The 143,611-nt window shown below is 41.6% G+C and overlaps 7 protein-coding genes across 14 annotated transcripts in view; 3 read left to right on the forward strand and 4 right to left on the reverse strand.

Moving 5' to 3' along the window:
- The first annotated feature begins 10,987 nt into the window (after nt 1-10,987).
- On the forward strand, nt 10,988-69,091 carry runx1t1 (RUNX1 partner transcriptional co-repressor 1). Of its 4 annotated transcripts, none has more exons than XM_085147603.1 (11): nt 10,988-11,567; nt 44,990-45,127; nt 46,670-46,911; nt 49,736-49,825; nt 53,565-53,746; nt 56,970-57,232; nt 57,816-57,913; nt 58,191-58,386; nt 59,139-59,207; nt 61,938-62,170; nt 62,984-69,091. In XM_085147603.1, exons 1-11 carry the CDS (start codon nt 11,540-11,542, stop codon nt 63,305-63,307), a joined length of 1,863 nt encoding a protein of 620 aa, XP_085003729.1. In that variant the 5' UTR covers nt 10,988-11,539; the 3' UTR covers nt 63,308-69,091. The 4 variants fall into 4 exon arrangements, with proteins under 4 accessions (XP_085003729.1, XP_085003730.1, XP_085003731.1 ...); XM_085147604.1 differs by having other exon boundaries at nt 57,816-57,904; XM_085147605.1 differs by having other exon boundaries at nt 61,980-62,170; nt 62,984-69,090.
- A 16,744-nt stretch (nt 69,092-85,835) lies between these two features.
- On the reverse strand, nt 85,836-97,207 carry lrrc69 (leucine rich repeat containing 69). Its single transcript, XM_085147622.1, is given in 9 exon segments — nt 85,836-95,213; nt 95,380-95,469; nt 95,471-95,560; nt 95,649-95,746; nt 96,006-96,084; nt 96,087-96,246; nt 96,419-96,491; nt 96,580-96,706; nt 96,840-97,207. Coding segments are annotated over 9 exon segments (1,020 nt in total). The 5' UTR covers nt 97,035-97,207; the 3' UTR covers nt 85,836-95,105.
- Nucleotides 97,208-97,308: 101 nt separating this feature from the next.
- On the reverse strand, nt 97,309-102,376 carry otud6b (OTU deubiquitinase 6B). The gene is made up of 8 exons (XM_085147615.1): nt 102,107-102,376; nt 100,818-100,966; nt 99,682-99,783; nt 99,242-99,442; nt 98,632-98,752; nt 98,479-98,540; nt 98,263-98,369; nt 97,309-97,949 (listed from the first exon to the last, which is right to left on the reverse strand). Exons 1-8 carry the CDS (start codon nt 102,174-102,176, stop codon nt 97,865-97,867), a joined length of 897 nt encoding a protein of 298 aa, XP_085003741.1. The 5' UTR covers nt 102,177-102,376; the 3' UTR covers nt 97,309-97,864.
- A 941-nt stretch (nt 102,377-103,317) lies between these two features.
- LOC146493317 (ras-related protein Rab-5A) lies at nt 103,318-111,169 on the forward strand. 2 transcript variants are annotated; one of them, XM_085147616.1, is made up of 6 exons: nt 103,318-103,499; nt 106,719-106,939; nt 107,180-107,331; nt 107,450-107,572; nt 108,062-108,155; nt 108,569-111,169. In XM_085147616.1, the coding sequence occupies exons 2-6, from the start codon at nt 106,774-106,776 to the stop codon at nt 108,682-108,684; spliced, it is 651 nt and encodes a 216-aa protein (XP_085003742.1). In that variant the 5' UTR covers nt 103,318-103,499; nt 106,719-106,773; the 3' UTR covers nt 108,685-111,169. The 2 variants fall into 2 exon arrangements, with proteins under 2 accessions (XP_085003742.1, XP_085003743.1); XM_085147617.1 differs by having other exon boundaries at nt 106,722-106,939.
- A 114-nt stretch (nt 111,170-111,283) lies between these two features.
- kat2b (K(lysine) acetyltransferase 2B) lies at nt 111,284-120,566 on the forward strand. Its single transcript, XM_085147607.1, has 18 exons — nt 111,284-111,994; nt 112,871-112,997; nt 113,092-113,237; nt 113,329-113,415; nt 113,516-113,697; nt 113,788-113,979; nt 114,147-114,250; nt 114,389-114,514; nt 115,264-115,397; nt 116,335-116,543; nt 116,637-116,763; nt 116,863-116,973; nt 117,076-117,219; nt 117,321-117,435; nt 118,360-118,390; nt 118,602-118,665; nt 118,757-118,841; nt 119,101-120,566. Exons 1-18 carry the CDS (start codon nt 111,794-111,796, stop codon nt 119,292-119,294), a joined length of 2,379 nt encoding a protein of 792 aa, XP_085003733.1. The 5' UTR covers nt 111,284-111,793; the 3' UTR covers nt 119,295-120,566.
- On the reverse strand, nt 120,003-126,689 carry sgo1 (shugoshin 1). 2 transcript variants are annotated; one of them, XM_085147610.1, is made up of 10 exons: nt 126,164-126,689; nt 125,830-125,984; nt 125,088-125,296; nt 124,899-124,942; nt 124,744-124,805; nt 122,324-123,190; nt 122,065-122,196; nt 121,767-121,937; nt 121,362-121,476; nt 120,003-121,270 (listed from the first exon to the last, which is right to left on the reverse strand). In XM_085147610.1, exons 2-10 carry the CDS (start codon nt 125,972-125,974, stop codon nt 121,111-121,113), a joined length of 1,905 nt encoding a protein of 634 aa, XP_085003736.1. In that variant the 5' UTR covers nt 125,975-125,984; nt 126,164-126,689; the 3' UTR covers nt 120,003-121,110. The 2 variants fall into 2 exon arrangements, with proteins under 2 accessions (XP_085003736.1, XP_085003735.1); XM_085147609.1 differs by having other exon boundaries at nt 121,362-121,545; nt 126,164-126,683.
- Nucleotides 126,690-130,848: 4,159 nt separating this feature from the next.
- LOC146493320 (zinc finger protein 385D-like) overlaps nt 130,849-143,611 on the reverse strand; it is a 15,205-nt gene continuing 2,442 nt past the window's right edge. Inside the window, exons 2-8 of one of the 3 annotated variants that reach the window (XM_085147612.1) lie at nt 143,492-143,607; nt 136,870-136,977; nt 136,182-136,344; nt 134,479-134,727; nt 134,211-134,392; nt 132,523-132,624; nt 130,849-132,155 (exon numbers count right to left, since the gene is read on the reverse strand). In XM_085147612.1, coding sequence (XP_085003738.1) covers nt 131,910-132,155; nt 132,523-132,624; nt 134,211-134,392; nt 134,479-134,727; nt 136,182-136,344; nt 136,870-136,977; nt 143,492-143,607 — 1,166 coding nt within the window. In that variant the 3' untranslated portion in view covers nt 130,849-131,909. Of the gene's footprint in view, nt 132,156-132,522; nt 132,625-134,210; nt 134,393-134,478; nt 134,728-136,181; nt 136,345-136,869; nt 139,053-143,491; nt 143,608-143,611 lie in introns of those variants that run through there. The other 2 variants (XM_085147614.1, XM_085147613.1) reach the window with 2 other exon arrangements.

Genomic DNA, 143,611 nt, shown 5'->3' on the forward strand with positions numbered 1-143,611 from the left:
AGAAAGTTGAGATCTTTCACACAGGCACCAAAATGATGGAGTTTTCTGTTGCTCAGCTATGGAGAGCCTAGTGTGCATTACTGTGGTCTGCTGGAGGAAGCAGCATTTGAGCTGGTGATACTCAGCGGTCCCCAACCTTTTTTGCGCCACGGACCGGTTTATGCCCGACAATATTTTCATGGACCGGCTTTTAAGGTGTCGCGGATAAATTCAACAAAATAAAACTAGTACCGGTACCGAAAAAAAGAAGATTTATTCATAACACACGTGAAAAGACCCAGGAAAACCGAGAAAACGATAAAAACGATAACAAAATAACGCTGAAAACCGATAAAAACCCTGAAAACTATACATTTCACACCTGAGCCTCAACTCTCGCGGCCCGGTACCAAACGACTCACGGACCGGTCCGAGGCCCGGGGGTTGGGGACCACTGACTTACAGGACAGACACCGGAGGACCTTCTCTAACAGACTGGTACAGATACAGGAAACCTTTCATACTGTTAAATCTTTATAACATAATACATCTGTTTGACAGATCTGGCAGAGATTTTATTGTCATTTATAATTCAGTCTGGCTTTGCTTATTTAGAAATTTTTCATGTGTTTAGTCTTGACTTATTGGTTAACTTAATAGCTTAACCTGTCTTCATTTAGCATGTCTTTCATTGCATGGCCAACATTCATTTCAACAACTAAATAAAAAAAATGCAGAATCTGGAAATATCTCCACTATCTCTTCTGTGAAAGCCACAACATTTGTGACTATTCCCATTTTGTGGTTTGGTGGGTGTCAAATAAATATATATTTAAAATATAACACGACTAACATAAAACTGGATGTATTCTGCAACTGACTGTTTCATTTCTACACTGTACAGAAGAGTGTAGAAATTACCTGTAACATTTGCCTGTAACATAAGTGCATGCCATGTTGAATTAAAAAGAGGCAATCATCTCTCTGTTATTGTTAATGTGCTTCAGGTTAAGTAATTGACCCAAATATGGAGAGAGTCCCCTGAACGCCGGCCAATCATAGTTGACCTAAAGATAAACAGATTAAAGCTCATTATTTTTGCACAAGGCTATTTCTTAACAACCATTAAGCAGCCTAATTAATGAGAAATAGAGTTCCTAACATGCTCCAATATTCCAAAATTCCAAGATTCTCTACTCTTACTTTACATCAAAAAAGTGTTATACAACAGATTACTTTAATTCCTTGGTCAGAGTGTTGTGTATTGTGTATCATCACTGGCAGTCTCGTCTATACTGTATATCTGTATATACTGCATATATTGTTTATATACTGTTTGTCTCTTTTTTATTTCTATGTGGTTGCATTTTTTAACATGTTCAAAATAAAGATTCAGTTCAAATTCAAATATAGTAACCAGTTATCCATCAATTGTAACAATTTATTCCAACATCTTAGCATTCTGCACGATTGCACATACATGTTGTTATTGTGTGTGTCATGATACTATTGTCCGTACTGTCTGTTTGTCTATTCTGTTTACATTGAGAGGAAAAACATAACTCAATGCCCAATTCCTTGTATGTGAACACATCCTTGGCCAATAACGCTGATTCTCACTTTGATTCTGAATATGTATTTACTAAGTATAACCTCATGTCATGGGTACTGGTTGTATGCACGATCCCTTCTCCATATGATACAACCCTCCACTCACCACTTTTCAGTGTGCATTTTGGCAGAAATGAATCAAGATGTCTGTGTTTGTGACTGCGTGTGTTTCTGCATCTGTGTCAATGAATTTGAGTTGGTTGTGTGTCGCTTTCAGCCTCTGATGACCTTTGCGTGTTGCTGCTGTGAGCAGAGTGACCCGGCTGTACTCATTAAAACCAATGGAACGGATCATTCCCCGCTAATTGTTTTCCACTGACAAATGGCTCCTCTGACTCCCGAAGACTGCTGCAGGGACCCTGCCTGCCTAAAGCATACTCACTTCACTAATGAGAAATGCCTGTCTGCAAGTATGTGTGTGTGTGTTTGTGTGTGCGTGTGCGCGAGAGAGAGAGTGAGAGTGAGAGGCAATGTAAACGTATGTCTGTAAATGCACAAAAGTGTGCATTTGTGTATACGATATTCGTCGTGCCTGTCTCCCTCGCTGTGCACTGCCATGTGTAAAGCCGGAAACACTGCTACATTAGGCTCAGCATAAGCCATTAAGGCATTTTTCTCTTGTCAGTCACCCTAACACTGAGATATTATTAACAAGTAAAGTCTTGTATCTAACTGCTTAAAAAGTCAAGATTTACAGTCAGATATGTTTCATGCAAGGTGTGGATGGCAATCATTTTAGTACAGCAAAGGTAATTTTTCCCTTATTTACACCGTAGGTACAACATTTTCACCATGGCAGCTTTAACAAAACCAGCCAGTCTTTCTGCTATCACATGGTATTTTTAATTTGTTTCAGTAAATATACAAACCATCAACTGTGTGCAACACATTCACGTAAACTAAAGGTAAACTCAAGGACAAAAGATAACTGGCACTTAGAATACAGGAATTTGTTTTTATTTATAATCTTAATGGCAGGACCAAAATTGGTACAAAATACTATTTTGAAAGAAAAAAATCTTTCCTGACAAGGTTTGTTTAGCTACAGCGCTGTGCCACAAAATGACAGTGTTAAGGTTTAAAAGAAGGGCGCAGGAGGGGTTCTATAAGGCCACACCTGGTGCTGCTATTACAGCACACACACACACCTTTATTTCTCTCTGTTGTCCCTTTCTCTGGTTCCACCTGTTCCATGGTCCACTGGATGACTGTGAATCCTATTAGGGGACACCCTTCAGCACCCCAGCCCCTCCCCAGCTTCACTACCTGGCACTAATCCATCAGAGGGGCAGTCAGGCTGTGCGCCACCCCTCCACCACCCATCCCTGATTCCTGCCAGTGCCCAGTGCTGCAGCAGAAGCCCCAGCTGGGGGACCGCCAAAGCTTGGTCGTTATCAGATGACGGATAGCTTCATATCAGGTGGGTAAAGTGCGCTAGCATTGGAGAGGGCCATCTGGCTGATGATTTGGGGGAAGTTGGGAAGTCGAGTCTGCAAGTGAGGTATAGCAAGGCAGGTGATGATGATAGATGGGGCTGAGAGCATAACCGCCAATCACGGTGTTCTTTGGTAGCTATACATGTGTAGATGAAACAGTTTTACTACTAAGACCATGCAGGCATGAACAGTAGCACTGTAGTACTATTTATATTGTGTACAAATTTCTGCTTTCTTCTCTCCTTTCATTGCACTGACTGCTGCTGTCATGCAGTGTCAACATTTCAGAAGTTTGATGAATGTAAGCACAGCAGAAGTGTTATTTAGTAAGACAGTACAAGAATAGGAAGTGTGATGAGGACACTGACACATCAGCTGCGGATGAAGGCGTTATCGCTCCAGCTTTAGCATCAGTCTTGGATAGTCATCTTCTATGACGATTAAAAATACATTAAAAAGATATTTATTCACAAATATCATAGCTAGGCTCTGTTCTGACTGTATTCAAAATCTTTGCGGTTGTCCACACTGATATCTGCAAAATGGATTTGCGTGTCCAGATGCAACCAGTTTGTGTCTGTGTGGGTTGCTGTATTAATGATATAGAGATCAGTGAAAACAGCTATAGTGGTAAAACGGTTTTCCAGAGGTCCTTCCATCATTTCCATCATTGATTTTTCTAAGCACTTTATGGTTTTGTTGTGTATTACATTTCAGGTGGTTTTCAGTCTTTTTTTTTTCCAGAAAAAAAAATTTATTGGCTGCAGATTTGTGATGTTGTAACCGCTGGTGTGTCCAACAGCCAATGAGGTAACCATAAAAGCAGCTTAAGAATTACAGGGGTCAGCGTTCAGAGATGTAAAAATGCATGTATAGCATTTTTAGAAATTACTTTTATGTAACTGAAAACTATGAGTACGTTGTTATCTTTTGTATAATTTAGCTCTGCATGTCCATTAACTATTAATGCATAGTTTTTTGAGTTATGGTGCCCATAAAATTTTAAGGATAGGTATCTAGGTTTTTTTGGCTATACAAGAGAACTTTTCATATGAGATGTGTTGTAAAGTTGTCATTGAGCGCATTTGCAGTTGTTAAAACATGGTCCTGTCCTGGCAAATTAATCCACTCCATCATCCCAAGAGTAAAATCCAGTCTAAACTTTCAGAGGTTTTGCTCGCTTAAAAAATAAAGCAGACATTCTGTCAGACCCACTGATGAGGAAAGCAACAGAACATTTCTCACATCTTGTCTCTAGTCTTAGCTGTCGAGTCTTCTTTTTTCTTTCCACAACCAGAGGGAACACAGAAGTGACAAGAAAAGGAGGAGATAGATGCAAAGACAGAGAACGTGTGGTGGCAAACAAGCAGGGAGATGTAATCTTTTCACATGCTCAGATCAAGTGCACTTGGAAAACAATAGAAACTCAAAGGATTGTTAGCCCAGGCAGAAGTATGTATCTGCCATTTTGGGCACTGATGCACACAAAGACAATACAATGATGCTAGCAGGATAACTAAAGGCAATTTAAAGTCTAATAGGCACTCACCAATTAAGACTTAAAAACTGAGCCTACATATACACAAAATTTCAACCAATTATCACTTCGGAACAAAGCAGACTTCAGCCTACTCAGTGTGATCCGTGTCAACCATCAAACAAATTCCAGAAGGGGGAAAAAATATCAACTGACACAGGAGCAGGAGAGGCACTCTTCATGCTTCCTTCTCGTCTATTGTGTCTGTGTGCACTGTCTTGGTTGACTCCAAGGGAGTTGAGGGCTAGGAGGCTAATAGGCTGGTGACAAGCAACTTATAGGCATCTGGGGTTCTGGTTAGCGGGTAGTTGGCTCAGAACATGGATGGGGCTTGTAGACTTGATGACAGTCTGCTAATGTGATGACTCAGGAGTTAGACCAGGCAGAAAACTAGTCAACCGCAGTAAAGTAGTTTTTAAGAATCTCTCATTTCCAGCCTTTACCACAGCTGACTAGTGTCCTGCCTGCCCTAACTCCTGAGTCATCACATCAGATTGTGACCAAGTCTGCAAGGCTCACATAGATTCTTAGATAAGGCTTGAAGGATGTTTCCTGCAAAGTACTGTGGGAGCAGTTTCTTTGTACTCCATCCTAGAGGCCCCTTTACAATCACCATAAATAAACCCAAGGGCACATGACAACTCAAAAAAGTCTTTAAATAATGATTCTGCTCAGTCCACAACTGGCCACACTATACCGATACACTGTCACACACTGTGTGAGACATCCCTGCTTTTTTATCTTTTCGCTACTATCCATTTCTTCCTTAGAGATAAAGATTGTCCTTTAATATACCATGACACAATGATGTGTCAGTATCTGCTGTGTGATTTGAAAGTTACTGCCTTGGATGTCTGCATGCTGTCAGGATATTTAAACAGTCTCCCATAGAAGTTAGAGGCACTCATTTACAGTCTCATGAAAGAAAGTGGGGTTGTCAGTTTTCGCCTACTTAATTCTTCTCCTTGCTATGAGCCAGAAGGCAGGTAGAATTCCATAATACCCAAGTGAGTGTGTAAGATGCCTCTCTAGACAGCGTACCTGCATAAGATGCTGCACTGCAGCTGATATCCCATTATGCAGCTCTCTCTTTATTCCTCCCTCTCACAATGCACTTCCATCTCTATCAAAGGAGAGATCGGATTTTGTTTGTTGGTTAAATTTAATTTAGCGTTTTCCAGTTACATTTTCAATTGCAAAATAATGTGCATGCCATGTCATATCTAAGTATTTGAATGTTTTGCTAAAGAAAAAATAACTCTGTGTGTGTTGATAAAAATGTGAGCAGCATCTAAATGATGGAACAAAGGAGTCATGCAATATGTCAGTAATATTTCAGGTTAAGCAAAATATCCCCAAATGTTTTAGATATTAAATTTGAGGCAGTTAACAAAACACCTGACTCTTTTAATGTGCACATTCCAACCAATTAAACTTGCGAGGGCATTCAACAAAAGCCATGTTCTTTTTTTCCTTGACAAGTTTGCACTCCCTGCCTCCGTCAATGCCACAAATTCATCAAATATTCACACAATGCTGAATCACTTGAGGACGACTCTAAAAGTTACTGTTACCTTGGACGTGACTCTACAACAGAATTTACTTGCTCGCGAACCCATTATTTCTCCTGTAAAAGAATTGTTCACGACAATCCAATCTGCAGAGGAATTTTGCTATTCATAAAAGAACACAAATTAAATCTCTCTTAGTCTCCCAGTCTGATCGATGTTGTGTGAGTGATTACAGTACAAGTATTGTGCAAAGCTGGACTGGAGTCTGTTTGCATGTGTTGTTACCAAAACAAAAAACTAAACTGATCATTTCACTTACTTTGGATTACATTTGATGAACACATTGACATAGATTTGTAGGTTTAAAGTTAAGGACTGTAGTTTACATTATATAAACCATGGCTACAGCTTTTAAATGCACACAACTCGTAATGCTTCCTGCATTATCATCAAGTCTTGTCACTGTTACTCTATACTAATTATTGCTATTGTCAAACCAATGATCAATGTTAGGTAAAAAATTTGGAAGGCTGTATGAATTTTATACTTAACTTAAACTACATGAGAAGAAAACTGACCAACATTATACTGAGCTGATTATCTCAAGATTCACTGTCAGTCCAAGACTGACTTGACAGCAAACCTCCAATATCTGTCCATTTTATGCTCCTTATCAGGTCTCCAGATCATGAGGGTAGCAATGTAATCAGAGATACCCAGAAGTCACTCTCCCCGGACACCTCCTCCAGCTTTTCTAGTGGGACACTGAGGTATTTCCAACCTAATATTATCTCTCCTGAGCTTCCTGGGTAACCCCAGGACATCCTTCTAGTTGAACATGCCCAAAACATCTCACCTATAGGGGAAAGCCACCTCTGCTGACTGCTTTTAGTGTGAAGAAGTAGCAGCTCTACTCCAAGCGCTTCCCAGATGACGGAGGTCCTCACGCTATCTCTAAGGGACAGCCCAGATATTCTTCAGAGAAAGCTCATTCCTCATTTGTCCATCTAGTACAGGTGCTACACCAATCTATTTGTCATTCTACTGCTCTGTAGTTCTCCCTCCATCAAGAAATAGCCCCGAAATACTTGAACTCCCTCAGTTGGAGCAGCAACTCATTCCCAACCTGCAGCGGGCACAACACCCTCTTCCAATTGAATTCTCATCCTAAATTGTTAGAGGTTTCATATATATATATATATATATATATAGAGAGAGAGAGAGAGAGAGAGAGACAGAGAGAGAGAGAGATAGATATAGATAGATATATATATATATAGATATATAGATATATAGATAGATATAGATATATAGATATAGATATGGGGTAGAGCAGGTCATCTAGTGATCAGAAGGTTGGTGATTTGATCCCTGTCAAGTATCCTTGGGCAAGATGCTAACCCCAAATTGCTCTCTGATGCATCAGAGTGTGAATGTACTTAGAAAGCACGATGTATAGAGAATGGGTGTGATTGTGGCATGTTGTATAGAGCACTTTAAGTAATCCGGGAGTATAGAGCACGCTACATAAGAATCTGTCCTTTCACCCCACCTGTCAGACTGAGTTCGTGCTGTTATTTAAATGGAAAATGAAGCTGAACTGTTTCTGACTCAGTAGAGAATTGTGCAGGGTGCATCATAGAGGCGAAACATGATGCAACAGAATCAAATAAAACAGAGAATGCTGTGGAATTGCAGCTCCACTGGAAACTACCCAGACATGCATGTGAAGATGCCCTTGATGGGGAGATTGTTGAATTTTAAAGGGCCCCTTTACCAGAGCCTTTGCTTACCTGAACCTGATTGGATGTTTTGTGTTTTATGCGTATTATTGATATTTACATATCAATAATATATCAATAAACATTTATATATGTGTGTGTGTGTGTGTGTGTGTGTGTGTGTGTGTGTGTGTGTGTGTGTGTGTGCTTGCGGTTTGTGTGTTTATTAAGCAAAGCCATGTTCTCAGGAGAATTCTTGCTTTTCACATCATTTAAGCACATCCTTAACAAGCAATCCCATTATATAACCTTATGGTATAAAAGGCCCTCACCCTCAACCTGTTTATCTCAATGATCCAAATAAGTCTAAATAAGTCAGCTGCTTTCTTTTAATTGGTTGTCTTCCTTTTATCCTCTTGCCTTTGTCGGCAGCTATGTTAATGATGTTGACGGTGGCCTGCTCGGCTTCAGGCGTTGTTGATCAAATGCCAGTTAATAAATGGGATTTGAATAGCACTTGTTTACTGTCAACTCTCAGCTTATATCTGCTTCATTCTGTCTTTGTCCCCACCTATATGTGTGTGAGTGTGTTTGTTTGTAAGAGTTTGTGGGTGTGTGTGTGACTGTGTTACAGGTGGCCGCCCAGTAGGTGGGAAAATGCAGGAAGTCTGCTTGTCTGTGTCCACATGTATCAGACGCAGCATGTTTTTCCCTTTCAAAGGCGAGGTATCCTGTGTGTGTATGTGTGTGCGTGCATTTGTGTTTATGCATGTCGCCGATCACGTTGGGCGGCTGACTTCCAGGAACCCCTGCAGCAAAAACAGGCACTGTGTGTTTCCTGCTCTCGCACACCATTATCACAGGACACACACACACACGCATACACGGATCATTGCCCTATTCTCTTTTCCCTTGCAGGTTTCCTCAACGCCTATCCTTGTGCCTCCGGCTGTCAAGATGTTTCACTGTGATTGTCATGAGAGAACTTGCTCTCTGGGAGCAAACTAGAGAACACAAATAGGCGAGGAGTGACAGCATCCTCACAACTCTGCCACTTTTTATGACCACATTAGGTTGCTCACCTCGAGTGGGCACCTTTCTTCTGCACCTATTCTGACCTTTGGCGTATCTTATTCAGCTATGCGCTCACAACAGAACCTCCTTCCGTCATTTAATCGTGACTCACGTCTCATTTTCTTTTCCTGTCTCATTATCATTCAATATCACTTCCTTACCTTTCCATTCCTCACCTTCAGCATATCTATTCGCACATCCTATCACTCGTCTTGGCCCATTGCCTTTGTCAGAAGCTTGCAAAAGGACCTAGATGCAAAAATGTAAGTACAGCACGAGCGCTAGTGACACTGTCTGTCGATATTGCCTTTGAGAACACAACCCACTCCTGTGACGGTGCAGATGACAAGTGAGAGATGAGAGTAAGAAGAGAGAAAAAAGTGAGAAAGAGAAAAACTCAAAGAAAAAACTATTGCAAACAATTGCCATTAATGGCATCATTTTTCCCGCACGGTGATTGCATTGAGGAATTCACGAGCTTCACATTAACAATTCGCTAAATGCTTTAGATTCAGCACACAACTGACAAATGTGGTAAGTTATGATGCTCCAAAATCCAGATGTTTGCCATTAAAAACACACAGTATGAGATTTTGTTATTCAAGTGTGACTTCTGGCCCATGATTTCAACCTAAATCAGAATGTGACACAACACAACATTACACTGTCATGTCATAGCACACTGTCCTCCAATTAAGTGATGCATAGAAGAGGACTACAAGTGTACAAAAACTGCAGAATAAAATAAAACACAATGGAAATGATTACAACAGAATGCTTTATGAGATGTTGTGAACAGGCAATGGTGCATGACTTGTTCAACCGTGCAGTTCAAGTCGCCCGGTTGTTATCACCGAGTTGTAAACGTAGCTTCTGCTCTGTACTTTCGCTGGCTCTGCGGGTGAGATGATTTCCAGATGGTCCCGGGAAAGTGTTTGCCTTAGGTTACTGCAGGCCAGCCAGCTTGTGCCTTTTTCAGCTGAGAGAAAGATGGAGGTGCAGTGTGTGTGTGTGTGTGTGTGTGTGTGTGTGAAAGAGAGACAGAGAGAGCAAGAGGGAGAGAGTGTACATAAAGTGGAGACATGGCTCACACAGCTCTACTTTTTTTTTTTTTTTTGGCTTCAGACATCCACACGTAAACCAGGTCCTCGAGCACCCAGCTGGCTGGATTCGGTCCATGACACTCAACTGTGTGTGTAAGTGGTTCAGTGGTCAAAGGGCTCCCCAGACTAAAAAACAAAAAAACTAGATCATTTATTTAGAAGATAAGAAGAATGAATGCATGTTTCTATCCCCTACTGTTAATTGAATTTTGATACCTCACTGTGTGCCCTTTCAGCAGAAGAGGGCTCAGTGATTACTCAGTTAAAGGAGCACCTGCCAAACCTCCAACAAGCAGAAACAATGCAGAAAAATATGGTATTTACTTTGTGCATAAATTCATGAGAGCTCTCCTCATTGGTCGAAACATACCTAGAGTTTTAATGTGGAAGTTTCTGTCACTGTTTAAGTAAAAAATCCTTTCCCCTGTCAGACCTGTGGAACTATATTTAGTAGCATTACAGAACATTTTCCACGTCAATATAACAAGATTTTTGTTTTTTGTTTTTTTGCGTTTGAGATTCTGACATTTTCACTTGGGTTACATTTTACATGCAAATTGAAAATACAAATTCAAAGTATTTTCAGCATGGTATCCTAACAAAAACTCGGAATTTTAAGCACTTGGATGACGCCTCAGGGATATATTTTTAAAAGAGTAGCCTACACTGGACCGACTTACCCTTTAACTGAACTATGAAAGCTAATCGTGACTGCAATGGCTAATGATGCTGTTGAATATACATGTACTGGCATGTAAATTACGGCAGACTTGGAAAATCACCTACCTATCCAGTAATGACTAAAGGACTTTTAGGGTTTTAGGGGCTACCTCGCTTCAAGTGAAAATTCTTTAATGCCACAGACACTAAAGAAAACACTTCTGACCGGAAACTGCGTTTTCCAACCTGTTTAGGGCACACAGATGCTAGCTGCTGCCCAGTCGCCCCCACCTCCTCCTCCTCCTGCTCCCCTCCTCAGCAGCCCTTCAGTCCCGCCCATCGCCACCTGGCTCTGCTGCGCACCGCCGACTGGAGGCAGAGTGTCGCTACTCCTCTTCCCCACGCCAACGGAGAAGCAGAACACAAGGAGCCCGAGTCCGAGGGTGTGTGGATGATTTTTTTCTCACATATAAAAACTGATTTTTTTTTTCCGGAATCGAAACTGATGCTTAAGGGATTTCGGAGGAAAGTAAGAAGACGGGTTTAAAAAAAGAAGAAGAAGAAGAAGAACTCAGACAGGGTGCCCCTGCGCAGTACAGCATCCTCCCTCTGCATCTGTTTCTCATCTCTCCTCCTTTGCCTCTGCGCTTTTTACAAGATTCCCGATTCTCCCACACTGCATATCCCCAGTGACTGATCACTTATTGCAAGCCGAGAGGTGCCCTTTTTCTTTCTTTTGTCGGAGTTTGAACCACGTTTCTGAGCTGCTGGGAGTATACCACCAGAGCCCCTGAAAGCTGGCTGGACTGTAGTTTTCGTCTTCCCGATACAGGCGGATCATCGAGGGGACCTTGCGCGGAGTCAAAAGGACTGGAAATTATTTAGCCCTCTCACATCGACGTGCCGCATGGTGGGAATTTCTGCCTCTTTTCAGTGTAAGTGTTCTCTCTATTAATAATAATGTTAATATTTCCCATTATTGGAGTGTTTTGTGACTTCGTATGCACACGTGTGCGCCCGAATTACGAAATATATCACAAAATACCCAACACACCTAACTGAGATTTTGTTTTATTTCTACTTTGATATATATTTATATATTAATGTAAATTAAGCAGACTGCGCTGCAGTCCAAACCCCCCTAAAAAATATAATAAAATAAATACATAATCGCCAAGGAGTGCATTTCTTTTTTGTTAGAGAAATATGTTTTTATTGTCCGAGATTATGTGCAGATCTGTTTCACATAGAAACGGTGCGTTTGTTTTGTACATAATCGTGTTTCATTTATCGCTCAAAAAATTAGAGAAAGTGAAAATACTCCGGCTATTGCCTGTTAATTATCTAGTAATGTAATTAATGAAGACAGTTGGCTTTCTAGTTTGTTTAACCAGCATGCTGCTGTCTTAATAAAAAAACCAGCTCCCAGTTCACGAGCTTGTGCCCAAGATGCGCAGCTGTTCTGGGGCAACAGGCAACTTAAGTTTACGGACCAAGTCTCGTCATCACCTTCGTTTCAGGTGGAGCAATCTTCACATTAAGTGATCTTCGAAAGACATAAACAACGTCTTGGGAGTTTAAAAAATAAAAAGTCACAATTTTTATTATTCTCACTGCAGAAACGGAGACAAATATTACAAATATTTCTTGCAAGTAGTCAATAATAATCCTACTACTGACTACTTTATGGGTTTTTTTTTTTTTGGGGGGGGGGGGTTACTTTTGCGTGAGGATTTTGAACTCAACCTGAGCCTCTCAGTTCTTCAGTGTAGAGCTGCTTCTTCTAATCTTTGCATGGGAGTCCTGGAAAGCATTTCTAGAGACGTTGCATTTCAGACTTTGAATTTGGAGTACACAAAAAAAAAGAAAGAAAGAAAAGAAACATCATCCGGAGCGCTGACACAACTCTCAAACGCATCTTCTCAAACCCATGTGAAGTTTCCTTCTCCACCCGCTGCGACTTTGTCATCATCACATAACCGAAAATCTCCAAAAAACGGAAAACGGATTCCTCCCCCCCCCCCCCCTTTCTTTTAATGGAGTGGCATAGGGTTGAAATTAAAGGCTTTGGGCTATATTTACTCCAGTGGGAATCTTTTCCCCCGACTGGGAAAAGAACAGACATGCGGGTTAGGGAGGGAGGCTGCTATGGCACAACATGCTGTCGATGCCCGACTGTTCTCACGGCTCAGATTAGAGAGAGGAAAATATCTTCTGGAAAACCATAGGGCTTTGGACATTTTTTTAGGCATACCAAATGCTCCCGCACAGCATCGTACACATTTGTAGACGTCCAAGAGAGCGCTTGTTAAGTCCTGTCAAAGGCATGAAACAGAGCAGAGGTGGCTTTAGATGAGCTAAATAAGGGCTACCGGGTACAGAATGATCAAGAGGCACTGATATATACTGATCAACAAGAAAACAAAGTATGGCAGCAGTTTAAAAATGCTCCTCTCAAAGAGATATTTTATTGGGATATCATGATGCAGGTGTATCCTGTGTCTGTGATTCTTTTAAGTCATTGAAATGAAGATTCAGGATTATTTTTTATTCTGTCTTTCTTTCTTTTAAATCCCTGTTTAGTCTAATAACTTACTGCAGTGGCCATGCCAGGTGATGTGGTTGTTCTGGCTGTCATTTATTATGCCATCAGTTGTTTGTTTCCCATCCTTTTAACACTGGGACTTCCATTAAAGTAGTGACTTGACTGAAAAGACCATTACCTGGAGTGTGTGTGTTTACAGAGATAAAGGGGGGGGGGGGGGGGGGGGGGAGTAAATGAAAGGTAAACAAAGCTGCTGATGAGGGGAGAGTAAATGATAAGTGCTGTTTGCAGGTTATCTCTGCGTTTGTGTGTGCGCGCACGTGATTGGACATATGTGAGTGCGTGCTGCATGTGTGTGCACTGTATAAACAGGCTTGTATTAACGATAGCTGCTAAGTCTCTGCAGTCCATGCTCTCCAGCATTGCACTTCCAGGGGCCATCTGCCCAGCCACCAGCCTGCCTCACACCTGTTCTCCCTCCTCCTTCCTTCCTCCTCCTCCTCCCAGCTCTTAGGCTATAGGGTCAAATGCATCAGACCGCTGCTCACACACATGGACGGCCTTGCAAAAAATGATGGCAGCCATTTTATTCTCGCCTTCACACGCAGCCAGAGAATCACACGTAGACGTACCTCTAGTTGGCAGATTGAACAAGTGATGCTGAGAAAGGCTGTGTGTGTCACATGCACACTTTCACAATGTGGCATAGATATCGTACACACACACATATATGCACACACACTCTTTGGTTTCACTGTTTTCCCTGTTTTTTCATGTTAAGCACTGCTAATAGCTTCCTAGCAATTTATACTGCATATTTAAATCACAGCAACAAACAATGAATTACTGCTTTTAAAAAGAGAGAGAGAGATTTTTTTTCCTGTCTCGCACAGAGTTACACTGAGACTCCAGTGCTGCGATGTAGTTACAAAGCACTTCTTTTAAGTGTGTCACACAGACGTTTGGATGCAGTCCAGGTTTGCTATACGGTGAATAAGTGATGATGACTCAACACAGTTCATATGCTGACTGTCTCTAGTTTAATACAATCCCCTTCAAAAGCAGCGCAACCCAGATCACCTGTAATTTTTTCGGCATTCTCAATTGGCTCTATCAGAGCCAGATTCTAACTTAACACAAGCTCCCTCATTTGTATACAGCCTACAGTATATGCTCTAAATTATGTATGCTCTCAAAGATTTTTGGTTGTTTGTTTATTGTATAATTCAGTGCTTAGAATAAGTGGGCTTTCCTGGCGCTACTACTACTTGGGATTTTCACATAACTGCTGTGTCAATCTAGAAGGTCTGTTCTATCTAACTCCACGAACAACATGAAAACTTTACAATATTCTTCATTCTTTTCACTGGGTTTCGCTGCACTTTTACCTCAGCTGCTGTTACTGCAGAAATGTGTATAAAGATCGAGATGGTGGAGCCTTGGATACAGATTGGAACTGAAGCAATGCAGTCAGGGGGCAACTATCAGCTGCCGAACCGGATACTAAATCAGTGTTGCATGCACTCCTTTAAGATGTATAGATCTCTTCTGATTATTCAGAGCTGTCTGTTATCAAGTCCCAGAGTGAATTATAGTGTGCGTGCACGTGCATGGGCATGCACATACGCATGAATGCTTTTGGAGATCGATAACCCCATTGATGGTTATCAGTGAGAGGGCAGTTCTCCTCACTGCTTATTGAATTTCATCGCCCATGAAAGACCAGCGGTGGTATAAAAACGACTTGCAGGTAGGTGTGTGTGCGTGTGTGTCCGTTTGCATTGTATACGCGGCGCTTGTGTGTTCACACTCTCTTGTGCTTACAGAAGCAAGAGGTCTTTGTTTTATTGTAGCTGTGAGATGGCCTTTACAGGCTCTGATTTAATGTCAAAGTGAACGGTGAGCGCCACAAACTGATTTTATTGGCCTTGTTCGTGTTTTTACTCTGGATAACATAAGACTTATAGGTCAAGTGAGGAAGAGGCCGACAGGGAAGGGCCTCACAGTTCATAATTTTTCATGGAGGATTTTACCTTTCTAGCATTTTTTTTATTATTATTTTAACTTCATTTTTCACTTAGCCAGAACCGATAATAGATTGGTTCCAGAACAAATCTAAAAGCAGCCATGTCATGGGAGATGTAGTTTTTCATATGTTTAGGGTAAATGGTTAGCTGTATCTATTGCACTCAGGTTTCTGGGGCTTAAAGTACACACTCAAAATAGACACGTCCAGGACAATATAAACCCACACACTGTCACACATGCAGAGCGCTTCCTCAGTCCTCTGTATACAGATGCGGATTGAGTTGCTAATTAACTCTACTTTCTCTAACTGTATCGCTCACAGACAGACCTCCACACAAACAAATGCACACATATAGAACCTCTCTCTTAGGCTTCTTGTCATGATGTCTGTCCCCTTGCTCTCGCTCTCTCTCCCTCGCTCTCTCTCTCTTTCTCTTCCACTGTTTATTTTCCTGCCTCCATCTGGAGTCGGCTGATATTGTAATCGCCCTAATGCACATTGCCTTCCCTTCTCTCTCTCTCTTAGTCACACACACACACACACACTTACTCAACACACATACATACAATGTGCCATCCTGACAAGCCCCCTTTCTTATTTCAAAAGATAAGCAACTGGATGTGATTGTGAGTGTGTGTGTGCGTGTGTGTCTGCAGGTGTTTATACAGTATGTCCAATGAATACAAAAGGACATACCCACGACTGTGTTTCCCCCTACACTCTGCTAAAGGTAATGATATTGAATAGGCCCTTCTTAGTGATGTGGAGCAGCGATAAAGTGGCCAAGTGAAGATGTTACCCTTTATCTCTCACCTTCTCAATATTCACCTGTCGCCCAATTTACATTTAAAGATTAAACAGAGGACCTGGTGGGCTGGGGGTGGTTTATGTCTTCTGTAAAGATTCATCTGAAAAGGAACAGAGTGTACTGTATGTAAGAAAGTCTGAACTGCCATCTCTAAGCTTTTCTTCGTGATTCAGCAGAGGTTTCAGATGCTATACGGTGGGAATGTCTACAAGCACAAACAGACACACACACACACAAACGCTCGCACAAATCCCGAGGACACACAGAGAGGTTTGATTGATGGGAAGTATGAGCTGTGAAGCTGTGCGATTAGGAGCCTTTTTTCTCCCCAGTTCACGAGAGGACAATTGCTGAAGAATGGACCAGTTTGCTTTGCTACCAGTCCATAAAACCTGACCATAAAAGTCGTTTTTTTGTGTATGTGTGTGTGTGTGTGTGTGTGTATTAGAGAAAAGAGAGAGAGAGGCGGTGGAGTGGGCCCAGACAGACAGCGCTTAAAACAAACAAACAGGCAGGCAGAAAATCAGACAAATTGACAAAGAGAGACACAAAGAAAGAGGAAGTAGATAACAAAGAGAGTGAGAAACATCATCTCACCCCTGTCACGCTTTAGCGGTTCTTATCACCTAAACTGAGGTTGCTTCCTCTGTAAAAACTTCACATTGTTAACGCTGACCTAAATGAACCCGTGAGAATAATTCTCTCTTTTTTCCTCTTCGTTTTTGTTTTACGAAAAAGGACTTATGTAATTTACGATCACCACCTCGGCTTATCAGCTTGGATATTTGATTTACAGCTCGGTTCACTCTCATTAATTTTGATGTATGGATTTGAACAGTACATTTTATGAAAAGGGCAGCCGCTAGATTGGAGCCCTGGCTTGGTAAAAAGAAGTGTAATTAAGATCAGCAGACAGGGAGAGAGAGAGAGAAAGAGAGAAGTGTAGATCAATAGATGCAGACAGTGGACCCTCTGTTTTTTTCCCTCCGAGTATTGACGTGCTCAGTCAATTACATCTAGAGAGTAGAAGAGAGAAGAAGAGATGGGGATGTGGGAGGCTGTGTGTTCAAAAATGCATGTTAGCAGACGGGAGCGTGCGCGTTATATGTTGCGGTGGTCTACTCTGGTATTTGTATACAAGCGGAGGTGCAAACAGCTAGCACCAATCTACACTGTGTTTCTTTAATATTCATAATGAAATAGAATCGGCACCGGCAGAGCAATCACGTGCACGGCTGTTTTTTTGGACGTCCAGTCGCTGCCAGCCTTTTATGTCCCATGGGCAGACACAACCAAATCATTGTTTCCTCCCCTTGCTGGTTAAAATCACACCACTACAGCCAAATAATGAGGCCCTTTTCTTTTGTGCTTGAATTTGACTTGCATGATGGGTATTGTAGGAAGAGAGGGCTTCCAGCTGTTGTCAGTTAGTGTCACAGACAAACAGGGAGATGGGACAATGGGACGACGGCCGGTCGCTCCATCTGATTGTCTTGTTGTCAAACCAACAGCAGGTGCCTCAAATGATAAACGCAGAGTGTCAATTATTTCAAGGGAGGGCCATTTTAGAAATTGGTTCAAAGAGAAAGAAGGAGAGTGGCAGAAGGGACAGTGGGGGTAACAAAAAAAAATGGAAGGAGCTGGTCCATTTTCTCCAAATGGGGCCAAGTAAAAAGCCCCATTTTGTTTAACTTCTAGTGCGTCCCGTCCATCCTGTCCATAAAATTTCAGTCCCTATACATGACCGCTCACTGCAGTCTAACCTTAAATGGCCCGAATCATTGCTTCATTGCTAGCTGCCGTGCTAAGTGTTTGTTTGAACAGAAACAGAACAAAACCACAGTCGGTTAAATCTTAAAAAAAAAAAAAAAAAAGTATATTTAACGGCAGTTGTATCCACCCGAAAATTGAGAATTACACTTACAGGCTTCGACCTCACTGCTGTTTCTCTCAAAAGGGATAAAATGTCTCTGAAAATGGAGAAAGCTCTCGCAGTTCAGTCAGACCGGGAGATTAGTTGTGAGGCTGTAGCTGTGTATCGATGAACAGATAGAGATCTGTAGAGCTCCCTCTCCTCACAAGTGTCCGTGTGAATGTGTGTGTGTTTTATATCTGCCTACAGTATAAAAACATATATCTTTTTGTCTGGCTTGCTCACTGTCTGTAGTGTCATCTGATATACATCCATGACCCCAGCTGCTCTTATGGATTTGCGATTGACAGCCCTTTAATCAAGGCATCTGTTCCTCCCCTCTGTCGTACTCTAACCATATGGACGTGCCATCCTCAGCTGCGCATTTCATACTAGCAATAGACGATGGGTCTCCATGGTAACCGAACTCCGCTTTTAGAAATGGGATATGAATTATATGTTTTTGGGCCTCACATGTGCAGGGATGTATACACATGTGTCTATATTGCAATGTACCTTGACATTTATAGTGTTTCATATCGAGTTAGTCTGCATGATTGTGGACCGCATCCCGCGGCACTCTCTGAAGTTTTATGGCTCCAACAGTGTGCAGACGTGTTTGCCTTCTCTACATGATAGAGCCATTTGTGGAAGAATCCAAGCTTTTTTTTTTCCAAGACTTAAACAGATCCAGATTGCGGCGAAACTTTTTAGTCCTGGTAACACTGAGAGCAGCAGAGCACAGGAGGGAAAAAAAAGGCTCTCACGGAGCAATGAAAATCCAAGATAGAGGGCGAGCATAAATCCATCTCCTTTTGTAAGGTACCTTTTTTTTTTTCTTTTTTTTTTTGCAGATGTTTCAAGATGTTTGGCTCAAGTGTTGGTAATTTTTTGCCCATCTGTCTTTTCTCCTCCCCCTATGTCTCTTTATCAACATCTGGTTTTCGGTGAGGCAGGGAAACAAGTATCCTTTATAAGCCAAGGGTTCCCAGTTCCCCCTCTGCTTGTGCTATTAACTTAACCTCAACTACTGCTCTCTCTCTCTCTGTGCACACATATTCACATATGCTAACCATTAGAAAGTCATACCATTCAGAAAATGTAATAACTTTCAGTTAGAGGCGGAGATAAAGTATTTTAGCTTTTTTTTTTTTTTGTTCGCTCTTCACTTTTTCCATAGCTGCAAAGAATTCGAGGCTCTGGGTTTTTTTTATGCCTCCCCTGAGGGAGGACAAATTACTGCCTAGATGTTAGTTTGAGGATGCTTTAGTGAGTGGAAAGCCCCTTCCCCTTAAGCATTTGGGTTGCACCCCTGGGTCTCCATCTGCACCTCTTCTACACATTTATGAGTGACGAGCATAAAGCTGCTACTCGGGGTGATAGCAACAGAGATGCACTGCATCGTTTCACTTTGTAGGAATTTTATTTGAGCATGGATGCACACAAACATTTTGCCAGACACTTTAGCAGTGCAACAAAAGTACGATCTTAATTTCCTGTTTCCTCTTTGGCAGCATTAAATTGTCCACATAATAATTCACAGCTGTGCAGGGATCATGTACTGGAGTGCAGCTGCAACTTTATGTTTGCTAATGTAGCTATCTCACACATAGGACTGAACTACAAATATGTAAAAAAAAAAAAAATAATACACAGGTGTGCGCTTGCTAAATTGGTCTCTCATAAACTCAGACAGTAAGTGGCTGAATATGCAAACAAAGACAAAGCTCAGCACCATATGGCAGGGTTGTCAATCTAAAGTGAAGGCATGCAGAGCTCTCTTTGTGTTTGTTAGGTGGTCTACAAGTTTCTTGGTGTGCGTTTGATGTGATGAGTGATATTTTTAGCGTTATGTGGCATGCCATATTAACAGGCAGCCAGACACGCGCACACACACACACACAAACACATTCTTTCGCTGCCATTCCTCGTCAGAATGAACACAACATACACGCACTATCCTTTCCCACCACATACCCTTGTCCTATTTCTCGTCATTTAGTCACTTAACAAAAGCACGCTGAGCTCATTGTTACTGCCAATTATGTTCTATTAAATCAGTGTTGTTCTTGTAACACAACACCGTCTCATAAAATTTCATGAAGTGAACATTTATACTAAAATACGGCATCAAATGCATTTTAAGACCACAGCATGCAACATTTTTACCACTTCGTCAAAATGAAAGGCGTCTCAAACTGTTAAGAAAGTAGAGCTTTGGTTATTGCCAGCCATATGTAACAAAAGAGTGTAGACAATGAAGACAAGCAACCAAGTAGGGGAGTTAAAAACTACGCGCAGCAGAACCGGAGACAATCTGCATCTGTTTCTATATTTAGATAAAACACGACTCTTTGTATTTGCCACTTTGCCCCAGGCTACATGATGCAGCGACACAAAAGCATGTACACACACATGACAGATGCCCCGAACTGCTAAAGACGCTAATGCATTAGTCGTGCACCGCCCCGGGCTTTTGCCTGGCAGGGCAATGACAAACCCAAGTCACCAGCTGATCAAGGGTAAGGGACACACACAGCACGCATGTACGTTCATCCTGATCCCATCATAAAAAAAAAGGATTACATTTCTACCTAAATGTAGCCAACATGTTTTAATAATTCAGTGCAACTCCTTAACACTTATTTCATTGCTTTCTATCTTTGACGATCTGTTCTGTATTTGATACTTGATATGGTGTTAATTTAAGTGGTTTTGATTCGAATGAACGAAGATGTTCACAGTCTGTCTGATCCAACCAACGTGCAACAAAACATAATAATAGTGTGTTGAAATGATTTTTGATCCTGGTTTTGGTTGCTTTTGTGTCTTGCAGACATCTGTTTGCTTGGCGCACTGAGTGTGTGTGTTTGTGTGTTTGCCCGTATGTGTGTGTTATTTGGGTCGGGTAGTATCTTCATGGGGAATTGATTGCAAAGGATTAGAGTGTGATTACAAAAGGGGTGGGGAGCAGAAGCAGATACTGGGGTGCGAGAAAGGTGAACGGTGACAAGTGCAGCAAGGTGAAATGGGGAGAGGCGGTAGGGGAAAAATTAGATATCCATCATGTGAGGATGTAAGGTGCAGACAGTGGAAGTGTCTTTTCTAGAATAAAAATATCTACTATTTTGCTCTCTTTTGTCTAAAATAGAGACAGATATATTCAAGAAATAATTATTTGAGATGAAATATTCAAAACACAGGGGCTTGGCTAATTATTGTAGACTAAATGCATTTGTTTAGGGCACGTTTTGTCGGATTTGAGGTGTCAGGGATAGAATAGCTGTGCTTTAGATTTTTAAAGAAAACATTATTAGATGGGGAGAGTGAGGTTTTTGTGTTTGCAGATCTGATGTCACCTTGTTTGCCTGTGCCTGCTCGAAGACAAGAGTCTGAAAACAGAAAGTGGGAAACAGAGATGAGCTAGTAGGACATAGCTGTGAGTTACTTTAAACTGCTAAAGGGCCAAAGCCAGAAGCCACAGAGTCAAGCAACCATGAGAGACGGAGGCAGTGACAGACAAAGGACAGAGAGAAATGACTCATATACAATGTTAAATAACATTTATGAGTTTCAAATTGCTTAGCTCGGATACAAGCTTCTGCTTTTAGACCTTGAGTTGCTGTCTCGTTTTTTACTTCCTCCTCTTTTAGACAGCCAGTAATGCTAAACTGCATTTGGGGAAAAATAACACATGAAATCATTCAAGCTATATTTAACCAGCCCCTGTCAAGGAGTTCACACAGCAAGCGTTTACCACAACTGCACGTGAGCACCAGTATATACTATACACATATATATATCTGCCCTACTGTAATTGAGAATTATAGTACAAGGGGGGATTGTGAGGTTAGGCGAAAATACTGCATGGTATGTGGATGTGGATGGAAGCTTGTAAAATGTGACATTCCCTGCAGCTAAGAGTACTTAGCTGAGACTGCTTTATTTCACGATAAAGAATAGTTGGTTGTGTGTGCGTGTGTGTTTTTTTTATATAACAAGAACAAAGACAAAACTGCTCTTGTGTGTGTGTGTGTGTGCGTGTACGCTTCGTGAAGAAAGCAATTTTGAATTTATTGCTTCGTCTCATTTGAAATGTGTGCTTTCATTCCCACGCGGCAAATTAAATCAGAATCTGGAATATGAATATGACAGTGTAAGAAAATTCATGAATCCACCAATACCATAAAATAGCCCCTGCACTAAAGGAAAATTGATATGGTATTAATTTCCCCATGAAAGGATACACTGGTGTATACGTGACACACAGACCTGAAACAGAAGCGATCTATTTCCTTTCACCACATATCACACGGGTAATGCATGCGCGTCACAGACGGATTTAGAAGCAGAAATACGTGTAGGTTATACATTCGTGTAACGGCGTGTGTGACGCCGACATCCCTCTACCCCCTAAAAACCATCAATTCAGATGACGCTGAGAGGTTTAGATTTAGGACAGTCTGTCTTTGTCTCTATCTCTCTCTAGTGTCTGAGAACAGAAGTTATGGCACACTTGTGCTAGAGGAAGCAGCAAGGACACCGTGTTTTATTTTGCCAGCCAAGCCCAGTGACTGTAGTTCACAAAAAAAAAGATTTCATACTTATTTTCAATTTCTTTTTCAATTCAGCTTTAGCAAAATTGCTTTTGGTGTCTGTAATCATTATTGGCAATAAAGCAGCCCCTCCTAAGCACGACTTCCAAAGCCAAAGTCGGCTTTCTGTGCAAAAATATATTCAGCATATTTTTTTTAAGTTCAGCAGCAGCTGTATCTATCCTGCATTCCTGGCCTGTTTCTTTTTTCTCTGTTTCCTTTTTGGTTCCTGCCATTGTCTCTTTATTCTTCAGTCTTCTTTCTTCTGTCACTCCGGCGATGACAGCCACCTATGAAATGCTAAAAAAACACTTTAGTACAATCTTTCTTTTTCTTTTCACCGCACGTGTATATATGTGTGTGCGCGTGTCCTTTGACAGTTGAGAGAGCATATCTGCTCCACTTGTTGTCATGGAAACAGTGGGCGCCATGTGCATGTGTCTGTGTTTTATTGAAGAGCACCCCCACCCCACCACCTCTAGCCCCCCTCCCAAAACAGAACTGGGAGCAGGTTCACATCACGACCTGCTTCTCACTCTTATGTAATTTCCTTCTTCCAGTTTGTCCCCAGGGTTAATTCCCATCATTAGGTTCAGAGACCAATGCTCCTCTGGACTGACTCACTGTTTGGGGCTCCAGGCAGTTTAAGAAAGCCAGATAGGACACTTCACTTGCCAGGGTGGGTGCCAGGTCCAAAGGCCACTGATCCCATCGCCATTCTCCAATCCTGCTTCCCTCTTATATCAACCACTCCCCCATGCACCTTGCATCCCACTGTTGCTGTCCCAGCGTTAATTACCTGTAAACAAGCTTTAACTTCCTTAGAGAGAAGAGTAGCAGTGTGTGTGTGTGCGCGCGTTTGTGTTATTTTTGTATGGGAGCAAGGCATTTATCTGAACAGCTCTACTTTCTTTCACACAGACACAAACATTGTCCCCTTTACACACATCCTGACCCCAACCAACCATCCCCACCCTTTCCCTTGCTGCTTGGGTTTGCATCCTTAAGGCTTACACACACACACACACACAACCACCTCCTCTTCTCCCTCCCAGGTTTCTTCTGGTTCCTGACCAGCAGGGCTATCTCTGGATGGCCGGAGGTTCCTCTCATTCTGCTGGCCCATTGTGTGGCGAGCTGGGCTGGGCCCTGGGCCCCAGAGGCCGGGAGGGGAGCCAGGAATGGCCTGGTTCCTGTTTCTGTACTAGTTAAAGGAACTGTGGCACCATTTCCATTAGTCCCACATAATGGCTATGAAGCTGATTTTAGGGCTATTTTTGTAGAAACAGTCACATCCATGCAAGTTGTTTTCCTCGTTTTGGGGGAACTGTGGCTTTGATAAGGGGGATTGGGTAGCTTAATTGGATGCCTTGGGTGTTAAAATGACTTAATAACACAATTTGTTCCACAGCTGTTGCAGGACAAATCTGTGTTTTACATGTGCAAAATGCAGCCCCCAAAATGGATGGTTTTCCTCTTGAGCAGGATTTAGTGGGAGAGACACAAATAGGCAGCGATGATATATAAATCTCGCGCTGGCGGATATTTTTGTTGTTTTTAAAAAGACACCACCTTTGAAATATTTCTTTATGATTTATTTTGTTTGTTTTGCATAATTAAATCAGCAAACCTCTAAACCGATGCCTTAAAATTTTTAATTCCTTGCAACAATAACAGACACAGAGAGTTGTATTTTAAAGGATAATTTGTTACCTTTGGCCCGACGCTGATTTAATCAGCAATGTCTGACCTCACCGGAGGCAGTGATCCTCGAAGAAGCCTCAAAAAGTCCTTCGCCTTTCCCCACCTGTGTATGTGGCTTAGTTGACTGCACACTGTCACTACACACACTATTAATCACACACACACACACAGAGGCGTGCACGCACAAACATGACCATCATGCCTGGTGGCAGCTCTCACTATGAGCAGTCCTCTCTGTGCTTGGCTCACTGTGGTGTGTTGCATGGAGTGCTACACTAGCTAGTGCACTCGGTTAATTATGACTGCCAAGCCGGGCTGTCACAATGATTCACTATGGAAAGACGTAAAGGGGGAGGCAGAGGGGGAGGAGAGGGTTGGCAGGTGTACAGATGTATCGTTAGCGCCACCTAGTGATGCAGGGCGAATGAAAAGCAGCTCTTGCTGAAGAAAGACTCGAAGGAGGCTCGGTTTTGACAAACTGTTTGTCATTCTGTCTGTATTGCTATGCATTTTTCTTTCCCCTTGTTTTCTCGCTATCATCTATTCTTTTCAAACGTCCCCTTTTTCACTTTCCTCTCCTCTTCTCTTCCCTTCCCGTCTTCTGTATTGCTCCTCAATCTTTCAGCACCCTGGCACTCCCTTTTCTTGCCTGCTTGTTTCTTATTTTTTCTCCCTGTCACCACTCCTCTTGCCGATGTCAGTTGTAGTGTCTTGTGTTCTGTTGCGACAAATCAAGTGCTCCATTCATCTCCTGTCATCTGTGCTACAGAGAACTGTAAATGTGCGCTCTCTCCCCTCCTCTGTCTCCTCTCCACTTTATCATCGCCGAGCAGATCAGATTGGAACTGGGCCAAGTCACTCAGTGGAGGATAAATAGAAGGTGGCTGGGTGTGAGGATATATAGGACTGGTGGAGGTTACCCCAGCTGGAATTAAATGCCATTGTGTTTATATGGTTTGTTTGCTATAGCTCCTTGAGACACAGTGGTAAATGCATTAAGACTGCGGATTCCTGAGCCTATGTTTGCGGTGCTCTAGAAATCAAGCATCGGTGCAAAGCAACATCAGATCAGGTGTCAGTAATCTGGAGCTATTTTGTGCCTTCAGGTGAGAAAACAAAATTGGTTTGTGCACAACCATTAACAACTCTTTCGACAGTTAAGCAAGTGGTTTGGAAACGAGCAGTCGAGATTGGAAGAATTCAGCAACCCATCCACCCACCCACACACACACACACACACACACAGGGCCGCACACATGCATGCACCCACTGAAAAAAAGTCATTTGTTCTACCTCATTAGCATGTATTGTGGTGAGCGGGCGTAACACACTGAAAGGTGAAATGGGTCCGCCATGAATAGCACACCAGTCGGCAGAGGAGAGGGGAGGAAAAGGAGGGTGGAGGAGAATGGTGGGTGTGGAGGGCGGGGTGGGTTGGGGGGGGGGGGGGGAGTGTCCAGATGGCTGGGGACCTGCCGCACACACAGGGAGCCTCTTGCTCGCTTTTTTTTTTTCCGCCCCTCTGCTGATTGCACCTTTTCGACTACACTCACTTTCACTCGCTCTCCTTTTGCAGTTCGCTCGCCTTTTTCTCACTTCCATCAACACACAGGCACACAAAGGCCAAGCCCATATGTAACCTCCCTTCCTCCAGAGTTGCTGCTCAGATGCAGCCGTCGTGCTCGCGCGTGCACGCGGACGCACGCATCAAATATTCTCAGAGGTAATGTGTGTCCAGGAGGCAGAGAGCAGTTGAGTGCAGCCCAGTGGAGCGCCTGTTGTGGCCAACTGCACCTCTATACAAGCTGGTCACCTTCTTTCCTTTTCTCCGCCTTCACGTCTCTTTTAACCACCTCCTCCTGCATCCTCTACATCAGTTTTTCTGGCTTCCACCTTGTCATTCGACCTTTGTTTTTCTTCAGGCGTCTCTTTATTCCTTCTTTTCTCTTCTCCTCTCAAATGGGGTGACGCGTGTATGCCGATATGCGCTTAATTAAAGATATACACTCGAGTATCTTAGATAACACTAAGTGTTCACCTTAAAGTGTGACACATTTTGGAGAGATTTCACATATCCTCTCTCTTCAGTCTGATGACTGTGGTATGACTATGTTTGATGTGCAGCATTGAAACTGTTTCTGGCGAGTTACATCAGATTGCACTAAAGCTGAGGCCATCTTTGGTCGGTTTGCGAGAGGAAGAGAACTGACGTTTGCCCTGATGTTCCCTTTCCCTTTCTTTCTGTATTATGTAGCACTGCCAGAATATCTGTTCATTTATCTTCCCATCTGTGTGTGTCTGCGTATCAGTGTGCCAGTCTGTCACTGTCTCTTTCTCTCATCCTTCTCCTCTTGATTCTCCCCCCGCAGCCACCCCACCCTCTCTCTCCCCTTCTCTCCTCTACACTTTTGACTCTTTGCCTGTGTCTCTCTCAGACTATGTGTTCCCTCTGTGTCTGGTAGAGGATCACTAATAGTCTCCACTGGGGTGTAAACTGTGTGAGGTTCTGTGTATTCTGTAGCCTGTGCAGACACACACACACACACACACACACACACACACGGGCACTCCTCGCATGGAGACAGCACACAAGCAGGGGTTAGTGTGCAGGGAAGACAGAAAAGGGTGTAGCAGAATGGAGGCAGAACTGTCTAGCTTATTGGTGATGGTGTACAAACATAACCATGCATTGCTCTCTGCGACTAGCTAACTCTGTTCTCTCACGCACATATCACCCTGTGCCATTAAACATGCAGACGCTGAGTGGCCAGAAGCTGTCCCGTGGGACTTTGCTTTGTATGTGTCTGTGAGAGAAAGGGATTATTTTCTGTGTGTCTCACTCCATCAACTCCACCATTCAAGTGCACCTCATTGACTTATCATTGAGTTGGCCCTCCAAAGCCCCATTGAGTTTACCAAGTCTTCCACAAAAAAAGTCACTTCAGTTCCTTCCAATAGAACCCCTCCTCACACACACATACACACACCCTTCACCCACAAAATGATATACACAGGATGGCTCCACCCCACACAAAACAGCTTTGACGCTCCATTGAAATCTCCTTAGCAAAACGGTTTCTCCTCATCAGTATTGTGTGACTATTCAGTGCGTTAATGCGCTCGTATTAAGAAAGCCTTTTATTTGCCTGTTTTGAATTTAAGCACATATATTAACCCATATATAGAGAATGAGTCCTTATTAGCCTGCATGGGGGAGGTGTCAGGAGGACACAGAAAGAAGGCTATACAGTACAGTATATGCAAGCTTACTTAAAGCCACAGTATTGACTTGTTTAATTCTTGAATGAAATAAGCCCCTGATGCTCATTCACAGACACACTCACACACTGAGGGAGTAATTTAACTCAGCACGGTTTGTATCCCAGTTTGCGGTGCTGGTGCCACTGATGTATGTGTGTCTTTATTTTATTTGTTTTTTAGTTTTTTTTACAAAAGTGTTCAAATGGCAGGGGATGCCATTATAACAAACTGGTCAGATTATGGGTATTACAAACATAGACCAATGCAAACAACCATCAGTGTCTGTCTGCAGGGTTTTGCAAAGCTTTTGCTGCAGTCAGCTGGATTATGCGTTTTGGCAAGCCTCTCGACAAAGTAGTTGTTTGGTTGCCTACGTCGGCTGCTGTTGTTACCTGCTTTTGTTGCAGATGAGGCCATGAAAGTGGGCCTGATTCCAGGCAGTTTTGGACAGAGGAGAACAGATGATTTGAAAAGAGGCTTTAGCATCCTGCAACACATATGAGGTGATTTCATTGATGCTTTAAGCTGGTAAAACCTCATCGGGTAAAAAACCTGATCATTTAGCTTGACTGGTATGGGCTGGTGATAGTTAGGATGAGATGTCTTCCTGTTACTACTGCCGAAGCTAATCAGTACGAGTTCTCTGATTGCAGTAACTGGAAGTAATATATGAAGTTAAGCTCCCAACGTTTTATTGAATAAACTCAAATGCATTCTATCAATTCCTGTCTCTGAAATGAAACTTGAGCTTAGAGAGAGAGACTGGGTTTGCTAGTGCTTTTAGGGGCCACGTGTCTCCGGAGAGCTGGAGCAGCTATTGCTTTTGTTTATACGCTCCCATACTCACATCTTCTCTCTTTCATCTCGTCTTTGTCTCTGTCTTAATATAATTCTTTTTCTCTCCTCCCTTACTGGCATTTTTAGCAGCTCACTGGGGGAACATTAGTGCTTGTTGTCTTGCACTAACATTAAGACGCTTTGTCTCTGATCCTCCCTGTTGTGGGCACGCACACATTCACGCTCAGGCGGCGTGGGACGTAAATGTAGCTAAAAGGAGGATCGTGAAGATCTGCTGCCATTTTTGTCCTTTACACTCTTGAACCTGACACACGGTTTACGAGGCTGCGTGAATGCGAGCGCCTCTGTTAGTTCGCATGTGTGCAGATGCCTGCAAGCTGACAGGGAGTGAAAGCCCAGACATATGTTAATCAGATGTTGCGATGATGGCAGAGCAGAAGGAGAGAGCGAGAGAGGGAGAAAGAGCACTGGAGGGAGGAATGAGGGGTAAAAAGAAAGGAAAGGCTTTTAAAGACAGAGTGAGAGAGGGGAGAGAAATGAGAGCCAGCTGAAGAAGAAGGATGCGGAGAGAAGATTTCAGGAGTAGTCTGGAGAAAATGACAGGAAGTGCTGCAGTGATTAATTTTCTTACTGCTAAACCACTGCTGAGAATCGATTAGTTTAACTGAAGGGGCCCACACAATAAGTTTCAGGTCACTAAACAAAAGTGATTAATGTTTCCTGTAGGCACATGAGATATACATACTAACACACACAGTGCACAAGGAGGTGTTTTTTGTTTCTTTAGATTTTTAGTATGACATTGCTGCCCAATTTAAACCCAGTAGCACCATTTAATTGTCTGCCTTAAGGATCAGACAAATGAAGCTTAATGAAGGGCTGAACATTCACTATTAAAGCTGCTGAAATCATTTCTTTGTATTAAAAACTATATCTTCAAGTGAGCCTCCAGATATGCAGCTTCCCTTTGCACCATGGAAAGGCTGCTAACTGTTTGTTTCTATTCTCGTGAGCTGAAAACTTTATCAGTTTTAAAAAAAAATTAAATTGTGATAACTTCAGTTGCCAAAAGCAATAATTCAAAGTGATAAAATTAAAAGTAAATAGGGGATAAGATAGAGTTTCAGTTTTCTAGGTGGGATGAGTCTTATTTAACTGACAGCGCTGACACGAGATGGGAAAAAAAAAACGTACGTGATTCTTAATTGCAGTTAATCGCAAATCTCAGCTGTCGTTTCGCTGCAGGTGTGTTCTGTGGATTGTGGTGAGTTGGTTGCTTTATTTTGTTTGAATTCAGAAGAATTCTGCACACTACCCAGCTTGATGTCTCTTCTCAGATTTCATGAATCCAGTGTCCGCTGTTCATCCTAACAACAGGGCTCTAACACCTGGTTATGATTCAGCCATAAGCACGAGCGTCGTCGGGAACTCCGATAGCTGTTTTTGACATAGCTTGTGTATTCTGTGATGACTCTTGGGTCATGAAGGCAACTCATGAGTTGAGTCATTGGACACATTTTAAACTTTGTTTGTCCTTTGTTATGTTCATGGCTATCCATTATCATATCATTTATTTGCTGGAGGTCCGTCGTTCTCTTCAAATACTGTCAACTGTTGCTAATTACCAACTAACCCTGCTGATTTTCTCCTTTGTGTTTATAGCAGTTTTCAACCAATGCTTCGGTTGAAGTAATGCCACCATTTGAAATGTGTGTGCATGATCCAGGTATAAGGAATAATAGATAGATAGATAGATAGATAGATAGATAGATAGATAGATAGATAGATAGATAGATAGATAGATAGATAGATAGATAGATAGATAGATAATATTTGGTTTGGTGTCTAGATTGTGTGAATGGATTGTTACTTTATCATGGCCTGTCCTAGTAACTGAAAATCAATTAAAAAACTGAATAACTTCATCTAATTTTTCATCTATTTTACACTTAAACACATGAATTGGTATTTAAATTCTACTCTGTATTGTAATGTCAACACCTTACCTGTTTGTGTGAGAACACAGGGACCATAGTGGCGAGAGAGTGAGTTGCTTAGGAAACAGAAAAGGCAGAGAAACAGGGATAAATAATTAGGGGGAAAGAGGGGGAATCCACGATGGAGAGGAGGCAAGAGCAGAGATGTGGGCCATTTTTACTCAAGAGAGTTCAGAGGGGGTCGGAGAAGCCTGCTCCAAATGGATTTTCCTTGTTTGTAATGAGGCTACTTCTTCCAGTGCATGTGGCGCTTTTGGAGGAGTTGGACAGAAAGAAGGACAGCAAGGCGAGCAGATAGAGGAGTAAGAGGGTGAAAATGGTTGGAAGTTGTAAAGAGAGGGCAGGGAGTAGGAAGCACAAGGAGGAGGGATTGCAACTGAAGGAGAAAGAGGCTGCGGAGAGAAAGAATAATAGGAGTGCAATAGTGTTCGGTCATAGATCTCTCTGATGATGTTATGCAGTTGCCAAAGGGTGGGGGGAGGGAGAGAATGGGGAGAAAGGGAGGTAGGAAAGGATAGATGGTGGGAGAAACAATCAGTTACTGCAGGTAGTGGTGACCAGTGAGAGGGAAAGAAATAAATGGAACATGGAATAGAAAGAGAGGGGAGATTTGTGACTGAAAATATTACAGCTGTTGTGCTGCAGAGGAGGAAAGGAATAGCTTGGTGGTATTCCAAATGTGAAGCTGTTAAACTGCGATGTAGAAATGTTAAGATGAATGGAACGGCATCTGGAAAATTACAGCTATTTTTCAACAAATGAGCTAATTGTCTAAATCCCTTGTGAATATACTCCGGCAGGAAAAAAAAAAAGGACATGAGCTGCATGTAGAGCACTTGTGTCTTTCTTTGGCCTTCATTTTCAAACAGTGGTTCAGAGGCTTTAAATGAGAAACATATGAGAGAGGTTCACCCAAGGAAAACTCTGGTAAAGACAGTGACCTGCTTTAGCTTCTCTTTGAAGTGAATTCCACAGTCCTGCGCTCATATTACCTTCCTACTTCTGTTCTCCTCCTCCTCTTTATTTCCTCTCCTCTCCCCTTTACTCTTATCAATTTAAACTGCTCTTGTCATTTCATTTCTTTCTCTACATTGGTTTTCACTCTTTTGCTCTCGTATTCATTCACTCTCCTCTGAAGAGGAACACTATGTAACAAGACTGAGATTGATATTTTTTTTTCTCTTGTTCTCACTTTTTTCAGTATCTTTCTTTGATTTTACATGACTTATGTGGTGTACTGAGAGATGGTTTGTGTCCTCAGTGAAAGACTAATCCTGATTTTACTGCATTTACACTTTTTTCAGTATTAGTGAATCACTTAAGGATATCTTATTGTTCCTCATCTATATATCTGATTGGCCCAGACTGCCCAACTCAAGTAAAAAACCAGAGAGACTCGGTAGACTCGCTGTCTTGCTCAGTTCAACCTGAAAACAAATAATGACACTTCCTAATCCTATACGTCGGGAGAAATCCAAGGAAAATACATGTCAAGTGTCAGTGCACAGGTAGCAATGACATAACGTAGGGATCTCTGGCCTGAAGAACTCATCTGATAAGACGGGGAAGGATGAGAGAAAGTGTGGAAAGGAGGAAAGGGACCGCGCGTTTATGAAAGCAAAAACAAGGGCAGAGAAAGAAGCAGAGGGAGAAGTCAGAGGCAGCGCACAGATGGTGAGCTGTCAGTGGCCGGCTGTGCCTGTGTGTGTGTGCGTGTGTGTACCTTCATATGTGTGTGCGCTGCTCATACCATGCATATTTGTGGATGCTACATAAATGTGGAGTGCATGTCTGCCCTTGCTTTCTTGTGTGCATCCATGCATGTGTGTGTGTCTGTGCGTGTCTGTGCCCTCTGAGCTGAGGAGAGGTACTGTATGTGCGCAGAGCTGTTCTTCCCAGATGGCACTGGCAAACAGACACTGCAAGGCTGGCGGAGCTGGCACGCCCACCTAGTGCACAGTTGGCACTGCCCGCCACCATGCTTTCCCCTATGTACCGGGGGCGAGAGTACCTGCTGCCAGCCGCCTAAGCTCATTGACTGGCAGGCTGTCTAACTACTGACTTTTTTCCATTGGTAAAGTTTCTCTGGCTTTGTTGGATCCCAAGAGAGCGTTCCTTTGACCCTAAACGAATGTAAAACCTCCTGTTTTTTTTTTAGAATCCGCCATTCAGGAACATCATTTCATGAGTATGTTACAACAGAAGCTGCAGCCAATGGAGAAACACAAAGTCAAGACATGAGGCAATATCAGACAACCTGTCACAAGAGTTCACGTCACAATTTAGGCATTTTAAATGGTTTCAGTTGCACGCTGCTGCATTCTAGTAAAGTCAGCTGTGGCAGGCAGAGCTTTCATTCATTGCATGTCTTAACTTTATTGTGCCCTGACTAAACAGCGATGTGTCTTAACACACTGCTATGATCATGCTGATCTATAGGCCTCTGCTGGCAGGTTTCCAGTACTGGAGGCTTTCCAGCTGAACGCCTTGATGTTTTCGCTGTGCGCATGAAGAAAACAAGCAGAAACATACAACACTGAATAGCTACCAACATAAAAGACCATGTTAGTGCGAATGCTCGTGTGTGTGTCTGTGTTGCAGATGCGTTTGAATACATTTATCTGTCTACGTGTGTGGGCTTGGGTGATGCGGGAGTGATGGTGGATTTTATATTTCGCATGCCATAAACAGGACGTGTAAAGTAAGTACAGATGTATGCAAGCGTGTGTAACTGTGATCCTCTGCTGTGTGCACTCTGTGTGTGTGTGCGCGCGCGCGTGTGTGAACGAGGAAGCAGCTGTGCGAGCGGCAAGTGTGCGCCAGGTCGACAACACTTAAAGCAGAACCAAGGCACGTGTGTGTGCTTGCGTCTGCATGTGTGTCTCTATTCTGGAGCATATGTGTGTGCGCGTGTCACAGTGCGCATGTGTTTGTATTCTTGTGTGTATGCGGGAGGGGTGGGGAATTTGGCCACCCATCTGTGCTAGGCTATTTCGCTACTGTTTCTGCAGGCATACACACACAGACACTGTCACACACACATACACACACACACACTGTGGAGCACTGTGCCAGGCAAGCTGTTCACTAGCTGGCGCTGGCAACGCTCCAGAGAGAGTGGTGGCATCCATCTGTAGCACTGGAGAGCGGTTAGGCTGTGTCTGAGTCTATGCGTGTGTGTGTGTGTGTGTGTGTGTGTGTGTGTGTGTGTGTGTTTGTGTTGATGCCACAGAAAAGCAAAACAATGGGACTGTCTTGATGATGCTATTAGTAGTATCAGTCGTGGGTGTGGGGACAGAGTTCAGAGATGTGCTGGTTGAAAAACTGAGGCTGTTTGATGGACACGGGGGGTGGATGTGGCGAGGATATCGATCTGAGGCGCCTCCTGCTGAACAAAGACGACAACATGTGATGCTAATACCCAGAAATTCTAGAAAACGAATGGACTGTCACAAATAATATCTCACATTTGTATATGGAAAATTAAAAATAAAGTATCAAACCTAAAATTTATGATTATTTTTTACTGAACTAAAGATTAAGATTAAGATCTCACATTAACACACGATTATTTAAATAAAATGCAGATTGTAGAGACTGGAATTGTACAATCCTGTCAACGATGCTTCAGTGGTATTGTGGGTCATGTTTAGCTCCTTTCTTCTCGCCTGTCAGTGGACTCAGATGGCTGCGTGCTGACAGGGATGTGAGGCAGTGAAAGGTGAAAGAGCCCAGTAGAAAGGATGTAACAGTTAGATGAAAGGAGACAAAGACACATCGCTGACCTAAAATGGGCTGTGGTGACACTGGGCATGTGTGTGTTTGCGCGCAAGCAGAGGCCATCCCTCTGCCACCTTCGCCTCCAGCCATACTTTACTCACAGCCACTCAGAGCCATTAGCAAACCACAGTCACTGTGTCACCCACAAGAACACAGGTACACACACACACCCACACACACACACACATGCGATGTAAGCTTAGAAATGCCCCGATCCAAGGTCTCACCAACCACCGCTCCCTGCTCACCAGATGTGACTAAGACCCTGTTTTTAAACATCTTCCCCCGCAGGGCAGAGGAGGCAGCAGTGGGGGTAGAAGGGGAAGGAGAGTAAGAAGGCAAAGGAGTAGTGGTTTTCAGAGAAGAGGTGGTAAGGGCTAAAGGTTTTTTTTCCCTCTGTTTTGCAAATCTGGTTCTATTTAGCACAGCCCTGGAACACATTTCATAAATTGCAGACATATTTTTTCAGAGTGGTTTTGGGGAAGATAGTTAACCGGCAGTAATTTCCAACACATGGCAGCCGTCATGTGATATTTTGAAAACACCAGGCAGACAAGCTTGTTCCCTCTCCTACTGGCCCCCCAGGAACCCCCACTCTCTTACTGTTAGCCTATGCCCTCTTTTTTCTGTGCTTGTCCTCTGCCTCCTGTATTTGATTTCCCATCTGTCTCTCATATGCCCTAAATGTTATCTCTTGTTTACAGGCTCTCCCTTCAGCATCCTTACCTCTCTTTTCTCAGCTCTTTCTTGATCTGTTTCCCACATCTGTTTTCAACCCTTTCATCCTTGTCTGTTTTCCTACATGTCACGCTAAATAACTGTACTCTCACTTAGCCTCCATTGTATATCACTCCACTCATGCGCCCCCTTTATCCATCCTTCCTCTAACTGGGTGTCTCCGTCTTTCTCCACGTGGTAAGAGATAACTGTCATGTAAAACACGACGGCCTTTACTGTCTGTTGAAAATTGATCTTGCTGCTGAGACCTGGAATATATTATATAATATTCCTTTCAGCATGGACACGCACACAAATTCAAATTGTGTTCCATCTGGCTTACGGCTCCAACACACTGTAAGCTTTCAGCAATCTTATATATTTTATTGAAATCCGCACTGTGGATCTAATAAATCTGGGTAGGACATCAAGTTAGATGTAGACTGTGTGATGATAACACCAACTGAATCGTGGGCTGCAGTGCCCAGCTGTGCTCCAGTATTGCTACTTCCTTCTTGTTGCAGTCACGATAACAGCTGGGACACACATCATACAAACAAACGTAACGCCGCAACTGTTGGTTGGTTTGTTGGTTAGCAGACGTAGGTCATGGCAGCAGTCAAACTGTGAGATGTCAGTACCCTCTGGCCCAGGCCATGCAGTGACCACCTTTGAACCTCTCTCTGTGCAAAAACCTAAAACATCATCATGATTCCTTCACATTGGTAGCAAGGAACTCCACATATATATATATAATGAAGCCAGAGGCCAGAGGGTTTGATACGGAAAGGCCTCATTCACCCTGATACCTTTAAAGGAGGTTGGCAAGCAGAGAAAAAAGGGGCGCAAGAGTGGCTCATGGAAACAAAAGCAAATATGCGTTATTTATAGTGTCTGAGGTGTGGTCCAGCTCCTGAAATTCAGATGTATTATCTCCAATTGAGCGAACATAAAATGGAAATAATAAAAATGCCTGTTGGGCAGCCTGCATCATTGTGAATTAGTGTGCTTGTGTTTAGAGATGGAGTGGCTATATGAGTGATTTTAAGCTGTACTTGAGCTACAGACCTGAACAGTTCTCATAAGGGGTTTGTGTATAAATGTGCAGCCTGTTCATAGCGGTTATTGTAGCGCTGACATATATGCATGTCAAAACGCACAACCTATATCGAGGTTCAAAAAGCAATTTCGCTGCTCTACACTGTAGACTAAAGAGGTTACAGACTGGCTGTGTGGGAAGCTTTAGAAAATAAAGCCATGTGTCATCGGCATTAGGATGTGTGCTGAGAGTTTTGTGTGAGTCCTTTGCTGGCGAAGAGTCTTGCCTGGGAAAACGCCCAGACCCATTTGGGCTCACTTTGCTCTGTGTCAGCATGGCATCAGAAATGAACCAAACTGTATACAGAAAGCAGTTTCCAATAGGCTGGCTTCCATCAAGTGACCAAACATGGCTCACCGAGGCTTACATCTGATTTACATCATTCTATTTTTTCCCCCCAAAACACACCATTTATATCATGAGTTAGACATCATGTTGTTAATGAAAATGACAAGCCAGCTTTATATAAATAAACGATGTCTTTGATGGACTATTCTAAATATGTTGAGCCCCGTTTGGCCCCGCTGTGGAAAAATGTCAGATGCAATTAACATTTCTAGTTCCACCAGCACTTTAATAATGGTAAACTCTGCTCATAATGGCGGTAAATCTCCCGAACTCGCTGTTTGTCACTCTGCAGCTCGTGTTGCCTTTCTTTTACCTCTCGCTGACCCTAGTCTTCTGTCACACACATCCATTGCTCATCTTTACTTTTAAAAGAGCTCATAGTTCAGCTTTGCCTGGCAACAAGATGTGGCAGGAGTACTTTCGATTTGAGAGGATGCATAACGGGCACTGTGAATCATTTTTATTGTTCCTTAACACTTGCTTCCCCTCTCTGTGCAAGTGAGACTTTTTCTTTTCAACAGATGGGTAAAACAGACATTACTATAAATCTGACTTAAAAAAAAAAAAAAAAGAGCTTCTGATGCTATACACCACATATGTTTTATTGACCGCTGTGTGTGTATGTGTGCAAACGTGAGCGTAGGTCTGAAAGATCGACGTGTTTTTGTATGCATATATGCACGTATATGTGTGTGTTAAAGTTTGTGTGGGGGAACAGATGGTGCTCAGACCTCTGTGTGCAGTTGAGAAATCTCCGTATGTTGCACTGAGAGAAAAATAAAGATATGGTGGGAGATGAAAAAGACTGTCAGCATTGATCCAGAGCCAGTCTGTTTGCAAAGTTTTAGTGCTGTATTGTACCACATTTTCACTGTTACACTCATCAACGGGGAAAGATTAGGGATGGGAATCCATATTGTTCAATTTCCTGGGAAGATTATCTTTTCCTTTAAACAGTGTTTTTCTTTTTTAGACAGCTGTACAAATGTTGTCAATGCACTTCCTTCACATAGAAAGTTAACCAGAAATTGATAATACATGACCAAGCAATAATCTAATTGATATGGCATCGGTATCTATAAAATGATATCCAAACCAACCCCTCCAGGCAGCACAAGCACACAAGAAACTGATCATTAATATTATCACAAAGGGTGGGAATGATAAATATGATTCAGTTCAGGTCCCCTATTCTCATCATTCAAATCTATTGCAAGTAAACACAACCTTTAACCCCCAAACTTCCAGAATCACCAGTGAGCCATATTTCAGTGAAGCAAACACCCGGGTGTAACATACATCAATAGTAAGATGATGGACTCTTAAACTACTTCACCAGCTGGCCGGTCAGGACAACATTGGAAGTTATTAGTTCATTTTTTTTCTTCACTGTGTTAAATGACTTAACTATCAGTCCATGTCTTAACCCCATCTCTGATTACCCCGAAATATAAATGATGGATGTTTAACACGAGGGAAACCAACATCACCTTCTTCATTTGTGGTAAATGTTAAACGAACACGTAAAGCAATCGTTTAAAGCAATTAAACACATAATTGCTATTGACAGTTTGCTGACTTTAACAAGCAGAAACTACATTGTGTGCACTGGACATGCATAATTTAACGTTGCTGATATTAAGCGTTAAGCAAAAACCAACAGTGAACTTTCAGGAACAATACGTGATCACCAGTGAGTGTTTGCAAAGGGATTCACTGAAGACAGGAAGAAAAGTGGGGGGAGAAAAGCACGAAGGTAACGAAGGAAAGAGGAGGGGGGAAAAGGAGGCGAGGAGCGAGAACAAGGCGGTGAAAATAAAGTCAAAACTGATGCGCTGATGGTGGTACTGCTTTCCTCTGCATTTGCATCCACTGCATCTGCTGTGGAGGAAATTAAATAAGACAATGGAGATCAGATGTGTGTGTGCGTGTGTGTGTGTGTCTGTGTGAGAAGGACTGAGAATTGTGTTGTTTTGCTATCAGTGTGTACATGCATCCCTGCAGCTGTGTGTCTGTGTATGTATTTGTGGTTTTGTGGGCTTGTGGTAGGGCGTTGCATCCATACATCTTCTTGACAAGCGGGTGGACTTTGATGGGACATGCTCTGCATACTGCTCCATCTGGCTGTGCGTGCATGTATGTGTGTGTGCACGTGTGTGTGTCTGTTTCTGCGTGATATTCCACTTGCATACAGATAAGATTCCTCTTGTTTCTCTGCGTACTCTGTCTGAATCTCAATCATCCTACCTGTCGCCCAGCGCTGTTCTTTAACACATCTGCCCTTTCATTCTCTCTCTCTCTCTTTTACCGCTCTTTGGTCCCCTCTCCCCACATCTGTACCCAGCACACAGAGCAATCCCCGCACACCACTATCACACCATCTCAGTATCGTTTCATCTCTTTCATTACTACACAATTACCTATCTGCCATGCTCCCTCTGTTCACACATCAATGTGCGCTATGTGCTGGAATAACCCACCTTGGGGGCTCTATCGTGCACAGCCACGGGCACGTTGTGGAGACCAGTGCTTAAGCCACAGGCGTCCTGTGGCTTCGGTGCCTCGTGGTTTTCACTTCAGCACCTACACATCGGTGTGCCCAGTGAGGGTATTGCACATCAAGATTACAGGGTTGCCGGTGTGTTCAAGGCACAAGTGGGCCAGTGTGCATGCACTTTTCCATGCAACGATGGTATCTTACAGTATGTCTGACTAATACAATTGTGCGCTCACGCAGGCGCCAGCGCACGGTAAATTGTTTATGCCACAGCCGCCAACTCTCGAAAATTCACCCAGCGTGATTGAAATCCATTGTCGTTTTGAAGAATGGGATTTGCCTGTGTGAAGTAGTCTCGAGTGGCATATTACTGCCACTGTTATCACATCATTTTCTGGGTCTCCACTGGTGCTCTCGGCGCGCACACATACACATTCGCAGAACCACACGTACACACGGAGGCAATTCTAGCTTATGAAGTGTGTAATGGAGATTGTTTGACTCTATCGCCTGATGATAGACTTTGAAGTCATTGTGGCCTCGATGAATAATCTAAAATATCAAGGTTAGGCAATGTTGCTCTCATTTCGCAAGGTGATTTGAATACGAAATGACCTCCCAGTTTTGCGTGCGATGATGAAATGTGCAAGGTTTTGATATCACATTGTTTTTTTTGCCTTGAGTTATGGGTTAGCAAAGTCCTCCCTGTAACATATTGAACTGTTTCTCAGGGACCACGTTCCTCCTAGATATCGTTCATTGCAACAATCTTGTTTTAAGCGAGTGATGTAACTTGCGTGTAACCTTAGAAAAGGCATGTATCACAAGTCAGCGGGGGGATAAAATCTCCTTTCTTTGAGCTCGGCTGTAAGGGGGTACGGGTGAGAGGGAGAGAAAGACGAAGAAAGGGAGAAAAAAAGCGAGAAAGAGGGAGCGATTTTTGCAAACACTGAGGATCACGTAATCACGGACGATGCGAACGGGTGATGTAAGTGTGAAGACATCCCTGTGAGTGGCAGGTAGTTGTCCAGGGCTCTGCCTCATTTCTAGGTTTGATTAAAGTTACAAACCAGAGCAGATCGAGCTGCGAGACATTAATCACTGTCATCTAGCGTGATCGATAAGCTCAGCACCTCGGCATGCATAAAGTGTGCTAGTGAAACAGCACACATTGGAGAGACTCTTGTGTGCCTTCATAGCTAATTGGTGCCTCTTCAACAACTGTTCTCATCCTCTTCAATCCATTAATTCCTAGACAACAGCACTTCCGAGAAGCCGTAAAGTGAGTTAGCCAAAGTCAAAGCACTCATCACCCCCCTTTCCATTAAAGCTCCGCACATCAATACCTGTCCACTCCTGGAGTACCGTCGTCTGGCCACAGATCTGATGCTATCCCTACATGATGTAACCGGCGGTTCACTAACAGGCCTAATAAATGGACAATGCATGTGCCTGTCCATTAACTTCTAACATGGTGTATTACACTTGAGAAGCCCAACTTTTTCAAGGTTGTTTAAGGGTGCTTTTTGGATTGAATTATGCATGAGGGAGGGGGTACTTCCTATCGTTCAGCTATGTAATAAAATGAGCCTGTCTGGTTGTCCTTCAGCGCTGATACATATTTTTTTTTAATTTAAAAGTATACGTGACATATTGGCTCATGAAAATGGATAGCACACAGGTGTAGGGTTTGCTTTGACTTGTTTTCAGGAACGAGCTAGAGTTTTAAGATGTATCTGTATTTTTTTCCCAAAACTGGGTAAATTACCTTGTGTAGGGAGAATTGCAATTGATTCAAGTGGCATAGCAATTGTTGAGTGAATAGCTGGATGCTGCCTTTGTTGGTTAGTATGAAGCCATTGATGTTATTCTGGTTATGTACTGTGCAATCAAACCAGAGACAGACGATGATGTTTGTAAGTCACATACCTGTAACTTTGTGTGGGGGTTTGTGTGTGCAAGAAACTGTTCTTGCCTGGATACACACGTGTGTGTACGCATGTGTGTGTGTGTGTGTGTGTGTGTGTGTGTGTGTGTGTGTGTGTGTGTGTGTGTGCAAAGGTTTCACACTAATTCATTCTTCATCCTTCATCTTCTTTACCTGAGGGACAGCAGATGAGTTTTGAATGCTTTCAGGGTTTGTTTCCCTCATCTCTAGCTGACGACTACCATCCAATCATGACACTGACCCAGGTGTTATTCTCCAATTACAAGCCTGTAACCAAACTCATCTTTTCATACCACCGCAGGGCCCACAGTTCCATGCAGGGGTCCACGTGGATTTGAAGTTATGTATTACATATTGTGAATGAAATGGACATGTTTTAGGCTTGTAATATTGAAAATTGTATCTTTTTTTTTTTTAAGTCACGATGCTGCAGCTGTAAAAATGCTCGAATTCTAGTTGTTCTACTTGGTGGAAAAACTGTGCATCCCGTTGTATCATAATATTATAATATGGATTTTGTTTAATAGGGTTTTACTAAAAGTCTATTTCAGATAGCATTGTGCTGATGCGAGCCATTTTGTGTATCCATTTTCCTAACTAATCACAAAGATTCCTGATTTGCAGCCCTTCTATACAGAACCTATAGATGAAGTGAACTGAGCCAGAAATTATCACACAATTATAGAAAAAAAAAGCACCATACAGACCTTTGGAAAGCACAAGCTCAGAAGAGCCATTGAAACAGAATAAGCACAACCATGTGTGATATAGTGGCTTTATTTAATTTATGCTTGTTAAGTATATACATGCAGGGCCTTTTTGTTTGACTGGAAAATGATGAATTACCTTGGGTCCTGTCACCGAGCCATCTTTTTTAATGACCTTGTATTTTCGTAGATCATATTTTAGGAAAGTATAGAGGATATGATAGCTGGCAGCCAGAGGTAAGACTATATGTTTCCACTAGCTATGTCTTGAGTTTATAAAATAAATAGTCCAGATTTTTTCATATTATGGTGAAATTGGAGCAGTAAAGCTTTCACAATCTGGGCAGGATGGCAGAATGTAGAGAAAGGTTGTTTGTGTGGGTGCGCAAGGAAAGAGGTAGAAAGAGAGTGGAAGCAGGAGAGTCAATGTAAAGGACAGTAAGTAGAAAGGGTTCAATAGTCTCTCTGCTCGCTATACTTTTCTTTTCATATTGACTTTTCTTTAACCTCCCTTCCTCTGTTCTCTGCTTAGCTAATCAAATTTTTCCCACTAATATGCACTTTGTATCCATTCATAGTGCTCTGCTGTGCAATGTGCAACCTTTTCCTCGAAATTCCAATCAAGCTCTCCATCACCAAGTTACAGCTAAGTCAGTAGTAATCTTACATCTCTGTGTTCTGCATTGATGGTGTAACTGAATGTGACCCTAAAAGCATTTTAGGCTCAAGGTCATCTGGCCTTTAGTTGCCTTCCTGCATCCATAAGAGTCACACGGTCTCTAATATGTGCCAGTGTGGTGTGAGACAAATGTATTCAATCCTCCCAGGTACTCTTCAGTTGACAATCATAGGACAGTTAGAAGGCAGGAGTGCTGTCTTTATCCCTCCTTTCCTCTTTTTTGTTCATCTAAGTGTAAGAATCTTAGGGATTATTGGAAAATCCTTTACAGTTTTGAATATCTTGGGCAAAAATGACTTAAAATTATTTCTTTGTGATGACACACAATTACCCTAACAGCTACAGCTTAATTAAATTAAAATAAACCTTTGTTTCTTTGTATGTGAAAGCCTGGAGAAGCTAATCGTTGTTCTTGAGCAGGCTGCTGGTCATGAAGATTTGCGCCGACATGTTGTATGTCTTGTTACAGCATTGATTCTTTTATCGAGCTACCTGAAATTCCTTCGGCTTACTTTCCAAACATGTTGAATAAATAAAGAAGCCCTAAACGTTCAATCGCAGGCAGAGATTTGGAGCACTTTTTAGAATTTTGGTGACATCTCCATCTCTCACTCGCCTGCCTTCTAAAGTCAAGCTGGTGTGACTAAAATACTTCACACATACTTCGTCACAGTGCACTTTGGCTGCAGTGCTTTTGAGATTCGGGCCTGGCTAACAGGCTTAGGCTCCTCTGTCTCTCTCACGTCAGTATTTCTCCTTCTTTTTACCTAAACGTAACATTATGGCACTGTGGATCCAAGCAATCAGAAAGCACCAAGGCCAACATTTACTACTGTGTTCTGTGGTGTATGTAGTATATGCTTTACTTAGTTGAATGCACAAATGCTTTAAAAAATTCCAGAGGAACAGAAGTGAAAATATAAGATGATGTAACAACATACGCATTAAAAACATACTCACAAACACATTTTGGGTTTTTTTGGTCAAATTAATAATGGGAAACACCCGGGGGGGGGGGGGGGGGGGGGGGGGACGACATGCACAATATTTTGCACAATATTGCACTTTTACCACACTGTGATGCATTTTGGAGTCAAATCAGATTTATTCACACTGTGGTTACAGCAAAGTTCCCGATGTCATAGATAGTACTTTACTTTCTCTTGCAGCTCCTCCTTCCTCCTTTTCACACTGTGCCACAGGTACAACAGACTCTTATGTCTGTTGACTTTGTGATAGGCTTGTTACTGCTGTTGCAGAGAGAAGTTGTATATCTTGTCTTGCACATTTTATATGGTCATTTAACTGGTGAGCACAAAGCAAATTTATTAAGTGAAAAACATTCCGAGAAAATGTTTTGCTTAAAAAAAACTGTTGTCTTTAGCGTTTTGTTTGACTGTTTTATTTAATGTCTAATTAGTTTATAGGCTTTCTGGTTGTCTGCTGTGATGCTGTCTCAAACAGATGTGAATATACTATCCAGAGATTCAAGCATTAAGGCAGTGTGAGAGTGAGTATGTGTATTAGTTTGAGTGTAATGAGCACTGCAGTCATTAGCTGGGACGGGAAGGGGTGTGGGCTGCAGGATGGCACAGATGGTGGTGGAATGAGACCCGGACTCACTGCAGATTTATGCTTCTCTCTCAGGTGTCTGTCTGTGTGTCTGTGAGTCTCTGCTTGCTCACTCTCATTTCTCATTTCAAAGTCAGACACTGTGTGCCAAATGCGTAAGATGAGGGGAGCCATCGCTTTCCACATCGAGTCTCTCTGGGGCTCCTCACAAACATTTTGTCATCAAAATAAATTCTGCTGCCCTTTGTGCTGTACGTGCATTTGTGTCGTTTTTGTAGGCACACATTTGCACGATTTCCATTAATCAATGAGAATAATTCAGCTTTTTTTTTCTTATTGTGAATAGCAACAGCTTATCAAGAGCATATGTTCTAACTGTGAAGATTTGGAAAAATAAATGCTCATTTTATATTTGATCTCAGACGCATATTAAAAAAAATGATGGGGTCCTGTTTACCACCATGTTGCATCACCTCTTCTTTTAACAATAAGATAAGCGATTGGGAACTGCCATAGTTTGGAAATCAAAATATTTTTCCCGTTCTCGCTTGGTGCACGATTTCATCTGCTTGCAAGTTTGAGAGCTAATTTGTTGTATTTTTCCATATTGTGCCAAATCTTTTTATCTGGTGACACATCTGAACTGAAGGCAAACCAATGCCTTCAGTTCAGAATCTGGTTTATCATTGTCTTCCTGACATGTCATCACATCAGTGCCATCTGGATGTCAGCATAAATTGCTTCGAAAACCTGTTCAGCATTAATGGCGCCCTCAAAAATGTATCTGTCTTAAATGAGCTTGGCCAAAGAGAAGTCGGTGGCTCTTTTGGCTCTTCTCTTTATATCATTTATATATAAATACCTTTTATGATCCATCTATCTTCTGTCACGGGGGAGAAGCAGCCAAAGCAGAGGCACACAGATCTCCATCCCTCCTGCCATCTTCACCAGCTGTTCATGGATTGAAGAGGTTGGACACTAAGTCGTTCACAAGCCAGCCGAGAGATTTAATCTCTCCAGTGTGTCCTTGATCTGCCCCAGGGACTGCTCGATAGCACACATCAGGAAAAGCAAATTTAGGAGGTGCTCAGGAGGCATCCTAGTTACATGCTCAAGCCATGTCAAGTGACTCTCTTCAATGTGTCAGAGTAGCAGTTCTACTCTGAGCCTCTCCCAAACAACCGAACTCATCATCCTATCTTTGAGAGAGAACCCAGATACCCTACTGAGGAAGCCACTTTTGCCACTTGTATCCGCACTGTATCCCACCTGGCACAGAATGCGAGGCGACAAAAATGCTGCTCTTTTCTACTTCAAGGTATTTTGTTTTAATATTTTCTGTCTTCTTTGTCTTTGCTCAGATCGCACTGGGAAGCGCTCCATCATGCCCGACTCACCTGCGGACGTCAAGACACAGTCCAGGTTGACCCCCCCTACCATGCCACCCCCACCCAGTACACAAGGAGCACCCCGTAACAGCTCCTACACACCAACTACATGTGAGTAAGCAAAGAGGACGCGTTTATTGCTGATGGAGACGTTCAGCGATATAAGAAAACCTACTTTTATTGCAAACCGTGACCATGCTGCAAATATGGTCCAGTGTTACAGTGAGAGAAATAATGTGACTACTTTTGCTATTAATGGCCAACCAGCAACAGCCTGCTGATGAGTGGGAAGGAGGTCAGAAAATTACCTTCCTATAAATGTTCCCAGCATTGCTCAAAGATCACAAAGAAAAAAACAAAACAAATAATCTTAACACAGTTAATATTTTACACTAATGATATTAGCTCAGTCATGTCCCGGCTGGGTGTATGGTTGGGGGTATAACAATCATATAAAAATTGCACTCTAAAAATGGTGATTGACAGTAGATTTGCAGAAGCTCATACAGAACAACACAGTTCCAGCATGCGAGTTATTAAGGTGGACGTGTGGGACTCGTGAGACCCTCTTATCAAGTTGCATTGAGCCTTTTCAATTCTTTCCCAACAAGTTCATTAACACCCATGCTTACAAACTGTTGGAGCAATGCCATGACGCGCAAATAGCTTGTGACGAGCAAATTACACCCTAGTATTCACTCAGAAGAGCATACTTAACCACTTGCATGAAGAGCACTAGAATCAAAGAATCAGAGGCCCTGTGTGCTCAGAGCACTTGAGTCTGCATTGGTACTGCTGGTACTTTGCAACGGCTGAATTATTTTGTTCATTTTTAATCACATACCCCCTTTTTTTCATTGATGTTATTTACTTTCTCTCTCTCCCTTTGCATCTGTCTGTCTGTTTCGCGCTCTCTCTCTGCTGCAAACGCTCACACACCACAATTAACATTGGGGCTTCCGTGCAATGAGGGAGGAAAGGCCCAACTCTCTCATTACACATGCCAAAGGTTTTAACAAAGCAGTATGCTTTGATTTCCATCCGACGTAATTGTTACCAGATGCAGTTTGAGCATCTCGTCTCTCTCCTCTCTTTACAGTGGTGGGTTTGGACGGCGGCCAGAGGGGGAGTGAGTGGATCGCTAGTCACAACCTAATCTCATTAGAGAGAGAGCTTTATGCTGCCTTGTATCTCTTTGTACAGCAACTCCCCCAACACACACACAGACACATATAGCTTCTGCGCTGTGGAGCACAGGGGGGGTCTCACTGTCACCGGCATGTTTAGAGCTTCGGGAAGAACAGAAAAGGGAGACGGAGGTAGAGAGAGGCAACGTGTCTCCAAATACAGAAATATGTTTTTATGGGAGGATGCCGTGAAGGTTCAAAGGAGGCGCACTAATTGGAAACAAATGCGGACGCTTGTGGATGATTTTAGGGGAATGCACATCGTTTGAAATCCCTGGTCTCCACAAAGCTGTTGTTTCCTCCGTGATTTGTACGTAGTGGGAAGAAATCCAGTGTTGCTTTAACAGTAATGTGATTTTATCAGAAATAAAATTTACAAAAATAATAAGAGATGACGTCAAGAAAATGCAATTAGCAATTAGCTGTCTGCTGCTGACATTATTCTCTATGTCCTTATCTCACACAGTAACCAACGGCAGTAGCCACTCCCCAACGGCGCTCAACGGCGCTCCATCTCCTCCAAATGGTTACAGCAATGGTCCTAGCTCATCCTCCTCATCGTCTCTGGCCAACCAACAGCTCCCTCCAGCCTGTGGTGCCCGACAGCTCAGCAAGCTCAAGCGCTTCCTCACTACTCTACAGCAGTTTGGGAACGACATCTCACCTGAAATTGGCGAAAGAGTCCGCACATTGGTGCTGGGATTAGTGGTAAGAACCTTTGGTGTCTGTGAGCTGGAACAGTGTTCTTAGAGAGGAAGTAACTGCTTGGTGCTGTTAAAAAAAATGTGTTAATATGTGTAAATACAGTACTGTGCGACAATCTTGAGTGAATCTTTATTTCCTTATATTTTGATTCCAAGAAGTCAGACTTTCTTGTAATTTTTTAAAGTGGTCTTGGGCAGTAGTAAATCATTCAATCAAAAAAGACACCTATCTCAAGGAATTGTGTCTACACATAAACAACTTAGTGAAGAACACATTTTAAATTATATCTTTAGGCACTTTGTTACTAGCATCCTTTCAAGAAAATCTTGAATCTCTGAAAAAGGCCAATAATAACACAGTTTGACAGGTTTAAATAGCATGTTTTCACCAACAAGATGACTCTCAGAGGCATATTAGTGTATCTTGGAAGATTTTGGACAAGTAAAATAACAAAAGAAGAAGTGGCAGGCCTTAAAAAAAATATCTCCAGCAGACGATCGTTGGCTCAAAATCTTTGTAGAGTTTCTGCCTTCAAAACTGACATTGATCGGTAACATTAAAACTCATTCTTGAGGATCACACAATGCCTGGCAAACAGAGAAAATACAGCAGTAACATGAGGCTGGCAGCATCCATCTTTATACAGCTGATCTACAATGAATTTAACTACACTGCTGTGATTTTAACTGAAATGTAACAACGTGGAAACAACGGCGATATGGATTAGACTTCCCATTCCAGCATCAAACTAATGTTGTCACTAAGGGTGTGCAGGTGTCTGACAACCTAACATAACTCACCCAGTTGCATATTAAAACTGTTATTTATGTAGCTAATGAATAGATGTAATTGCAATCAAGTGATGACTGTGGCTTTAAGAGGATGCTCAAATTAAAGCATTACTGCTAATCACACTTCTAACCCTAATTAAGATCCAGCAAATAGAGGGAATAAAACAGCATTTGATATTCAACATGTAAATCAGAATTTGTCTGAGTTCGTCAATTATGAGAAAAATGTAGGAAAAGATTGAAAAATATGAACGCAGTTGAAGATATGAAGGTTTTAAATACAGCACATTCTTTACTGGAAATTCACATTGGTACCACGAATGTCAATATTGGCATTTCTACAAAATATACATCGAGTACATTTGATAAGACAGATGTGTTTCCCAGTTTCGTTGACACGGTTATGCTAAGGATATATCAGGGAAAGGATTTGGTGTAAAATACAATGTGCAAATCTGAAGATTTACCACACGTCTTTGTGATCTGAGAAATTTTGAGCTTAATGAGCAGGGGAATACAGAAATAATGATTGAATGTTGTGCAGAAAAGAGGAGGAGGCGGAGGAGAAGGAGGGAGGAATTTTTTTAATTAGCCACATAGAGCATAACCTCCTTTTGGCTTCACTATGTTTATTTTTCTCACCGTCTGCATACGCACATGCCTCTCCTGTGTCCTTTTGGTTTGCATACCTCCCCGCCATACAGCCCCCCCCCAGTCTTCCTCTCCCGCTCACTGTCTCACTGTCCCTCCCCCTGCCTCGCTGAAAAGAGTGACACCGTTAATTAGCTGGTTGTGTGCTTGGGAGAGGGAGAGAGGGAGACTCGGGAGATTTCACTAGCTGTCAAGAACAGCCCCTACGCAATCTGGGCGAACAGATGTAAGACTGAATGTAACAAAATTCAGGTCTGGGAAATAACGCTGAGAGTGTTGGGAGGAAAAATAATATCTGCAGCTTTTTTTATGTTCTCTGTGTTGCTTGATTTCTTCCCCCACCACCCCGTTTATTTTTTGTTTTTTTATAGAAGATTCCTCTGCCATGTGCAAGCACACCTTTTTCCATCTCTGCTTTTTTTTTTTACCTCTTCCTTTGTATTCTGGGAATACCTCATGCTGAAAATTAAAAATAGTGACACTGTCTTGTCAGACACTGATGTAGCTTTCAGCAACTAGTCTTTATTTGAGTGCCGAAGTTGACAAATTGCAATGCGTAACCCACTTTTTGACCAACCCCCCCACTGCTTCAGACGCTTAAACCATCTCCACATTTGCACTATTACAGGGGAAAAAAACACATGCTCAATAAAAGTGCACACACATGTTTTTCTTCAGAATCTCCTGCTGCTGAAATGTATTTTGGTTATTCTCCTCTGTGATCAGTACAAACAAGAGAGAGTTGTACATAAAGGAGGAGCATTACAGCACCAGTGTGATAGAGTCGTGCACTGCATTGATCCAGAAAAGAATGCTTGCCATGCACTCATATACAACAGAAAAGTTGTGTGAATATCCCATGATTAGTTTGATTAGCATAAATTATTAAATGCAGTGCATTATTATCCATGTCCCCGATGTCTTCCAGATATAGAAAATCCTCATTGTGTTTCAGCTTCTGATTATAATTCACGAGCAGACATGTGGTAATGTGAAAATAGAGTGGAAAGCCACAAGCAACTATACTTAAATGATTAAATAAATACAGAGATAACTGTTTTTAAATGAGCCTGTATCTCACGTATGATAAACTCCATCAGCGTTCGTACAAAAGCCTTTTTAATCAGACACATTTGTCCTTCGTGCAGGATGTGTTTGGATGATGTGACTCCTGTATGTGCGTTTGTTTCTCTGATGGAAGGAGATGTGTGCCTTTGTTTTCTGTGGCTCTTTTTCGCTGTGGCCTGCCCATATGCTTCCTATTACAAAACCCAAAATGCTCAGTCCAGGCCAGGATATAGCTTAGCTTCCAATAAGTAATATTATCACTTAATGCCTTCCACATGGATTCATGTGTTTGTTTTTTGTGTCTCTCTCTTCTCCAGAATTCCACTCTGACCATCGAAGAATTTCACTCCAAGCTGCAAGAAGCCACCAACTTCCCTCTGCGACCTTTTGTCATACCCTTTCTGAAGGTAGAGGCATTTCAGTACACATTTACAACAAGAAGGTTGCCCGCCTGTTTGTTTGATCAATGAAATCTGGAAAGCATTTAGCCGGCACAGATTCCAGATGTGCATACTTATGTTCACGATATTTATCCCTGTTGTTGCTCTTTTTTCTTTTCTTTCTTTTTTGAGTCTCTCTTCTTTTTTGCACTTTTATCCCGTCTTTCATCCATCCCTCACTTGTTTATGTCTTGCTTCTTACTCGCTTTCTCTGCTGTTGACGAGAAGCTTTCAGGGTTTTCTTCTTTTCTTTTGCTCAGTCTGTCTATATAGTGCAAAACGCTGACACAAGGCAGAATTTTTTCTTATAAGAGTGTTTGGATGGAAAGAATTTGTTGTTTTTTAAAGATAAACACAGTGAATATACTGAAGCAGAATGACTGTGGTTTTATCCCCAAGGACAACGTATCTGTTTATGTCCTCCTTATCTTCATATTGGTCTTTGGCTTGTTTTTGTCATTATTTCCCTTATTCCCAGTAAGCTGCATTTCAACCATTAGCATGGTATGTTACTAGAGGAAAGAACACTTTCTTAAGCATCTGTGCCCTTCCCTCAGTCACAACAGCATATCTCTCATATCTATCACACTGTGGAAGATAAAAGTGAAGGAGATTAAATAATTTCTATTTGTGTCCACAAAGGGAATAATGTTTATTTAATGTGTGGTTTGTGTGAGATAGGTGCATGTAGTGCTTTTTGGTGCATATTCTGAAGGCTAAACTAGGGGCTGAGACTGGGGGCAGTAGCATGATTTGTTATGATAGTCACGGATGACAAATGGGACTGAGGTTTATACTGAGCAGCAGAAGGTTAGACCATGTAATGGGTCCAGGTGAAGTGGAGATCAATATCAGTGAGCTACTGAAAGATGGAGAGCAGCGACGGGCGTAATATTTAACGCATCACTCATTTTTTATTCTTTTGCACACCTCTGTAAAGGTAAAAAGCTCCATTTTTTTCCTGTTTTCTTCTCCAGTCTTCTTCTTGATTTGCATCAGTCTTTCTTCACTTTTTATGGACTCTCTGCTATTTGTAACTGAGCAATCTGGGAACCCATCCACTATTGTCTGATGACTAATCTCTGGGGACAATGGTGAATATTTCAGTGCTTCCAATGTAGCCAGCGGATATCCGGATCAAAACTTCCCGTCTGGGCATTGTTTATGAATGCAAATCAGGTTTTTTTATTTTTTTATTTTTTTTTTAAGCAAATAAAAAACTAAATCATCATCAGACCATAGGTTGCGCTACCAAAAATCTGGTAATTTCTCTACAGATTCTGCCTTATAAAGGTTACAATTATCTAAAAAAAAGAAAAAAAACTTGAATTAATAGAGATTCTGAGTGACAGATGGGTAAATGTTACTTTCGAAAACACAGGTGGCATCTTTTCCCAACACAATATCCTCTCACTTTACATGGTGCACTCACATCTGCATTTGCAGATGTGTGCATGTGTCAACTGACATTCACAAGTTTATGTTATCCACCAAGGGCCAGTGTGGTTATGGGCAGCAGAAATTGGTCCCACTAGAACTGCCATTACTCTTTGTTAACGATACAAACAGGAGCTTTGTATCCACCCCCTCTCTTTCCTACATCACTCCCTTGCCCTTAAGTTTTCTTCATTTTCTTTCGCTTCATGTGAAAGATTTTTTTTCTCCCTCTGCCTCCTTCTGTCCTTATCCCTTTCGTTTCTCTGTTTATCTACTGTTCTCCATCCATCCATCCTCCAGTCCCTCCTTCCCTTTTCCTCTCCTCGCCAGATGGTTATTGTATCACTGGGATGGCTGTGGAATCAAAGATGCAACTCTCTTTTTTTTTTCCTCCATCGCTCCTTCTCAGCCCCTCTCTTTCTCCCCAGTCTAATTTTAGTGTCTTCCCACTGCGGGGCCTTTAATGCCAGCTACCATATGGTAGCAGAGAGCAACTGGAGGTGTGGGGGAGCTTTTATAGGTGCGTCGAAGCACAGCTGCAACAATGCATGTCAGGGCTCAAGGTTTTTCATTACGCTAATGTTATACCGAGTCAATCCCACCAACTACCCACCCCCTCTCAAATTCACTCAACTCTTTTTTCCTTTTCTCTTAATGCTAAACCGCAAATTGGTTGGGATTCTTTACTGGAAGGAGGCAATCATAAACCACACAATGGCTGTGACGTGATGTGCTGGCGAGATGCGGGCCACACGATTCTTAAAAGATATGAATGCGTCTCAGCCTTCCACTTAAAGTTGTGCCATTTTTTAAAGTTCGCTCTTTGTTAGTTTTAGTTTTTCTTGCGTCAGATTCAAGTGCGAGTAGTGCTACGAGACGGGGGAATAAACACATACAGCTGTGTGTGTGTGTGCGTGTGTGTGTATGAGAGAGAAGGAGAAGGAGAGAGTCTTTTGCAGTAGGAAATAATTGAAATAGGGCAAAATAGACATGCAAAAAACGAAGTCACCTTTCTCTTCCAACTGCAAATTATACAGAGAGAACAGAAAGTTGATGAAGTGCAGCACATCCTAAATGTGGCATATTCTGAATTGTTTTTTGGCACAGTTTGACAAAATGACAAAAGCAGTATTTGAACAATAAATCACCCCAAGTAGAATTTAGCTGTGGCTGCTGAACATTACTTGAAATGTGCCTTTTTCCCCCCCTTTTTTGGTACAAGTGCAGATGTTGGTTAACATAAGTATGCGGAAGCAAATCGCCGCACTTTATCATATGAAAAATGATCCAGTCTCTTCAGTGGTCTGCATTTCTTGACTCAGTCTTTTTGTTAATGTATCCCACATCTCCTCTGGCAATTAGGATGACCTCTAATTAATATAAGATGAGTTCACCAGGGTCAAAGCAATTTATTTTATGCTCTCTCTCTTTTTTTTTTTCCTTTTTCCAGAGGGTAATTATGATCATAAACTATTAACGGACCATTAACTCGGGCAGGTAAAGCGAAGGCCAGCGGCTGGCATTTCTCTTACTGCAGCCAATTACTAGAGAGAGATTTTCATGTGATTACAACATTAATACTACTAAACAAAACATGGCCCAGTTCAGGTAGTGTTACATCTGTGTGCAGCTGCAGGAAACAGAAAAACAAAGGAGTGAAGACTGTGAAGAAGATTACAACAAAAAAAAAAAACAAAAAGGAAAGGAGCCACAAAAGAAGCAGGAGACTTGCGAGAGAGATTATGATAGTGAGGACAAAGCAAAGATTAACGGACCTAAAACTTGCAAAGATGGCCTCTCCAAAGGCTCTTGTGATGTGCCTCGCCAAAATAGCCCCCACTCTCATTCTAAGCCTGCTTGACGCAACACTTTCATCTTCTTGCCTCATAATGCACGCCATCAGATGTCTTTGAAGTCGATGTTCGCATACCTGCATGGCCCCGTAACTCCACACAAGAAAGTAGACCCCCTTGTTACAGTATGCCACAGAGTTTGAAAATAGCTGCTGTGTTTTTTAAAATTTTATGCCACAGAGAGACTTTACGGCTGCTAATGCACTCTGGGTCCCAGAAAGCTGCGGTGGTTCAGGAATAATGAGCAAAGAGGGGTGAGATGGTATGGGAGACATGGATCTCTTCTTACAATAAAGTGGTATTTGGAATAAAAATCTTATAAGACATTGGCTTTTATGTGTGATTCAGTTCTTTGTGTGGGATGGTAACATTCTTGTGAATTTCCCGTAATAATCAAGTGTTGTTTCCTCCCGCAGGCCAACCTGCCGCTCCTTCAGAGGGAGCTGCTGCACTGTGCCAGGCTGGCCAAGCAGAACCCGGCTCAGTACCTGGCCCAGCATGAGCAGCTACTCCTGGACACCAGCACCACCTCCCCAGTAGACTCCTCAGAGCTCTTGCTGGATGTGAATGAGAACGGCAAAAGGAGGACACCAGACAGGTGGGTGACTCATAAAACCAGAACATCACTCTCAAATATTACTATTTCATCATTTTAAGTTTTTAATAAATCTTGATTTGGGTTGGAATTCTTAGAGGATAGCTGGAATTTGTGGGTAGAGCTTATACATTTACCAGCTCCTGGGATGAAACTTTTTTTTACCCTCTATTGTTTGAGCTCATGCATAAATCCCTTTGAGGATGCCTGCATCCCCATGAGCCCCTGCATTACTCCACAGACACAAGCTGAGCCAACGCAAGGCAATAGTGTCATGTGCAAATGTATGTACGGGAAGCGTCTGCCAGTGCGCCACCGGGCCTCATGATGTGCTCCGTTGGACAGCTCAGCTCCTGGCTTCTGCTCTTAATGGGCCAGAACTGAGGAGAACACGAGATGGGAAAAGTAGACCTGGCTACACCCAGGCACGCATACGCAGGGAAAAAAGACGGAAGACAGCTGTGCCGTAATGAAAAGCATGAATAGATGTGTCACTGAATGTGTATGAAGCCCTCCGATTTGTGTGTTTTTGATTCCAAACTTATAAAGTTATTTCCACGCTTGCTCGGGTGTGTAAGTACAAAGTGTGTGCCTGTGTTTGTACGAGTCTCCACATCACTTCAACTCCCCCCACCCGAGCCAAATCATTACATCCGTTTGCTGTCACGGACTTTGGTAATGACTCAATGTTCCTTGCTCTAATGGACAAGCACTGAGACGTTCCATCCAGAAACACACAGCGCCGTAAAAAAAAGGGGGGGTAAAGCTATCTTCCTCTCTGTCTGGCACAGAAAAAATCTATCCAGACCAATGGTGTGTGTAAGTGCATGTTCAAGAATGTAGCTCATTTGTTGCCCCAGTAAAACAAATTTGAGGTGATAGAGCTGCGATATGAACAAACCATAAGATCAGACTATAAATCTAGAGTTTGGCTTTACACTCTTCTCTAATCAGAATAATAACAGAGGCTAACAAGCCTGCAGCAAAGTCTATTAGACATGCACAGACCCATACAGAACTGTTTTTTTGCACTGGAGTTTGTGAACATATCTGTTCTGTTGTGGGAGCTGCAGACTACAATGTATGTATTGTTTTGTGAAATAAAGTCCCCGGGGGTCAGAATTTTTAATACAGGCAGGGGAGACGGAAATGTACATTTTATATTTGCTGAGGGACAAAAATGCTGAATGTGATATTAATAATTCTCACCTCTCTTTTCCCCAAACACTCGGATATGCAGACTTTTTCTGTAATACCTGCACATTTGCAGGGCGTCTGGTGCATAGGGGAGTGAGCTTAGTAGAAAAGGTGCGCGTATAAATGTGAGAGGGAATATGCGGAAGGTGGGGGGGGGGGGGGGAGTAGGCATCTGTATTCAGTGTGAAAACGCAGTCTTTGTGTGAATGCGTGTCTGTGTTTGTGCACGATTCTGGATCCTGCGTGAACGTGTGAGCGTGCTTTGTGTGACTGTGCTTTGTGTGTATGGTGTATGTGTGTGTGTGTGTGTCTCTGCGTGAGCGTGTGTGTGCCTAGGGAGATGGGCTGATAACACATACAGATGAGGCTCCAGCACCAATATGGCTGGCTAAGCACCTCTGGTTTCTGCTTACCCCTGCTCTGCATTCCCACTTATTGGAGCCTGTGTCAGAATATTGGAATTTGAATGAGAATTCTTAATTACAGACAACAATGCACTATCAATGCATTCTGATTAATACCATCGCCTGCAGAAAACAGACCAGGAAAATTACAGTATAGCCTTAGATACTGTGTATGCTCAAAAAGCCAATATTTAAATGTCATCTGAGAGTACAGTATTACTGATGACCGTGCTCTAATAGCAATGCCTCTGTGCACATTACATTTTAGTGCATTTCCAGAATATTAATTCCATCCGTGGCATACAGCATAATCATACACAACAGGCTATTTCTTCCTTCCAAAAGAAATCTAGTCAGTAAATAATATTCCTGCCTTGTTTCAAATTTAAAGTTAAATAAACATATTAAAAATATAAATTGGTGTAAATTGGAGAAAATTTTAACTGTATTCAAAAATAAGCGCGCAAATTACCACGTGTGTATCGTTTAACAGGGCGTGCACACCGGGGTTTTGCACAGGTGACTGTAAATGTGTTCACAGGCGTGTACTTTAGTGCCTGTAGATATAAATATTGTTGCAGTAGCAAGGCTGGGCAGAAAAGAGTGGGGGGGGTGGGGGTGGATGGATGAGTCGAGGGAGACGGAGAGATGGACGAATGCAAGGGAAAGAGCATATGGAGAGCTGTGGATGAGCATTAGGAGCCCATAAAAACAGCTCATTAAGAAGTTCAATCTGTTCATCGGAGAGAGAGAGAGAGAGAGGGAGATGGGAACGGAGAGGAGAGGAGAGAGGCAGACAGAGAGAGAGAGAGAGGAAACTGGTGGACTGCAGATAGCGGGGGAGGTTGGCAAGTTGTAACTGTGAAGTGACAAAAGTGAGAACACACACACAAAGGCATACAGAGCACACGTGTGAGAGTGTGCTCACACAATAACACACCTGGCCACATTAATCTTTGGAAGCAGGCTAACAAAAATCCACCTGATCCCCTGAAAACTACTTGTGTGAGTATGTATGCAAGCATGCGAGCACAAACATTCAGGCTTATGTGTGTGTGTGTGTCTGTGAATAGACATGTTTTCAATAAAAAAATTCCAAAAGGAATCCAGGAAAAGTAGCCTTTCATTGCAAGTGCTTTGTCTGGTAGGTTGGACTGAAATATTTCCGACAGCACAAGGGGGCGGACCAGTTGTTGTACTGATATGCTTCAGGTCTGGCTCTTGTATGAAATAACTGTAACAAACACATTTTGTATTACTTATTTTTACAAAATAGGTGTGATGTAAATATCACACTGATTTGTTCCTGTGTCGTCCGCTCTCCTCTCTTTTATTTCCTTTTTTCCCAATCCAATGCACCTCAGGAAGCCTTTTGTTATCTGCAGAGCTGTCAGTAGAAATTGTTCGAGCTTGGTAATAACGGCAAAGATTTATGCCAGCTTTGGCCCCGTATTCTGTCTTCAAATATTAAAACGAGTGAAAAATGTTGCCGGTACTTAAAAAAAAAAGAAACTGAGAAAAAAATTACGACCTTATTAAATAAGGAAATTATCCCACGTCACTGTTTGAAAGAGCCTAAGCAACAACGACAGCCACATTACTCATTTGTCTGCGTCTCCACTCAGAACCAAAGAGAACGGCTTTGAACGAGACAGCGCTCTGCATCCGGACGTTCACCCCAGCAAACGGCCCTGCACTATAAGTCCTGCCCAGCGTTTCAGCCCATCCAATGGACTCTCCTACCAACCCAATGGTCTGCCTCACCCAGGCCCACTCCCTCCACAGCACTACAGGCTAGATGACATGGCCATTGCCCATCACTACCGCGACACCTACAGACACCCAGCGTCTAATCATCGAGAGATCCGGGAGAGAGCAAGGCCCATTGGTGAGGATACTGAGGATTACATTTGTGTACACGACTGTATATCTCAGAGCACAAGATCACTTTACATACATTTCACCGGTTTCTCATATCTTTATAGTCCACTGAGATGAATAATTATTACAATAATCAATCAGATTATCATTATAATCAGTGAGACTCAGAAGCCACAGACATCATAAAAAGTGAGATACATTAACACTCCGCAGACGCAGATTTAGATGTGAGATCATCATATTAGATCCTTTTTTCTTTTTGCATAAAGCTGGCCTTGATGAAGCTGTAATAATGACTTGGGCTCTATTTTAAAAATAGGAGACACATTTAGCATGTCTCACCTTGTGATGGATGTTTACGGGAGGAGAAGCTCAGTCATCTGAGTCCTGCCCTCGGGGTGGGAGAGCGATAAGGAGATAGCAGAGAAAAGGGGGAGTGTGGGAGCAGGGAAAAGAAATGAATAGAGAAAGAGTGCCAAACTGAATTCAAATGAAAGGGGAGCAAGGGCTTGATGGAGTAATTGATTGTGTCATGCTGAGTTGCTGTTTGTTTATCTGTCCATCTATTTGTCTATCTTCCATCCTTGCAGGTATGCATGCAGGCACCAGGCAGGAGGAAGTGATTGACCACAGGCTGACAGACAGAGAATGGGCTGAGGAGTGGAAGCACCTTGACCATGTAAGAAAAGTAATAACAATTTTATTACTATACTCTACAGTTTTGTCTTTGTAAGTTTTCTGAGTATCAGTTCGTGTGAAATTGTTATCTAGCAGATCTTGTGGCGAGTCTTTATTAAAGTTTGGATGCTTTTAAGTTTCTTTATGAGCTCAGTCAAAACGATGTTTGGAATTACATGTATGTGAAGAACCCTACCCTCGACAAAGACCTTCTTTGAATTCAAATCAGCCCATTCATCCTGTCTATGTGTAAACTCAGCGCTGTGTCTGCTCCCTGTCACCTCCAGCTGCTCAACTGCATCATGGACATGGTGGAAAAAACAAGGCGCTCACTGACGGTACTGCGGCGGTGCCAGGAGGCTGACCGTGAGGAGCTCAACTACTGGATCCGACGATACAGCGATGCCGAGGAGCAGAAGAAAGGCGCTGTTAGCGGGCAGTCAAGGCAGCAGAGCCCTGCAGCACAAGAAAACACAACTTCAGGTATGGATCCACTTACATGCTAGAAGTATTATTGTTAAATTATAATTAATATGCATGTCTGCCGGTTTTAAGCTTGTTGTTCATCTTTTAAGACTACTGATTTTCAGTTTTTCAGTGTAATCTGTGCAATTGTTCTTTAAAGGTATCTATATTAAATACAGACTCTAAAGGTGTCAGCTGATGTGCATTACCTTGCAGTCTGTTAGGTCTCTTAAAGCAAGGATTATACTCTGCAACCTTCTGAGAGGGTTTGTGCAGACGTCCATGTGCCTGCCTGTTTTTGTGACCACACATACTTATCTGTGGAGAATTTATATGACAATGTGCCAACTAGGCATGTGCCCAGCCAGGGGACTTCAAAGAAGTAAAACAGAAATGACTGTTGGGTCTCCAGCTGTCCCGGTCTGCAATGGAATATATCCCAGGCTTAAGGCTCGGAAGTTTTTAAACCACTATTAAAGAAGCTCAAATCTGAAATGAGTCCAAAATTAATTATTATTAGCTGTAAGATCTTTGTTGTATTTTATGAATTAATAATATTGAGTGTGGAGTCCCCCAGAGTTCAAATCTAGGCCCCCTATTTTTACATTAAATATGTGTACACTGGCTGATAATAAGTCAGTTTCAGTGCACTGGTCTCAAAAAGTCCTTTGGAACATAAAAAAAGCCAAAATGTTACATATTTTACAGTTTTGTGTACTATGCCATTGATGGATCTCTGGTTACCACGTTGTATGTTTGTGTCTTTCCAGAAATTCACCGGGAGCTCCTGCACCGGCCTGTCTCTGGCTACGTCCCTGAAGAGATCTGGAAAAAAGCTGGTGAGCAGCACTTTCATGCCTCTGATCAGTGCACGTAAACACAGTTCCTCTATGGCTTTATGCTTTATGGAACTCGAGGCCATGTTTAGGTAGATGAACGAGAAAGGCTCCTTTAAACCTGCTCTCTCCCCTTTTCATCCCAGTGTAGTCTATTGTCTGCAACACAAAACCTTGCTAGATTTGCATTAAAGTCAGGTTATCTATATCTGATTCTGTAGGAAGTTTCATCACTACGCACTGCACACTCAGAATATGATGTCAGGCCTTACAAGGATTTTATTGCAGTCAAATAAGGGACATAAGGAGCTTTTACAGCTGGCCCAGTGGTCTCCTGTCAAAAGTGGCAAGATTTGGTTTCAATTTGCTTTTGGCACTTTTTTTTATCCCCTTAATGAGAGACACTGCAGCTATTCTACTTAACAAAATTGTAGAGGAAAATGCGCAGAGTTTAGAAACTCCTTAATGTTTTAATAACCCGATTAAAATCAGCACTTGCATTCATTTTTTATAGCTTTTTTTAAAAAAAAGCATTGTGTCACTGTTATCACTCTGAAAACCTGAGGGTTCACTCTTTGAGGTTTTGTATTCTCTACCAGTGATACAGTATATCTGCCTTTTAAACCCCCTGGAGAAAAGAAATTGTCCCCTTGCTTGACCAAGCATGATGTGTGAGATACTCAGAACAAGTAATATGCATTTAAATTGAATTGAGTATCACCATCGGGACTCTGCCTCCTCTCCGGTACTCTCTTTCCCCTCACCAGCTTTGATCGATCTTCCATCTAAGGCATTTGGTGTGTAATCACAATTCCACGCACAAGGCATATATCACAAGGCACCGGGGCAATTTCCATGACTTCAAGCAGCATAGTAGGTTAAAGACAAAAGCACCCTGGTTTAAAAATTTGCCTCAATCACAGTGGAGAGAAAATGTTTCTGTCTTTATAAAAGCATGCAGTCGGTCTGATATCGAAAACAGATTTTACATTTTTAACGCCAGTGTAATATGTACTAAGAAAGTGAAGCATATTTGTCAGGCATAAAGCTGTATTTTATCTTTTGTCTGTCGGATAAAAGGGGCCTCTTACTTTTCACTCTATTTGCCTTATCCTCAGTATTTTCCGTTATCCATTTCATTCATATTCTGGCTTAGGAGAGACTGATTTAAATGTGACCCGGGGAGGATTGCAAAATAGGATTTTTAACACAATGGAGTGCAGCGGCGAATACATCTGTTTGAAATGGGCAAAATGTTTACAGTTGGTGATAAATATTCAAGCACCTTGCACGGTGTCCTACCGGTTTCCCACTTCCCCTCACCGCATGGGCCTCTGGGATCACAATGGAAATGCATAATTTAAATATAAATTGCCTGATTTGCATACACAATTAGTCAAGTTACAGGCTTGATGGGAGCAAACAAAAAAGCCCTCCTTTTGCTTTGACGTTCTGTAGGAATTCCACCGCTTCACACCCACGCGGAAGGTTATTCATTCCTCAAAACAAGGATAAAATAACATATTGCTCCGGCTGAAAAGCACGTTTTGTGAGTGATTACCTGCGATTAATCAGCTCGTGTTCTCGTGAGAATATCCTCGGGATATTCTTTTCCAAATGAAAATATATAAGATCAAGATCTTCCAGGAACATTGAACTACATTAATATGTCACACACTGATGTAAATATGCCTATTTAGACATTTAAAAAGTTCTTAAAAAGGAAATTAATCAGTGTTTGAACTAAATCGTAACGAGTGTCCCCGTTATCCTGTCAGCCTACAACATTTAGACTTGATGTGCTCTTAAATCTTGTCAGATATTAAATAAATGATAAAATACTAATATTAAATATTCTAAGCTGAAAGTTGGCCTTATAAAATATAAAGTATAAAATAAACTTGAATAGTTAAAGTAGTTTTCTTTGCCGTGTGAAATAATCCATTGCAGATTTTGTTTTCTAGTGTGCATCTTCTAGATGTGTTAAAACAGTGATGCAAGTTTAGATATAGTGTGCATTTAAAACATGCATGTTTGGACTGATGGAGTAATTGAATTCATCTGTAGCAGGAGAAATATGTATTTTTTTTTTGTTGTAATTTGTTGCTTGGTTTGATATTCCCATAAATAAATACAGACAGCAGGAGAGCTGAGTAGCGAAAACATTTGTGTGCAGTTGAGTTTAGCACGCGCTGCGGACTTAAACACACATCAAGACGAGCTCAGCCTGCAGCTCATTGAACGCGCTTTAGCTAAGAGAGAGCGCAAGAGAGGTTTTCTACTGAGATGTTTTGCAGACTCCCATTGGTTGTTAAAGTGGGAGTGAGTTGCAGTCTCTGCTGTTGCCACATTTTGAGATATTGCTGTGGAGTCAGCCCTTATGGGTCTCTTGCAGTTGCCTGTCTTGCTGCCTCAGAAGCTGAGCATCTGACTGAAAGCATAACAGGAAAAAAAAGCTTCTAGCCAGAATATGAAAACTGCTCATCCACACAACTTTAGACTCAGCACTGCGCTCTCCTGAAGTAGACGGGATGAACAACTGGAGAGCAGAACGAAAACCTGACAGAGACACAAACAAGCACAATGAGACTGTGAATATGCTAATGGGTTGTTTAGAATGGCATATAGCAATTTGGAATCAGCAGCAGCGAATATGTTATTCCTGTTTAAAAAACGATGGTGTACTCGTACTGAAAATACAGTCCAGTGAAAAATGCACGCGCTACATTGCAGGTACGGGAGGCTTGACTTCCTCTGTCTCCACACTCTTTCCAGAAGAGGCTGTGAATGAGGTGAAGCGGCAAGCCATGTCAGAGCTGCAGAAAGCCGTGTCAGAGGCCGAGCGCAAGGCTCACGAAATGATCAGCAGCGAGCGGGCCAAGATGGAGCGAACAGTGGCCGAAGCCAAGCGCCAGGCAGCCGAAGAGGCGCTCTCCATAATCAACCAGCAGGAGGATTCCAGCGAGGTAGAAGCGAATGTACACATTCTCAGTCTTTCATCATCAGTGTCATTATCGTCTTTTTGTGTCTGGCTTTTCATGCAAGCTGTGGTGGATTATACAGATGCTGTGGGTTTTTTATTACTATTTTAGAAAAAATATTACATAGTGCACATTTTTGTAAAACCTGATTATCCACCCCTTATGTGTTAGTGCATATGGAAGAGCAAAATGAAGCAAGGATAATGAAGCACCTATTACCCCCGAGTAGCTACTTTACAGTGCTTGGAAGGGTGTTACCATTTGAGCCGAGAGGAAATAAGTAAAAGCATTTGGTAATCTCCATTAGAGACGTAAAAGTTTAATCATTTAACTGAGAGGGAACTCTGCCGTTCATCTGACATTAATTGCAGGAGCGATGTTTGTAACAGAGAAGCGCCCCAGAGGAGAACTTTCAGAGGTTGTTTATAACTTTGTTCTCCGCTTTCCTCTGGCTATGCAGGCGCCCTGACATGCTCTCCTTGCGGTTTCCAAGATATATAAGTGGCCCTAAATGTAACAAGAGTTTTTTTTTTATCTGTCTGTGGTTTGGGTCAGGCTTAAGTGCCAAGCATAGAAGTAGAGGCTTGTTTCATGGTATCCTGTGTGGTGTACCACTTTCTGCTGCTAATCTTCACGTTGTATTTGCTAGTTCCCAGTTTAATGTGGAATTTTCTTTACTTTTGGTCACAATGTGTGATTAGATTTTCATGTGAAAAGAGCATTAAACCATTACAAATTGGTTTTTGTCTGGCTGCTACTTTTTGGGGTTATTTGACTTTGTCTTTTTCTGTCCGTCAGAGCTGCTGGAACTGCGGACGCAAGGCCAGTGAGACATGCAGCGGCTGCAACACGGCACGCTACTGCGGCTCCTTCTGCCAGCATAAAGACTGGGAGAAGCATCACCATGTGTGCGGTCAGACCCTGCAGGCTCAGCAGCAGCAGCAGGCCAGCCAGCAGCAGGGAGGGGTTCCAGGTTCAGAGACCCCCGCTCCCATCAGCTCCTCCGCTTGCACCCCGAGCAGCGGGACCGGGAGTCCGGCTGCTACCCCCCCTGCTGCCACCCCTCGCTCATCCACCCCTAGCACCCCGTCCTCCTCCGCCCTTGATGGCACACCACGCTAAGAAACTCACACAGAGGTAGGAGGCAAAGGCTTCCCAGGTGTAACGGCCAGCCCACAACCCGACAACTACCGTGGCTGTCTACATTGCCCTGCAAAGATGCTTAGATACTAGAATGAGACGGCAATACTTCTGTCTATCTTGCAGCGTAGTCATAGAAGGAGGAAGTCCATAATCAGGTCATATTGACTTGCCATGACTTTAAAGAAACACAAAGATATTCTTTGTTTTGAATGAATGAATTTAAAAGTTGACATTCTTTTACTGTTACACTTGCTATTCTTGTTGACTGTTTGTCCTTGTACCTGTTGTTGTTAAAGTTGTCGTCATTGTAGCTTATCTTTTAAATTCCCCTGTAAATATGAAGAGACTGATCAGAGATAGCCATGAACTCAAGACAAGTATATCTGACCTGCCCTTTTCAAACGTTTTTATTTTTCATCCTGGAGTCAGTGGTTATTTCCTTCCTGTACACGAGACTAGTCAACCTCAGACATTTATCAAACAGCATATCACGGGGAATGTAACTGTCTCGGAGAAAACTTTGGTATAAGAGAGATATTAGATTTAAGAATCCTGAAAGACACACAGAAGGATGAATAAGCATGTTCGCTGCCTGGAGAGGGGAGAGGGGATGGACTGAATCTCCGGCCCACAGACCGCCACGAAACGGGCAGATGTGCAGCAGATTGCCAGCTGTTCAACCGATGTTATTTCCCTCTCACTTGTAATAATATCCAGGTCAGTGGTCTGGGAAATACAAATCCATTTCTCTGATGTAAAAGGAAGAATTCTTGGATAAGATACAAAAACCTTGCCCACTGCACACTTGGAGGACGGACCAAATACAACTCGATCGCTCGGTGGGTCACAGACGCTCTCAAACAGGAAGTGAAGTCATCAACCCACTGGCAAGACTGTCAAATGACCTCGACAGCAGGCTCGGGAAACATAGACTCGCCCCAGACAACCTCCCCTCCTATCTCGACTCTGACAACATTTTTCATCTTTCTTCACATTCTTACTCGTTTTCTGTAGATGTCATGGTGTTTAAGACTTCTGTCCTGTGGTGTCACCGATGGTTATTTATTGTATATGTGTTGGACAATTGTGACAATGCATAGTACTTCAACCAGTCACAACTCTAAGTCCTTCATAACTCTTTCTCTCTAGCTGGTGCAAAAAGAGATAAAAAAAAAAAAAAAGAAGTGTTATCTTTTCTTTTTTTTCTTCCCCAAGCTGCTTCTTTTCTATTCTGTGTATAAGTGGTAGTTTCCTTGTAGTTCTATAAGTTTTCCTTCCCTACGTCCTCAAGAAAAGACACAAGCTATATCTCAGAGCTGCTACTTGAGTCCGACCCAGATCTTTTCTGAGAACTAGCATGTTGCGCGGAATGCTAACCTAAATGTTTTGTACAAGGGACATACATAAATGTATTTGCACTGTCACAGAGGTTATCTCGGCATGCTTCTTTTCAGCATACTTGTGTTGTCGGTATAGAGCCATAACTCATCAAGTCATTTTGTATGTAGTATTAGCATCTTCTATTCTCACTTTCTCTGGATGGGAGGAGATGGAAAAACGTAAACCACCAAACCCATTCCGTTTTTTCTTTTTCTCTTTTGTTCGGTTTTGTTTTTTTTACTCTGCGTGCTAAGAAGAGCAGCCATAACGTCTTTTATTTTTTCGTTGTTGTTGTTTAAATAGTTACAACAGTGCATGCACATTACTGAACGTTTGTTAAATATTTGTTATTTTTTAGAAAAAACTGAAAAAACAACCAAAAAAATTATAATAATAATTTAAAAAAAAACAATACAAAAAAAATATTCTAACAAACTAACTTTCCAAATGCAGAGGTGTAGACTCCGATTGACAGCTTTAACACTGCAAAGCACCAGGTAACACGCAGTATTAACACAAGAGTTAAACATAAAAACACCAAAAACAGCCAAAGACTGACACCAAGGACCAAAATCCTGATTTAAACGATTTTTGAAAAGAGGTTTGTCCACTCAGACATTCGGGCATTCGTTTCTCCAGCTTTTGTTCATATTTCCATGAACAAAAAGAAAAAAGATTCATTTATCTTTACCATATTCTGGAAACCACGAGCACTCGTCTCACATTGTGGAATAAGAAGGTGTGAATTGACCCCAATGAGCGTGCAGAGCGGAGATACGCTTTAACTGCAGCAATAATAGCTAATGTGACACAAACGCAACTTCTGAAACCATTTTTGAAGCGATTCTCGAGATTTCTTTCCTTCCTTTTTTTTTTACTCATTTTGTCATTACACAACCGTCAGATTCAGTGCCCATTTCAGCTTTAAGCAGTTAAGTTTTTGATTCGCAGAGGTAAATGTGAGACTGGGCTTTCACACCAACGCCATTGTACTGTATTTATTTATTTATATCATTTGGGTTAATCCATCGCAATTTTGTCGAAAACCTTTAGCGTAAATCAGACAAACCTCTCAATCGCAGTACGAGAGCACTTACCCCGACACTCACCCCAAACACCTTGGTGCTACACAGAAGCGCGTTACAAATTCTGACCTCAAGGAACAAGTGGAGGCCCACAAAGGTTTCGGGGCAGTTTGCTCCCTCTGTACTTCCTCATCTCTCCCTCCTTGTCTAACTACAACATACACTTGCATTCTTGACTTTAAAGGGTTAAACAATCCAAAAAGGTGTCTGACACCCTACTAGCGACTTCTCAGAAGCTGTGAAGAAACAGCCAAGCTGTTTTAACACTAGTGTATTTAAAGGTATACAACAAATAATGTATGTGTTCATAATTTTCAGGGCAAAATCTGGGTTTAAAAAGAAAAAAAAAGAGAAAAAAAAGCTAGGAAACACGATCATTCAATGATGCTTTGAGAAGCGTTATTGTTTTGGTTTTTTTTCTTTCTTTCTTCCCTCCTCTATGTGTGTTTTGCTACAAATTCCTCGGTGGCAAACAAGTCTCACTCTACCTCTTACAGCACGATAAGAGCATCAGTCACGGCGCTGATACTGGTCTAGTCGAAACCAAATGGGCACAAGAGAACAGGAAAATATAAAACCCAAAGTCGAAGCTCATACAGCTGCAAAACCATATCACTACTTGGTAACAATGCAGACCTCATAAATAAATGAAACCTAAATAGAAATGAGAAAAAAAAACAGAAAAAAAAAACTTTTGTTATGTTCCTTTATGCCTGTGGCATTTCTAGAGTACATCAAGAGTTTGAATTGTTTGAACAGATTTGAGAAAATTGTGCTAATTTTAAAGAAAAGTGTTGTCGATTCCCATCTCGACGGCACAAGCTAAGGTCACAGATAAGAAATGTTTCTCTTGCTCTTTTTTCTTCCCTGTTTCCCCACCGCCTTTTCTCCTCTTTTTATATTGTTTTTTTCTCTGTTGTTAAGACATGCGGAAGTGCTTGTCGATTTGTCAGCTGGGGGAATATACAAAAGGTCAATCTTGGAAAAGAAAAAAAAATTGAGGCTATGAGTTTAGGCATGCCTGTTTTTCACAATGGGGGGAAACGTTATTTAAATTTCCTACTTAACATGAAACAATGGGGAAATGGAGGGGCCGACAGCAAACAGCAAGGCCGTAGCATTAATTTGGGGGGGAAGGAGTTGAACTTCAGGGGTGGGAGGGTTTTTCCGTTCTCTTGAGAAAATTTATTGTGAAAAAAAAACAGAGCTCAAATAATTTGAAGTTGTTGTGCAATACTTAATTAAGACATGAAAACCACAGGTTAGTGGTAGGCTGACGCTAAGCGGTCTTTCCATCGCTTACTGTCAGTGTCCTCTAGAGAGCTTTCCAGTCTACTATGTCAGAACTGTGGTTTCTTGTTGATTTTATTTCTTTTTTTTTGTTTCTTAATTTTAATTCTTTTCTTTTTTTGGGCTGTAAACTATGGTCTGTCAGTCTGTGAAACTTTGCAGTATAATTCTGGTATTGTTGTTCTTTACGGTGTAATAAATATGTTAATTCCTGCCCAGAGAATTCAGAGTTGTGTTATTTCATTACAGCAGCAAGCCTAAAGGGGCGTCCATGCAGGAAGCAATATTTTCAGTGGCGTGGCGGCCACAGACAAAAAGTCAACGACATTAGGCGACTTTAACAGGTGACATCACAGCTGCCGGTGTGAAGTTAAACTTTTCTCTGAAGCAGCTACCAGTGAGCGTGAAGGATGCCACTGCTTGACACATTGCATCAGAGGGTTACCTAGACGATCAGAGCCTGGAGTATCCATTAGTGACTGATTGTCAGCATCACAAAGAGAAAATCGTTTCCTGTGTGGACATCACCTTAAAGCCAACTTTAACAAGCATTTTTTTTTTTTTTGTTGTTGTTAAAACACCTGTTCTCCATAATGATGACCTTATCTTGGAGTAAGAAGTAGACCTTTGACATTTGAAAGAAGCAGACATTTAGATCCATTGTATTCCTGTTGTGTGCCTAACAAACAGCACCATACAACAAATTAAATTCCTGTCCACTGCTGTTTCCACAGGTCGTGCACTTCTTGATTTTGTAACCCAGCTGGGTTTTTAGCCACAGCAGGGTTGAAGACAGAAGTGTAGGATCATGTCGGAGTACAGAAGTTCAAAGACTCACCGATTATACAGAGGGAGATGTTGCACCAGTCTAGTGAAAAAAAAGATTGGACGTGGTTGTGTGATGATACGAGTGGTGCACGAGTATGCTGGGGTCTTTAGGAGGGCGACTGGCTCTACGGGAAGACACTGCTGCACTGCTGCAACAGATGAGAAGGATGAGAAGGATACCGTTAGGTCATATTCAGCATATCTTGAGTCATATTAGAACTATAAGGCAGCCGTTCCTGTCCTATTATAACATTGCGTCTAAAGTTCATACACAGCCAACTTTAGCTCAAGGTGTACTTTACACGCTGCTAAAATGTGGAGTGGAGGTCTAGAAGTAATACACCTGCCAGTGTATATCTTCTGTCAGTACTTCACCCATTCAGTCTGCCCAAGTCACGTCTTGTGTCTTGAGTTTTCTTAGTTTATTGCGTGTTTTGCATCTTTGAGTGCCTGACAAGCTGAAACATGAACAGATTTGAGTGTCAGGGTTTGTATTAAAATATAAGCAATTAATTGCAGTTTAAAACCTATTTTGCTATTTTGTTAACTTTTAATTTGTTCAGCTGTCGTTTTTAAAGTGGAAATCCCAGGAGTGCAAAGTGGAAAAATAGTTATTTCTTAGTTCTCTGTAGCGAAACCCCAAAAGTGACTTTTTCATTTCTCCACACAGATGGTTTTTCGGTAGTTAATAAGGGGCACATTTCTTTTACTGTGTCTTTAAAATGTACATAGAAAACAACAGCTTGTTCCTACTTAATCGTGACATGATATAAGTCTGTAAATATTTTTTGTTATGATCTTTTATTTGGTAGCTTGCAATTATAATAGTTCACACGTTGGTTCATTTTATTTACTAGACGCCACAGTCACAACTTAACAGCGCCCTTTGCTGATTGCACCCACTCAGGACAATGCCACCACATACTCTTAAGTGCATTTCTGAGGCATCCAAAATAAGGTCAGTGGTCACTTAAAATAGCTTCAGTGTTCATTTTTACACACGCAACCTCAATTTGCACAGTGCAAAAGTGGAGAACGGGAAGTCGGGCAAAGTAGAACATATCCAATTTCCAAAATAAAAGACATCACACAGCCCAAACATGCTACACAGAGAAATACAGCAAATCAGACATTTCTTATAAATTGTGGTCCAACAGAATCTCTTTTTTTTTGTAAAGGGAAGTAAGGAAAATGGACTGAAAAAAATGATGGTTCTTCTAGAAAAGATGGAACTTATTTCAGCGACCATTGCAGGTTTTTCTTACTTTAACGGAGAGTAACCATCCTGAAGAGTTTCTACAGTAAATGTTGATACTGAAACAGCATACTGTTTTACTTTTTGATCATAAATACAATATATATTATCAAAAACCTTTCTTATAATGTGTGTGATGGTGATGTCCATGTCATTATTTGTCTGTATAACATCCACGACTCATGGCATTGTGTTTTTGGGGTATTCCTTCTTTGCATTCTTGCGTTAACACCATATTTAAGGAATTTCTTCAAAATGGGAACAAATGTTTACATGGATTTAAGGATGAAACGATCAGAGAGTTCGTTGTGATCTTAAAGAAGATGATTTAGACTTTAGCCCGATTCATGAATGAGATATGGCAGCAACCTAGAGAACATGTCTTAAAATGTGGTAAATATGTCCACTTAAAGGTGGGCTGATTAGATTTTGGTGGTCAAGGTCAAAGGTCAAGGTTAGTGTGATTTCATGTGGCCATAACTGAAAGATTTATAGGCCAATTATGATGGGGAAAAAATCATGCAAATGAAAAACTTTTAATATTCAAAAAGTGAACTTTGTAGGACATCACAGTGATTTATTTTCTAAAGCACCACATAGGACTGTGACCATATTTACAGTTGGTCTGACACTGAAGATTCTGACCTGCAGATTCAGGGCATCCTGGTAAGATCGTTCTCCTGGTTTGCTTGGCCTTAGCCCAAAAGCAAAAGTAGAAACTGCAGTCAATAATTTAGTTTCATAAGTATGTAAAGCCAAAGGTTTTGTTATTAGAAGCTGCAGGCTAAAAAAATAACATCTTTAGCATTTGCAATGTAATAAATCTTTTTTTTTAAAATCAGTCTACATGCACTAGTTTAAATATAACATTCTTGCTTTAAAAAAAGGCAAATGTTATGTGTAAACATAACTGGGTGCTGATTTTGCTTTTTCTCCACTCTTCCTCTCTCATTTATTAACACTGTTGCTCACAGAAACGTATTTTTATTTTTAGAATAAAGTCCAAAAAGACACAAAGCAGAATAAAGTCAAGTATAAAGTCTGTCTTAAATGACAGACTCTGACTGATGTGAGAAATCATATTGTGCTGCGTTTAACAAGTATGAAACACAAAAAGCTTCAACAATTTTGTGTTTTTAAGCAACAAGTTTGATTTATTGGAGCTGGTAACTGATGACTCGTAGGTGTGGATGTGAACATGAGTGGTTGCTGGGCTGTCCGTGTCGGCCCTGTGATGGACTGGCGTCTGCTAGTGTAGGCTCCAGCTCCCTTGCTACTCCCGTTGAATAAGCAGTTAAGAAAATGGATGGGAGGACTGAGGTGCTGATGTGAACTGGTCAGAAACAGGTGCAATAAGTAACTCTGCCATTAGACAGTAAGACATGTGGTAAAAATTTTACTGACTCTAAACTAAACATATTATCTCCGCCTGCATCAGACTCTTGGAAGAACAAAGAGCAGCTGCTGCAAGTGACAAATGAGCACAAGTAGGTAAGAAAACGAAATGATTAATTTTCAGGGCGCCACACAGCCTCGGGTGGCCAAGTGTTGGGGCTCACTGTGACGTTTAAAAGAGGACAAACAGTAATCAAAACCAGCTGGAGCCAATTTGTGGCCTTGTAAGCATTGATTATCATCCCATTAATATGTGACCTGTATATCTATGTGCTTATTAATACAGTGTAAGAAACGAGCTGCAGTGATTATCCAGTGTGGGAGACAGAGCATCTCATCTTCTTGAAAGACTAATCAAACAGCTGGTGTAACAGCCCCCTCTGCTATGCATTAAAATGTCACCAAACATAGTGACAGGGCTCAGTGAAGTGTTAAAACTAAAGTAGAAGGATATACATTACAACAAAGAAGTTACCATATGAGCCTTTGGTGCAGATTTTGTTATGTGCTGCTCTAACACCAGTGCAATTAACCCTGAGCTAAACTCAGGTTTTCGCACGGCACGATACTGCCGGACGTCAAAGAGCTGGAATCAGGTCCCATTCAAAACAAATGACAGTGAAGCCACAAAGCAGCTCGTCAGCTCTGGAAGCTCTTCCTTTTTTACGACCTCGTCCCCTATCCTTATCTCTGTGTTCAACCACTTTGGAGTTGATAAAGCTCAGGGATGAGTTGGACTGCTGTGATATTCCTGCCACATTCTTCTACACAAAGTTCATTGTGACCAGAGCTCTTTTCTTCTTTCCCCCACCACCCACCCACCCTCATCTTCCTCTGGCTCTTTCCCTGTCTTTTCTCACTCTCTCTTATCAAGCCAGGCAGAAGCAGTCAGCAACTTGAATTAAGCGCTAGTTGGGGGGGGGTGAGCTGCTTGGAGCCGATAACAATACAAAATGGATTTTCTCAAACAGAGAAAAACAGCTGTCTCCATTATTTGAATGCTTCACCTTTCCCCGCTCCATTAATTGGCTCTTTGATCACAGGCAGAGGTGCACAGTGACTGATAAGGAGTGGGTTATTAGTAAAGTAGCCTGGAGGACCGGGAGGCGACCGGCCGTGGCGGGCTGCAGGAGATGAGATAAAGGCGTGGTAATGCCGGTGTGAGAGAGTGCCGGTGAGTGATAGGGCTGTGCCGCCTGGCCCTCTCACCCCTGCTTGGCTCACGGGCGGAGGGAGGAAGACTAGCAGCAGGACGAAGTGTGATATAGCCGCTAATGCAGGATTGTGAATCAGCTCGTGGGGGATGGAGCGTGGGATTTGATTCTGGAACGGCTCGTTCCTTTAAGTGGTAGATCTCTCCCCTCCTGTATGTCCCTGAACTCACCCACTCCTCACAAAATCAAACTGTGCGACAGGAAATTTCCTCTGCGCTTTTCACATTGGCCTGATATGTGGTAAATATTACATCTATGATAGACCAGGAGGAAGAAAAATTAAGAGGGGGGGGGTGACATTACCCCCATCTGAGGCCTTTAAAAATATGGGCGGCTCCTTTGATGTTGCATTGCTGCATTAAATCTGATGGAATTTTCACTATAAGCCTGTTTATGTATTTTCTCACACCCATGGACAAGGGGCGATTTGACACACTTCTCAGTGGAGGAAAGGAATCTTCAAGAAGTCACTATCGTGTAATCCCCATCTCCCCCCCCCCTCCCCCGAACACACACACACACACACCTCTCTCCCTCCCTCCCTCTCTGTTCAAGAAATAGGACCGGAGGGGACAAGCAGGGTATTTGTGTGTTGTAAAGTGTGGTAAGAAAAGAGGGGAAGTGTTGATATTAAATTACCGAACACAAGGTTATCTAGTTCCTGCACATGGCTAGGCTGCCCTGGGCCAAGGGTAATCTGCTAATAGCATTCACAACGAATGACATTATTAAGGAACTGGGCCCATGTGTCAGGCCTCTCTCTGTCTGTCTCTCTCTGTGTCTGTCTGCCGCTCGCTCGCTCTCAAACACACACACACAAGCAAAACAGTGGAGAGGGAAAAAAATCGCAAAAGAGACAGGGGCCAGAGATAGATGAGCAGAGCTGGTGGAAGAGATAGGAGTCGAGGAATCAGAGACGCAGAGAGAGGACGAGGAAGCGCAGGGAAGTCTAGGGGTAAAGGATATGACGCTGAAATGCTCTCCTTTTATCAGCAGGGTTTGGTAATAATGCCCAAATCACAAAGTTCAAAATGATTTATGACTCAGTGAAAGCAAATAACTCCAAACCTGTGAGTATTGTGTTGAGCACTGTGAGCTGCAAACCACTTTTGGTTAAGCAAAGCCTGCATTATGTTTAGGTGATCCACCAGAATGGGACGGAGAAAGTCCTTGCAGTAAAAGACAAAATCAAACACCAGTTCCACAGACACTCTGTATCTTGCTGTGCGCAGGGAACGCACAGCCTTACATCTCCTCAACGCTACAGTGTATTCAGCTGTGGAGGACAAAAGCTATTGCAGCTATCAATGTTAAGTAATGGCCTCCATACACTGCCCAGCAGGTGAAGTAGAAAAAATACACAAAGCCTCTTATGTCCCCGGGGAAGAGTGAAAACTCAACACAAGTAGTCAATGAAAACAAAAAAAACTCTTTCCTTTTCATTTCTTTACACTCCATCCCACCTCCTGCAATCTCACCCTTAACCGTGATAGCATCCTGTAATCCACCATGTGGTTGTTCTGGTTCAAATAAACACAGTTGTTTCACACAGATGTAGATGCACATTCAGTTCATGCACACATGCTGATTCAGTGCACAGGTAGGCAGCTTGAACAGATCATACAGTGAACATATAGTATCTGCTTTTAGCCCATTTTCAGTTATACAAATGTTGAAAACAAAGTTCTGGTCAGTTAAAAAAAAAAGAAGTTTTTTCTAAGGAATATAGAGAATCTAAGATATGTAAACAATGAAATTTGGACATACATTCCTGTACAACAGACTACACAGGAGATGGCCTCACATCTCACCTGGCTCTGGTGATAATAAGATACCCAAGATTCCCGTTCTAAATTCTCCTCCCAGTTTTACATGCCCTGAGAATCACCTATTTGGTGTCCACCAAGCATCCCCGTCAGATACCTGAACCAATTTAATGAGCTCTTCTTTGTCTCAAGTTTGAGATCCATCCAAATAACCAAGCTCTTCACCTGATCTCCAAGAATAAACCCAGATGCTCTAGATCTCTTCTTCACTCTTCCTCCACATGTGAACAAGAACAACCTAGCTTTTCTAATTGAAGCATTAACTTATCTCTAATCCAGCGGGCAAGCCACCCTTTGTCAAAGCTTTGAACTTGTTTGCTAATTCTTATTCCCGAAACTTCACACTTGGCTGAAAACCAACCCAAGAGCAATCTTGAGCTCACTGCTCCTCAGACCAAAAAGAAAAACCGTATCATTTAATTATTAGGGTTTTTATTCCAAAGGTTTCCCACAAACTACAATTTTCAAAAGAAGAAAAATTCTAGAAACCAAGCAAATTCACTGTGAACAGGGACATCAAACCCACGCTGGATCCTGGATTGTGGAGGACATGATTAACGGTGAGCAAATGGCAGCCTGCCCATTGTACCTAGCTGGGCTTAGCCCAAACAAGCCACACAAGCTCCACCTCCTGTTCGAAGTAGAAGCCATAGCGGTGCTTTGTGAATAAAGCGGCAGTCAAAGGAGGCCTTGGTACGGTGGCCCCTAGAGACAAAGCACGTGCAAACTCCAAAACACTTGCAAACTCCAAAACACATGCAAACTCCAAAACACATGCAAACTCCAAAACACTTGCAAACTCCAAAACACATGCAAACTCCAAAACACATGCAAACTCCAAAACACATGCAGACTCCAAAACACATGCAGACTCCAAAACACTTGCAAACTCCAAAACACATGCAGACTCCAAAACACATGCAGACTCCAAAACACATGCAAACTCCAAAACACATGCAGACTCCAAAACACATGCAAACTCCAAAACACATGCAAACTCCAAAACACATGCAGACTCCAAAACACATGCAAACTCCAAAACACATGCAAACTCCAAAGCACATGCAAATTCCAAAACACAACGGAAGTGCTCCAGGACGCTAGGGGCAGTGTTGAGCTCGATTTGCAAAATAAACGGCAAGTTTGTCTGTATGGGATGGTCTAGTCTCTGTCGCACTTCCCAGGTTGCATAGAAACCATGATACTAACCGCTGGAAACGTGTCATACAACTTTGTTTGACAGAAATGAAGGAAAACATATTTTGTTCATTTGTTTGTTTGTTTCTACAAGAGCTTTGTGTGATTTGATAAGTATCTGAGGTTGAGACCACAGGACAGTAAAACATGACTTTTGGGCTTCATTTCTGTACTGAACAGTCATTTAAGATTAGTTAGTAAATAACAATTAGCTAATGTTGTTCATGAGACTAAAGTCATATCACTTTGGCAATGTAAATATAATATGGCCAATATTATAGTTATTATATTAATCATTATTAGCTATTACAGCAGTGAACATGAACTCTGTGTCAAATACTGAGCCTCAGTACAGATTCAAGTTGCAGTTATTTATAGGTCTTATCACCTTAAATCTTCACTCAAAGACAAGTATCTTTGACAGTGCATATATAGGTGTATCATATATAAGAGAGAAATGTTGTTCCTTCAGTATGTTGGCATTACTAAATTTGGCTCATTGCTTACATACGTGTGTAAAAAGAAATTATATGAGCTGTGATAACTGTTTCTGATAGAATAAAGAGTAGACTGATATATTACATATTCCTTTATTGGGTGAGAAAATCAGACCATGTCATAACTGCTTTAAGTCATACAGAATAGATATCAGAGCCTTAAACAGGCTGTCTTCTGTTAAATGGGTCAAACTGGGCAGAAAGTATACAAACACATAACATCCTTATAGAATATGATGTAACACCATAGATCAACTTACCTCAGAATATATAAAGCATATAAACAATTACAGCAATATGATGCAACAAACAAGCACTGCTACTAATCCAAAATACTCAAAGCTTCATAGAACTGAAACAAACATTTATTTTTAGGTCCATTCAGCTGCTGATACATACTTTAGGTTTCTGAATATTAAACTTGTTTCTTCCTTTCATAGTGTGTAACTTGAAGGCCCTGAGTACTTTCTCCCACACTGAAAACACTGGAATGATAAAATTATTTAAACATTACCTAATAAGACTGATTCAGGACAGACAGTTAGTTATGTTAAACTTTCCTAGCAGTCCTTCACAAACAGGGAACAGTCTGTCTATTCTCTCCATCTGTCAGCTGCTGCTGGCTCTTCCTCCTCCTCTTCCTCACACACTGCTGAGTCCTGGTGGATCATCAGGGGTGCAAAGCCTCACAGATGATGTGCAGCAGTGGGTCCCTCAGTCTGTCCTCACTCTGGACACTTGCAGTTGTCACACATGGAAATCAAATGCGTGATAAGCTGCAGGATTCAAACACAAGTGTAACTTATAAATACATGTTCATACTTTTATTCCACAATCAGAGAGAAAGAAAAAGAGAGAGTGCAGGACAGACAGACAGGTGACAGTCTCAGGTGTATACACTGCTACAAAACAGCACAAAAGAAGGAGGATTGTGTTATTACGAAACAAGAAGAGTTCCCAGATGGTACAGTGGACACATGTGTGACTGCTGTGATTAAAGCATCTTTCTTTCAGCTTAACCAGTGAACCGTCAGCTCGTTCAAACACACGTTAAAGTCCGTTTGGCTCAACACCACCGAACAGAGGCAGCAATATAACATAGCTAACATTAACAGTGCAGTGAATCCTGCTTGTGCCGTGATATTCAGGACTGCAAACCGAGCAGCATCACTGACTTTCAGCCTGTTGTGTTTGTGGATATATGACTGACTTTAATTATCCATAAAATCATCACATTCTCTGTAAGATTAAAGTCAACTATTGAACGGCGTATATTTTGGAGTAAAGGCTTTAAAACCAAGTTAGTACAAACATCGCTAATGTCACATAACTTTCCCGACATGTGGCCAACAGAAATGTTTTAATGTCCTTCATTATAAAAAACATTTGCGCATAAATAAGTGACATAATATTCAGTACTTACTTCTGAAAGTTTACTCTTCGGCGGCTCCGCTTCCGCCGTTTTTTTCGGCAAAATTATCCACACCACAGCCGCGCTATGATCTGGGATATGTTGGGCCATGAAGGCTACACCGACCCATCCTTAAAATTCAGGGAAATTAAGGACGCATTTGAGGGCCGCATTTCGAGCAGCCTTTGAATTGACCCTGTGCACGAGAAAATGCTAACTTCCTGGTTTGAGACCGGATGTGGGGTTGTACATTTCCGGTAGCTTTACTTTGCGGTCAATCGCTACTGCGAAGATATACTCCAAAATCATGTCCAAAACTGGAAAACGGAAAGATCGCCTTAAGTTACAAAGAGCAGAAGGTGGGAACACTCACCACTGTTGTGTCATAAAAAAATCTAATGATCAATTTTGATGTTTAAAGAGTTTAGATCGATCAGTTGTTTACATCACTCAACACAAGCAGAACTGCATCACTGCAGCAGAAGACACATCGTCCACATTCAGAAGCACATCTCTGTATAGTGACAGTTCTTATGATTTAAACAGGCAAATGTTCAGCATTCAAACTACAGGTGAAGAATAGTCAAACCAGATGTTTCCCCCATTATGTCGATATCAGCTAGTCAAGTACACACCTACACAGCATGTTAACAAACCGTGAAAAAAGCCACACAAAAAATGAATGATTGCTGGTAAGGGTTTCCATACATTAGTATTTACGAAGGGTATGTTGTGACTTACCTTCAAAATTACAGCGGTCCCTCGCTATAACGCGGTTCACCTTTCACCTGGCTGTTTCGCAGCTTTTTTAGTGCAAGTTTGCATCCTTTTTTTACGTCACATTGTGTCCTGCCTCCTGATCGCTGCAGACGATCTCCTCCGTGACGTCTCTCCTGTACAGTACAGAATCGCTGCATCGATCGCTAGCAGTGTGACTCTGAAGTGCAGTACTGTATGTCCACGAAACGTTTTGCACCGTCAAAAAATAAAATTGGCTACTTGATTTCAGCTATCGTTGGTTATTTTTAGAACATAACACCCGCGATAAACGAGGGACAGCTGAGAAATATAACATTTGAATCCCTTTTCTCTTTTGCTCTGAGGCGCGGGGAAAAAATATAGACAAGTCGATGAACATCATTTACAGATATATTGGATAAATGCCCAAGACTTCTATAGAAATGTAAATCGCCGCTTGATTCATTCATTTGCTTAACTTGTTTTAGACCGTAAACAGGGCGCGAATAGGACACCGGAAACAAAGCTCCCCACAGGAGTTTCCGCACCGGAAGTAGCATATGCTAACGTGCGCATAGTCAATTGGGACAGCCTTTGTCGAGTCGCTGTGACGTAATCGGCCTTAAAATGCGGCCTTTAAGGCTGCAGACCCCAAATCCGGTCATTGGTACATCCTGGCTTGTGTAGTTACTAGGTAACAAAAGCTCAACACTGCCCCTAGCGTCCTGGAGCACTTCCGTTGTGTTTTGGAATTTGCATGTGTTTTGGAGTTTGCATGTGTTTTGGAGTTTGCAAGTGTTTTGGAGTTTGTACGTGCTTTGTCTCTAGGGGCCACTGTACCTTGGTAGTCAAACTGGCTTCATGTTCAAAATTAGCTTGAAATAATTCTTAAAAGGAAAAATCTTAACCTTTTGCAGATTTTATAGTATCCATGGACATTTCCAAAAGATAAACAGGACAAACAAGCTATTTAACTTTAGGAACATGCAGACCTTCCACCTGCTCTCAGTAAGCAAACATTTCTCTGAAACTCTTTGACATTGTCTTCTTGAGAATGAGCGAGTATGTGTTTTTACCGTTTGCACGTGTGGCTGTGTGTGTGTGGGCGGGTGTTTTAAGTGCCAAACTGAAGATCTTGCTAGGATGTGAAGTCAGGAGGTCTCTTCCCATGCAGGCAGCCAGTAGAGAGGAGGTGATTGATGGCTAATGAGGGCTGAACGAGGAGTCGAGGCCAAACACACAGTATACTGCCTACTGTGGCTTTACCACATGATGGATAGCATGCTGGGATACAGTACCCACACATACACATGATGCAGTTCCAAGTGTGTGTGGAAAGGCTTCTTTGTGTGGTCTTAGTGGATGTGTCAGCATCAGACATGCATACTGATATCGAAAGTTGTTTTTTTCCTTTGTTTTTTTCAGTTCGGGTATTCTTGGGCGCATGCCCTTTATTTCAGTTTCATGAACCACCAAAAAAATGAAAAAAAAACCATCTGGAAGTTAAAACAAATCTTGTGGTACCTCTGGAGCATTTCTGCTATGTTGTATCTTGTCTTCAGCCCATTTGGTTATAATCTAAGCCCACTGAGCCAAATCACATCCAGAAAGTTCACCGCGACACTCAGTGGGACATCACAGCCCATCAGTCATCTCGAACCCCACTGTTTCCTGCTCAGTGAATCCATCCCATACCATTCAAAAATTCCACAGACTTCACCTATATACACAGTGTGAAGCCTTGTATAAACCCTGCAACATATGGAGAGCTAGGAAACCGTGTTTTATCCTCCAGGTTTGCTCGGTGATTAATTGTTCTGTGTGGAGTCCTGACCTTGACAGAGTTCCCTGCATATATAAGAAAATACACAGACAATGACAAGAGTAGCCCTACTAATTATTAGTTTCATCATTGCTTGTGATGTTTTTTTTAAATTGTCCAACGGCTGAATCTATCAAATGTATTATAAACCATAAGATAGCTTACATTGTTTTTCCCAGTGACATCGACATGGCATTTAAAGAATTTTGTTCCTAAGAGATAAAAAAATATATATATATAGATTTGTTAAATTGCCTCAAATTAATAAATTTTAAGTGGCTAGAAAATAATCAACAAATGTCATAATAACTAATCAATCGTGGCTGTCTGCGACCTCAAGCTGAGGAAACTTGACATTATTCAAGTTACATCAACTCTTGACATTATTCAGCGTATTTAAACTTTCTTTTTCTTAATTGCGAACAGCAGTAGGGAGCCGTATCCATTACTGTGATTTAAAGGTGATGGCAGTATATTTATCTGAAAGGTGCCTGCTGCTAGAACAAGTGCGATCAACCTTTTTCTGAGGCTTGAGACTTGAGAATTTGTGGTTAAACATTGGTTGCATACTTCTGAGCCTTTTACCGCGTTGTGAAAGTGACTGACAGTTGGTCCGATTGAACAGTAAGCCACCGTGCCTTTGAGTGTCTGCGATGTATCTCTCTGAAGCCCAAATGAAGCACTGCTTATGCAACACATTTCTTTTGAGCTTTACCGCTTCTTTTTTGTTGTCTTTCTTTTGTGCGAATCGCCATGCTGCTTTCTCCTTTCAACTCTTGTCCGTCAACGGAGACAGTAGAGAGCACAGAGCAAAGTTTACGCTCGGAGGGAGAAGCAGCTGTGACCAAGAGGGTGTGATGAAATTGAGCTCACCACCACAGCAACAGTGAAGATTAGTAGTTCTGTTGCAATGGACAGGAAGAAGCCATAAGCACCCTTTACATCCCCTGGCCCCACTTCCATCCACCCATCCCTGGTCTACTGAGTCCCCAACTCTCCTTTCCCAGCACACTCTCCATGGCTTCCACAGCTGTTATGCACCTGGATGCTAGCCTAGAAGAGAGGCAGCAATGCATGCCATCCATCTCTGTAAGGGGGCACATGTGGTGTGTGCGCACATGTGTGAGTGTGTGTTCACTTCCAGAAAGCCAAAGGACATGATGGGCGATGGTTTGTGGGTAAAACTGAATGACAAAGATGTAGTTTTGTGTTGTTCGATTGCCCCTGTAATCAGTGTTATTTAATCCTAAATAAAAATCACAACTATGTCTACCAAAGGAAACTTAAGAACACCATGTTATTGCATTAAAAAATGTCTGTATTTATTTCGAGCCTGAAAGCGGGAGGTAAGATGTAAAAATAATAAAACCCAAGAGTGAGATGTGGTTTGGCATCAACCAGCATACATGCAAAGGTTAGGGAAAAGAAGAAATGTAATTTATTGATCTGTATGAACCTCTGAGATACCACAGATGAAAGAAATGTTTTTAAAAAATATGAACTCCTAGAACTTTTAAATTTGAGTGAAGGTCTCGATGTTTATAAGCCCGAGAATTGTGGCAACACGGGTTGCTACAATAATGGATGCAGAAGACATTCAGTCTGAAAACTATGAATGTTTACTGTATTGAAACGCTTTTTAAGGTCACCTGGGAAACTTTTAAGCATCACAAAACAAAGTACCTCCTCTGCAAGTCTGCTGAGTGCATTGATTCAGATCCACAGTGAAACAAAGCAGCAATCTAAATAGACTGTTAAAAAAGTTTAAACATAGGTTTGTTCTTCCCTGGTAGACACGAAGCTGTCTCTGTGTGATTTCAAGAAGGTAATACTATACAGCACAAGACAAACATACAATAATAACCAAACATTCTAGATTAACGGTAAACACCGAAGGAAAATGCATTCATTTTACAAAAAAAACAGTTCTTGTGTTTTTTAGAATTAGCAAGAAAAACATATAGGAAATTAAAAAATACAATACAGTGGTTGGAGACTGTGGCAAGAGATAAATTATTACAAGTGTTCCTTTGAACATGGGGACCAGTTCTGCTACTGCTTGCAGTAAGTTGCCATCTTCAAAGCAACTTCGTCAAGATGGTGACAAAACGGCAATAACACTGAATCAGTCTGCTATCAGTCTCGAGTTGGCATGCAATCAGTTTGTGATAATTCAGCGATTAACTGTGATAAACCTGTGAAAATGACAAATCTGTTGTTGTCTACATGCAATCACATTAACCACTCACACTCAAAGTCCACATTCAAAGTAATTGCTGCAGGCTGGCAATTTATAGCAGAATGACATGGGTGCTAAGCAACCCTGCTTTTATGCAGGAATATAAACAGCTGGCAACCAGTTCAGTAGAGACCCCTATTGCAAATACATCACAGACGACTTGGAGTCATCATCGCACTGACTCTGAGTGTAACATGTTGCCAATTTGTCTGTGTTTATAAATTAGGCAGCAGTTATTTGCAACCCTTGACTACTTTTTCGGAGAGTGACTGTAGTCGGTTTACACGAGACCACAATTTTTGGAGGCAAGTTGCTTCTTGTGAGGTAATAAGGTTGTGCAATTGCCTTGCAATTAAAAGTGTTTGTCCCAGCTATTTATAGCAATTGCACAAAAATCACCTGTTCATTACAGTTTGCTACATATTGCACATCATTCTCCAAGAACAACTGAGAAGGCAAGGCTTCAGGCTATCAAACAATGCATCTGAAATGCAGTCAGGTCGACTTTGCTGTGACTCAGAGAATGTTTCAAACCTGAACCAAAAGAAAACTAAAAAAGGAAGACATTGTTGTTGATTAAATACAATTTAAAGTTGACAGAGGCTCTTTTAAGATTTTAGGATATCATAAAAATGTTCCAAAGTTGACAAAAAGTTGAAAAACCATAACAGAGCCAATAGAATACTAATAGTGAAATACTTAATGAGGCTGTCTCTGTGGACAATACAAAATTAATTATTTCCAATGCCATGTATTAATAAAAATATTAAAATGTGATAGCGGCACTGCAGGAATGTCAAGCCAACATCTTGATTAAAAGCAATTTATTCCTGAACGGCTTGTTTGCAAAATCAATTTTTCATTCTAAATGTCACATTCCTACAAGTTTTGCAATGCAGATTGGCTGAGATATTTTGTTGAAAGGTACATGGGACTTCTTTGCTCTCCCATGGCACACAAATTTGATTGGTTTGAGACGGAAGGAAGATGGATGAAGATTGTCCGTGGTTTGTTGTCAAGGGACCCGGAGAGGTTGAAACGTTGCTCTATATCTGCGGGAAATGTCTACGATCAGAAATGGCAGCTCCCATATGGATTTGAATCCAGGCACAACCGGCATACTAATAAATAAACTGCACACAGGCAGGGACGTACTTAGAGGCTTGCACAGACAACAAATGGAGGAGAAACACAGTCGGCTGAAAGAAACTAAACAATATCTTCTAATGGGGTCTTAAATTTGTGGCATGGTCGGTTTGAATTTATGCTAACGAGATGTTAGGCTTAAAAATGTTGAATATTTAGTTTTATGGAAAAAAACACCAATTTTTTTCTTTCAAATTGTGAATTAAACCATTTATATACCTGTACTGAGGTTATATCTTATTATGCCAGTAAATCGTGCTTTTGATGTGCTATGGATCTACTAGAAAGACTATAGCTAAAAGCTGAGCCCGTGTGCAGCAAAACCCAAATTTTGATTTCCCCTCTTTTAATCTACAGGTCCTCAAAGCTTACATTAATATTACTAAATTGTTTATAAACCTAATTTTCATAGATCTGGCTTTACAGTGCTCCCTAGTCTGTGTGTGCTGTTTGCACCAGATTCCCCATAGGTCTGCGGTTGGTAGTACAGAATAAAGCAAATGATACTAAACTGTATTACCCAGGGTCTTCCTATGATTTCTTAATGCTATATGAAATACTGTTTCTTTATTTTAGATATCAATTTTTAATCAGTTGACTTCCAGTTGTACTGAGAGTCAACAAGCAACACTCAGTAATGAAGAACATCACTTAAAAAAAACAGGAACATCACTGCTACATACACCAAAGAGTCTTTATTCATATTTTTTTCTCAGGAGATGTGAAGTCAAACCAGAGCTGGCCTTGTATTTGATAGAAAGCAAGCAAAAGGACTCCTGTGGCTTGTGTCACTCTTTTTTTGTTGAATGAGTAAGCAATGTAAGGCGTTTGCAGCTTAACAGGTCCATGTCTGTTAAGCTGCAGAGACTGTTTTTTTAATACTTAGCTCAGTGAGAAATCGAGTTAAGGGGATTTAATGAGCTACTTGAAGCTGTTTTCACACGTGCCTTACAGCCCTAAACTTTGGACATCATCCAGTAGAGGTGTGTGTGAGAATGCGAATGTCTGTGTGATTTAATCAGACACTAAGCAGTTTAGTGATGGTATAGTCGACGTGATGTCTGATTGTATCCATGTAAGGATACCTGAGAGCTGTCTGGTGAATTAAAAGCACTTAAGTGGTGGAGCATGTGTGCTACCTCCTGCATGCTCTATCCAGCAGCACCCTCACCTCAACCTCCAGTACTTACACTACTGAAAGCACAGCTGAAGGTGATTGTCTCCTGCTCGTGTGACCAAGGACAAGTTCCTCTTTTACTGTCACTGGGTTCTGAGCACTGTTTGCATTTTGGAGGAGGACACAGCTTTTACACAAATGTCTCTGTGAGAATATTAAATTTAAGGATCTGCTAATATCTAAAATCATCATTGCCTGTTGCTAAGATTTGGGCTTTTTACCAAAAGTCACCAAAAAGAAATAAAATTATCTTTAAAAACATTAAAGGTGATTATAGAATATATTTATACTGGAAGTGCTGGGCATACAAGTCTGGCCTAAGTCTTCGGTCAGAAAGACTGCAGCAGTCCAGGAGTTTAGTTCACCGTCTTTAATGAAGCTTCACAGAAGAACTGGTTACAGCAGGGCTTGCCAGGATAAATCCAACTGTGATACAGCCAGATATGCACTTATAATTGTGGCAGATGCAGTATAGGTGACTATAAGCATGGTTGTCTGGAAACAGAAACAGGTAATACTAATTTTCACAGTGATGTAAGTCCTTTCACTTGACCATTTTTAGCAGAATGTCTTTTTGTTTGTTAGACCACTTAACACTCACTTGTAAATCATTCCAGCATAAAAAAAAAAAAGCATCTAAGTCAAAGGATGAACCACTGCTGTGTTACACATAACAGATACTTTAATAAGGTCCAGATACTGGACCTTTAGGCACTTTGTTGCAAGCAGGCATTCACAAAAACACACACATATCCCAATTTTTTTAGTCCAATCTGTGAAAGATGCCAAAGATAACACACTTTGGCAGATGTAAAATAGTGTTTTTGCACCAACAATGTGATTCCCAAAGAGGTAGTAGCCAAAAACATGGTATATGTGTGCAATGTTTCCATAATAAACGTGAGGAAACTGGACAAGTGGAAAAGAAAATGTGGCAGCCCTGAAAAGGTATCTCCAGCATGTGAACAGTATCTGAAAGTCTTCTCTTGAAGAAATAAGAGGGGAAAAAAACCCCAGTAACAACGTGACACACGATCTGAGAGATGCATCTGACCCTTCAGTTGATCTACTGTTCACAGAAGCTTCATCAGAAATGGTCTCAGTGGACGGGTGGCTGTCAAGTGACTATTTCTGATGAACGGAAAGTGGGAGAAAAGGCTGAAGTATGCCAAATTACACAAGTCCTGGGCTTAAAATCAGTGGCAAGAGATCTAATGGAGTGATGAATCCAAAATTTTGGTTCAAATAGTTTGAACAGCTACTGAGAGACCACTGTGAGCTTATTTCCTTGACCTCTCCACTCTGCCTGTCTGTCTTCCTCCTCTGACATCATATTTTCTTGCTACCACCCAGCTATTCTCCACTGTAACGTCTTGTATCTCTGACTTCATCTGTTTATTTCCTTTTCACTATCACACCACAAATGTCATCTTGCATTCATCAATCAACTATTTACTGGTCTAATAGGTTGGACGCATCTATTCTTCGTCACTTCATCACTCCGTCCGTCTCAGTCTCGCTGTCGCTCTCTTGGATCTACAACAAATGTTTGACCAAGCTGTTCCCCACTGTATTATTCAGCACTGTGTGTGAGCCGGTATCATCAGACATGTATGCCTGACATGATGCATTGGCTCTGTTTAATTATAGAGATGCTGAATAAATATTTACAGATGGCCGATTCGTCTTCTCCAGCACAGGCCCAAAAGTGCAGCTTATGAACCGTCAGCTATGCAGAAGAAACTACTGTCATTGTTTCTATTCAGAGGCTGAGCATTAAAATGCATGCGTGTTTTAAAACCAGCCATATTCAGGTCTCGGGCGCTGCTGTGTTAACACATGCAAGTAGAAGCTGTTATGAGGATGAAATCTGTCGTTTAAACAGGTTCTTGAGGCTGTATTAACCTATAGAAGCATTGCTGTGTTATTAGCTTCAAAAGCTGGCAGGTCTTGTCAGATACGGAGGACCTACTGGCAAGGTGAAAGAGTAAATGGAATATATTAAAGTTTTAAAACTCTACACTGGAAATGATCTGACTCAACCTGGTGTGAAATCTGTTTTAACTTGACCTTTACTGCAATAACATGTCACTTTAACCCTGACTTACTATTTAAATTGTTGTAAAATTACCTTTGTAAGAGCCCTTTGTTAACTGTAGATTCTGAATTGCACCTCAGCAGGCGGATAATAGGAAATCACTGGGTATTAACATCAAAAGTTTAAAAAAAAGGAAAAATAAGACGAGAAACCTTGTTACATTCTAAATATTCTGTTCATCTATAAAATTTTAAAACAATACAGTTTGAGAGGAGAAATTAGGAATTAAAATAAGGCTGGATCTGGAAGTCAAACAACCCCTTAACCCAAAGCAAAGTTATATATGATGAAGTTTACAAATATAAGCAGTGTCAATCAGGTTAAATAATAAAGCAGAAGGGAAAAAATCAATATGGAATTGTTAACTTTTAAATTAAGCAACAAATGCCTGCATAGTGTCTCTAATTCTTTAGGAACCGTCGCTTGATCAAAGGGTAGGTCTCGTGGTAGCTAAAGTGATCAAGTGGCTCTGTAGAAGGATGTAAGTGAAAGTACAATGTGGAAATATAATCCTCAAGAAGCTTGGAAAGACTCGTTTTTGCAAAGAATTTTGTGGGTACAGCAGATCAAAGGAAAAAAGCAAACCTCAACCCATGTTCGATCATTATTCACACAGTGTAGCGTACTATATACAAACATGTGAATGCTTAGCAGACCCGTATTTAGAAAATATGATACCCCTTTAAAGTGCAGCAAAAGTTTCCATTAGTTGCTCAAGTCGCACGCCAAAAAGTCTTTATACACCACAAAATTCTTCCTGATGCAGTCCAGCTTTAGACTTTGTGAGTGACATTTATGTGAGCTCCGAGGTGCAGAGAGTTGTATATCGCCTTGTTGTGCATGAGTTCCACCTTGGCCGCTGGGAGAGAACTACAGTAAAAGCACATTAAGCATTTCACATCCAAACTCGCTGGAGGGCTGCAGTGTTTCCTAATGCTCGACTTTTTATAGCACACATCAGAGCGCCTGTGTGCGCGCGTATGTAAAATATGTGCGAGAAGGTCCGCTTGCATGAGCGCCTACGCATGCTCTCGTGTGTGTGCGTATCGTTGTACTTGCCAGCTTGCTGGTGCTCCAAAGCCATCTGGTATCTGGTCAGTCTAGTGAGCTTCTGGAGGGCACCTGGCCAGCAGCTTGCTCACCTGGCTCTGCTAGCCCCTGCCAACCACCACACCTGGTCTGGCCAGCGCACACGGAAAGGGAACAGATTGCACAGTGCAGTTAAAAGTGCTCCAACACTAAAGCATGAAATATTGGATATGTTTGCAATTTGATGTATATTGTAGGATTTATAAAGAATACGTCTCTCTCTATGAGCTGTTAAATATCAGCGACCACACAGATCTCAGTGATTTTAGAAGACGCTGCACACACTCCTATAAGATTCCATAATGACAAATGTCTACTTCTATCACATCTGTCCCAACAGTTCGTGCCAGACTGTGCCTACCCATCCATTTAGCATATGATGGCACTTCCTTCCTGCAGGTTGTCCTCTGCTATCAATTACACACTCCTCTCCCAGCAAGAAAGATGCTCTTTGTCCCCTGATGTACGCACACAAACAAACGCGCGCGCGCACCGCGGACACAGAGGGACAGACACCTGCAGAGTGTTTGTCACCTCTTCTGTTGACATCTGCGACCGCATGGCATTGTGGGAGAGACGGCCATCTGTTGTCGGCAAGGCTGGATTAGAAGGGGACAAGGGGGCGAGATGCATCATGCTGCTCTTTTCTGTTGGTCTGAGCTGTGTGAAGTGTTGTGCCGTGACGGCACATGGCGTTTGTTGTTTGAAAGTGAAATAATACAGCAACAGAGAAATTTACTTTTTAAATTATTATCATTTTTGTTATTATTATTAAATAGACTACAATTCCCCCTGCAAATGCTGCAAATTTAAAAGTAACTGGCGCTTCTCTTGTGGGCATTATCACCTTTTTTTCCAGGAATTCAACATGCGTGCTAATTACACAAAAGCAGTGTCCTGTAAAGAATGTTTTGGATTCATTAAAACCACATTTAATGGTTGCTTTTTGTCAAATTGTACTCCCTCCTAATTATCTTGGAAATGTTTAGCCCGCTTCACAGGGAGACAGCACATGAATGCTTGATTGACATCATAGTGACTGCAAAGTTTCTTCAATTATCCTGGCAAGGTTACGATGCCTGCCTCTTGTTTCACAGCAGGTCCTATTCTGAGCACAGAAGTACTAAACTCTACACTTCAGTAACCTATGAATTTCAAGCCCATTGAGATTGTATATAAAAGACCAACGTGGAGTTCGAGCCATTTAAAAAAAAGATTTTGATATTTAAAACATGTGGCTGATATTTGTCAGTCAGTTGGAGGCTATTCAGTCCACTTTTGTCTATATTAAAGTACATCAATAACTACTGGATTGACTTCATGATTTTTTTTTACAGCTTTGATTCTTGGAAGAGGAAACCTATACTGACTCAGATGATCAGTTATCTCACCATTTAGAGGCATCATCAGGTCAAAATCATAATTTGTTAAGATTCTTATTAAAATCATCAAAAATTGCATCCCTTTTAGCTGTGGTTTATGGAATGAGTAAAAAAACAAAAACAAATGTAAGGATGCTAATTGTCATCATGAGCATGTACTAAGTAACACGGGACTAAAAATAGGTCGGCTCCCTGTGACTAGGAAATTCCATGGTTAAATTGTTGAATTGCTTTGCTAGGAGAGTAGTTGCAACGACCAGTTGTTTGCGCAGAAGGTTGAGAGTGTTGCACACTCAAACCTCTGTGCAACCCCTTTGGACTGCAAGGCAAACAGACTTGCCTGCAGTAACTCTCAGAGAGATTAGCAAATGACTGGTTGGTTGAATTCTGGATGTAAGTAGCTGATGTGAATTTATGTCTACGCAGATGGCAACAAAACAGATGAAAAGTAACTGCTATCTTAACCCCATTCAACTGCAAACTGAAAGCAAACTAACTCCACCTTGTTGCAGTTTTATCACCATCTCGACTCACCAAAGTTGCTTTGAAGATGGCAAGTTCCTGCGGGTGGCTGCAGACCTGTTCCTCATTGTTGAATGGACCATTTCAAAGGCTACGAGATCTCAAGGTCATTGCACACAGTTACAGTCATTTAGGTTTTGTTGAGTCTCCCAACTGTTTTCCCTTGTGTGACTGTAGCATTAGCGTTCTGATGCTAGCATTTAGCTCAAAAGTAGCATCGTGCCTAATGTGCTTGAAGGACTGTAGGCTTGTTCAATATGATGTCGTGCAGAATTTTAGCCATCTTCAGTGCTGTATGGATATTTTAAAAGCAGGCATAGACATAATTACAACGAGTTTAAATTCAAGGAATCATTTAACCCTGACCTCAAAAACACTGAATCAGTAGGATAGTATAGATAGAACCTGCTTATCTTAAGTTAGTTTGAGAATTTACTGCAATTTGTATGAATATATGAATAACTATTAACGGTAGGGCTATATCTTTTGAAAAAATGCGGACTTTACTTTGATGCCTAAAGCTTTTGCACAACACAGTACAATCCCCAGAATGTTTTCGCGCAGAGAGTCAGCACCTATTTGCTGTGCTGAGAAAATGCATTCATGTAATACCCGTATTTACAACATCAGGTTTGCTGGAAATACAAAACATATTGTTCAGAGGGTTAGAAAATACAAACTGAGCAACCATTTTCATGTCTATGTAAAATTCTTCAATGTTAAGAATATACATGGCATCTTACTGTTAAAACAAAGGCAAATATTTGGTTTAAATAGGCACGGATAGAGTTCACTGGTGGCAACGGTACTCTGAGCCATGTGATGTTGGGAGAATAAATTTGCTTCACAAGAAACGAAGCGTTAACAAACAAGCAACTTCAGAGGATGTGGTCTTTATCTTCAGGGATTGCTGCAGAACGAAAAATAAACACCGACAGCAGCTTTGGAAAAAGTGATACCCCGACAGGAACGAGTAACGTACGGCTGAGATAACGAAAACATTAACCCACATATTCCTGAAGGACGTTCATGTGTGCAGGACGTTCATTTGGCTGGCTGGGTTGTGGGTCTGCTCATCCAGCCGGCCTGCACACCGCAGACAGATGTTTGGCCAGCCAAGCCTGCAGCGCCACAGGCAGTGTGTGTTCTAGAAAAACCCAGAGCAGATGCTTCTACCTGGTGTCCCACCCGCTTGCCGCTTCGCTCTTGTGGGTATGCTTCAGTGGCCATCACATGACCTCAAAGCCGGGTTTTCAGATTGCGCGCTGTCAGTCACACTGGTGACAAAGTGGAGCGGCTCTGGAACTGATAGATGTCCTCGGGTCGACTCAGCATGCTCGTCAAGGTGGATCTGACAGGCTGAATTCATTTGTTTTGAATAATGAAATCCGATAGTGACAATACATTAGAAAGTATAAGATGATTAAATCTTGGAAAATTGCATCAAAATATACATAAAAACACATCACATAGATGCTACTTCTGATAGCTATTGAGTAAGTAAGATCAAAAGATACAATGCCGCATCAACATCTCTTTCAGCCTCATTTTCCCATGTTGTTTGCTCCCCAAACATAAAAACAATCACCATCCCAAAAAAAAAACAGAAACACACAATCTTTGTCCCTCTCCACGCTCCCTGTGTTATTACCAAACCCGAGGAAACTTTTGAAGAGATTCAAAGACACTCAAGATTAAAGATTTATTTGTTCTTTTGATGTTGCTACAGCATTTCTGTCTGATTTCTGCAGCAAATGCAGTCTGGTAATGGTGGTTGTTTTTTGGGGGTTTTTGCAGTGTGGCTGGTGGTGACCCAGAACTGCCAGAGACAGGGAGCTGGCCTGACGACTGGGTTCTTGTCTTACACCCCCTCTAATGAGGAACGGTTCAGTAATGGTATCACTTCCTTGTAACCTCAAAGGACAGACAGTTTACTTGCTTCTGTTCATTTACAATATTCTATGGTGAGAGAAAGAAGAGAAAAAACAAAAGAGTAGTAAGAAGCCTGGATGGCTTTGTTTTGCAGCATTTCTTGACAGTCGGGTGCACTTCAAGTCTAGCTCGTCTACATTATTACTTTTTACTTTCTCGCCTGTATGAAGGAACTTCTTTTGTTGCATTGTGTCGATTCTGATAAAGAGATTGTACAGTTATTGTCTTGTACATCTGGTGTCTTTGCCATTTTTTTCCTATTGCTACGCAACAATGAATGCAATGAAACTTTCTCCCTTTTCACCAAGGAATCTTTGGTCGCACTGATAAGATTTAAAAGTCAAACATGTCTTTGAATGTTTTGATTTGATGCGTAGATTCCAATAAAGCTTTGAATTCCAATAACAGCTCATTGTTCTTGCTTTTATTAACTGCTCTATCTCTTAGACTCGTCAGGCATATCTCAGTGTGCTGTGCGCATCAGTGCATCTCTCTCCCATCTGGTCAAGAGCCAGCAGAGAATCACACTGCCCCCTAGTGCCCGTACTCATTAGTAACACAACAGGATTGTTGGGGCAGCTGTCAACCAGACAATGCTCTGGTACTCTGCCAGTGGCTCGATACCAAGATCTGTCATGGGCAGCAATGCACAACAATAGAATCTACTGATTGGAGTGGTGCACACCCCTGGCTATGACACCGGTCCACCGCTCGCTATCGAATGCCTGTTGTTCCCCTCTCTCCATTCACAAGACCCCTACTTCAGCAATCAGTGCTACACATTTCAATAGACCCTGTGCTGCTGCCCCAAGGAGAGAAGATGAGGAATCCACGTGAGCTATTGTCAAATAATTCTGGTGAAGACCACAATCTTGGCTTTGCTGGATCTCTGAAAATGATCGAATGACCGGGCATATCACATCGTGGTGTTTATTTCTGGAGTGAGCTGGAAATCCTTTGCTTTAAAGGGAGCTATTATGATCATTTCCAGTTCCACATTTTGAATGTTGGACACTGTCAAAGTAGCTTTGCATGACTCACAGTTAAAAATCTTATTTAAATTTCATTGGACCTAGATGCATCCCCTCAATTAATCCTCTGAATAAAAAAGCATCAAACTTTAGCACCATTTAAAACCAACTTTATTCTGATTGGCTGCCCCTAGCAAACAGAAGGCTTCAACGGCAGGTGGGAGGGGCTTCTATCCCTGAGAAGATAAGATTAAGGATAGAAACTCTGATGCCAGAGAGAGCTAAGAGAAGAAAAAACAAATCTGAAACTGAGGATTTAAAGGAGTCTGATTACTGGTACAAACACTTATTATTGGCTATGTTTAATATGAGCATCCACCATCGTAACAATATGACAGAAACTAAGCGAAAGCATAATATGTCCAGTTTAAGCATAATATATTTAAGACACTAAAAGGTGGGGATTCATATACAGAAGGGATAATAGTAGTGATGTATTGAGCTTTAACACCAAATAAACAATAAACCATTAGTATCTAATCTTATATTTCAGTTTACATATCACTCGTCTTTCTGGCCCCAAGATACAATGTTACCTCAAACATCCAAAGTAAATGCTCCAAATGACAAGACAGACTAAATACCTCCAAACAAACGATGCAAGACTACATAAGGCGCTTTAACAAAGGAAGTATGTAATGAACCTAAGGTGCCTTGTCCCCAATATATCATCCTGAGTGAATTTGCCAACATCACTCTCTTTACCTCCAAGCATGGTAAATGAGAATTTATGCCCCCGCTACTTTATCATTCTTTACTTTTTTTTTCACCCCCATGAGGTAGCCATGCCATGCGAGACGGATATTTTCACCAAAGGCAATATCCCCTCGCAGTAATTATATCAGAGCGAGAGAATGGCTCATTAACATATGTTAGGCATGTCAGGAATTTACAAGCGCCTTTTGTAGATGCCTCTCATCAGTGTGCTGCTCCCATCCGTATGGTATCTCCTTTGAGGATGTAACCTCCTCATTTCCATACACGTCAATCATGCTGCGCGTGATGTCAAGAAACACGCAGCACACTCTGTATTTGGCAATCATAAGGAAGAGCTCGGTGATATGGAAAAGGAATGCATGTACACACGTACGTGTGTGTGTGTGTGGGGGGGGGGGGTGACTATGCGTTTTGTGAAACAACATGATGAAAACAACGCTATGTGGGGAAAAAATATTGTGATGATGTGCCATCGGTGCAAAGCGAGTGAAGTGAGCGTGTCTGCTCCTCTGTAGTGCGTTAAAGGGATGTGTGTGTGTGTGTGTGTGTGTGTGTGTGTGTGTGTGTGTGTGTGTGTGTGTGTGTGTTTGTACGTGCAAAGACACGCATAAAGCTTGACACCAGAGACCAGACACCAGACCCACTAACAGACAAGTCCTGAGGCCACTGAGCGAGTGCGGCTGCTGCACTGCTGCAGGACCCAACATCTGCTGCCCGCAAGAAGGCACATACTGTTGCCCTTTCACCCATTAGTATGATGCCAGCTGCAATGACCTATTTATCAGTTGTGGCCTTATAAAGTACTCAAATATATACATAGATTTTTGTCCATTGTGAAGATGTAAATAATGATATAAAGCTGATCAATAGTTTTAGTTTCGTAGCCCTAACCTAATACTAGCTCCATAGTGTAGTAGCAGTAGCGCCCACTGGTCGAGCGGCCAGTAAGGCTTCAGAGAGCGACAGAGAGCAGCAGTGCGCTGTGGGAGAGAAAAAGTAAAAGACCCTGTGCTACACCTAACTTTCTCTCTGAGTTGTCATTTTACATGTAAGTGTAGCTGAGATCACAGCACCCGTGTGCAGTAATAAAGTCACAGTTATAAAATCACGAGGCGTTGTGGCCTCACGCGATAGTTCAAGACTGACTTGCGTGGTGTTCCGTTCTGTGACCTGGCCCTCGTACTCTCCCAATAAACTAATTAGGTTGACTGAAAAAGGAAATAAAAGCATGTCCACTCGAGCAACTTCAAATTTATTTCTTTCTTTTTAAAATGGATGTGGTACGTGAAAATGACTCAAGAATACGGATCCATTAGCTGAGATTTTTTTTAAAAGCAACCCAACTACAGCGAAGCAGGGGTCTGACAGATAAACCTATAAAGAGAGAGAGGGAGAGAGATAAAAGCGTTTGGTCCAGTCCTGCCTTTTTGCTCCAGCAAATGTTGTAACAATGACTGAAGACACAACGTCCATTTCCATCACCGTCCGCGCTCTCCATCTCTCCCTTTCATTCTCATTCATTGTCATTGCTTTTTTCCTTTAAGTGCACTTTCGCCCACACCACTTGGAAATTGATTGAAACAAAATGTCACAATTATGCCCTGTAGCTCGCCGCTTCAATTATTCATCAATTAGGGGCTAGGCTCCTTTTTTTCTCTCCTCTGAGCTGATTTTTCATTCAGTTTGCTCGAGATGTATGGCTCCCCTGCTGTTAACCAGTCCAAAGTCATTAGTTTCTGGGTTTGCAATTAAACCTGATGCATTATGCATGAGGCTCCGACTCAGCAGACACACGCAGCAGCGGCCGCAGCAGCTAGCGAACGAGCTAGTAAGCTCTGGAGGCGTGGATGGGAAATTAATTTGCTAGAAATGAAGTTCTCTCTAGCCCTCCCTCCCTCTCTCTATCTTTCTCTTGTCTGGCAGGTTGGAACAGATGCCACTTTCTGTAGAAGCCGATAGAGATGGGGCAGCTATAGCTGTGCAGTGTGATCAGCGCTGACATGGGAAAAGGATGTGCCAAGGTGGACACAGACAGAAAAATAAAATATTCCATTGCTAAATATAAACGGGTCTTCATATAGATTTTGCGCGGGTTAAACCCAGTGAAGGACTCCACAGAATTATCTCTTTACTGAGAAAAAACAGGTGTGACAGGTATTCTCTTACAAAGGTTTTATGTTCAAGTATTTGTAAATAAAGTTTTTTTTAATTGTGTTGTTTTATCTGTTTTCGAGGATTTTAAATCGTTGTAGCTGGCATAAAGCCTGCATTTTAGAGCACCATTGAAACGAGGGTCTTATCAATGTTCATTTGCTGCCATCTAGTGGATACAGGGTGAAATGTCAAATAAATTTAAAGGACAAAATCACCGAGGAATCCATGTATGCTTCCAGACCTACACACATCACTTTGATATTTATTTAAAAACATTTTGTGCCTTCAGTTTAAGAGGTGAAAAAAATGTATGAGATGAAAAAGAAGACTGTATCTTTAAATAAACTTGTATTTATCTTGTAGCAACACCAAAGTAGGCGTGTCCTTCTGTGTTAAAGCACCTATATGAACAGAGAAGGGCACGCACTAGAATAGTGAGCATACTCCTCATTTTCATGTCCTGTAACACAAAGGCAACAGAGCTCATTTACCTACTTCAGTCATTATGAATGTAGCATTTTTCAGCCGTGTTGCATACTAATGTAGTCATATCTGCTTTAGCAGGTGTCACAGAATTATGTTGTTTAAATTATGCAACTAGAATAGGGAAAAAACAATGGATTCACCTTCTTTAGATTTACAAAATGCACACAATGCAGCCAGGTGGTGAGGAAGGGGCTGCAGCAGACCGCACAAGAACTGGCGGTATCCAGCAGACGTCTTTAGATTTGGATAGTGGGGAAGCATCACATGGATTGGAGAGAACCTGTTCCTGTCTTCCCGCAATACAAACCTAACAACCACTTCCTACTGGTACAAAAGGAAACAGTGATATGGGAACAAAGCCAGCATTAAAGGAGCAAAATATCTATGTTTTTAAAAGACTGACATTTACCTTTAATATAAGTACTTCAGCATACTGCACCGAAGTCATCAGCTCACACTGCACAAACCTGTTCCCTTCACAGTGCAGTTCCGTTACGGCCAAATTATTTCACAGTACAAAAGTAGAAGCAGAGATACAGTTTGACACAAATATCTTAAAAGCTACCTTATCAATATAGGAACTATATTCAGTCTATTTGGACTATTTTCAGTCAAAAATTAACTTCAGGGAAATTTAGATTCCCTGTGAGTGGCCAATCAAATTACTGATTTTTCTGAAACTCTTGATTTTCTGACTAAAACAAGAAAAGAAAAGAAAAGAAAAGAAAAGAAAAGAAAAGAAAAGAAAAGAAAAGAAAAAACATGGAAAACTCAACAGGTAACTGGTGTGGGATTTTATGAGAACCCTCCTCTGGTAGGCTGGTCAAGTAGTTTCTGGCTGCATATACAGCTTTGTCAGCTCTTTGCACTGGTACAGCTGCCGAGGAAGCCGGGACAGCTTGTTGAAGTTTAGGTTTATCTCAGACAAGCGAGTGAGATGACCAAGCTCTGCAGGAACTTCCTCCAGCTTATTGTCCAGCACGCTGAGGTGTTCAAGCATAGTCAAACTAAAAAGAAGAAACAGACCTGAATTTGAGAGGGGGGGGTTACATGCAGCATTTTCACACTGTGTGCACATGTGTATCAGAATTAAACTGTCATTAAATGATTTGTTGACTTCAGAACCTATAATTGCAGGTATAGGGAGTCATTTTGCACACTGAGGCGCCATTAATGCACCTTTTAATCCCTGGCGGAAGTCTTTGAATCTGGTTGTGGTTCAGATTGAGGACAACAAGGTTCTTGAAGCCACCTGTAAAACATGAATATTGCACAGACACACACACACACGCAGATGACTGGAGCTTTGTGTTAATCATACAAAACTAGTAAGAGCCTACCTATCACATCAGGTGGCACTACAGTAATTTGGTTTCTGAACAGGTACCGCTTTTTCAAGGACTCCAGATGGCCCAGAACAGCGGGAAACTCCTTCAAGGCATTATTTCCTAAATTCAGCTCAGCCAGCTTTCGGGCGTTGCAGGAGGAAAAGTATTTAATCACAAATCTGCGTGATGTGTAAAACATTTCAAGTGGCACCTTGGCAAATTTCCAGCAAATAGATAAGCTGCGAGCAAACAAACGAAGCGAGAAGACTCACTTGATGTAAGGAGAGCAGCTCAGTGGGAAGGCCTGTGATGGAGTTGTTGTTTAACAGGAGGACTGACAGGTTTGTGAGTCTGGAAACGCACTTGGGAACTTCCTTTATGCGCGTCGAGCTTAAATTTAAAGAGGTTGCTCCGGCATATAAAACCCTTATCACCCACTTTCTAGCCACCGATTCCCTTTTAGCCATTTACGCCTATCTTAACGTTCTGTGGAGTTACCGTGGCAACAGCACGCTCTTTGACAAGTCAAAGATCTGATCCGGAGCAGCTGCGACCTCTGGTGGACACAGCTGGATATTCAACTGTTAAATATGGGTGGATTGACTATAATGGCCAGTTTTACCATGACAGTGAGAGTTTTTCATTTTTAATGCATGGTATATAAATTGTGGTGCCTATGAGGAATACAAGGATGCTCATTAGAAACATTCAGAATAAAGCTGTGACACACACACACACTCGTGGTATTGTATGCATTTATGTAACTTGGTATCATTTACACGTTTAACAGCTCATTTCAGCCAAACAACACTAAAAACAACCACTCGTTGTCCACATTAGGTTGGTAGTCACACATGATAAGCAGCTCCTGAATCCTCAACTGCATGACTGGAACTGTATTTTTTTTTCTTAAAAAAAAAAAAAGATTCAGCGATGCCTCTAAAAATGAGCTAAAAGGTAACCCTGTAATCATTAGGATTAGCCAGGGGTGACCCATGTAAAATCTTTTCACACATCAACTTCTGTTCAATTGTGTTTTTTTTATTATTATCATCATCATTAACACAATGTTATCGTTTATACATTAAAAGTTATGTATTAATTTAGGTTTCACTCTCCATATCTGACTCCAACACAGACATTTAACCGATGTGAAAACAGAAGCATTCTCTGTTGATCTCAGCAATGTCTCGCTTGACCAGGGGTCTCCCTTCAAATATGTCCTATTTTAGGGTGCTTTGTGTTAGAAGTTTGAACACTCTCTGCATTACGCCAACAGGCTTATGTTAACTCTCTCTCAGCTGTCCTCAGCATTGACTGGGTCCTTTAGCTGTTCCACAGAATTGTAGTGCTCTCCTAGACCATAAGCGTGCCGCATATAGCTACAAGCAAAAAGACAGAGAAAAGGTTATTGTATACGGGGGAAAACATAATGCAGTATATCAGTTTCCTAGCTTTGACATGCAGTTACATGAAAATCCAAACAGTCACATGTGAATGACTATATCATGTATTTGGAATATTATTGATTGGATATTGCAGATTGGATTTAGACTGGCAGTAGTGAAAATGTGTTTGTAAATTTGTGATTGCGAATTTAAAATGTTTAAATGTTTACTACAACTACATTCATTTGCACATTTTTAGTGATAGTGTTGAACTCTGAGCAAAAAACACATTTGGAAACATTCTTACACAAGTGTCATGGGTTCGCCGTCATATTCCTCCCCAATTTTTATGGTAGGAGAGTCCGCCTGGATCACCTCGATCGGCAAATGAAGAACTTGCGTCAAAGCTCGAAGCTGCAAAATTTGAAAAATTAAAAAAATACATTATTAAAATGAATTGAAAAGTACAACAAAATACTTCAATGTGTATAGTACAGTATATGACAGTTAAGGAGGAACTCACTTCCAGTTGTCCACCCCAAGCTGATGTGTGCTCCACATCACTGCAGTATTTCTCAAACTCATCTAGAAGCAAAAGACAAACATGTCAATTGAGTATTAACAAATATAGCAGTGAAAGTTTTACTTTCATTACCAAAAACACAGATGGTCTCACCTGTTGTGTACATGTCACCTGTGCTTGGGTTGGTGAGGAAAGGCAGGAAGTCGTCAGGATGGCCTCTCATGTGCTCGGCAGTGCGGGATCGCAGTTCCTTCACACTTGTGGGTAATTGGAGCTAAAACAGAACAGAATGCAGTAGAAAATGTGTTCTGCGTGTCTAAACTTGACAGTTTCTCATTGAGTCATTTTCTGTATGACAAGCTGTACAGACTCCAAACACGGAAGGTGTCAAAGATTGTCAGCAATGCTCAATTTCTTATGTAATTCCTGACACAGTATATAAACTACAGCTACAGTTATTATTCAATTCAATTTTGTTTATACAGCACCAAATCACAACAACAGTCGCCTCAAGACAATTGATATTGTAAGGTGGACCCTACAATAACTCATACAGAGAAGAACCCAACAATCATATGACTCCCTATGAGCAAGCACTTTGGCGACAGTGGGAAGGAAAAATTCCATTTTAACAGGAAGAAACCTCCGGGCCTTAGAGGGTCAGGGCTCGGGAAGGGCGACCATCTGCCATGACCAGTTGGGTGAGAGAAGGAAGACAGGACAAAAGACATGCTGCAGAAGATGCCTCTATAGCAACATGTACCTTTGATCGCCGTGTCAGCTGATCTTCAATAGCACGGTACATGCAGTGGCCATCAGAGGAGATCTCCTTGATCTGAAGCTTTTGCTGGGCGAGTTTTTGGACCAGCTTTAAACCCTCCTGATGTCTCACACCCTGCAGGTTCTGTACCTCAGCCTCTGCTATCCTGATCTCCCTCTCCTTCTCCTGTGCAGCCTTTTTGTCCTATACAAAATCATTTAAAAGTCAAATCAGGTAAATACGGGTGATTTATTAGACTCCAACTTATATCTAGCAGGCAGAACTGATCATCAGAGATCTCTCTAAAGCAGAGACATCATGAATGTGAACTGTGGTAAACAAGGACGATTGACTATGAGTTCTAAGTGTTCTTCTTCAGGAAAACCTAAAATGTAAATGCATAAAGGTTCGACAGCACACAAGTCTTTAAAGTTGCATCTCACCCTTCTCTTCTGGGCTTTGGTTACTCGCGGCTGTTTCGCCTCCTCTTGTTCTCCATCTTCCACCTTTACATTCTCCACTCCATTTATGACCTCTTTCACCTTCTAATATTGAGTAAAGAGAGAAATGGTTATGTTGTAAACTAGGGGTGGGTTTTGATAATCGATTTATCGATTAAAATCGATTCTGGCTTGGATAACGTGATGTCGATTCATTAAAATCCTGAATTGATTTTTTAATATTAATTTATTTTGCCCCAAACGCCAGAATCTCAGGTTAAACCTCACACAATTTCAACAACCACCAAACTGCTAAAACAGTAAATGAGAGCAGGTACACGGATTCTGCACAAAGACGTAAAAACAAAGCGCAGAACCGCAGATCAGAATCAGTGAGATCAGTGAGACAAGTCTACCGTTGTTTACAGCGCTGTCGGCCGCTGTTTTTTTTTCCTTTTACTTACTTCTGAAAAAAAAAGCCTCATTTCTGCTGTTCAATAGGCTGTAAACTGTAAACTTGTAAACTTTTTAAAATTATGCAAAATGCAAAACGCTTAGCCGTGTCTCTAATAAAACCGCTGTCATATGTTGATTAATGGTTTTCTTTCGTTTTTGATGTACTGCAGAATATTTTTATAAAATCCCAGGCCAGGAAAACCACCTTCATGTTTTTCTGTGTTTTATCTTCAGCTAATTCGACACAAAGGCATCTGCTGTGATGCTTACACCTTTGATAAAGTGTTGCGAGTGTCAGCTTTCTTTTTATAGATACAAAAATATGTAAATGTACTGATCTGAATTATAATATTTCAGACTGTCTGAGGCAAAACTTCCCAGATTTAAATCGAATTGAATCGAATCGTGGATCGAATCGATTCCGGACCTTGTGAATCAGAATCAAATTGATTCTAGAAATCAGTGACAATACCCAGCCCTATTGTAAACTGCAGCTGATACAGCACAAAGACTAGAATCATTTACATTCTGAATGTACACTGAACACATACAAAAACCTTTTAACAGCTGTGTTCTTTCCCTTTCCATCTTACACTTGTTACCCCATTATGAAAGAGTGCTTCTACATTAATTACTAATCAAACTCTACCCGATTTGTCGACCATCTAAACATAATAAGTCACCTTTGTGTCAGCTGTTGCTTTGAGCTGCCTGAATTCCTCCTCGTGTTTCTGACTGAGGTCAGCCTCAAGTTTGGAGATCTCCTCTGTCATCTGTTTCCTCCTCTTCTTGTCATTTTTGGGGACTGCATTTTTCATGCCCTGGACTTTAGCTGAAAATGACACAAAGCAGACCATCAAACAAAACAGTACAACACAACAATACAGATGATGCTGCATACTGGTTTGAAAAGTTATACATGCACATAACTGCCAACATAGTGAAGGATACACTGTCATAGATAGCACTAATGCTCCTAAAAAAAGATTAAAATGTTTCTGCACCTGTCTACACCAACTGCACAAACAGCTGATTTTACATTATCAGACATTATTAATTATTTTGCCACATGTGGCATGTGAAAGAAATGTTTTGATATCAGTGGTCAGCTAAAGCAGCAACTCATTTTACATCATGAGCTACATACAGCCAACTTTCATAGTAAGTGAGCCAGACCAGTGAAACACCTTCTTTCAGCCAGTGTAAAGCAGTTAAACCATAAATTTAATCCTTGAGACATAAAAATAAGACAAAGAAGTGCAATTATACTGCAAAATACTGCAGTAGCAAATGAAAGAAATCATTCAAAATGACTCTTTGGGTTTAAACCGTAGGAAACAAAGGTGTAAAATTACAGAAGCATTTCTGGAGGCTAACTTGCAAGACTGTACTTATAAAAGAGAAAGCTTTGTTAATTGACAAAATTCTATTTTTATTTCTTTTCTGTTGTTTAATTACTTATCTATTACCTAATAACTCGGGTGTAGTATGAAATACCATGGTGAAGATCTTTTTCATTCGGAAAAACTATAAAGCTTATTAAAATACAGATCACATTTTCCAAAGCCGTCCAGTGGGTCGGATTGGTGTGTTTGTCAGACCGAATCCGGCCCTCGTGCCTTATGTTGGACACCCCCTGGGCTAAAGTCATCAAATCATTATGAGTTTCTCCTAACAGACCACTGTTGGGATAGGTTTATTACTCTAAAAAGGTTTATTACTTTATTACGCGTAGTTTGTTTTACTCTAAAAGCAAAACAAACTACGCGATAAGGCTGGCAGTTGCCTCACAATAGTAACCACAGAAACGTCTGCGGTGACCATTATTTATTTACTTGCTGGTCATTTAATAGCGGCTCAAGTGAGACTAAACACTCCGACACATAAACAACACACGGGCACGCTAACTAGCTACCAGCAAAGGCTGAAATGTTAGCCCACCAAACAAAAGAGCACTGTTAAAAGTAGCTACCCTGCAGATCCTTCTTCTCCTTGCGGTGCTGCTTTGCCAGGAGCTCCTCTGGTGTCTCCACCTCCTCCATGACTGGATGCTGCTGTTAAGGTCAACCACTGACAGTGCTTACGAGGTACATGAACCTGACAACCATATGTGTTATTAACGACTTGTTATAAAATGTAGCTCATCATTAGCACAAGATAAAAGCACACAAATACAGTGAACGATAAATAAAACGTGCTGATATGGCCTTATCCGGAAGAGAGGGTGGGGCTTCTTCTTCTTCGTCAAAGATAAACTCCGAGATTGTCTCTATACCGCCACCTCTCGGTATGTTGTGTACTACATTTCCAGGCTGTCTCGGGACTACGTTCTTTATTTTAATACATTTTTATTAAATATATTTTAAATAAATATATTTTCTAGACACGTCTTGTTCATTTAATCTTATCTTTATCTAAGAGTGGACAGGAAAAAGTGTTTCCTCTTTCTTCGTATCTTGTTTTTAGATCTTTATCACTGGTTTGCAACCTGGGGAATAACAATAACCCTCTGAGACATGAGAAAGAAAACAAATATTTTGAATATGAGGGTTAGTGGTTATACTGAACAAAGGATGTTGAAGGTGGACCTACCGGGAGGGAGGAGAAGAGGAAGACCTGAAAGGACATTTGTGGATGCAGTGAAGGAGTGAATACAGAGGGCCTTTGTGACAGAGGAGGATGCTAGAAGTAGGGTGAGATGGAGGCAGATGATCTACTAAAGGGAGCAGATGAAAGAAGAAGAAACGCCAAGAAGATCCAGTGGGTTTAAAATAGATTGCATGCTTCTTTTCAAAAGGGTATAACAATACTTGTCTGTAAATATTAATTTCAAATTAAAGGGGAAAAAGTGTATGTGTCTATTAAAATGCCTTTGTCCTCGTGACAAGGTCATCTTTAACCCAAGATTCCCATAGAAAAGGGTATCTATATTGTACCGAGTCTATCTATCTAAATATCAGCTGTGCCTGATTTCCTTTTGTTAAATTATCCAGTATGATCAAATACGCATGGAATTGTAATTTTTATTATTATTAATGTCTGATTTTATTTGTATCTCATTAAAAACAGATATCGAGAGCTGATCCTGGAGGGCCGATCATAATATACGGTCAATCAAATTTTATATACACCGTCTGCCTGTTAGCGGGCGTGTCGTGTGACGTGGCACGGGGAGCGGAAGAGCTTGTTTGTGTTTTGGTTCTAAGGGGAAGTTGCGAGAAGAAAGAAAGGAGGAGACGTGACAGGATTGTTGAAATTGTTTTCTCGGTCCCCCCCTCCCCTGACACCAGCTCATCACAGTGTCCCAGGTTCTGTGTGCGAACTGCAGCGGTGCTATTTAAAGTTGTACATCGCCTGGCTCTCAGGTAACGTACTTGTCACGAATCTACGAGTTGTGGTTTGCAGCTGGCTCGGTGACATAACGCCGCCGTTTGTTTAGTTGTCATCGGTGACTTCGTTAGCTAGCTATGTCGCTAGCTAAGTGCAGCTAATGTCGATGGTGTTTGGTGGCATGGGGGATGCAGAAATGCGGGCCTTTGTCCTGTCGAGTCCGCTTGTTCTCTTGTATACCAATAGCAAATAGCTTATAATGTCTGGTATAGCAGGTAGCATGGCAGGCTTACAGTGACTTTGCTAATAGGTGGACTGGTTTCAGTGGGTGTAATGCTAACAGTGACAGCAAGCTAACGTTAGTGTTTGTTAATTGAGGGGCTCAGCTATTCCCCTTGAATCAACATTAGCTAAACAGCACCGGCAATCAGGGTTTCAATTCGAAAGAAAAAAAACAATGGCGTTAGTTTTATGCAGATAGCTGTCGTGTTGTTTTTATGTCCTTACAGCAGTCGGGAGACTAATGACACCAGACAGCTAGGAATGCTAAGCTTTGCTAACAGCATAAACGCTAACAAGCTAGAGAACAAAAACACTTTGGGGAAAATGGCGGCCCCCTCTAACATCAAAACAGACCTATAGCCACTGCTAACACCGAGCGAGTGTGTTTATAGTCAACTAACTAACGAGGGTTAAAGCCAAATATGCGCGTCGTAGTCATGCAATGTGCAGCGTTTGTTGACAAATCGTGTCATGAGTGTGGGTAAATACAGTCACTGTTCTCATTCCAGTTCCTGGAGCTTGTTTGTTTTCTTGCTGCGCGTCTTCAAGACTTCGTCTCAAGGATAAGTCGATTGAGATAAGGTTGAAATGTTTTGGCATGACCTCGCCGGTCAATTTATTGACTCGTTTCCCCAAAGCTCTTTATTTGAAATACACCCAGAAATCTGGTGGCTGTTATCTTTACCTTAATAAACTCTGGTAAATGAATGCCTTTAGCCTTTAGTGTTGCGACACAAGTAAGAACGGTTTGCCACAGATGTGGGCTAGTGACGCACAGGTTTATAATGTGTGTGGAAAAAAAGTAACTGCTATTTATAGAGCTCATTTTGAAATGACTGGAGTTGACCATAAGTGCTGTACAGGCACACTCATTTTGTAATCCACGTCTCAAGAACCCAATTACAAACATGGAGCTTACATAAGCAGGGAACATATAATGTTTAAGAAAAGAAATCAGAAAACAGCTGCATTCTACCAATGCTAAACAGTCAAGTAAAACAGTAGTACAAAACATTTACAGTGTGTTTGACCAAACACTGAGGGACCTGAGGCTAAACTAAAAGCAGCTAAAACAGGTATGTCATTAGAGCTGATCTAAAATCATCAGTTGTTGAACCAGTCCCCATGAGCTTAGGGGCAATAACCACAAAGTCCCAGTCGACTGTAGTTTTTAGGCAAGAAGGGGACATGGAAGAAGAAGTTAGGGTGATGATGTCAGTGATTTGGAGGCAAAAATATGGAGATAAAAAGTGAATCGCACATTTGTAATTGCAGACATTTTTTTATTTTCTCTGTTGCATTTGCACTTAAGCAGTCCTGGCACAGTTACTTTATAGACTGACTTGCCTGTTTTTGCAATTTTGTTCAGAGTACATTCATAGCTGTATCCTCTTAGTTATCTCGCAGATTATAAGCACATGTTAACTCTTAACTTATATAATTAAGTAGCACTTTTCTACTTGGAGCAGTCACAGCTACTACTACTCGTTCATCCCATCACACATAAATGCATACGAGTGCTTTTTTCTTCTTCTTTACCTTAGCACTTTTTCTATCATTTGCATGCACTCGAACTCACAATGCATGGATTGCAGGCAACTCAGGGTTCAGTGCTTTCCCCAAGGATACTCAAGCATGCAGACTAGAGTAGCCGGGAAATCTATCCATCAATCTTTCAAGCCACAGCCACTCAAATGTGTCGTATGCTATTATGTACTGCTACCTTACAGTATACTATAATTCAGTACAACATCTTCATAAACTGCCATTGAGGCTACAGCCACCACAGATTAATGCCTCTCCTCAACAGAGTGTGACTTGTGTGGTTAACAAAGGTTGCTTTGTGCTTTATTGCACTGCACCATATATGTGAGTTTGATGCGAGGCGAAAGGCCAGTTTTTGGTCAGCCACAAGATTCCACTAAATTCACCCTGTAAGGTCAGACATAAGCCGTGATTATCTCCTTACAACAGCCGTCTGTGTTTTCTAGAAATTCTGAGCTGTTCATTCCCAAATAAGTTAGTAAGCACTACATGCACGCATGGTATGCATGCATGCAATGGTTCTCGCAGTTGTACCACACTTGTGTAATGTGGGTGGGTCTTTCCCCGGCTCTCTTTCAAGTTTGCCATGAATCACTGTTGTAGTTCATGACAAGGCTTCCTCTTCCTGGTGTTACTGTAAGTTACATTCATGAAGAAGTGTCTGAAATTTCTGCATCCCCTGTCAAAAATCGCGCATGCATTCAGAACAGGCCTTTGTGTGTTTGAACTGCTCGCATGTTATTATTACTGACTTGAAATGTTCACAGAATAATTCAGTTATTAGCGTTATAAAATTGCATTTACAGCCATAATTTGCAGATAAAAAAAGATAGCTAATTGATACAGGCTATCATTTTCAATGCACTGTATATGAATTATATTTGAATTTATTAATCAATTCTTCATGTTGCCTAAACTGCAGTGTGAAAACCACCTGTTTCTTTGAAACGCTGTGTGTGTGAAAACCTTCTTAATTCACAACAAATTGAAGTGATACCAGTGGGTGCATGCTTGACTTTGATGTGTGCAAGTATGAGTAAGAGATGTATCATTTTTTGTATGTAGTCTGCTCTGAGGAACTTTCATTAACTTTTATGTCCCAGTCAAAATGTCAAAAGATTGCCTAATTTAGTTGCTTTTTTCTAGTAGCCTATTCATTAGTCTGATTCTAGTTTTCATAAGATTTGTAATTTTATAATGATTTTCAGAGGAAGCTGATCTTATATTTATAAATTTGTTGCATGATTTTAACATATGAATAATGCTAATTTGTCTTAAATGTCAGACTGTAATCTATACAAAAATAACTGTTCCGTTCCTGTTATGACTTGTTAAACTGCATTGGAAGAGAAAAGGAATTACAAATCTCTTAGAGTTTAATATCTGTTTTTACTCTGTGAACATGTTTGTTCTCGTGCTTCCTGCAGCAGAAGTCCCGACAGTGAGGTTCGGCACACAGGACACCTGGGATCTGACTAGGTCATGGCCAATCGAGGAGGAGCTACGAGACCCAATGGACCAAATGCAGGGAATAAGATCTGTCAGTTTAAGCTGGTGCTGTTGGGGGAATCGGCTGTGGGGAAGTCCAGCTTAGTGCTTCGCTTTGTCAAGGGCCAGTTCCATGAATTCCAGGAAAGCACAATAGGAGGTAAGGTCATGTCATCAAATTAGGATGTTTCTGACAACCTGGCAGTTCTGTTGTTTTTTTTGTTGTTGTTGTTGTTGTTTGTTTTGTTAGTTTGTTTTCCTGAGAAGTCCCCATTCAGAAAACTGATGCTTTTGTGTTGACACATTTATCAGCTCTTTTGTTTATATGACCTCGTAAAGATATAGTCTTGGTGTCGTTAATGATCACGCAAAAATGACTCGTCTCTTCCTATCTCCACAGCGGCCTTCCTAACCCAAACAGTGTGTCTTGATGACACAACAGTGAAATTTGAAATCTGGGACACTGCAGGCCAGGAGCGTTACCACAGTTTGGCACCAATGTATTACAGAGGAGCACAAGCTGCCATTGTGGTCTACGACATCACAAACGAGGCACGTTCATCCTTGACTAAGACCCAGGCCTTCCAGAGCACTTGTAGAGCAAGTTAAAACATGAAAGTAGCATTAGATGTTGACAAGTGGTACCGTGTCTTCACTTTTTTTTTTTCAGGAGTCCTTTGCACGGGCCAAGAACTGGGTGAAGGAGCTACAACGACAAGCTAGCCCTAATATAGTCATCGCTCTGTCAGGAAACAAAGCTGACCTGGCTAACAAAAGAGCTGTGGACTTCCAGGTCAGTCTAGACAAACCTTAGACTGTGTCGTAGGCTTTCATGATTTTACAATTATTATTATTATTATTATTATTTTTAATCTAATATCTCTGTGACCTTTCTGTGTGGAGGTTGCATGTTCTCCCTGTGTGTGCGTGATCTATCTCGGGGTACTCCAGCTTCCTCCCACAGTCCGAGCACATGTAGTTAGTACAGTTATTTAATTGGTGATTCTAAATTACTCATAGGTGTGAATATGGTGTGAATGGCTGTCTGTACCTCTCTGTTAGCCCTGCGACAGGTTGGCAACCTGTCTCCAGCCCCACCGCAAAACTGAGTTGGATAAGGGGAGGAAAATAGGTGGATGGGTGATCACGTTTCTAGCAGACACTGCATTCTAGAGCCATGACTTCCATTTTTAATTATCCTCTAATTGTGTTTCTCCTATGCCTGAAGAAATGCGTGTTGGAGGATGTATTAAAAAATTGCTTGTTTACATTGTGTCAACAGGACGCCCAGTCCTACGCAGATGACAACAGCTTACTTTTCATGGAGACATCGGCCAAGACGTCTATGAATGTGAATGAGATATTTATGGCCATTGGTGGGTAACTTTTAGGACTCAATTTGTAGATATTTGTTTTTCTGCACATTTCTGTTATTCAGAGTTAGAACTGTTCCCTCATAGCAAGAAGGTGACGGCTTGAAGCCCAGTTTAGGGCTCCTTCTGTGTGGAGTTTGCATGTTCCCTGCTAGCCTGGGCTTTCTACTGTAGCTCCAGTTTTCTTCTGCTGAAAAGTACACAAGGTTTACAAAGCTGCTGTTAGGCTTGGACAATCACAAATTCCTAAGAGGTTTCAGTTCCTGCTTAAAATGCAAGTTAAAAATTAACTGGAGGACAAGGTCAAACTAGCATGATTGATATGTTTGTTAATAAATTTTTTTTATCATTTGTAGCTTCTCTTTTCTGAAAATCGTTTTATTATTTGTTTGTTTGTTTGTTTTGATTTCTTCCAGCAAAGAGATTGCCAAAAAATGAGCCTCAAACTGCAGGAGCAAATACTGGGCGCAGCCGGGGAGTGGACCTGACAGAAGCTGCCCAGCCAGCCAAGGCTCCATGCTGCAGTAACTAACATGAAGAACACCCTCCTCCCTACCGACCTGTATGGCAGTAACTAATGTGGTCAATGCCCCAAATGCCACTGCAGTTACTAATGCAATGTGTCACCTACTCTCTGAAACAAGAAAATATGCCCTGCGCTCGCTACCCCACTCGTCCACTTTTAACAAATTCATTGCCATCACACTGATCTTTCTTTGCGGCTCTGCCTCTTTTCCTCCATTATGGTTCTGCTGCTACCCGGGGAAGCCTCCTAACCACTTTGTCTTACTTTCTGCCATCGAGCTTGTTACATCTATCATATTATTGATAGATCAGTGACAGCAGATATTAGAAACATTAGAGCACCCTTCCTCGCTTTGTCATCATCTTTACACCGTGTAGACATGAGTTTCATCTGGAGGAAGTGATCACTTCTCTTTTCTGGGATAGCTTAAGTCTTTAATATTGCATTTCTAATACCAGTCTTCTGTTTTTGTTCAATTTTTTATAACTTTGTTGATTATTGTTTACTGTAATTTTGTCAAACTTGTGGATGCACATGCTAGCATATTTAGGCGGCCTAAAAGTTAAAGAGTTACACATTTAATCTGCAGTAGAGCAGAAAAAGTTGGTTGGAGGAGTGTGTTCTTGTTAATCTCAGAAAGAGGAAAGGTGGAGGGGGCAGAGAGAAATTGTAGATTCTGTCTCTCTTGTTGTTTCTAGGGCCCTTTATCTCGTAGCTGGGGGGGGGGAATAGTTGGTCCTTATAACCCCACTCCCTCCATTAAACCCAACGTAGCACTAGTGCATAGCTTCTCACACCACCTTGTCTCCATTCTGGGCCCGTGCCTGCTCCTAGCTGTCCTTCGTGGCATTGTGCAATGTTTCACAGTATTTACTCTGTGAGTTGTCTGCAAGGACCAGTGCTGCGCAGCAAATCCCCTTGTGTCTACAAACACAGTGCAGAGGCCTCTACGGTACACGTCAGTGTCACCAACTGCCCACTTCATGATGTGTCCGTCCATAAACCTTGTGTAGACCACCCTTTTGTTGTCATACTGCGGTCTCTTGGGTTTCTGTTTTTCAGCGATTTATTCTTGTGCGGTTACTTTTTCCATTGTGTCAATGTTGCTCGACTGCTGGGTTTGCACTGGGGGTAAATCGAAGGTGATAGCAGTGAGTGGGGAGTTGCAATATGTAAAGTTGCTTCTTAATTAATATCGGAATCATAAATGTTTGACATCTTCTCTTGATTAGAAAGTGCTTTAGACACGGCGGTGTGTCATTCTGTACAAAGCCCGGCCCGGGTTTGCTGTCTGGTGACAGATTACATCCTTCGACTTATTCACACGCATTTATCCGTGTGTTTTGTTGTTTTTGGCTTTTTTTTTAACACACATTTCCACAATTAAACACACACACACCACTGACTTGTCGTCTCCCTCCCCACCTTCCCCTATTCCCTGTAAGACCTAAACATCACTGTACATGAACATACACACAGTCTGTTACACATCATCCACACCTTTGTCAAGCACACACTCTGCCCCACTGACACACAACCCCCCTAATTGTTACACACACACACATGCACATAGAGTACTTTTAGTAAATAACTCTTTTTACAGGTCTGTCTTACTCATGCCTTGCACTAATGATGCTCATGAATATATCTTGTCATGATTTCAGCCAGTGTGATATATAAATATATATAAATATAAATATATAAATAATATACTGTAAATAAGGTGTTGCAGTGTAGTCTACCTTTTTCAATTTACCAGTGACAGGACTAATGCTTGCTAGGGAGTTGTCTAGATAATCATAAAAAAGTGTACAGTTAGCAGGAAGGGGGGAAAAAACAGCTACAATCTGGGTTTGGAGTTTTGTTGCTGTTCCTTTTTTTCTTTGTCTTTTTTTTTTTTTTTTTACACATATAAATGGTTAAATTATAATCAGTGGTGGTCTTTATAAATGTATCTAGTGTTTATTAACAAACAAAAAAAATGAAATTGCATTTATTTAGTCATCTGTCTTGTATATTTCTGTCATAAAAAATATATCCAAACGTTTTTTGTTTTGTTTTTTAAGATTATCTTTTTACTTTACACTTCTCCATTTTTTTTCTTGTCTGTACCTTGTCCAGAACTATTCCTCCTCCTACTCCTCCCTGTAAGTAGACATGAGCTTTCAGAGGCACAGGTTGTAAAACTCCAGAGGAGTCGGACACCACGCTGCACAGTTTTTGAGCTTTCCTCTGTCTGTCTTCTTACATTTCGGTAACATTTTGACGATAATTGTAGGAACAGTAAAACAACTATCAGCTGGCACGATGGCGGTTTATGAATAGATGATTTAACACATAATAAGGATGCAAATTGTAATTTTTTTTGTTTTGTTTGTTTTGCAGTGAACACTTATTTGCAGCCAGAAACATTTAAATGCAAGCATTTTACAGTACTGTTATGTAATGACCAAATAAATACTGAAATAAATTTGATCATTTATTATTGTAATCAGGCGGTGTGCGTGTGTGCGTGCCTTTATTTCCTCTGGGCCTCAATAGCTTTTTTTTTTCTTATGTCTACTACTCTATATATATGTTTGTTTTGTCCTCTGGAGGTTATGACCTATACTTTTACTTCCCTCATACTCATCATGAAACTGATGAAAGCTTCTAATCATCATCAATCCTGAACTTTAACCTTTTTTTATTGTTGTTTGGGTGAGCATACTTAAGACATTTCCGTATGTTCACTGATATGATGTGAAAATATTTTTAAGGGTCTATAAATATATTTCTAAATGGTGTTGCTATTAATTTCAGTAATTTTTCAGTATAGTCTTGGAAGTCACCTGTGCCTGACTGAAAGTATGGATCCACTTCTTTTTTTTTTCGCTCCCACCACGTTTGACCTTGAAATTTTGCTATAAATGGTTGCATTTTGTGACCTCTCCTCTTTGAATTGTTGTGGAGTTGGCCTATCCCATGAAGGTCCCCTAGCGGAGGAAAATGGGCCTACAGCGAGAAATTGAAAATAAGGATGAGCGCCATGTCTGATCCTCCGTTTGTGGAATAGAGCGGACGGCGCAGCGAATATTCCCCGGCCTGGCGGTCCCTTCGGGTTTCGGTGGGAATCATGGCCGACAGCGCTGGGATTCAGCAAGGTTCGCCGGCCATCGGAGCCGCGGGCCTGGTTCCGGCCGCTCCTGGAGCCGGAGGCACGGAGGGCTCCGGCGCCGCTAGAGGATCCGCACGTATCGCCGTGAAGAAGGCACAACTACGCTCCTCGCCTCGGCCCAAGAAACTGGAAAAACTCGGAGTGTATTCATCCTGCAAAGTATGCCACATCTGCAAAAGCAGGGCTTTAAAGCGGGGTAGTTTTCGGGGCTCATACTTAAAGTGTGCTGCATTTCCTGGGCTTGGTTGCAATAGTTTTCAAAATGCAAGCACAGCAAAGGAAGCCATTGCCGCACTTGAGTTTCTTGTGTTTTTTCTTTTGAATGCATGAACCAGTTACTAAAGAGGTAATACTAAAAAAAATTAAATCTTGACACATTAAGTGTTTTGGAGGGGCTTTTTTTTTTACATCTGGACTTCTCAGCAGGGGCCTTGCAGCTGCAGCCTGTTACAGTGTTACTGCTTCTGTCAAGGTGGGGGGTTGGTGAACGTAAACATTGGCTTGACGCTGGTTTTGGGAGTAGCTGGCTGTGTGCACAAGGTCTGGATACGCGTGTGTGTTTGTGTGGTCGTGCACGGTCTCGTGTTTCCACTGGAAATTTCACAGAGTCCCCGTGCCGTCCGTCATAGCAGGGGGGGTAAACAGAGAGGAGTTTATTGGGCTTATGCAGCGTATGATCCGCAGAGAGGGACGGGGTCTTTGTTTTGACAGGGTGACAGCTGCTGGCGAGGGCGGAGTTTGTTGTTGTTTCAGGGCGCATGCTCAGAACAGCACCTTCAGCTGATCATGTCCCCGCCCCCTGTTACTGTAGAAAGTCGGGCATAACATCTCTCGTTTAACCTGAGAGAGCCTTGAAAAGCTGCCGTTTGCTTTTAAGATATTTAAGATATTTATGTAATAAAAAAGCAAAGCTTAACAAGTTGAATGGTTTTCCTTATTTGTTCTGTGTAATCTGCCCCCCATTTATTGCTCATTTGCTGCTTTTAATATCGTGTTTGTGCCTGCTTGTACTAATTTAACCTCTATTTATCGCAGGCTGAAGGAGCCTGTAAGTGTAATGGCTGGAAAAGTCAGAACCCCCCTCCTACACCTCCTCAAACAGAGCAGCAGTCCAACGCAGTCAACCTCCAGGAGCCCTGTCGGAGCTGCTCTCACACTTTGGGTAAGTCGGCATGCCCACCAGAGAAGCTGCATCAGAAAATAATACCAAGAAGGGTAAGCTAGATGAATTTCATTGGCTTATTTCTTCTTTCCAGGTGATCATGTGACCCATCTAGAAAATGTTTCAGAGGAGGAAATGAACAGGCTTCTTGGTATTGTTCTGGATGTGGAGTATCTGTACACGTGCATTCACAAAGAGGAGGATGCTGACACTAAACAAGTCTACTTTTCCCTCTTCAAAGTAATTTTATTGCTTTACACTCGATTTGAAGCAAGGTAGAGTTTTCAGATCTCGCTCGCTTTAAACAAACGCCATCTTTTTCCATTGTCAGCTGCTGAGGAAGTCCATCCTACAGATGGGTAAACCAATGTTAGAAGCACAGGAGAGTCCACCGTTTGAAAAGCCCAGCATCGAGCAGGTAGAGAAACAAGTCTCCACTGCACGGACTCTTTCATCCTCTGATCTTTTCTTACTTTTGATGTATTTGTTCTTTCTTTTACTCCACGTTTCCGAAATAGGGGGTGAACAATTTTGTCCAGTACAAATTCAGCCACCTGCCATCTAAAGAACGCCAAACCATTATGGAGCTGGCTAAGATGTTTCTCAACCAGATCAACTACTGGCAGTTGGAAACGCCCTCTCAAAGACGCCAAAGGGTGCCCAATGACGACGCAGCTGGATACAAAGTCAACTACACTAGGTAGCAGAGTAGACAGATATCTTGTGCCTGCCTTTCCTGCACCAGTACAGTTACAAGCTGTAAGATAATTATGGGATATGCTTGTTCCAGATGGCTCTGCTACTGCAATGTTCCTCAGTTCTGTGACAGCCTGCCCCGCTACGAGACCACTCAGATCTTCGGGCGGACGCTTTTGCGTTCTGTCTTCACTGTGATGAGGAAACAGCTGCTGGAGCAGGCCAGACAGGAGAAGGACAAGCTCCCTCCTGAGAAACGCACACTCATTCTTACACACTTTCCCAAGTAAGAGATACAGAAGGCTCACGTGCAGTTAGCCACACAGGCCTTCAAGTAGTTACACTCTGGGATGTGCTTCACATCCTCAGTATGAAACCAGACCGTAGCCACTAATGTAAAGTTGACTGCTTGTTTTAATATAGTTAAGTAGTTGTTGTGATTTCTCTGCTCAGGTTCTTGTCAATGCTGGAGGAGGAGGTTTACAGTCATAACTCTCCAATCTGGAGCCAAGACTTCTTGGCAGGGGCAGCGGGAGGGCAGATTCCTATCCACACAGGTAACACGCCCTCCCACACGCCCTTCCACACCCTCGCCGAAACGCCTCTCAAGATGACACTTGTTTGTTTTTTTTAAGAAAAGGTTAAAGCCTATGACTGAATAAATTCAATTTCCTCTGTGTTTTTTTTTTTTGTAGTTATAAGTGCTGCTTCAGTGGCCAGGCCGCTGTACTACAGCACCAGTCCCGTGTCAGTGGACCCATCCACCTGCGGCAGTGTCAGTCCTGCCAGGAAGGCAGCTTCTGTACTGGAGCCAAGCCCAGGTATTGCTGACAAACCTGTTATTACTCATGAGGGTTAGGTTAGGTTAGTTAAGCCAACTTATTGCGTAACAGTACAACAACAAAAAGTGTGGACCTGAGTAAAGTCAGCCTTGTTTTACACATTTAAAAGTGGAACGGTTTCTACTTTACAGCGAAATGACTCAAGTCAGCCGTCCATTAAGATCGTTTCTAGTTTTGGAGATTTTTATGCTTTTAATGTAACCCTGTTTTAAGTGCTGCCTCTAAGATCTGTCATCACATGAAGGTGAAGTAAACCCCAGAGCTGCTTCTAACAAACAAAGTACATATAGGTTTAAAATGAAGACTGAAGATAGTAGACTTCAGATGTCCGTCACTTGTTTACCAACCATACCAACAGTACCATATCACCCCAACAGAGCACTTTGCTCTCAGACTGCAGGTTAACTTGTGGGTCCTGGGATATTTAAAAGTAGAATGGGAGGCAGAGGCTTCAGCTTTCAAACATCTCATTCTGTAGAACCAGTTTCCAGGATTTCTGTCTCCACCTGCTTTCTTCTTTTTCCCTCTAACGCCAGTAACAACAGATGGCTGCCTCTCCCACAGCCTGGTTCTGATGGAGCTTTCTTCCTGCTAAAAGGGAGTTTTTCTATCCCACTGTTGCCAAGTGCTTGCTCAGAGGGTTGGGTTTTTTTCCTCTAATATTGTTTATACCTTACAACATAAAGCCCCTTGAGTAATGAGAGCTTTCCTCTGTGTACACTCCCCAGCTGGAGAAAAGCGTAAACCTTCTGAGCCCCTTTCCCATGAGGAAAACAAGAGACCCAGGGTGGTTGGTGACATCCCCATGGACCTCATCAATGAAGTTATGGCGACTATCGCTGATCCTGCTGCCATTCCAGAGGTAACCCATTATTGTTTAGTCACAGCATGGAGCCCAATTAGTTGGAAATGAATTTAATCTTCATATGATAAGTAGTAATTTGGGCTAAAATTCTATCATTTCTATAATTATAGCCCACTTATAAGCTGTTGGTCAGAAACTGTATCCGAGTGCTTGTGAGGCCTGATGATTTCCACTTCCTCTTCATGTAAAACACTCCCTGTTATGTTATCTTTGCCATGTCAAAAACTTAATCGCGAGCTTCATAAGAAATCTGAACCAATCACTACGGCGCGGTGTCATCTATGAGTGGGAAAGATAACGGCCCTTTTTACAGCTTCTCCTGCTGTTGCTGTATGTGACAAAAAGTAAAAGTGAGAAGACACACCAGCACATATTACTCCAGCTTCTGATACACAGCTGTTTTCTTGAAACCTTTCTGTCAGTCAAGATGTCTCACATCTGTAAATCAAGTGAAGACAAACTGAAATGGCCCGTGCTCTCTTCTTCAGTTGTTTTGGGGTTACTCCTAGTTTATTTTGAAACTGGCATCACCTGCGATGCTTTTCAATCTGACTCAAGTCTTGGATTTTTAAGAGAAATAAGAAGGCACTGCAGATTTGCAAAGGGCAGTTATGTAATCTTCACAGATGCCATCCAGACCCACAGCCTCTATCAGATTTTCCAGGCTGACACTTTACAACAAGAGTAAAAAGAATTAAAGTCATTAGATAATTGTAAATCTTCTCATCCTTCCAGCCTAATCATTTTCCTGTCAGTGTCAGATCTCATGGTAATTGGTCTTGATCTCCTTCCAAGCTGCCATAATGTGTCTGTATAGCTCCTCATTTATTTTTTTAGTCATAGGTTAATTGTCCCTGCACAAAATGTTCAAGTCCTCTGCACATCACAGCAAATTTTGGACCATGATTTATTTGATACCTTCCTGTCTGTGCAGACCAGCCTGCTATCAGCTCACTCTGCACGTGACGAAGCCGCCCGCCTGGAGGAGCGCAGGGGCGTGATTGAATTCCACGTCATTGGGAACTCCCTAAACCAGAAGCCCAACAAGAGAATCTTGATGTGGCTCGTCGGTCTTCAGAACGTGTTCTCCCATCAGCTTCCCCGCATGCCCAAGGAGTACATCACGCGGCTGGTGTTCGATCCGTGAGTGTAACTCTGCCTCATCGTCACGCCTTAAGTTCAGAGGGTTATAGAGAAGCAGATTCCCTCTGTAAAATTCATCTTTTTTTCTGGTAGGAAACACAAAACGCTGTCCCTGATCAAAGACGGGAGAGTGATCGGAGGGATCTGCTTCCGGATGTTTCCATCGCAAGGCTTCACAGAGATCGTCTTCTGTGCCGTCACCTCCAACGAGCAGGTCAAGGTGAGAGCGTGCCCCGCTTTATTTCTCAGCTTGGTGGGTATTCAGTGATATCTGGATGGCCGGCTCTAACCCTTTCCTGGTCTGACTGTGTGGTTGCAGGGTTATGGAACACATTTGATGAACCACCTGAAAGAATATCACATAAAGCATGAAATCCTCAATTTTCTCACTTACGCTGATGAATACGCCATTGGGTACTTTAAGAAACAGGTAACATTAATAACGGCCATTAGTGACAATAATATAATAAATAGAGGCAGAACTGCTAGCGCGTGGCAGCTCCAGGATAAATTATTACTTCCTCCTTATCAGGGTTTCTCAAAAGACATAAAGGTTCCCAAGTCCAAGTATGTGGGCTACATCAAGGATTATGAAGGAGCCACACTCATGGGCTGTGAGCTCAACCCCAGCATCCCCTACACCGAGTTCTCTGTCATCATCAAGAAGCAGAAAGAGGTGTGTGGGTGACTTTTAAATGAACTCTTTAACATTTTATTGATCTAAATGCTTCTTTCTGTCCCCTCAACTAAGATTTTTTTCTCATTTGTTGCCTTCAGATAATCAAGAAGCTGATTGAGAGGAAACAGGCTCAGATCAGAAAAGTCTATCCAGGGCTGTCCTGTTTTAAGGATGGAGTCCGGCAGATTCCCATTGAGAGCATTCCTGGCATACGTATGTTATTCTTTTTCAGTGTTGGGTAACCTTGGCTTTTAAAAGTAGCTTGATACATTACAAGATTATTGCCATTAAAAAGTAATGATTGCCATTACAGCATTAAATGCTGAGGAAAGTAGGCCACTTACCACATACATCCTGTGCAATTAAGCTGTCCAACTTATTGGTTATATTATCTACTGGGTTTTTATGGGCTTTATCGTACATCTACCTCTATAATCACCACCAACCTTGTTAATTTCCTCGGAGTGACAGGTTAAGCAGAACTAAAAGCTAATTAATCAAATACTTTTCGGATTTAAAGGCTGTTCTCTATGAAATCTGGATGGGTGGTTATTTTCCGTATGTATGGCTACCAGCCAAGGACTAGAGCAGGCTGCACGTGAATGCAAGAATTATGATGAATTTTTTGAATTTGTTTTGTGGCAACAAGACAAGCAGTATTTGCAATGTCACACAAGAAAAACAGTGGTTGGAGACTGCAGGGCAACCAAAATTATTGCACTCAGCTCGCTATGTGCCTGCCTTTGAAGTGGTTGCTTTGAAGAAGGGAACCAGATTGTAAACCACTTCCAGTCAGCTAACATCTCTATAGAAACATTGGTGTGTCAGGACAGTGAGAAATCAGCAATAAGACTGAGTCAGCATCATGTCTGCTATTGCAAAGACTGACTGCAAGTTGTTTAGAGTCTATCTTTTTTATAATTAAATGGGAATTCATTGCAGACTTTTGCCAGGTTTAGAGTGCAACACGCTCAACCTCTGCGTAACTAATTGGTCATCCAACTACTGTACAATCATTCACCCACCAGCATTTTTTTTGTGGTTACACGGAAGTTGCTGACCTATTTTTCCTCTAGTGACTAGAGAATGACTCCATATTGGTGTATGAGTGTAATATTAGTTTATTTATATCAACAGGTGAAACTGGCTGGAAGCCTGTGGGCAAAGGGTAAGATGCTCCACTAATGATTTGGCTAATGTATTCACATTATATATTTAATCATTTTTGTCAATGACGTCAATGATACAGTCAGACATTGTCTCTGGCCTTTATTAATGACAAAAATTTGCAGGCAATAATAACACGCATGCACATCTGGAAATAGCACTTAGCTAGCCTCAGTTTTATATAGTTTTTTCTACCATTTTTCACTCTTCAGGAAAGAACTGAAAGACCCCGATCAACTGTATAGCACTCTGAAAACTATCCTCCAACATGTGAAGGTGAGGGATAGACACGTATAATGTGGTCTACATCTGACACACACATACACAGACAAACAGTTTTCTTAAAGGACTGCTTTATGTGTTTTAGAGTCACCAGAATGCCTGGCCTTTTATGGAGCCTGTGAAAAAAACAGAAGCACCTGGGTACTACCAAGTCATACGCTTCCCCATGGGTACGTGTGTTAACAAGCACAGTTGTCTTAAAGGGGAGGAGATGAGTTACAGTTTGTGTATTACTAATTGTCTGCACTAGTCATTGCATAGTTGTACATTGTTTTGCAGTACGACAGATCATTTCTTATTAAAGTCCACGTCTTTTACTGTTGTTATTCAGCTGGTATTAAAGCATGAACTAAGTGGGGTTTATTAGTTAAATGCCATGCTCATCCAGCCACTGAAAGGTATCATAATTGAAATTTCACATTTTCACAGACCTCAAGACAATGAGCGAGCGTCTAAAGAGCCGGTACTACACGACACGGAAGCTTTTTATGGCCGACATGCAGCGAATTTTCACAAACTGTCGTGAATACAACCCTCCAGAGAGCGAGTACTACAAGTGTGCCAACCTACTGGAGAAGTTCTTCTACACTAAGATCAAAGAGGCGGGCCTAATCGAGAAGTAAACCAGAGGAAGAGATTTGTCTTCACCTAAACAAGGATGAGGGTGTCCTGGGACAATGAACTGTTGTTTTAGACAATGCAAAAGACAAGCAAAGCAAAGGACACGACTACTGATTCTGGAGTAGATAGGTTTCAGAAACATATCTTAATGTAAAAGGTGCAAACGGGTCTTGGATGAACACTTTTGTAATGTTTGATGCTTGCTGGCCTAGACCATAAATCAGTAGCTTAGAATACCCTGAAAGATGGGTCACAAGGGGAAGGCCTCATTTAAGAACTGTAAGACTGTTTCCGTTTCCAGACAAAAGCATTGTAGTTTTTGTATTTGACCATGTGTCTCGAGGCCCATGGAAAGAAAAGAAGAGTAGTAGTTAAACATTAAACAGAGCAGGTGTTGTTTGTGTGCTGAAAGCACTGTATCATGACAGCTGATCAGAGATTAACCACCCATCTTACTTAATCTTTGTTTTCATACTGCCTTTTCTGTGTCTGCCTCCTCCTCTCAGTTGACTCAGGTAGAGATGTCATGAGGAATTGCCGCATGCGCGGTAGATTAGTGTTACCTGTGAGGAAAGGGTTCAAGAAAGAGTCCAAGTTTTCCTGTCTGTAAAACTCTACTCTTGTGAGCACGCATGACGTTAATGAAGTCAGTTTGTCTGTGAAGAGTTCATCCTGCCAAAAGAGGAATACATACTTTAAATTTGTACAGATTTTAATGCACTTATACCCCACTGTACATTTTAAATGTGTATATAACATATATTTTCTTTCCCAGAACTGAAAAAGGACAACAAAAAAAAACCCAATCTTTTGCTTTTATCGTGCCACATAGGGCAATTTGACTATCAAAATGCACTTTTATTTTTCCAAGTATTAGTTAACATGAATGAGAGCATCTCCTTTCCTTTAGAATTTGTTTTACATAGAAATTACACTGTTGACTAAGGACTAATTTAATTATCTAGAGTATATTCTTATTTATGTGCTGTAATTTAGAAGAATGATACTTAAGGCAAGTTCTTAATTTATTATTTCTTATTTTTGTCCGGCAGATGGAGATTGATAACTTTATACTTTGGAGATAAACGAAAAGATTGTGCAATACTATGTACTTTTACTGTTTTGTAAAAAAGGTGTTTGTACTTTTCAAGCTTTAGAAAAAAAAATACCTTTTGTAATGTCTGGAGAGATAATTTCATGCTCTTTCTACAGTTGGTTTTAATGACATAGCATTAGCCTATTTTATAGACTGAATAAAACAGAAGTGAGGCTAATTGCGTGTGTGCACTTTTTCCTACACAAAGACCTTGCTAGCCTTAATTGGGTTCAGCTGCAAACACAGCTGAGCTTCTCAGGCCCAACAAAACGAAACAGTGCTTTGATGAGAACCAGACTATAAATGGTTTGCATGGCCAGTGTTCCTTTGCAGCTACACAACACTAAAACTGATGTCCAGACCTCATTGAGTTGAGCCCAAACTTGGTGTGTTCAGATATTAACCTGTCACAATGATGTGTAAACACTTATATGAAGTTTATTATCATACAGTAGAAGAAACATAAGCAGAATTACAAACTTCTTAAAGAATTCATAATAAACAATTTAAAATTGGGAAATGGCAAAATTAGGAAATCTGAGAAGGCTAATACTACATTCACCTAAAGACAAATAACAGAAATGAAAGCTTAAAAGAGACATAAACATAAAGAAATATATAAAAATTATCACAGTTGTTCTTTATCACAAAGAAATCTCACTGACAGTAATACAAGAAAAAAAAACTAAATTAAAAATTACTTCAAAGTCAGGCACCAACTTTCAGCGACACCCAACAAAAGACTCATTGTACTTTTCAAACGGCTGATGCCCACTCCTTGAATTCCTTGGATTCTGCACAGACCTCCTGCCAGACTTCTGCTTGAAAATTGGAGAGCGGAGGAACTGCACGTCTGTGAACTTGTCTCCCCGCCGAAGTTTCCTATTGAGGAGAAATGTTGAGTTTTCTTGCAGTAACAAAGAAAATAAAAACACAGTGAACCACGTGCAGTAGAGAGCGTTTGTGAGCTTACGCGTGCAACGAGGGCTCCTTGTAGTTGACCGCCATGGTGCAGCGCCGCTTGCGGATAGGAACGGGGGTGGAGCATCGAGAATCAGACGAGCCTCCACAGGAAAATTTGCGATAGGCTGCAGGGGACAGATTGGTCACATCACACAGACTCAAGCCCCGCCCTGCTGGCCTTACACCAAGCCCACCTGCAGGAACGTGAAGGAAGACGTGAACCGTGAGAAAGAGGAAAAAGGAAACAGGAGTGAATTCACACGCATACACCAGTGCAACACAACAAAAAGGTGATTCAGCCAGCCCCTTGTGCACGAAGATGTTGGCAACAAAAGGTTATTTATCAGAAAGAACACTTTCACAGTGATGTGTAAACTGGACATGCAGTTTTGGATTGAATCCTGTAACAGCTTACGTTTCTTGCATGATTTGAGCCTCTTTGGAGTTTGGTGGGGTAAAAGTGGCGGAGCTTCACCGGAGGAATCTCCAAAATTGGACAGGACATTGTCTATTCTCATCATCTCAGCTTCAATCAGAGGGCTGACAGGAAGCAAACAATCATTCTCCATTCCTTCTCCACGAGCCTCTGAAGCACCAGAACAAACAAACAAACACACACACACACAGATTAATCACTGTTTCATACTTTTTGGTTTATGTTTATTATGTTTTTTGTTTAATTAGTTTTTTAATGGCACAAATTAAACACCTACCTTGATAATTATCATGTTCCATCTTTACAGGGTCAGGGCTGTTAGAACAGCTAAAATCAGGTGACTGATTGAGGCAACCTGCTGCCTCTTCAGAGCCTGTAGTCTTGGGACTTGCCTCTTCATCTCTGAAGACTACAAAAAACAAAATTCAATAAAATACCAGAAAGTCTTCAATTATCAAATGTTAAAGAAAAAAGAGACCAACAACAAATAAAAGATTAAACAAAAGCTGAGATTAAAAACAAATCTAAATGCTTACCAGTGATCTCTGGTTTTGGAGGGATGTTTTCCGTCTTTCTGACTGCGCTGGAGAGCCGGCCTCTACGAGTGGTGATGCCCTTGGTCTTGTTAGGGGAAGCTGGTCTCTGTCTGGTCTTGTGAGGAACATAAAGGCTGTCTTCTGATTCAGAAGATGGAGATGAAGAGCTGGATTCACTGTGCTTGGAAATCCCAGGTGAAGTTTCAGCCTGGGCCTGTCGTGTTTCTTGAGCCTCCTCACTCAAGGGTGTAATTCGCTGATTGTCCTCAGCCTTGGCCCTGAATGGTGTGACGTGGACGGTCTCTTCACAGTCAAAGTCAAATGTGTCATTAAATCCCAGTGAAGTGTTGAGTTTATTGCCCTGTGCTGGAGGTGCCGTTTTGGCCCGTGTGGCTGATCGGTCCCGACTCTTTGACCTGGTTCTGGGTTTGGTATTCTCCCATGGTTTCTTTAATGTGGCACGCTCTGGTTTGCGCCCTCTCTCGGGTTTTCGTGAAACCTGTTCTGGTTTGGAGGACAGCTGCTGTTGCTGGGTCTGCTTCCTGGTGACCTGTTGTCTGCTTTTTTTGGGTGGCACTGGTTCAGGAGTAGAGTGCTGTAACTCCTCAGCGAAACCTGGATCTGCCATCTCTGGTTCTTCTAATTTTTGCATTTGACTGAGATTTTCACTGTCACTGCGAATAGGACTTGGGATCCAAGACCCAAAGCCAGTAACTGGACCTTCCTCACCCAGAATCCTCTGTTCTTGCAAACGTTCAGACCTCCTCCTGTTTTTATCTGTACGCTGACGCCGCACTCCTACTGTAGATGGCAAGGTCACCTGTTTTTCACACTGAGGATCCCCATTCTTGTTAGAGAGCTGAGGGTCTATGAAGAAACAAACGAACACGCACACACATTAAATAATTTCAATGTCTTGACTGTACGATTAAGATAGATGCAAATGTCAGAAGAATAAGATTGAGACAATGTCCAAAGTTACTATATTAAAAGAAAGACCTCCAATAAGTAATATATTTGGTTAATAAATTAACAGTCATGGATAATACCTAACAAAAATCTGGGATATTGAAGTATTTTTATTAGAGATGGACCGATCCGATATTACGTATCGGTCCGATACTGACCTAAATTACTGGATCGGATATCGGAGAGAAATAAAAAATGTAATCCGATCCATTAAATATCAAAAAAGCACCTCACAAAACTTGGCGACATGGCAGAGCAGTGTGGTCACGTGATAGAGCGGCTGTGTGTATTTGTAGCCTGCTAGCAAACATTTCATCTCCGAGGAAGTTATCTCAGAGAGAAGTAAAGCAAGTGTGTAAGTTCATCTCTGAATGTTTGTAAAGCATTCCCGCGTTAAGCTTAACAACCGATATATAGAGCAACTGCCTTTCTCTCTCTCTCTCTTCTTGCTGCTACTTCAATCGTGAAACTGCTTAATGATCAGCTGATCGGCTTTTCTGTCGCGAGTCCGTCTCTCTTGTTTGTTTTTGGCCCACTTCTCACCAGAAAGAGGAAACCAGCGGCTGAACAACAGCAGCACTATTAAGCTTGATAAGCTGTTGTTAGAATTTATTTAATATTACTTTCTAGACCAGGATCTTTTTCTATGCAGGGGCGGATCTAGCAAAGTTTAGCCAGGGGGGCCGATAGGGCATGAACAGGCAAAAGGGGGCACAAAGACATACTTTTCTTTCTTATTCTCATTTAAAATATCTAGCTTTTAATTATTTAATAATTATCTGAATCTTACACCCAAAGTTTTAATCTGATGTAAAATGTATAGAAGTCCATTACTGTATATAGTAACTGTTAAGTCTAATATACCCTAGTACTTTTTAGTAGTAGTACTTTTTCCTTTGGGAAGGTACCATCTGTGCAGTCTGCAATTCTGTTGAAGAAAGATGTTGAATCTATTTAATTATTCTTGAAAAATAATTTATTTCTGTGAATTTTTTTCACCCTGCATCAAATTAAAGTTGATTACATTGATTAAGCATCATGAGGAAGAGGGTGGTTCCCTATTTTCTTTTGCTGGGAGTTTGCAACCCTATTAGTTAGGTTGCTTAATATTTCTGCTAAGTACTCTTTAAAATACCAGAATAGGGAGGATGGGGTAGGTTTAACTTTATTAGATTGATCAGTGTTGCTGATCTATGAAATATTTTGGGTGCAGTGTGTTTTTTGGGGGTTTTTTTTACATACAGGTATAACAGAATAGCTTTAGGGTTGTTGTTGTTTTTTAACTTGAGTATGAACTTATACAAAAAGCAGCAAGATATTAAAAAACAGTTTTACTGATTAAAAAACACACTATATCGGATTCATATCGGTATCGGCAGATATCCAAATTTATGATATCGGTATCGGACATAAAAAAGTGGTATCGTGCCATCTCTAATTTTTATGCATACCTGCACAAACTGGTGAAGATTCACAGATGATGTGGTCCAGGTTCTGGCTGGTCCGCTTTCTTCTGTAATTTAAGAGGAAGCAAATCTCAATATTTCACTCAGTTTAAGGCATATAACATTTTTTATGTAAGTCATTATGAGTTTTAAAACCTTACCTAACTGAATGCATGTTGTGCTTGGCATCAGTAGAAGGTTTAGTCTAAACGAAGCAAATAAATAATTCATACATTTTCTTTTACATTCAAAGTGCAGTGTCTCAAAATAATTCATATGGTCTACTAATAACTTAGGACATTCCTAATTTAAAAAATAAAATAAAAAATCTGACAGCTGACAGTGCGTACCTCTGAAGCATTTGCCTGCAGAGCCTCCTGTTCTTTCAGCTTTCTCTTGAGCAGAAGCAGGTGAAGGAAGAGTGCCTGCTGCTCTCTTTTCAGCTGCAGGATCACTGCATTAGCCTGCCTCACTTTCTCCTTTTCAGCCTGCAAGGCCACAGCCAGCGCCTTGTTGTTCATCTGCACACCCATCAGGATGGTGTGCGTGGAGGTACTTCCTGAGAAAAGAAAAATGGAATCCAGTAAATGTCAGCATCATTATCAGAATATTAACACACTGTCTCACAGTGTGGTATGCTGGCTGCTCAGCTGCTGACAAAAAAGCTCTACTGAAGGCCATTAACACAGCTGTAAACGACAGCTCTCAGCCTGGCCACAATCTGTTTGAGTTGCAGGCCTCAGGCAGACACTCATTAAAAACTTGGGTTTCACAGATTCTATTTCTATTACCACAATCAATTTATATTTACATTCTGTTTATTTATTTACTTATCCCCCATGCCAAAAATCTTCACCTGCAGATTGGAAATCAGCTGACCCAGGAGCTTTATGTTCCAACTACCTTTTTTTAAACAATCTTATAGTGTGTTTCAGTAACTTCGTGGATTAGCAAGAATGTGGGTTTAACATGGATGCAGCAAACTGGAGAGGCATTCCCAATCTCGTTATTTCAATAACAACAAATGTTTTCTATTCTATTAGGTAACTTTATTGGGGGGTGGGCAGAATTGACAAAAGATTATTTACTTACCACTTATTTTGTTCATCATCCTTGACCTGCCCCCGCTGGGGGCTGAGGCACTGGCCAGACGTTTGTTCCTCTTCTCCTTCATTTTCTCCTTTATGTCCTCCAGACTTTGCTGGAAGGACTTCTTCTGGGTCCGTTCTCTCACCATGACTCGGGATCTGTTATTACGGCTAAGTTCAGTGTGCAGTTCAAAAGCTTAACGCAGTAGAAAAACGGTATATCGGAGCAAAACACACGAGGAAGCTAATGTGCGAGCTAGCCGTTAACGTTTGTTAACGCACTTTTCACTAACTGCAGTCTGGCATTGTATTCGAAAACAGCACCAAATGAAACCTACCGCAATAAATATTTAAATCACCAACACAATCCGTTTATATGATACCACTCGAGCAAAAAACACATTTAGCGCTTAAAATGAGGAAACAAAATAATCAATTTTTATCGCAGCCTCCGTCCGTCCTCCGAGAGTTGCCGTTCGAATTGAGAGCCTCGACTGCTGATTGGTAAGAATTTCAGAGGACGTCACTTCCTCCGCATGAAACGGCCGTCCGCTAGATGGCGGTTATGTATAATAGAAAACAAACCGCGTTTCCTCGCAGAGGAGACGTAATTTATTTAGTATTCATTATTCGTCTGCATATTCTGCTCCATTGAGACTAAACAGGAGACTACCGCACACAAGTACAATTATCTAATTATAATCCCTGCCGCTTCAAGCTGTCCCTTTTCACCCATATCATCCCTGTCAGCTGGAAACAAAGCAAAGAAAAAAAACATCCACAACTGGGAAATAGAGCCATAGTAAACGTCTGTTTTTCACAAGTTGGAATTAGATTAAGACCCATTACGGATCAGGCTCATTCAACCAAAATGAGCATTTATAGCCTAATTGACTGCTGAAGAGAAGAGCATTCAGAGCTCAGTAGAGTGCCCAGCTGCATGTGGATGGAGCTGATAACTGTGTTCATCCTACACCCCTCTGGCAAGCAGTGTTTGAGTCATATTCTTTTGAGTTTTTCCTGAAACTGCCGTGGCTTTTTCAGTGTACGATTGTACAGCAGCTAAGAAAGACAGTCAATAATTAGATCAATGTATTTTTTTTTTTTTATTGAGCTAGCAGGTCTTTTGACAGTCTGTTCCAGTATACAGACTCCTGTCTTCTTCTCTGTGACATGAGGCCCATAATAAGCGCATACCTTTATGCACACTGTCTCTCTCTCACACACACACACACGCACACATAGAGATCTGCCTCTCTCACAGTCACCCTGCACCCATAAGTACCCATCATTAACCTTCCCAGGTTTTACTCAACAAATGTTCCATAAATACTGGATTACTTGGTATTACATAGTCATGAGCTGATTTAATTTTCCAAGCCACACAGGGGATGTCTTGCTTGGCATGGGATGGGGAGGAAACCAGGACCTTTCTGGCATTGCACTGCAGCTAATTCATTTGGACCTTCTGCGAGTGAGGAGGATGCCAGCCAAGCAAACCGAGACTACGGCGAAGGTTTGGTAAGGTAACAAATGACTCCAGAAAAGGTGGCTCAGCTGTAAACAGGCACCTGATATTGGACAAGACCATGGATCATTAACAGTCCTCCATTTAGCTGACCTTTCTCACAAATGTTTGGTTCTTTGTGAATTCTAAGCAGGATTATTTCAACATTACCTGCACGAGGACATGTAGCAATCAAGTTTAATTACAAACAAAATAAATTACACTTATTTTGAAAGAATGTAGCTGATGCCATTTTAGTGTTGGGGTGGAACTGAGTGAGTGTGTGTAAGCCTTACAGTCCTGTGGTGACTCATTGGTGTTTACTTAAAAGGTGTATTATTCTTGCTAAAAGAAAGCAAATGTTACAGCTGTTGCCTCACAGCAGGGGAAATACTGAGTGGTGTTTGTGCGTGTGTGTGTTTTTTTAGAGAGTCTGACTGCATTAAAGAGCAAAAGAAAAAGAGAGAGAAACGTATAAAGTCAGACGGATAGACAGCCAGAGGGACTCCGCGGGTTTTAGCTCAGCTTGCTTTAATGGACAAATCCATCACACAGTCTTTTCATGCAGCTCCTCACTACCCGCATGTCAGCTGCCTGGAGAGAAACTTATTATCACAGGTAGAGGAAAAGGGATAGGAGGAAGTGATTAAAATAAAAATAGAGTGAGTGCTGTGGTTGACTGTGAAATTAGGGTACCTTAAAGTTAATAAAAAGCAAGACGAGACATCAACACACATGAATAGGTTGCCTTTTTTAGTATAACAGTAGCCAGTAGGAGTGTGTCAACCTTTTGTGACGTAATGCGATTATTAAGAGATCATAAACTCATTTCTGTCCACTCAGATCTCTAGCTCCTACATCCGTGTCCAGACATCCTGACTGGCCAATGAAACCATCATCTGCCTTTCTACCAGATGAAAAGTATTAACTCTAATCTGTGAGCTCGCCTCTACCGGGGCCAAAAATACAAAGTCCCATTTTTTAATATGGAAAATGAGCTTATGGTGCCATAATCACAATTTATGGTAATGAAATCATAACATAGGTTGTGTAATCAAAGCCTAAAATTAAACTTTGTAGAGGTTTAGAAGAGGTTGTTTTATAGGCCTCAGAATGATCCAATACTGGTTTGTAACGCTATGCATTACTGGAAATCTTTCTTTCTTTCTTTCTTTCTTTCTTTCTTTCTTTCTTTCTTTCTTTCTTTCTTTCTTTCTTTCTTTCTTTCTTTCTTTCTTTCTTTCTTTCTTTCTTTCTTTCAGCAATGCAGAAGGATTCCAGCAGTTTTCCTTCTATGGATGCAAAACCAGCTGCTGCACTACTAACAAACATAACTGCAGCAGCACTCCTTCACACTCACATCCCATTGAACACAGACGACAGCAGGACCGGGCCCCAGACACACAATCAGCTCTCAGTGGGTTGCACCTTGGCCATTATGCCTTACAGCCTGCTCTTGAACACCCTGCCGAGACATTAACTTCACAGCCAACATCCGCTCCCTTTACTGATCTGCTGCGCCATGCCATACTGCTGCAACAGCCACAGATGCATCTTAAGCAAGAGGCCAAATTGAAGGCTTTGTCTGATCTTTTAACTTGTGCTCACTAGATTGCCATGGAGGTATGCTGACCCAGACAGATGGTGCTTATGCCGCAGCTCCCTCTCAGCCTGCTCACCTTTTGTCTGCCCACTCGAGCTGGAGAGACATTGCTCCCACAGGGCAGCTTGCACAGGTCTTGTGGTGTAGGAGTGCCAGCCTTTAGATGTGCAATACTTTGACTGGATTTAAAGCCCACAGATTGCTGTTAACCACCTGGTCAAATACCATGAGGTCTCTGAACAGGCCTGTCGTAATTCTTTTTTTTATAATAGGTGAAAAAAAGAAAATTCAGATCCCTGAAAATGCCATGTTCAAGTGGGCCAGTCATATCTGTAGTGTTACAGGGTCCGTCTTTTAAATAATATGATCAGTGTGTGTGTAAGTATTCCCTGCAACACCCCTAAATCTCTTGTTTTACTCTTGGCACTACATGATGTCATAGAGAAGGGCTGCTAACAAACCCTCTGAGTAGAGAGACCACACTCACCTGCTGTTTAAATCTTCTGACTGAGAGGGGCAGCCAATCAATTAAAACTGTGGCCTTAAAGTAATAAGAACTTAAAAAGCTTTGTTTGCCATAGCAGGTGAATGAAGTGTGTGCATCGAGAGCTTTTACAACACAAATCAGGATTTTTTTTTTTTTTTGATCAAAGTTTCTCTGGTTGAATGCAAGAATAGAAATACGGTGCTAGAAACGAGCACAACAGGTCCACTTTCATGTAGACTGTGCGGTTGGTTTTGTTACACAAATAAATCCTTGTGTCTCTAAACTTCACTAATTAGCACATTTGTTGGTCTCAGTTGTTTAATGAGTTGCAAAAACTCAAGCGTCAAAACTGCACTTTGTTTAATAGGTGTTGTGTGCAAGGTGTGTTTTTGTTGCAAAGTGAGAAATTTCCCTCCACAGAGTCCTGATAAACATCCACGATAACCCCATAAAATGGTGAATTGTGTGATGGAGACACAACTATACTGGCACTTCCATACAGAGATGAGAGTAGGATTGGTCTTCTTCTATGATTCAAAGGCTATGAAGCAAATCAGTGAATTTACCAAGGTATGCTTCTCTTCTTTCAACAAACTCTGGTCTAATACAATAATAAGAAAAACTTAAGTATTTTAAGCTTGAATGGTGGTTCCTGTCATACTCATACTCATTGTATACACAACCTCCTTTGTTCTTACTTATTTGAACTGAGTTGAAATGTGTCAAAAGGTTGCGTTCACACGCCAAGAGCTTATTATAGCCTTTTTATGAACATGAACAGCAAGCAGCCTTCACATGGCATGCATAGCTCTGCATTGTACTTTTGTAGTCGTTCCAGGTAGCACAGAATAAAAAATTCCCTGGATGCCAAGTCAGGCTTTTGTATTGTTGACATATGTTTATGCGTGCACGTGCACCTGCCAGAAAGCTGGTGGAGAAAGTAGACGTGAACATGTGAGATAACCAAAGAAAGATGACAAAAGGTGAAGGAGAAAAGGCGGTGAAGGCTGGCCAGGGAGTGAGCCAGGCAGTTAGGGGGCCAGTGGAGGTCTGAATTCCAATAGCGTGTGGAGAATTGAGCATCCCCCACACAGATGTTCACAGTCATCACCCAGGCAATTTATAATAATATTAACTGCCGTGACAATGGGAAGAATCAGGACGCAGTGACATATTGGATGATAACTCTCCGAACTGGCCGGTAAGGTTATTTGCTTTGGAGCAACTGCAGGAGACAGAAGAAAAACATCTAACAAATTAATCCAGTTTGGTGTCTGATGAAAGATAAAACAAGAAAATATGACGAGGGGTCAGGAAAAGTTGACAAGGCAGCAGCACACACGAACGATCTTTTTTAAGAAGCAAGTATAGACGGCCATCACTCACCTAACATCAGTGTGGAATGTCACCAGCAATCACACACATACACACACACTGTATCCATACTAAGTGCACCAAACTGACCACATTGCTTGCAGCTGCAGTGTAGTAAACCTTATCAGAAAGACAGACAATAACATCAGACAGAACATTCCTGCAATGATTTATCTCAGAGATTGAAGCTGGAGGATATGTGGAGGGGCCTTTGGAGACATCCTGCCATGGATGTGTCCTTTTTACCTGAAACAAAAAAAACCTAGGAAAATTTTTCTGTGTGTTGCTAAGTATCAAAGGAGATTAACTGAGCTTAAGTCGTAGTCAGATACTGAGATTTATGATCTGGAGAGGAGGTGACGCCTGGCTGCGTCAACAATTCCGGCACATACACGTGGACACGTACACAAGGAGTTGAAATGAGAAAGTCAAATGTTTATCCTCTTGGGTACGCTCTCATCTTTTTGATGCTTAAATTTCCATCCGACAAAGACATGAACTTGAATCGTTATTGCACTTATTTATTTGATAAATTGCACATTTTTGGAGCATTTTCAACAATAACCTCGTGAGGATGCATTAACCCTCAGACAGAAAGAAAAGTAGGAACATTGTGCAATTGATGTGAGCGTCCCCAGGAATTTTTTATTAAATTGGAAAGTAATAGTTAAGCATGCTCTGAATAGCATTCATGTGCACGTACAAACACACACAGATATATTCATCATGGAAGTTCGCTATCCTGCATCTTTGTTTTATATATATATATATATATATATATATATATATATATATATATATACATATCGAGAGAGGGAATTTCTTTAATGCGTCAAAGATTATTAGCAAAAGTGCTACAATATAAAGCAAAAACTTGCACTTCTGTGATGAATACGTCTGTCCACGCACCCGGTAGCATTCACACACTCTCTCACATTTCAAAATACTCTGTTTTCGCCCATCTGCTACCTCAATCTGACCCACTCTGGTCCGTGACACCCGTGGTGTCTGTTGGCATGTGAAGTACAAAGGGCACTGGCTTATATCACATCTTGTTCGGGCCTCATGTCTGCTTTTAGCTGTAGTTCAGAAGCAATAGAGACATCGGCCGGGTCAGTAGGGGGAAAACAGAACAGACGTGTGCGTTGTGCAGATGGGTCCGGGTGCCGGATGAAGCAGGGCCTGGGGGAGGGATTGACTGTGAAACAGGGCGGGGTTCGAGTTTGATGCAGATGGGAGAGGGAATGGGGGCAAAGATGCCATGGCAGCAGCGGCAGCGGCAACAGAGAGCTGACGCTGGAGGACACAAGACGCCAGAGGCTTGGTCAGATCTTGGTTCTTTCGTAAAGTCAGCCTTATCTGGGGATGAAAGACAGGCAGACAAAGTAGTATCAAGTTGATTGTTTTTCCTGGGAAATTAAACAGTTTAAAGTAGGAAACTAGAGAAGAAGAACAGGAAAAAGTAGAGGTACACGCTGTTCCATTTATCAGGCATTTTTATTAATAATCCACTCTCTGTTCCAGTGAAATCCTGCCCTTTTGTCCAACTCATCATGTCAAGGGGTTAGAATTCAGAAAATTTATTATTCTTGAGCTATTGCTGACTATTTGTTTCACTGGCAGTAGGGAGTGGAGCTTCCTGGAAGAAGCCCATGAGGATCAACTCATGTACACAAACACAACGATGAGGGGGTGAAAGTAAGTCAAGTAATAGCATGGTACTCACTGCCTGGAAACTCTGGTGACGCTGGGTGGGGGTGTAGGGGCTGAATTTAGGCTTGGCTGGTTTACCTGCCGCTCTGTCCTTGTGTCTCCTGCTGCTGATGTGCTGGAGTCGAGGAAAAAGACACGTAGATAAGCACACAGCAAAAGAAACCCACACAGACACGGGCTGCAGCAGAAAGATGGCATGGGTGAAAGAAGAAGGTGATGCTTGGTAATCTGAATAATGTGAAAAGGAAATTAAAGGCAAGCAGGAATCAAAGCTCCTATTTTTGGCAATTCAGGCAGACTGTTTGTATTTTGTTGACTCTGACTTTGAGATTCCAAATATTTATGAGGGGCGGGTTAGGAAATCTTTTAAAATTTGACTGACAAGCACAAACAGATGGCTGTGGCCAACGCGCCACACAATCAGCAGCAAGCTGCTAAATATTCATGAGCACCTGGCCAAAGTTAACTTTTAAACAGTCGGCAGTGAAGACCAACGCTATGCATTCACATCACGAACAGAGATGCTAACATCATATTCAAATGCTCAGTGAAATAGCAAAGGCTTAGTAGCTTTGTGCTCTTTATCTTGAGGGATCTGTGATTTTAACTCACCTGCAGCGACAGGTGTGAGCCGTTCACACTGTGATTGAGAATAAAATTTGCATGGCCCTGAGTTTGCCGTCTTTAATGCATGATGGACAAAGTGATGATGGATCGCGGTGGCTTTGTACTTCCTGAACTCTTTGAATAGCAAATCTGTGTGACAGCTGACCTTTTAATAACTTTACATGAACAAGAGGAACTAACCAGTAAGTCAGTGCAAGAGTCAGTTTTCTTATGTTACCTTCCATTGGTCACTCCCTGAGGGCAGGAACAAAACAACTACTGGCAATCAGTGTGCAATAAAATAAGGTCATTGCATGGTGTGACTGCAAAAAGCAAGGGATCACTTCTTGGATAAATCTAATTAAATAAATTTGCTTTTGTCCTCAAACCATAAAATTGAAGTTTTGTTGTACATTATATCCTGTGATTCCTGTAATGACCACCAGACACTTGTGCATTGCAATGTGCGTTAAGATAATATCTAATCAGCCAATCACATGGCAGCAACTGAGTGCATTTAGGTATGCGGGAGCAGATTGTGTGCCCAGAGCATGCAATCTCACAGAGCTCAAATCAAGGGAAATTAGCATCATGGATGTGAAGCTGAAAAATCTGCAGCAACTGTGCACCCGACCAAAATGCTTCCTGCAGCTTTATGAATCTATGCCATGAAGATTCAATTCAGGTCTAAACACAAAGCGAGTCTAATCTGGTACTAGCAAGGAGTACCTAGCAAAGTGCATGTATATTTCTCATCATGTGAGTAATTTTTTATGAAGCGTCTCTGTTTTTTTTTAGGTAAAAGCAGATGCAGCGGAATATTAACATGTATATACAAAGTTTTTTTGTATTAGTCATGTTGTAATTGTAATTAATTGATGTTTGTATTAAAAATCTATAAACCACCTTTCATGGTAATACATTTTAAGATGCTATATAATGTCAAACAAATTATTATCTAAGATTTCGAGGCTTGGATGCCATATATCACATTATACCCAAAACTGATAAAAAATTATGAACTCCTAGAAGTTGAAACATTACATCTACAATTGTCAAAGTTCATTTTTGAGCTGATCATATTGCACGGATCACCTGTTTGAGCTGAGTCTCAGAGTTGACGTGCACGTCGCAGATCTCACAGTGGAAAGTTTTATTCTGGAGTCCTGTCGATGACTCAGATGGTGCAGCCAACTTGCCTTTGACCCCCATCCTGGGGAAGGATTTGATGGCTCCATCGCCACTTCTGGCCTCGAGCATGGTCTTGTGCTTGGTGCCTGAGCAGATATAAAGTCAGATCAACAAAGTATAGAAACACGCTTCATGTGGGCAAAGTCTGGCCGTGGCAGCGACTGCCTCTCACCACTGTTGTGGGCCTGAAGCTGGGAGGCTGAGTTGACAGCCACCTTGCAGAGAGAGCAGTACAGAAGACGTATAGCTTTTGCTTCTTCGGTCTCCTCTCCTGGAGCTTCTGCCTCTCCATCTTTTGGTGCCTCTTTCTCTGTTGTCCTTGAAATGGGTGACAAGGAAGGGTCAGAAGGTGCTTTCACAGTTTCAGTGGAGCCACTGGTTGATGGTGCCATTTCTGAGGTAGGGTTCAGCGATGAAGGCTCTAAAACAAAGGGGGGGAAAGTAAGGTTATACTTTAATATTTGACTGTTTGGATATTCATCGTCTGGGTAGATATTCAGTTCTTAACTGTGATATTTGAATGTGTATTTTTTTATGTAGACTGGAGAAATAAATGGATTTGTGGTGATTTAGTTTAATATTAAGACACTGTAGCCAGCTTAGCAACATCATTTCTAGATTTAGTACACATTTATCAACTTTTATGGCCAGTGAAGAATCTCAGTCTACGAGGTCTTGCTCTCCACGGCTCCCTCTCCCTCTCTCTGTGCTCTGTTCACAGAGCGGCACAGTGCAGCACCACCTTAAAGCTTTTAAACGTATGCGTGTGGTGATTTTGACAGTGTTGGGGTATTAAATTCAGATGAGAAACTTTTAATTTTTTCTGTTGATTACTGCTGAAGCTTCAGAGCCCCCCCCCCCCCCCCCCCCCCAAAAAAAAAAATGCATTAGGGAAAGTCCTGTTGGCAAGAACAAGCACTAAGGAAGACAAACGTGAACATTTTTCCACTTCTATGAAATTCCTGAATTCTTTATGATAAGAGAAAGATAAAAGCTCAGCACACTACACATGATTATGGGCTCCATCAACCTCTCTAATCACACTAATAATCAATGATTTCTCCTGGGTTTCTGCCTCGTGGCACTTAAACGGACACTTTTGTATAGAGATGATTTGACTCTGTTATCTTTTGTGGTGCCCACTTTCCCACGGAGGAGCGTGTGCAGATTTAAGGATTCACTCTCTGTTAATAACAATGATTAGCTCTGCCTCACTGAGTGGGTGTCTGTTTGTTACCACTGATTCCCCACTCTCTCACTAAAGTAATCTTCAGAGAGCACTCCTGCTTCTCATCCACTTCCTCGAAACTCTTGAAATGATCATTCACCCTCTCACTTGCTCAAAAACAAACTCTCCTGTCGGCGTTGTCAAGAATATTTCTTCAACCTCTTTCTTCTTTAGCTGTGGCGAAATGCATTATTTTCAATCCTTAAACACCCACGCATGTGCAAAAGTAGCACATCAGCACTGGCACAAATATAAACACACGCTGGAAAGCAGTCTGTGCTTTGACACACCGCCACACTTGCATGCCTGCAGACGCACATGTGCCCAAGGCCCTTGAGCAAACATACACTCATACATAGTGGAGGAGAGCTACCCACAGATCATATTCAATGCATTTTCAATGCTCTTTTGATGTCAGGAGACCACTGAATGAGGTCAGAAAATGTAGACACGAAGAAGAGGCAGATAATGCCCAACCTTTAATCACTTCACCGTGCTACCCAAAGCAGCAGGTGGTTTATCACATCAAAGAGTTAAGGTCGTGACTAGGAAAAGAAGGTCTGAGCCACGCGTTCATATGTGTAATGGTGTCATGCGCATGATGTCTCTGCACACGTGTGCATGCATGGTTGCAGAAATGTACTCACCTCCTGATGTTGTGTCAGAGCTGGAGGGCCGTGAGCACGACGACAACAGGATTGCAGTTTCCTTGGAGACTGGTTCACAGGTCCTGATCTTTGAATCTGGGGCGTCCAGAGCTAACAGCTTTTTCGCATGTTTCGTGCCGGTATAATGGGAGGAAGCCTGAGCCTTGATGCCCAACAGGAAAAGAAAAAAAAAGATTTTGCTTCATGCAGTAAAGTGGCTATCTTTACTTTACACAACAGTGCATGACTTGAATATGAATGGAAAAACTTACAGAATTCTCTGACTTACTGGCTTACTGTTGCCAGTGTAGTAAGTAATCAAGTGGTAAGTCGTTAAAGTAAATAAGTACAGCACTATGTGCACTTTTTCCACATTTTTACAAAGATTTCCGTACAATACGTGAGAGTACTTTGCAGTTGTTGAGTTGCTTTCTTATGAGTCATGCTATGGCACAAATAATACAAAATGAATTTTCTACCAAGATCAAATATCAGGTGAGTTCACATTCGACCCAGTAATTAAGTAAGAAAGCTTTAAACCTTCAAAACCAGTAAGACAGCCATGTGTAAGGGCAGGTCTTCTCTGTGGTTCAACTGTCATGTAAGGGCGTGTGTGAGAAAAACAAGCGCACCTTGAAAGACAAAAAACTATTGACAAAGCGTGTGTTTCCCACACAGCATCGCCCACCTCAGAGTTGAATCTAAGACGACAGACGCCGCAGGAACTGGGCTTTCTTATTAAGTGCGAGGTTAGCCCGAAGCCTGGGCCAATCAGAGCTTTATGTATATGATCCATCTGCAACAAGGAAAAGTGAAAAGTTATATCTGAACTGGTTTTGGATTATGCTCTAACAGACGAGACTGAGTTAGGTAGTGAAAGTGATCTCCTCTTTAAATGGCATGCTATCAGCAGGTAATTTTATCTTTTAGGACCTACTAAGGGGGGTTGGTGCCCATAAACATAACAATATTGATGTTCACACATCTATCAGTGAAATCAACAACACAGCAAACCACGTGCTCTCTGCTGCCTCGGCTTGCCCGAGACAAATACCAACATATCATCTTGACTGGCATGATGTAACGTGACTTAACAAAGCTTTCACAGTGCAGTCTGTTTGGTCATTTCAGCTTGGATTAATTACACTGACACTGAACTGTTTTCATGGGATAGCACAGGATTCAAAATGTTTATATGAAACCTGTCACACCACTCTGCAGCATAACCCACTTGTCTGCTGACCACAGGTTTTCTCCATATGTTCTAAATGCTCACGTGTGGTAAAGCTTTTTGCCCTTGTGGCCATAAGCACTCTGAAGAGCAAAGCCAATTCTGAAAAATTCAGTGCACTGTGTTTAACGTATTTTATTCACACCACAATATAGAAAACACATCAAATGTTAAACTGAGACATTTGGTATTTCATGAAAAATATAGCAACAGATCTCAAAAAAGTTGGCACAGGAGCAAGAAAAGGCTGGAAAAGTAGGTGGTGCTAAAATGAAACAGCTGGAGGAACTTTTTGCTAGTAATTGGTTTAACTGGCAATAAGCCAGTAACATGAGATATCTTAGTGATGCAAAGTTTCTAATCTCTAAAACTGGGCTGCGGTGCACCAACCTGCTGAAAGATGTGTCTACAAATTGAGGAGTAATTTCAGAATAATGTTACTCAACGTAAAATTGTGAAGGGTTTGAATACCACATTATCTACATTGCACAATATCATCAAAAGATTCAGAGAATCTGAAGAAATCTCTGTACAATTTCTAAAACGGAGGGAGGATTGATGGATGGATCGATGGATGGATCGATGGATGGATCGATGGATGGATGGACAAAAAAAACCCCCACAGAGGACTGTTGAACAGCAGCTACTCTCCTCAGTTCCCAGACATTTACAGACTGTTAAAATAAAAAGGGATGCTGCACAGTGGTAAAATGGCCCTGCCCTTCTTTCTGCACATCACTGTTGGAGTCCGCTCAGACCACCTTGAAGCCATGTTGACCACAGCCTTTGCTATCCATAACAGAGAAAACACAAAACTTTTTACAGGCACCTTTAAAACCTGCAGGGGTGAGAGTTTTACTCACACAGCCCTGTTCCAGGAAGACTTTATAACACCAAATGTGCAAATGGTCTTTCCAACTGAACAGCGAGAAACCATTACCATATTAAGAAAATTAAGTTAAATAGCTTTAAATTGCGTGCAGCATAATCATGTTTGTGTTGCCTCGTACTGCAGATCAGCTAATGAAGTTTCAGACATTTTCACCCCCCCCACCACCCAGATTACTTTTATTTATGCGTGTAAGAGAGAGGCAGTAAACCTGTCCATGCCTTTGCATATATGCGTGAACACAATACCATTATCTGACCACACAACACTGTGCACTGCTGGACATTGCTGGAAATTGTAATGAGCACAACTACTCAGTGTAATAAAACCCAACTGGCCTTTGTGGAGCAAAACAAGACTATTACCTGAGATGAAATGTAGGAGGCCATATAAGCAGCCAAAGCGGGCAGGGAGTGGGGAGTGAGGAGTGGGGGTTTTATGGAAATCTGGTTAGTGGTAAAAGTAAAAATTTATGCATTCTTATGGGTCAGCCAGCTAGTCCTCTAACCCCAGAGAACCCTCAGTATAGCACTGCAGTAGAGATGTACCTTGTTTCTTTAGAGCCAAACCTGAACACGTTCTTCAAAAGTGAAAAACTCAACATTGGGTGTGCGTGTCTGTGTGTGTGTGTTCTCACTACTTTTCTTTGATCATCACTCTGGGCTGCTCCACTGGAATGTATCTGTGCAGTCGCAGGTCTCTTATCTCCCTGTTTCCCTGCAGCTGTTTGTCTATAGAAAACCCCAGCAATCTTACATAAAAACAAACATATATCACGTGTATCATGTGTAAAATGCAAAAAGTCATAGAAATTTAAGAAACAAAGCAAAGGACTAAATCTGTCATGTAACGTGTGACAAACATCTTTATGTGAGAGTATTTTGACATCTTTTTTATGCTTCTGTGAATGAGATCGAACAGTTTAACATCAGCTAACAGCCCGCTCGCTCCCTCCTCGCTCCACAGCCCCAAGGCTCCTGTATCTCCTCCTGACCTTCCATCACACGTTCCTCACTTCACCCCTCCATCTGCTTACCTCTGAACCCTCTCCCTTCGCCTGCGTCTGATCAAAGTCACCTTCCCGGCTCCCCGTGGAGTTACCCTCTTACCCTCCACCACCACTCGGCACTACGATGGACTAGCACCTGCAGCAAAGTCAGTTTGCCCTTCTTACTCATTGCCTCTTCAGTTTTGTTTTGCACACACACACGCACAAATACATATATCACATGCAGAAACAAATCTGCAACTGTGAGCTCATGAAGAGAAATGAAAGCAGTACATTCAGTGAATTGTACACTAAATAAAGGCATCACATCCACCACACAGCATCAATTATATCCAGCATATTCCCTCCAGAAACCTCCTCGCACACAGGGTGTCAGCATGTCAGACATGCTCTGCTCCAGGGAGTCAGTTATGGCTGAAACATATGGCCAAGTGAAGTAAAGCAGACTACTACCTGGACCATAGTCAAAAACTTTATAATGATGAATGCTCCTGGATTTACACTGTGTACCAGCATGACAGCTATGTGTGAATGTCTGACGTCAAACACCTAAAGGGAGTGAGTTGTGATGAATGAGCTGCTGCTTTTGGGCTCTTTGTCATTTCAATTATTTTATTCTTGGAAACAATATCTGTTTTTTTGTTTCCAAAAAGAAAGAAATAAAAAGAATGCGAGCCAACCAAGCTTCTGAAGTCCAAGTTTTAAAAGCAGGGGTCCCTGAATCACGACAAACATCCACACACATGCCTGCAACCCTGTAGTCATGACAACGCACATGTGGGCACCAAACAAACTCCTGTGCAGAGTTTTATGGAGGCCAAAGCACACAAGTGAATGCACTGCTTACACACAAATACACACACACGAAGAACCCACACATAAAGAGACACATTTCAGAAGAAAACACAGGCCGTCAGAGTTCAGCTGCGTGCCCACTTACTTCACACCCACAGGTTCGATTCAGAGGAGCAAGACAATTCTCTGACAAAATACGTTCTAGACAATATTTTATTTTTGTTTAGCTCTTTCCAAACATTCAAAAGCAACTGAAGGATATGGGGACCTCAGAGGTTTAATTGTTTAATAAAGACAGCAAAACCGAAAGAGTTCAGCGATTCACAAATGAGATTATGTCTGCATAACCCAAAGGGAATACAGCAGGATTAGTTCAACTAAAATGACAAAAGAGAAATTAAAATGCTGTGATATTTTTTTTTTAAAGTGCATCTGAACAGATTTGAGAAGAAAAACTAAAAGTAACACATAAGTATTAGAAAAAGACACCCAAACTTCATTTATAAATTATGTTAGTTTGCTTCTGCCACTGAAGAAAATTTTAGTTTGTTGTCCAAAGTCAAAATTTAAGGTTTGTACCTTCGAATTTCAACTTAACATCTCGATTTTTGTTACATTTTGAGATAGTGAGCAAGTTGAAATTTTGAGATAATAAGAAATTTCAAATTATCTCTGTATGTCAATTATTTTTTTCCCAGTGGCAGAAACAAGCTTCCATAATAAATGATAATAGATTGTAGAGGTAGCTAAAATTAAAGCTAAAATTTTCCAATCCAAACTTCCAATCCAAGCCGTGTAACGTATACACACAATTCTGCCTCGAAAAACACGGAGTGAAAAAAATGAAGTGACCATCAAGCAATGATGAATTGGTCATGATGTTTCTAAACAAGGAAAGTAAGAAACTAAGATTCTGGGTTCATCTAATTCTCACAAAAAGACAGCAGCAGGGAGAATTTCATGGTTTGATCCAGGAGTTGAAGCTTCACCACGACCGCTTTCGTACATATTTCAGGATCTCAGTGGGGCAGTTTGAGCTCTTGTTGGCAGAGTTGGGGCAGAGTTTGAGGAAGTATAGAAATAATTTCAGAGAATCGATTGACCCGGAGCAGCATCTAGCAGTGTGTCTGTGGTATAATAGAATATTTTACTATTTCCATCTCACATACATTAAGTACTGGTATTAATTTGAGTTATGAGCGCACATATTGCCAAATGCAGTGATTGGTCAGATTTGGAAAAATAAATGCTACAAAACATCCAGTGAAATTACATGGTCGGTGTGAATGGTTACATTAAGAATAGATGAGTCTGAAAAATATTTCTAACGAACAAAACATTTGCACAAATTTTACAGTGTTTAAAGGACCTAACTCTGGAAACTGTTAGGATGGATAAACATGGATAAACTATTGAAGCTACTAGTTACTAACTACAGTCCCTCAACTTCTACTCTCTTTTATTGTTTCTAGTAACTTAACAGTATAGATTAAAAATTGCATAACATAATAAACTGTTAGTGGAATAAACAAAATGGAAAGTTAAACAGTCGAGGAGCTAGCTAACATTATGAATCAAAAGTTATCAATTATAAGCTAAAAAATGGCTAAACAGTTGAAATTATTAGCGAAACAAGGACGAAGAAACAAACAGGAGTTTTATCAAAACATCACTAAGCACTATTAATATCTGTTAAATAGATTAGCGATTAAAAACACTGCCTGCCAGTTATGACTATTGACATAATGGCAAGCTAATTAGCTAATGTAAATGCTAAAATGTAATGGGAAGCTAATATTTTAACCACATATCAAATTCTCTTATCATCAGTGAGGGCATTCACTGCTTTCCTCGTCATTTCTGACAGTAAAATTACTATATGTGGGTTTTTGACACTGTCACTATTTTCTTAAACTTTACAGAGATAATGATTAGCAATTAACTGAGATAATAGCCTGTAGCTAATTGCAGATTTCAAGTTTACAGAGGTGGCAAAGAGGGCTTTTAGTGTGGAGATATACTGGATTTTAAGTTTTTAGCCAATACGCTTTCTCTAACCTTGCTGTCCAAAAAAGGAATTAAATCTCCAACATTACTCATTCAGCATTAAGAGTAGTGAACAATGTAGCGCTCAGTCCCTTTTTACAGGTGTTACACTATTTCTGTGGTTGCCAACTGGGAGATGTGTTGAACATGGAGTAAAATCAAAGAAATGACAGAAAGAGACAAACAGGGAAAAGACAGCAGGGAGAGTATGAGTGAGATATTTAAAAACATTTTTCTGTCCGTGCTATATTAAGGTCACCCAGCAATAGCAACAAATATTGTAATATTAAGTTTCTTATTATGTGCCTTACATTTAGTAGTGAACAGAGGAGTTCAAAAGAAGGTGAAGAGGATCTGAAAGCTGCAAAAGGGAGAAAAAGCGCACAAGAGGATGACGGAGAGGAAAGATGACAGCAGGGGACAAAGTGGAAAATACATATGAAGAGAGAGCTGAAGTGAAGAGGGCGTTGGAGCACAAGCAACACAGAAAGTGGAAGGGGTGGATGAAAGCGAGGTGAAATGGAAGGCAAGAGGGCCGAGACCTAGAGCAGTGTCTCCCTGGGTGGCAGATGGGCTTTTTGACAAAGAGACGGACGCTACACACAATCCCTCACACACTCACACATGCAAAATAACTGCTACACTGTGAGAGGCCACAAAAGGCAGACAAATACACTCTTTTTGAACCCTCAAGTGTCTCTTCAGAGACATCTTCTAAACATCTGACAGCATGTCATGGGAAAGAAGAGTAAAGATGAGGGAGGAACAAAAGCACAATTGTCAGCTCTGCTTCCGAGCAGTTATTTGGTCAGACTCAATGGAGTTATGAGCATACTCTTATAGACACAGCCAAGGCATTTAACACCTTGGATTATACGAAGAGATATCACACAATTTCCGTGTAAACCATACATCAACCCTCAGCCTGACACATCTACAGTCCTCTGGGCTTAGACTTGGCCAGCCTTAGTTCTCTCCACCTTCACCTTTCACAAACACCGGGGCAGACAGCTCTAAGAAAAGCTCTGCAGGAGGAATACCAAGGATTCAGCTCCACACCCCCCAGGTTGTGTAGAAATGTCACAGCTCTCTGCATTAGGGATGATATATTTGGAAAGGTGTAGGCAGCGTGCTCATACATCTGTGCATTGAAATTTTACTTCATGCAGGCAGACTATTCCACGAAATTAACTCCTCCACTTGAGGCAAAACATTGGTATGGTAAAATGAACAATTTTGCTTTTGATAATAATAATAATAATAATAATAATAAAAGGCATGAGAGTGCAGGTGGTGAGAGCTTTGTTGCCATGACAGCTACGATGACTGACAGTACTCACGTCAGTGAATCCAGGCAGCAGGTGGAGGGGGAGGAGGGCTTTCGGGTCAGGGGAGGGCTGGGTCCTGCCCAGCGTGGGACGAGCCAGCGGCGGCAGAGTGCTGTGGCACACATTACCTGA

Source organism: Neolamprologus multifasciatus, chromosome 22, assembly GCF_963576455.1.
Source record: "Neolamprologus multifasciatus chromosome 22, fNeoMul1.2, whole genome shotgun sequence".
In the NCBI taxonomy this organism is placed as follows: domain Eukaryota; kingdom Metazoa; phylum Chordata; class Actinopteri; order Cichliformes; family Cichlidae; genus Neolamprologus; species Neolamprologus multifasciatus.

Bases quoted from the DNA above. Each gene is read 5' to 3' on its own strand.
- runx1t1 (XM_085147603.1), top strand. From the start codon at position 11,540: ATGGTGGGAATTTCTGCCTCTTTTCAGT. The intron at 46,912-49,735 runs GTAAGAACCTTT...TCTCTTCTCCAG, and splicing joins CATTGGTGCTGGGATTAGTG to AATTCCACTCTGACCATCGA. The intron at 53,747-56,969 runs GTGGGTGACTCA...GTCTCCACTCAG, and splicing joins AAAAGGAGGACACCAGACAG to AACCAAAGAGAACGGCTTTG.
- otud6b (XM_085147615.1), bottom strand. From the start codon at position 102,176: ATGGAGGAGGTGGAGACACCAGAGGAGCTCCTGGCAAAGCAGCACCGC. The intron at 99,784-100,817 runs GTGACTTATTAT...ACTCAATATTAG, and splicing joins AAGCAACAGCTGACACAAAG to AAGGTGAAAGAGGTCATAAA. The intron at 97,950-98,262 runs GTAAGAATGTTT...TTTTGCTTGTAG, and splicing joins GGCGAACCCATGACACTTGT to CTATATGCGGCACGCTTATG.
- LOC146493317 (XM_085147616.1), top strand. From the start codon at position 106,774: ATGGCCAATCGAGGAGGAGCTACGAGACCCAATGGACCAAATGCAGGG. The intron at 106,940-107,179 runs GTAAGGTCATGT...CTATCTCCACAG, and splicing joins CCAGGAAAGCACAATAGGAG to CGGCCTTCCTAACCCAAACA. The intron at 108,156-108,568 runs GTGGGTAACTTT...GATTTCTTCCAG, and splicing joins TGAGATATTTATGGCCATTG to CAAAGAGATTGCCAAAAAAT.
- kat2b (XM_085147607.1), top strand. From the start codon at position 111,794: ATGGCCGACAGCGCTGGGATTCAGCAAGGTTCGCCGGCCATCGGAGCC. The intron at 112,998-113,091 runs GTAAGTCGGCAT...TCTTCTTTCCAG, and splicing joins GAGCTGCTCTCACACTTTGG to GTGATCATGTGACCCATCTA. The intron at 116,544-116,636 runs GTGAGTGTAACT...TTTTTCTGGTAG, and splicing joins ACGCGGCTGGTGTTCGATCC to GAAACACAAAACGCTGTCCC.
- sgo1 (XM_085147609.1), bottom strand. From the start codon at position 125,974: ATGGTGAGAGAACGGACCCAGAAGAAGTCCTTCCAGCAAAGTCTGGAG. The intron at 124,806-124,898 runs GTAAGGTTTTAA...CTTAAATTACAG, and splicing joins CACAACATGCATTCAGTTAG to AAGAAAGCGGACCAGCCAGA. The intron at 121,271-121,361 runs GTAAGCTCACAA...TCTCCTCAATAG, and splicing joins AAGGAGCCCTCGTTGCACGC to GAAACTTCGGCGGGGAGACA.